Below are 144,179 nucleotides of genomic sequence, written 5' to 3'. Positions count from 1 at the left end.
TCTAAGCTGTTTTAACTGGTACTTTTGATTTTATCACTTTGGTGACTCATAAATTTTTGAAGCTCCCTAGTTAATTACACCTACCCCAACCTTGCCTATGCCACTAGCCATGAATACTGCGTTCTATCTCTCTCCCTCTCATCTCCTCCAAAAGCTCTGACAAAGGGGGAAAGATCTCTGTACCAGAAAGTAAGACTGTGCTACTCAAAGGACTATATGAGACCATAAGTAAAAATAAAAATAATTGCTATAGGCCTCAGAGATACAGACTGATAACCCATGTATGGATTCTAAGAAAACAAGAGAAACAAAGAAATTCTATTTTACTAACTTAGCAGGTGTAGGGGAGAAAAATTTGTCACTCCAAAATGTGTCTTTTGGCATGTGGATTATTTTAAGCTGATTATTTTTAAGAAACAGAAGGCTCAGGAAGAACTTTTGACCTTCTCCCTAACTGCCTAAAAGAACTTGGATGGAAGACATGCTCTGGAAAGGGAGCTATCACCAAAGATGACTGCAGTATAATATGCACTAGGTATGGTAGACAGGGAGGAACTTAGCAAGGTCTGTTTTTTAAAATTCTTCTCTATGTCCTATTGTTTCCTTATGGGCCAGCAAACATTTGTTTACCATTTACTTTTTTTCCATCTTCCTGGGAATTGTCTTCCTTCCCTGTGAAGTCCCAGACCCCTAACTCCTTATTAGTTCTAGATGGCATATAAGCCTCAACTGCCTGTCTGTTAGCCTCATATTAGTGCCTGTACATACATAAATTTTATTTTCTTTTGTTTATCTGTCTCATGTCAATTTAATTCTTAGATCAGCCAAAAGACTCTTGAAGAGTAGAGGAAAATTTCTCTTCCCTAACACAGGTGTCTGAATTGTATTTATCCCCAGGATCTTCAGCTTTCAGAGCAGTCCCTTCAGCTTCTGCAAACATCCAGGGATAGAAACTGGGAATGACTAAGGTCACGGATCTTATTTCCTAAAGCCTAGACTATCCTGAGTACTTAGTGGGGAAGGGATAATAAGACCATTAGTTTTGTTTCTTGCTTCTGCAAAAGGGCTTGTCAAGATTGAGTATGATTGGCAATCTCTTCAATTCTTAGTGAGCAGATCTGGGGATGTTATCAGAAATACAAATTTCTGCACAATAATACACCACTATTAGTAAAGTATTCCCTTGCAGTAAGTACAGCCTATTATAATCTGATACCTAAATCACATGATGCAATGAGCCCCACACGCCACTTCCAAAGATTGCTTTATAAGTCAAACTTTAGATTGCTTTATATGTGTGTGTTACAGTTTAAATGTATGGTAACCTCTTGCTTTGACTTTTGATTGTGTCTTACATATTATGGGATTATAATAAGCAACTTGCTTCCAACTAAGAAAGTATAGAAATTGATGTATGTTTGTATCTTATTAGTGAGCTATGGCAGAGACTTTCCTAGATGCTGTAATCTAGGAATAAATTAATATTAATTTATCTCAAAGAATGTGACATGATTTTTCACTTTTCAAATGTAAGTCAGTCAACTATAATATCTTTCTTAGATACATAATTAAAATAACCATGAGGAAAGGTGAGGTTTCGAAGATAGATTGTTTAAAGGATCTAGGGTTTCTCAGACTCCATGACCTGAAGTTTAGTTCAAGATTCAAAAACTTAATTACAGGATGGAAATATAAACACTTTGGGCTGATGACACATTAAATTACTAAAACTTCTATGTATATGATTGTGGTAATTATCTATTGTTGCCCAGCATCCATGCTTTCTTCTCCTGGTAATTTTGATTTTCCAAAAGAAAGAAAAAATATCTCCCCTGCTTTCTGCCAAAGCTCATGGGTGAAGCATGTAGCTGATTTCTAATTTAAATACATCCTAAATGCAATCAGCATAATACATCAGGTGGACACATTCAGTGCTTGGTTCTTGAAAGGCAAAGAGATTTTTCCCAATTGGAACATTTATACCAGTTATCTGATCCTTCTTCTACAAGGTCTAGAGCTAGAGCCAGCACAGTCAAGGCTGTTACAGGAAGTTTCTTTTATGAAAACCCATGGGAGCTTGAAGTAGAGGAAAACTAGACCAAGATATTAAGCCAATGTGTAGAATCTGAAGAAATTACAAAACATGGAACCTCTACTAGGTTATAGAAGTTGAAATATATATGTGAGAAACAAAGAGTCAAAAAATAAAAATAGATTAAGCAAGTATCAGAAAGAGGGCTGTTTTCTAAAGTTAGCTTTTCCATCTTTTTGCAACTTTATGTTTAGACATGTCATCCACATTTATTTTTTTAAGATTTTATTTATTCATTCATGACAGACAGAAGAGAGAGAGAGAGAGAGAGAGAGAGAGAGAGGCAGAGACACAGGCAGAGGGAGAAGCAGGCTCCATACGGGGAGCCTGACGGGACTCAATCCCGAGTCACCAGATCACACCCTGGGCTGAAGGCAGAGCTAAACCTCTGAGCCACCCGGGCTGCCCCACATTTAAAAGCAAACACTGGGTATCTACAGTTATACAATGATACCTAGATTATAAAATATCTGTTGTTCTGAAATGTGAATCACAGATCATTATATATCCAATCATAATGCTGTCAGGTACTATAATCTTAAACTTTATATACAAAATAACAGGAATCACAGGAAGATGAAAGTCTGGAAATTTGAGGGTTCCTGGAAAGCATCTGTGCAATGATATTCCCAGAAAGCATTCCAGAGGAATACTGCAGTGGTTTATGGCTTAGTAATACAGACATTCTGGGAAAAGTTTGGGAGAAACTAAAACAGTTAATTGTAATGTTGAGCTCCTGTCCCCTGTGCAGAGCATACTCAAAAACTACAGCTTAAACTCAGCCAGGGCCAGAACAGAAGAATGGGCAACTTCCCTCTCTGCAACCAAGGCAATAGTCTCAGAATCACAGCTCTGCTGAATTCCCTTGTTATTAAGTTGTATTTTTAATGACCAGAAGCACAAAGGCTGTCAGCTACTTAAGAGCCACTCCTCTTCAGAACCCAGCTGCCAGGGACAGTAATTGCCAGCAGCACCTGAACAGGTATCCCAGCAACAGCACTTCCCCCTGCCTAATTACAGGCCAGTAGGGTTTCTCATTCTTTTTTTCCTTCCTTCTTCTCATCTGTCACTTTATTTCTTCTTTCTCTTTAGATACTCTTCCAACTGAGCCCTCATTATGTCTCTAAATCTTGAATTTTCTGTGTCTTGATTCTTCTTCAGAGGGCCTTCTCACATCCTTTTATAACAGGGTTCACACTTTCTTGTACTTCTGTTATACTGATTGTTGTACAATGAGTTTCATTCTTTTCTGCCTTTTGGAAGAATCCACTGTTTCTCTTATTCTTTTATCTTTTTTATTGGCTTTTTTTCAAGTTTATTGAGAAATAATTGACATATATCACAGTATAAATTTTTAAAGGATAACATAATGGTTTGATTTATATATATATATTTATATATTATTTATATATATTATATATATACACATAGAAATGATTACCACAATAGGTTCAGCTAACATCCATCTTTTCTTATAGATGCAATAAAAAGAAAGGAGAAAAGAAAAACTAAAAAAAAAAAATTCTCCTTGTGATAAGAACTCTTAGAATTAACTCTTTAACAATGTTCCTATATATTATACAACATATTAGCTATGGTCATCATGTTGTATATTACATGACTAGTTCTTAATTATAACTGGAATTTATACTTTTTGATTACCTTCCTCCAATTTCTCCTCCCCCCGACCCTCTATCTCTGTTACCCACAAGCCTGATCTCTTTCTAGGAGTTTAGTGCAGGATAGGTCAGATTATTTTTAGGTTCCATATATAAATGAGATCATATGATATTTGTCCTTCTGTCTGACTTATTTCACTTAGCAAAATGACTTCAAATTCCATCTATGCTTTCTTATAGCTGAATAACATTCCACAGTATATATACGTACCGCAATGTGTTTATCTATTCATCCATCAACAGACACTTAGATTGTTTCCATGTCTTGGTTATTGTAAGTAATGCTGCTATGAGCATGGGGGTGCAGGTATTTATCAAGTTAGTTTTTTTCATTTACTTTGGATATATTCCCAGAAAAAGAATTGCTGGATCATATGGTAGTTCTATTTTTAATTTTTTGAGGATCCTCCAAACTGTTTTCCATAGTAGCTGTACCAATTCACAATCCAACAGTGCACAAGGGTTCTCTTTTCTCCACAATCACACCAGCATTTGCTATCTCTTGTCTTTTTGGTGATGGCCACCCTAATAAGCATGAGGTGATATCTCATTTTGTTTTTAATTTGTATTTCCCTAATGACTAGTGATGTTAAGTATCTTTTCATGTACCTGTTGGTTTTTCATATATTTTCTTTAGAAAAAAAGGTCTTTTATTTTTTATTCAGGTCCTTTGCCCATTTTTTAATTGGATTGTTTTTAGGCCATTAAGTTTATGAGTTTTTAAAATATATTTTGGATATTAACCTTTGATCGGATATATCATTAAAGAATTGTCTCCCTCTTAAACTCCAAGCTTAAGGAAATGATCCTTAAAGTGAAAAAATTCCATGCTTCTGGATTTTTGGATGAATTTTTCTAATTTAGACAACCATTTCTTTGGGAAGGGATTGTAGTTTTTCACACATTGTATCTTCTTATAATGTTTTATTAGTCAGATTTCTCCCAAGAAATAGAACCAATAAAATATTATGACTTATTATAAGGTGATTGCATGATTATATGGAGGCAGAGGGGCTCCACGATCTGCCATCTGCAAGATTGACATAGGAAAATCAGTAGTATGGTTTGAGCCAATGGAGTAGATTTAGGTCTGAGGTCTGAGAACCAGGAGCACCAAGGGTAAAAAGCGTCAATGTGCCAGTGCAACAGGCAGAGAGAGACAATTTAAACTTCCTCCGCCTTTTTCTTCTATTCAGACCTTCAATGGTTGGGAGAATGCCTATCCACGTTGTGGAGGGCAATCTGTTTTACTCATTCCATCGATTTAAATACTAATTTCTTTCAGAAAACCCCTCATAGGTAGGGGCAGCCCGTTTGACTCAGCAGTTTAGCGCCGCCTTCGACCCAGGGCGTGATCCTGGAGACCCGGGATGGAGTCCCATGTCAGGCTCTCTGCATGGAGCCTGTTTCTCCCTCTGCCTGGGTCTCTGCCTCTGCGTGTGTGTGTGTGTGTGTGTGTGTGTGTGTGTGTGTGTGAGTGTATCTCATGAATAAATAAATAAAATCTTTAAAAAGAAAAAAAAGAAAACCCCTCAAAGGTACACCCAGAAATAATGTTCAGCCAACTAGTTGGACCTCCCAAGGTCCAGTCAAGTTGACACTCAAAATTAACCATCACGAACCATTTGCAGTGGTATGGTAAATGTCCCCTATTTTGCCTTCCATGACCTACCACTGGCTTTCCTGGAAACAAGTTTTAAGCCCTGTGTCAGCTGTGGTGGGATGCAATTAGTTATGCATGCCTTCAAAAAGGGCCTCCCATGGGATGTAGGATGTACCTTGGGGCCTCTCTCAGGTATAATAAGATACATACATCTGTAAGTCATTAAATACCAGAAAACAGTTCTTAAAACTTCTATTTTATAAAATGCAAGTGTGTTGGACAAAATGCTTAGATTTTTAACACACACATTTTTAGTCTCAAAATTTTCTGATGATCTGTTCCAAAAACAATAATTTACATCCCTCATTAGCAATTGACAATCTCATTATTTTTAATGAGAAAAAAATCCATAAAATACAAATATCTTAAAAATATTTTGAGAAATAATGTATCAGCTTTAACTCCTAATTGAAAGTACTAGTACTCAGTTAAGTGTCATAAACTTCATATTTTTACATTAATGCTTCAGATTCCAAACTAAAGTACTGAACATATATGCAAGAAGAAAAACGCATGGCTTTTGAAATTGTTGTGATGACATTCTTGATTGCAAGTCATTATGTATACTGTATCATGCTCTATAAACATTGATTTAAAAACTAAATAGCAATAGAATTTTTAGCTCGATGGTTCAAAGAAAACATGTGCAGTAAGAAAATAAATCTATATATTCTACAAATCCTTTACTAAAATACTTGAGAATACTATTTTAAGAAAGTTTTAACAAAATTCATCTTCAAAAGGAGAATGTAGTCATTTAAAATGGTTTCAGACATAATATAGTACAAGTAATAATTATTACCCAGTACACATCTTGCATACCCAGAAGACTGGATATATGTCCTGGTCCTGCCACTTCATTTCATGTGAGCTTAGAAAGTTATTTAAATTCTCAAATCCTCTTTTTAAAGAAATGATACTATCCAAACTTCTTCATAGCGCTGTTGTAAGGACCCAATGAGATAATTTATAATACTCTTGGTAAACTTAACAAAATGTTAGTTGTTCTAATTATTATATGAATAATTTATTCTTATCTCTTCCATATATCTAAGATACAGATTTTCTTTATTCTTTTTGTTCCTCCACATGAGATTTAATGTTGAGCAAAGCCATCCCATTCTTCTAGATTGGTCTTCAAACTGGAGCATGGTTACTGACAGTTGCAAAGGAATCAATTTCCAGGTCCTCTATTTCTACACGTACCCTATCCTAGCAACATATAGATTCTTATTTCCTACTTCCCTTTTCACAGTAGCCTTTCTCTTACTTCAAAAAACAAAAATTAAGTCAATATCTCTCATCTGTCCAGAGTCTTACCATGATAGACTGCATCAGAGTGTAAAAACTTGAGGGAATTAAAAAAGGGAATATTTGAAAGTATCACTTTAGGGGAAGATTTCTTTAATGCTTAATCAAGGCATCAGAGGTTTATAAGATGAGATGACATATGTAAATTCTCTAGCATTAAATTTGGCTCTTTCAATGTTAATTCTTTATTCCTTAATTCATGTTTCAGAACTCTCCTCACTTAATGGAAATATTGAATAAATGTTTTAGAGGAATGGGAATTCAATGGATGACCATACTTCACCATTTGAAAATAAATACCTATTACTTATAATAAAGTTACCACTTGTTGAGAGCTCACCGATTTTTATAAATGATCTTTCATCCTCCACAGTTCTGCAAGGTATGTATTATAATCACTTGAATTTTAGAAGATACGAGTTATTACAAATAACAAAAACAGAATATTAACCCAGTTCTTTTTTGCCCATGGTACATCCATTAATTTTAATTAGATTTTTTTTTTTAGAGTTGGGGGGAAAGAGTTGGGGGAGGAGCAGAGGAAGAGGGAGAGAGAGAATCCCAAGCAGGTTCCACACTCAGCATGGAGCGGATCTCAGGACCCTGAGATCACGACCCAAGGTCAAATTGAGTCGGTCATCTAGAGCACTGAAACACCCAAATACTCCTCTAATTAGAATTTTTTTCTTTCTTACATTTAAGAACTCTTTTAAACATGAACATAATTTTGAACTAATTTGTATTCTATGAAAAGAAAGGTTTTATAAATATAATTACAAATTTGAGTTATTGATTTGCTACATCTACTAATTATATTTTAATGACATTTTTCTAATTATCTTAGTCATACATAATACAGAAAGCTTGGAAAATAAGAAGCAAAAAAGAAACAATAGCTCTTGTAACCCAAAAGTAAATACTGTCAATATTTTGATACTATTATGCCAATATTTCTTTTACTCAACTTTATAAGATTCATAATTCATTACAAAGTTGATATATTGCATACACTATTCTGTAGCACATTTTAAAAATTTATCACTGTATAGTGAACTATTTCTCATGCCACTAATACTCTTCCACATGATTTTTAATATCTTTGTATCATATACAAATATATTTTTCTTAATTATCCTACATAGTTGGACATATGTTTATTCTAATTTTTGCTATCATAAATAGTACTCTCTGCTACACATTCATATACACATATTTTGTCTATTCCTTTGATTGCTTTTATAGCATGAGTCCTTAGAGAAGTGTACCAGAAAAGAACAAAGCCTTTGTAGCATGTTGTGAAAGTGCTCTCCAGGAAGATGATTATCTTTATACCGTCCCTAGTGGTATATGTGAGTTCTCCTCTCCCTTTACCTTTGCTCCTGGGATTTTGGAGAGATGCAAGATTCAGACAAATGAAGATGAAAACATAGTTTTATTACTGATAAAAAATGAATTTGAAGACAATGCTTTAGATTTGCAGTCAAACTGTTTTGTTAATATCTGACCTCTAAGCCTACAGACTTATGGGCTCCATCTCCCGCCCAGGAGGAGTCCACAGGCTACCCCCTGGGACCCTGCCCAGTAAACAGATCACATGGAAAATTACAGGAAAGCAGATTTTGGCAGGCATACCTTCTCAGAATTAGAATTGAGAAAGAATTTAGACAAATATATTTAGTTTCTTCTCCAAAGATCACCAGGTCACTCCCATAAAAAACAATGGAGGCTGAGAAGAGAGAAGCCAGAGGTATTAATCTAGCTGCACTCCTTCCATGTATAAACATGAATCAAAACAAATGGAGGTTCTGCCCAAATGTTTGCCAATACTCTGCATTGAATGTTCTGCCTTAAAAAATGGTTTTCTACTTTGATAGGGAAAAAGAAGAGTCTCATTTTAATGCATAACTTTTGGTGACTAGAAGGCTGAATTAGTTTATTCTTTTGTGAATTGCCCCTTCATGATTTTTGTCTATGTCTATATAGGAGTCATCATGTGACATTGATTTATAATACGTGATATAGAAGAATAATAGTAATTTGCTCTATCTATTATCAAAAAATCCAATTTGCCCTTTGCCTCTTATTTCTTCTTAAGGAGGCTTTTATTCCTTTATATATGTAAAGGAATAAAATAAAGGAACACTATATATACATAAGTATAGACATACATACCATTTTTTCAATTAGAAAATAACTAAAAGTATAAGAAAAAAGTAGGAAATTTCTGGTAACTTTCCAACTTGGACATAACAACTGGTAAGATTTTGTTCTATATCCTTCCAGACTTGATAGATGGATAGATAGATAACTGCATAGAAATGTATATATAGAAACAACCACAAACATCTCGTTTCATAGAAGATGGACCACATTTGCCATTTTGTAGCCTGCAACATGTGCATTACTATTCTTCCAAATTCATCTTTACACGTGTGTCCAGTTTTTTCCTTAGGGCATATTTACAGAGTGTTTATCTTTTTGACGTAAAGAAGTGAACTTGTATTTATTGCAATTGAAAAATATATACTGTTAATGACATGCATAATTTAAATAAGGTGAAGTTTAGAGATTTTCTAAAGACATTAAATTTACACAAGTATAGACAGCAATTTATTCTGTTTGATGACAAGTTTATTTTGATATCTATCTTGGTATTCACTTTAACTTTAGGACCTTAAAAAATGTGAGAAAATATGTATTTTTGGAAACAAGGAACTTTGGATATTAAAGCTTTTTATTGTGAATTAAAATTGGAAATGCATCTGTTCTCTTATTTTTCATTTCAGTATATTCTTACTTGTTCCTGCCTTTTTGTCCTTTTAGATCAGTGACTGGAGATCATCTTCTGTACATAGTGAATACTTTAGGATTTACAGACCAAAAGGTTTCTGTCACACTATTCAACTCTGCCACTACAGAGTTTTATAAATAAAACTTTATTTATAAAAACAAGAATAGGCTAAATTTGGCCCATGGGCCTCTGCTTGCAGACCCCTGTTCTAGATGAACATTGAAACCATTTTGTTTTGGGGAAATTTTATTGGAATTCCATCAAGTGTTAAACTAAACTAGGGTTAACATTTTTATAGTAATGCCACTTCTCATCTTGAAGCAAAATATGTCACTAAGTTGATTTAAATTTCTTTTATGTTCCTTAGCAAATTTGTTAATATATTTTTAAAACTGCAAATTGTTTCTCAAATACTTGATTATAGTGCACACATCAGGGATCATGCTCTCCATTCTTTAATCTCAGAATACACCTACAGTTTATTTAGCTGTTCACCTATTGAAGGACATCTTGGTTGCTTCCAAGTTTTAGCAATTATGAATAAAGCAGCTATAAATATCCTTGTGCAGATTTTTGTGTGGACATAAGCTTTTAACCCTTTGGGTCAATACCGAGAAGCATGATTGCTGGATTTTATGGTAAGAGTATGTTTAATTTTGTAAAGAAATGCCAAGCTGTCTTCCAAAGTGGCTATACCATTTTGCATTTTCACCAGCACGGCATGAGAGTTCCTCTTGCTCCACATCTTGCCCCAGCATTTGGTGTTATCAGTGTTCCAGATTTTGACCAATCTAATAGGTATGTAGTGGTATCTATTGTTTCAATTTGCATTTTTCCAATGACATCTGATATGGAGCATCTTTGCAGATACTTAGTTGCTATCTGTATACCTTCTTTGGTGAGGTGTCTATTAAAGTCTTTGGCCAATTTCTTAATCTAGTAGTTTTCTCATTGTTGAGTTTAGGAGTTCTTTGTATACTTTGGATAACAGTCTTTGTATACTTTGTATAACAGTCCTTTACCAAATATGTTGCTGGCCAATATTTTCTGCCAGTCTGTGCCCTAGTACGTTCTAATTCTCTTGACATTGTTTTTTCAGAACAGAAATTTTTAATTTTTTTTAATTTTTTTTTAAATTTATGATAGTCACAGAGAGAGAGAGAGGCAGAGACACAGGCAGAGGGAGAAGCAGGCTCCATGCACCCGGAGCCCGATGTGGGATTCGATCCCGGGTCTCCAGGATCGTGCCCTGGGCCAAAGGCAGGCGCTAAACCGCTGGGCCACCCAGGGATCCCGAAATTTTTAATTTTAATGAAGTTTGTCTCATCAGTGATTTGTTTCATGGATCGTGTCTGTGGTATTGTATATAAAAAGGCCTCACTATATCCAAGGTCATCTAGGTTTTCTACTATGTTATCTTTTAGGAGTTTGATAATTTTGTGTTTTACATTTAGGTATGTGATCCATTTTGAGTCAATTTTTGTGAAAAATGTAAAGTCTGTGTCTAGATTCATTTTTTTTTTTGCATGTGGATGTCCAGTTATTCCAGCACCATTTGTTGAAGAGACTGTCTTTGCTCCATTGTATTACCTTTACTCCTTTGTCAAAGATCACTTGACTATTATTTATGGGGATCCTTTTCTGGGCTCTTAACTGTGTTCCATTGATCTATTTGTCTCTTCTTTTGCCAGTACTGCATTGTTTTGATTATTCTAGCTTTATAGTAAGTCTTGAAGGAGGGTACTGCCAGTTTTCCTACTTTGTACTTCTGCTTAAGTGTTATGTTGTTTATTCTGGTTTAGTTCAAACATTTTACATACAGAATTTAGTTACTAATAACTGCCTTCTCTGTAGGTTGAGAGTTCAGATCAACTGGATAAAGAAAGCAAAGAGAGTGAGAGCGTTGAGGGAGGAGGGCGACAGATTTGATAAACATATTCTGAGAAGCCAGTTTGGCTTTAGTGCATTAGCTCTCTCCTTGCCCTCTTGATGGAGACTTGCTAATGATTTTCCATTTATTCCCACAAACACTTTCTCCCTCTCATGGTTTATAGCTAAGATATAATGTGAGCATATTTCTCTCTTTGGCATGCAGAACATAGTTAGGGCATCCCTTTTTATTACTGGTCTCCATCCTGAACAGCTATGACTGATGCATTTCATTGAGCCTGAGACAATCACATTAGTTATTAACATTGTGTCATTTTCTCTTTTAGATATAAGATGATATGTTTGGAGCTTTTCCATTTCCATAAAGTTTCCTTGGAAACATGTGCCTTGCAGAAGACATTTGCATTGCAGATGAAAGAGTTTGGTAGAAGGGTCATTCTGGAGGGTTTGGCTGAACTCAAATAAATGAAACTACCATGCACTCATGTTAATCACAAATAACCAATATTTTCTATTGTAGGGGGGAAATATGCAAAAATAAAAGACCAACTTTCCATAGTTCAATTAAAAGAAAGTAGGATAGAATTCAAAATCTGTTAACATAGTAGATGAATACTGGGGACATTTATTCACAATCCAGGAAATTTAATTGACTGTTTCACTAAAAATATATACTCTACTATGTCCTTTTACCTAACCCTCTTGCCTTAGGTATGTTAGGGAGTCTCTGCTGCACACACAGAACCATACCATTAACAGGTGATCAATATTCATTGAAAAGAAGATTCCAGTTTTCTTTTCTCATTAGCACTAAGCTTATATTTTTCTCTTATACCCATCTATATTTAATATTGGGTAGATATATTTTCTTCTTCTTTTGATATATTTCTTGCTTCTGAATCATATAAATCCTGTTCTAATGACTGTCTTCTTTATAAATATTCATACTTGTTATGGAAAAATTAGAAAATACATGTAAGAATAAGGGAATCATTCAAAATTATACTGTTCAGGAAAACCACTGTTAAAATGGTGGTTCTAAAAAAAAATGGTGGTTCTTCCTGACTTATATATCTTATACATAAATATATGAAATGTAAAACAAACATGGGTTTTGCTTCTACATATTGCTCTCGATCTACTTTTCTCTGAATATTTTCTGTATTGATAAAAAAAACTTGTATCCTAATTTTAAAGGATTCCATAAAATTCCATCATATATATATGATAATTTAGTAAAGCTTTATTGTTAAACATTAAGATTATTCCACTTACAAAAACGTCTTTGAAAAAATATTCTTGCATGTTTTTTCTTTCCTTAGGATAAAGTCTAGAAAAAAAATTAGTGGATTCAGGAGTATGTAATTTTTAGTGCTGTTAATGCATTTTGTCAAATTTTTCTTCTAAAGGTTGTAACAATTACATTTCCACCTGAATTATTTTAGTTAATGCACCTATTTTACCACACCTCATCAATAACAAGCAAGTATTTACACACTTTTGCAAATTTCCTTTTAAAGGGCATCTTTTTATTTTTGAGTGGTTAACATGGGTTAGGAAAAAGACTAAGGAAAGATCAATATCACTTTTGAGAATCCTGAAAGGATTATTGGTTGTTCCCTATTTACTAAACCATCATGGAGCCCAACTCAAATCTATACCTCTTATTAATATAAACACATGTTCCTAATTATTCTTGTTAAATGTATTACAAATGTATAGCTTATTTTCTGCAAAGCCGCTATTAAACTTCAGAATGCTATTTATTTCAAATCTTGCAGCTATCAATTGAAAAAGCTTTTGCACAAGTCCCTAAGGCTGAATATTGGCATCCTTTCCCAGTGGCTTAATAAAATACACAACAGAGAAAATAGGCTTAAATTGAGCTGCTAGTTTAAGATTTGGGACTTCTGCCATCTTCTGACTGAGATTTGACCCAGCTACTTTTTTTTTTTTTCACTTCTAATTGCTTCTATCTATCAAGATGATTCTTCAAAATGAAAAGATTGCTGGACATTTTTCTTCAGCTGAATCTCCAGCTCCTTGATATGGTAAAAGAAAGAAAGGAATAAAATTCTCTGGACTTCTTAAAGTTCCCAATTGTGACTAAAAATAATAATAACAATAGCATGTTAAAATGAGATCCTTTTCATCTATTTTGACTGATGTGGTATATAGCAGATATTAAACTGCAGGTACAGCCTATATAACAGGATTGAGAGAGGGGACAGAGAGATGGAATGATTTGTAAAGAAATTTCTTTGGAAATGGCTTTGTTGTGATACCCTAATCAATTTTCCCAAAAGGACAGGATTTACCTCGGTAACCTTTAGCTTATGAAGGGAGCATGCACTGGCTTCTCTAAGAGCTTTAAATTGTTTTCTAAAGCTGACAACACTAAGGAATGTTGCCTTGACCCTCATGAGAGAAAGATAAAGTGTCTGCAGATTAAAAGTTGCTGCATTGCAATGTGCCAGCATTTCCAGATTGTCAGAGCAAAGGATGAGTTACTGTTCCCTGTGGTCTCAATAGGAGCCAATCAGGAAAGAAGGCCATCCTGGAGCCATGTTAATCCTGTCTAGAGGAGTATCTAGAAAGGTGAAGAACTCCAGTAAGGAGAATCTGCTAGAGAGATAGCTGGAAAACTAGGGGCTAGGGTGGCATGATAGGGTTGGGAGATGAGTCAAAGGCAAAGCATGGCCTTCAACAAGGTTGCTGCCCTGAGAGGCCACAGAAGCCCCCCCAAAAGTGAGTCCACTTGAAATACCAAGCTCTTGAAGCCATCTGGTCAAAGTCAGAAATGAGCAGCTAACTCACAGGGGAGGAAATGAGCAGAGAGCAGCTTCTCTGGGGGCTGGTGGCTCACCAACAAAGGGAAGGCCAATAGTTCAATTAATATATAAGAGGAAATTGATATCTTGGACTAGACTTTTTTTTTAAACATTTTATTTATTTATTCATGAGAGACACAGAGAGAAAGAGAGAGGCAGAGACACAGGCAGAGGGAGAAGAAGGATCCCTGCAAGGAGCCCGATGTGGGACTTGATCCCAGATCCTGGGATCACACCCTGAGCCGAAGGCAGATGCTCAACCGTTGAGCCACTCAGGCGTCCCTGGACTAGACATTTTTAAATTTATGAATCCAAATTGATTTGAAACACAGAGACAGAATTGTCTATTGTGGCCTGACAAAGACAGTTTATCCAGGCAAAGAACAATATTTTCTCTCTGAAAGAAATATTTAAGGGAACAACAGCAGACAATGATAGCTAGCTAACACATATACAGGCCTTCCTACAATGCCAGCCATTCTTCTAAACACTTTACCACTATTCACTCTTGTGATCCTCACCATGATCCCAGGAATCACGCATTATCTTCTTCCTTATTTTACATGTGAGGAGTCTGAAGCATGAAGCACTTAATTTGACAAAAGTCACATGGCTAGTAAGTAGCAGAGCCAGGACCAGATATTTAACAATCTAATTCCAGAGTCCATCAAGCTCCAAAGTTGGAGGTATCCATTAAAAATTATACAGCACAAATATCTGAAACTCTTCATGGATGGATGTGGTAGGAAAAAAACCTCTAGGGAAGCTTGAAGAATAATGGCCAGTCTATCCATCTTTCTAGCACATAGGATGACAGTATTACCAATTGCCTGGCAGCTCTTACTTTCTAGTGATAATTTGGGTAGCAAAGATCATCTTTCCCAAATGAAATTGAAGTTTTTTAAGGATAGAGAAAATGTCGTGATCTTTTTTTTCATAAATATTACATATGTTGGACCATAATAAGCATCTGTGAATAATGACACATGAATTTAAGGGGAAAAAAAGCAATCCTTATTTAAATTATTTTGGATATATACCAAGCATGGATTTGCTGGATCACATGGTAGTTCTGTTTTTAATTTTTTGAGGAACCCCCATACCATTTTTCACAGGAACAGCACCATTTTACATTCCCACCAATAGTGTACAAAGATTTCAATTCTCTACCTCCTTGCCAACACTTACCTTAAAAAAAAAAAAAAAAGCCATCCTAAGGTATAAGAGGATACCTCATTGTGGCTTTGATTTGCATTTCTCTGATGATTAGTGAGTACCTTTACATATGCCTATTGGCCTTTTTTTTTTTTTTTTTTTGATATCTGCACTCCCACATTCACTGCATTATTCACAATAGTCAAGACATGGAAAAAACTAAATGTCCATCAATGGATTAATGGATAAAGAAAATGTTGTGTATATATATAGATATATGGAGATCTTATCCATACATCCAAAGATATGGATGAGGATAATTTTTAATGTATATTATTTATCTATAATTATAAATAATTTATATTATTCAGCCTTAAAAAAAAAAGGAAATCCTGTCATATGGATGAACCTGAAGGACATTATGCTAAGTAAAATAAGCCAGTCAGTCACAGAAAAGCAAATACTGCATGATTCCACTTACATCAGGTATCTCCTATAGTTAACAGGCATCTCCTAATGCCTATAGTTAACAGGCATCTCCTAATGCCTGTAGTTGACAATACTGTATTGTGCATTCAAAAATTTTATTAAAAAGGTAGATCTTACATGTTAAGTGATTTATCACAAAAAAAGAGGGCAGGGGAAGACTGCAGTAGGGATGGTTTGATAGAGATGGGTATGTTTATTACCTTGACTGTGGTGATGGTTACACAGGTATATGCATATGTCCAAACTATCCAGTTGTATACATTAAATGTCTTTTGTATATAAATTAGACCTCAAGAAAGCTTTTAAAAATAATAAAAATTAAAAATTAAGAAAAACAAAAATAAAAGCTGTCCTTTTTCTGTCACCAATTCAAGTTTGTTTCAAGATAGGTTTCTAAGGAAATATAAACATAGGCTAAATCTGATGCTACTGAAATGTGTCTTGCTTTCTCCATGTTTTCTACTGCTACCTGGCAGCTAATATTGGCTGGAGTAAGGAGAGGGAGTCAATAATCACTGAGTATCTATTATATACAAGATGCTTTCATTGTCGGTTATCTTAAAGAATTCTCATGAGAAAGATAATTGAGAGGCAATTGTCATTACCTCCATTTGGCAGCTTTTAATAATAGCTAGCATTTGTTGAGCACATCCCCTATGCTAGGCACTATTTTAATTTCTAAATTAATTCGGTGATTCCTGCAAAAACTTTATTAATTATTATTTATCCCATTTTAAAGATGGGAAAACTGGAACACTAAGAAGTTTAAAAAAAAGCTTCCCCCCCAAATTTTGCCACTAAGTTATGGCAGAGTAAATATTTGAACCCAGGCAGTCTGTAGCAAAACCATTCAAGTGTTTAGCCACTCTACATCCTCAGGGCGAAATGAAATGGGAGTTTGAATACAATGGACTGAATGTTTATATCTCTCCCATTCATATGTTGAAACCCAATGTCCAAAGCGATGTGTTCGGTGGAGGGGCTTCTGGGAGGTGCTTAGGTCATGAGAGTGGAGCCCTCATGAATGAGATTAGTGCTTACAAAAGAAACCCCACAGAGCTTCTCAGCCCCTTCATGTGAGGACACAGCAAAAAGATAGTCGTCATCTTGGAAGCAGGTTTCCACCAGACACTAAACCTGCTGGCACCTTGATCTTGGACTTCTTAGCCTCCAGAACTGTGAGAAATAAATTTCTGTTCTTTATAAGCCACCCAATTTATGAGGTTTTGTTAAAACAGCCCTAATAGACTAAGACACTGAGTAACATATCTAAAAATCAAAGGACAAAGGACAAAGACTAGATTCAAAATCTAGTCCCTTGGACTTGCATGCTTTTCTGAATACTCTCCCTTCCTGATCTAAAGGAGTTACCCTACTCTCCCTCCCCCAAAAGAACATATGGCTTTACCCCTATGTGTACCCTTTGGGACTTCTATTTCAGTATCTTCGGTATTGCAAGAATTCATCTGGTTATCTTTTCCCTGTACATATGTGAGTCACAGATACTACTAGAACTCAATTTTAAAAATCTCTACTGTTCTTAGTTTTAAATACAAGAGAGAGCTTGTTAGTGTTCTGGCAAAGGATATGCAGGAGCAAAATTTCACTTCTAGTTTTCATCGGCATCTGCCTAGCAGACATTTAGAGCTTGAAATTTGACCCCTTCTGCTGATTAGCAGTTATTTCTCTGATTGCCATTTTAGATTGACTTAGTTGTTGGGCACATAGTGTTTCCAGTCTCTCTTTATTGTGTTATTGGCCCAACTTTTTTTTCAAGGCTCAGTTCAAGGTCTGCCTCCCTTGTGAGCAGTCTCAATGATTTTCTCCTTCTCTGAACTTCTATATGGATTTTCTATACCTCTTAGCTGGTGTCTTGTGTATAAGCTACCTTGAATCAAATCTATTGTTTTATACTTGAGGCTTGCCTTAAAGGTATCCTCTTCATCCTCCATGTACCCTTAGCTCTGGGACTAGTCCAGAAGGAATGGATTCTAATACTGGGAAGAGTCGCTAGATAACAGGTTCCCAGAGATAGATAAGACTCTTCCTCACAATGACCAAAGAGAAGAGCTGATATTAAAAATATTTATTAGTGAGAATAGACTCCCAATCAAGCAGAATGGTAACCAGCTGCTAAAACTTATCAGTGTATAAGGACTGAATATTCTCCTTGCCTACAGAGAAATTAGGATAGCTTAGTACTTAGGGATATGAGCTCCCAAATTAGATGAACTGAATTGAATCATGCTGCTGTTTAATTTTAGGAAAACTTTTCTTTGCCTATTTGTACTCCATCTCCCTATCTTTTAAAAAAGAGTGTAACAGTACTTTCTTCATAGGGTTGTTATGAAAATTACATATACTAGAATAGGCAATATATTTAGAATTACGCCAAGCATATAAAAGCTCAGTAAGTATTGATTATTATTGTGAATTTCTCTCAGGCACAGCATCTATGTAGTCTGTGTAGAAGGCAGCAGATACAGATGAAACTCTCAGCAGACTTTCTGTCCATCACTATCTATTGGTTGACCATTGTTGAAGAAAACCCCTACTGGCCAATAAAAGAGGAGCATGCTCCCAGGCAGATGAATGAAGCTGGCAATCTAAGCATAAAAGCATCTCATTCTGAGGTTTCATCCAAATACAACAGATGCTGGGGTTACAGCAACAAGATTTATTCCAGAACCCACCCACTGGTGAGGATGAGACATGTGGCAAAGACTCGCAACACAAGCTCACGAACTGGGTAGGGTGTTGCTCTGCAGCCTGACAGTCACTGGTGTCAATAGTTACACAAGCAGAGGAAACAAGGACCTCACTGAATTCCCTACAAAATTGGGGTGCTCAAGAGGGTAATATTAATAATGATGTTGAAATTATGTATACAATGGAATATTACTCAGCCATTAGAAACGACAAATACCCACCATTTGCTTCAACGTGGATGGAACTGGAGGGTATTATGCTGAGTGAAGTAAGTCAATCGGAGAAGGACAAACAGTGTATGTTCTCACTCATTTGGGGAATATGAATAATAGTGAAGGGGAATATAAGGGAAGGGAGAAGAAATGTGTGGGAGATATCAGAAAGGGACACAGAACATAAAGACTTCTAACTCTGGGAAATGAACTAGGGGTGGTGGAAGGGGAGGAGGGCGGGGGGTGGGGGTGAATGGGTGACGGGCACGGAGGGGGACACTTGACGGGATGAGCACTGGGTGTTATTCTGTATGTTGGTAAATTGAACACCAATAAAAATTAATTATAAAAAAAATAATGATGTTGAAAAAATCATGTAGTCACTTATCCCATTGAAACATTCTTTGAGGACTTAATAAAACTGAGGAACTGTGCATTACAATAGGAATTCAATAGCAAACAAGACAGACATGGGGAATGCCTGGGTAGCTCAGCCGTTGGGCAGCCCAGAGGGAGCCTGCTTCTCCCTCTGCCTATGTCTCTGCCTCTCTCTCTGTGTGTGTCTCTCTTGAATAAATAAATAAAATCGAAAGAGAAAGAGAAGAGAAGAGAAGAAAGAAAGAAAGAAAGAGAAAGAAAGAAAGAAAGAAAGAAAGAAAGACATGGTCTAGCAGATGAATTCCCAGTGAATTCTATTCTATGTTCCAACTTTATCAACCTTAAAAACTTTGTATTGACAACCCAGAAAGGTAAATGTCCTTTACCTTTTTTTTTAAGATTTTATTTATCTATTCATGAGAGGCACAGAGAGAGAGAGAGAGAGAGAGAGAGAGAGAGAGGCAGAGACACAGGCAGAGGGAGAAGCAGGCTCCATGCAGGGAGCCCAATGTGGGACTCAATCCCAGGGCTCCAGGATCATGTCTGGGGCCAAAGGCAGATGCTTAACCACTGAGCCACCAAGCATCCCATGTTTTTTACTTTGATAGGGAGTTTCTAGCTTCCACAGATTTGTTTGGCTGATATCCTAGAAATCAGGGTGAGAAACATTTCAATCATGAACTTCACAGTCTGACCCCAAATCCTTCAATCCAAGGCAGTACCTAATATTCTAACACTTCTAAATTCAAATCATAAGAGAGGCTTTAAAAAAAAAAAAAAATGAAAAAAACTCTCGTTCCTTGAGAATGCTAGTAATGTAGGGCAGATATGATGTGCAAAGTTTCAATAGAAATACCCATCCTAGCACATTTCATTTTTTCTTTAGAAAGATAACTACATACTGAATACTTTCTTTTCTCTGGGGTGAATGCTTAGAAAATCAACATGCTATGCCCCTGGAGAGAAAAGCTTTGTCCTTTTCTTTGGCTTTTCTCTGTTCTTTTTGGTGAAAAATAATGCTTTTTAATAATGTGGTGGAGAAGTAAGCATATAATCTGCTTCTCTAGGTTCTAGTTTTATAAATGGAGCCAGAGGGCTCAGAGACAAAGCAGATGAAGAACCCCAGAGCTTCAGGCCAGCAGTCATTTCAAGAGCCAGCACGGCACCTACCATTTCAATTTCACGAAATTGAATTTGCTCACAGTGATAGATGCTTTGGAAATAGAGAACCCCAGATCCACACTGCTCGACACACATGCGCACACACACATGTGCTTTTGCTCATAGTCCCTTGACTGGTCAGTGGGTGGAAGACTCACACCCAATTGAAAAAAATTTTTCCTCCTCTAGGCTCCTATCAAGTTGATCATCTTTCTCACTCGAAGGAGTAAATGTCATCATTTTCATAGCATTGGGTAGAAAACGGCTTCCCAGCAGGTGCACAATAGCTCAGCTTAAAACACAGCTGGTATTACATTCAAGAAGATGAAACGGAGAAAAAGAGTTCCATCTCCAGCTTTAATCACCGGCTCTCTGCAGCACCCAGGTCAGCAGGCAGCTTACGTTCTAAACTTGCCTTCTCTCCCACTTGAAGGAAAATGGAAGGTGGTAATGAGAAGAGAAGGAGGGCAGCCTGTGGGTGATCAGTGACCCAGCCATTCCCGGACCAACTTTTCCCTTTATTACCTGCCCAACACACATGTGCTTTGTTTTTTCTAATTCTAACTCTGTGAACTTCCCTAGGTTGAGCCCTAGCCACAGATGACCTGAAGGTTTAAAAATCCATTCTAAACAGCCAAGTGGGGACATCTGGGTGGCTCAGTGGTTGAGCGTCTGCTTTTGGCTCAAGTCATGATCCCAGAGTCCTGGGATCGAGTCCCTCATCAGGCTCGCTGCATGGAGCCTGCTTCTCCCTCTGCCTATGTCTCTGCCTCCTTCTCTGTGTGTCTCTCATGAATAAATAAATAAAATCTTTAAAAATAAATAAATAAACAGCCACGTGCCCTGAGCAAAATAGTTGCTCCAGAAACGTTAGATGATGATAAGGAGAGAAAATGAGAAAACCCAAGCTCACAATATCCCAACTGTATTTATATTTGAATATTAAATATCTATTGAGCAATTAGTATAGGACAGGCACTGAATGTCTTCACAAAAGTGAGTGAAAATGGTCAGAGCCTCTGCCCCATGGAGCTTACATTTGAAATGGGAGAGGCAGAAAATAGATAAATGTAATCTTGCAGTAGTGACTAGTGCTAATAAGAAGTTCAAGGTACCATCAAAGGGAACTTGGGAAGAATTTGATCTAGACTGAGAAGCTGGGGGATCATTTCTAAGTAAGGACAGTTGACCTGAAATCTAAGGGGTAAAGAGGAATTACTGGGGGTGAAGGATGGAGGAAAGAAAGATGTGCATTTCCAACAGAAGAAACAGCATGAGCAGATTCTGGAGGAGAGAAGCAGCAGGTGAGAGCTTAGGGAACCAGCACAGCCAGAGTAGAGTGGCTGGACTGCTGGGGGCCACAGAGGACATGTGGGAGGTGATGCTGGAAGGGCTTTTGTATCCTGTGTGAAATATTTGGGCTTCCATCTGAGAAGCAACAGAAAAAGATTGAAAATTGTTTTATGAGGATGAAGGGGGAAACATTTTGCATTTCAGAATACTCTCTCTGGTTGCTGTAGTGAAACAGATCAGAAAGGGCCAAGTTTTTGAAGGAGGCCAAGCAAAATGGATAGTGGCTTGAGCAAGTGCTGGCAGTAGAGATGGAGAAAACTAATAGTGCTTATACATATTTAAGAAGTAATTAGTGTATTATTTTGGTTATTCACAATTCAAATCATCATTTTTACTCATCCAATAAACAAATATGTCTTAAATGCCTGCATGCACTAGACTGTGGAAGTATAATAAATAAAGATACAGTTATAATTGGAAAACATGGCAAGGGTTGATTTAGCAGAGCAGTCAAGAGGCTGGGCTTTGGGGTCCAATGGACTGGTTTGAATTCTCACCATGCTTCTAAGCAAGTGGTGAGAAAGACTCTGAGCCATATTTTTTCTGAGCCACTTTTATAAATGAACATAAATGGCGCCTACCTTATAGGATCATCTTGAAAATAAAATGAGATGATGCATGTCAAACTAGTAAGATAATTGCATTTAGAAATTTTTTATAAGTGTCAGCTATTTTCCTGGTTCATCAAACAACTGAAATATCAAAGATACATCAAAGTTGGCTTATTTGCAAATGCAACTCTGATTTAAAGGATACATGGTTATCAGGTGGGTACTTGGAGAATCCTTTCTACTTAGAGACATGAATTCACCACAAGGTAGTGGCCTGTCATAGAAGTTGTACTCTACTTAACACATTCTGTCCTGGATGTGGAAACTGGTATAGAAGATATTTGCAACACAACCTATGTTACATAAATATCTCCTTTCAATCCTCTATGAACAGTATCCTCAAGACCAAGCCATGTCTGTTATGACTGAAATAATATTATGATTGTTCCACTTAAAAGATAGCGATAGGCTAATACACAAGCTAAGTCAGTACATGAATTTGACCTGAAAAACCTTGCTCTTATAATCTTCCTTATCATAAGTAAAAACCTCATAGTCATAATCAGCATTTTTAGGTATGATTACTAATGAGCAACTCTATTATGGATCCTGATGTAGCAAGAAGTAGAATAACATTAATGACCAGCTGGCTGAAGTCAGATTTGCTCTATGTTTTGAGGAAGAAATCACTGAAGAAAATAAAACTACCTTGGAAATTTACCCCCCACCAACTTTTCTTCCATTCAGACGTTTTCGAGGCACTCATGAATATTAAATTATTAAACTTCAGGATAAATAATACTAATTTTAAAAGCAGTTTGAAATCCTTGGAGCAGTGCAACTGCCTACATTTGTTGTGAGAATAGTTATCAAAGAAGGCCTTTGAAGTTTAAAAAATAACTCTTTAGTCAGAAACAAAAGCAAAAATAAACTATTGGGACTACACCAAAAGAAAAAGCTTTTGCACAGCAAAGAAAAACACCATCAAGCAAGAAAGGCAACCTAACTGATAGGAGAAAATATTTGCAAATGATATATCTGATAAGGGATTAATATCCAAAATATGTAAGGAATTTCTACAACTCAACACCAAAATAATAATAATAATCATCATCATCATCATCATCATCATCATCATCTGATTTAAAAATGGGCAAAAGCCCTGAATAGACATTTTTCCAAAGAAGTCATACAAAGGGCCAACAGATGCATGAAAAAATCTCAACATCATTCATCATAAGGGAAATGCAAATCAAAACCACAACATCACCTCACACTTGTCAGAATGGCTAAAATCAAACACATAAGAAATATAAAGGATTGATAAAAATATGGAGAAAAGGAACCTTTGTGCACTATTGATGGGAATGTAAATTGGTGCAGAAACTGTGGAAAACAGTATGGAGTTTCCTCAAAAAGTAAAAAAGAATTACCCTATGATCCAGTAATTCCTCTAATGGGTATCACCCTAAGAAAACAAAAACACTAATTTAAAAAGGTATGTGCACCCTTATGTCTACTGCAGAATTATTTATAATAGCCAAGATATGGAAACAACCTAAGTGCCCATCCATGGATAAGTGGATAAAGAAGATGTGGTATATATATCTACAATGGAATATTACTCAGCCATAAAAATGAATGAGATCTTGCCATTTGCAACAACATGGATGAATCTAGAGGGTATACTGCTAAGTGAAATAAGGCAGAGAAAGACAAATATCATATGATTTCACTCATATGTGGAATTTAAGAAATAAAAGAACAAAGAAAAAAAGAAACAAACAAAAAGACTCTTAAATGTCAAACTGGAGGTTCCCAGAAGGGCGGACTGGAAATGGGTGAAATTGATAAAGCCAATGAAGAGTACACTTTTACCACGATGGCACTGAGTAGTGTACAGAATCACTATATCGTTATTTGAAACAAAACAAAACAAAAACCTCTTCAGCCAATAAAATCCACATAGGAAAAAGTCTCCCAAAGGGAACATTTATTATGTAAATTCCATATTATGTAACAGTTTCATCTTCTTTTCACTTATTTTAATGACTGATTTTGGAGTAAATATGATATGAAATGGTATCTCAGAAACAGATTGCAAATGTTAACATTGATCCTATAGGAGATAAGGGCTCTACTCACAAAGGCACACTTGTGACCACCATCCAGGAATGAATGAAGTCAGTGGCTTTCAAACTGCTCTCAGATCCTAACATTTCTCCAGAGGTGTCTCAGGGCTGTAGCAGGGCTAGAGGAGGCCAGGAGTTCCCCAGATGATTATACTAAGCTCTGCTTCCATGCCCAGCTGCATCTATTTTACATGTTAGCCTTCGGTACAAAATTTCACTTGTTTAAAAAGAAAAAAAAAAAAGGCTTGCTGCATTTTAAAAAAAAAAAAATTAAAGTCCCTGAACTAGCATTTCTGCCAAACAGAGGAGAGTGGGGTGTTATTTGCATGGCCCCAGGGCCTTGACATAACATTTTTTTCCTCTTGACAACCATTCCTTGTTCTTCCCATTATTCCTTTTTGTTTCTTCACCTTCTTTTTCCTTTCTCCGTCTTTCTCTCCCCTTCCTCCCACTGTTTCTCTATCAGAATAAACATTTGGTTCAGTATTTAATACCACTGGTAAGCCTCTTTGGTGATTTTATATATTCCATAAGTATTTACTTCTGAAGATGTTTGGTGCTGCGGACGGACTTAGCTGCTGGGGTCCTCAAGAGGCTCATGGTGCAGGAGAGCATGGAGTTCCAGAAGCAAACCAAGAGTGCTATAGGTTGTGGTAAGTGACACACGCAAGCAGGTGGCAGGTTAGCAGAGAAGTTTACAGCATGGGTTCTAGAATTGGACTGCTTAGGCTCATAACGTTCTTACTGAACTATTGGCTAGCTGTGTAATCTTGGCAAGTTGTTTGATCTCTGAGCTTCAGTTTAGGAAGGAAGGGGGAACAGGCCTCAAATGGCGTCACTTGTACTAAGCCCATATCACCAAACTGAGGCTTTATACTTAAATTACACTTTCAACCTTTCCCAGGAGTGGAATCTTATACCAGTCAATTTTTAATTCCTTGGTCTGCATGAGATGAGGTCATCTGTCTGACAGACCCCTGCTGTACTCCAAAGGAAGGTGACCTACCTGAAACACTTTGCTGGTAACTCTGTCCCACCTTCTTCTGCCTATAAAGGTTTCTCATTTTGTAGGGCTCTTCAAAGCTCCTTTATATATATGCTACATGGATCACTGAATAAAGCCAATAAGATCTTTAAAATTTACTCAGCTGAATTTTGTTTTTTTCACAATTGCATTATCCAAAAAGTAGAGATAGTGTCTTCTACTTCATTTGGCTGTGGTGAAAATTAAGCGAGTCAATACACACAAAAAGTTTTAAAAAGTGCTTGTTAGCCTGTGGTAAGTGCTAAATGTGTATTCTTGTGTTTTAAGGCCAAGACATTTTAAATGCGGAAGGACTTGGGCAGAGCAAAGAATTTGGGGATCAGTGATATTTAAGCTAAGTTTTAAATAATTACAAAATATTGCAAAATGGAGCAAGCAAGCCTAGTTAAGAGAGTCCCTTTTACAAAAGGGCTGGGAAGCCATTAAGGCAGGAGCAATTTCTGAACTTTTTGCCAACTGCAACCCCTCAGCCTGGACTTAACTGCCTTGTTGCCATGACACCTGGCACTCCCATTCTTCACTTTAAACGGAGCCAAAACACAAATGGAGGCTACACTTGCAATGACATAGCATAATATATAGGCTTCCTAGTCACTATGTTGCACAGCTGAAACTCATGCAACATTGTGTGCCAACTATACTTTTGATTTTTTTTAATGGAGCCAACTCTATTTGACAAGTTTTAAACCCTCATTTGCTTCTTAACCCAGCAAATCCCAGTTAATCTTGCCTCAATCCCTGTTTTGCATGGAGGACACAAGTGTGAACCACTCTCATGACCTTGCACATTCATACCTCAGCTCCCTCTTTTGTCTTCCTAGGAAGACAATTCAGGTTTCTACCCAAATCTGTGTCTCCCAAATTGCAAATTTAATTGCCCAAATAAATGACTGTTTGCTTGAATTTTCAGTAAATTCCTTCTTGGTCAATCTAATGAACAGAAAATTCTCTTCAATAGACAAAGAGAAGGAAAGTGATATTCTGAGAAGTAGGACCAGCATTCTGAGTCTCTAAAGGGAAAGAAAGCATCATTCATTTTGTGCTGGTAGTGACAGTAATAGCTCATCCTGAAACTTATAAAACACAGACAAGTACAAAGAAATAAAACTAAAATTTTTCTTTAATTCCATCATCCAGAAATAATCACTAAATAAGTTGCCTGTTTCCTTCTAGACTCTATAAAGTTCAGTCCATAACAAATCAAAGTGCCTTACTGGTTTTCCTGATTAGAAATTCACTATAAACATTTCTCCATATCATTATTCTTCTATAATACATTAATAATGTATTATTATTACATTAATTCTATAATTAATTAATAATGACTACATAACATTCCATTTCAAATTACAAATAGCATGCTTGTTCATCCATCTTTAGCACATTTTAATTATTTCCTTTGAAAAATTTCCCAGAATTGGAATCACTAATTAAGAAGTATGCCCATTGTAAGGTCTTTGGTATGTATGTTTGGTCAAGATACCCTTGGGAAAGATTAAGTTATAAATAGGAAACTTGCCAAGTGTCCCATTTGGTTATGATAACACAGGCACTTGCTGGAGGATATGCATCTATCCAAGAGTAAGGAAATTTTATGGGTGAGGTCTGAATGCATACCTAACTGGGGACACAGCAATGAATCCCATGTCCAGAAGAAAACAAGATAAAAGCCAGGAGGCAAAGCAAATGACACAAATGTGGCATTTCTGCACATAGATTTTTATAAAAAGATATTCCTTCTATTTAGTAAATTAATTTCCCTTCCTCCAGCCTATTCCTATTAATAAGTGCATAATACTGTCTACCTCATTTCTATCCATTTCTCACTTCTGTGGGGACTGTACATACAAGACTGCATTTCCACCGTTGCTGTCAGGTGGGTCTCGGAAATAGATCAGTTTAGCTTTTTCAATAAAGAACACTGTGGTAGCACAAGGTGAATATTCAGTGAAGACCACACTGAACATTGGAGAAAAAGGAAGATCTAATTTTGTTAAGAACCTACTATGGGCCTGCGATTTGCCTATATAAATCAGTTAATCCCTCAGTTACTATCTAGATCATTATCATGGTTTTATAAAAAAGATTAAGTGATTTATATGTTCTTGCTGCAAATGACAGAGCAGACTTCCTCCCCCACTCTGCTGGACTTCAAGGCCCATCCTGTTTCCCTTGCTTCCAAGACATGGAGATACCCCAAATGTGGATGCCACATAAGCTTCTTCTAGCACATTCTTCAGGGAAATGCAGTCTTTTTCCATTGTTCCTTAGGATAATTAGGCAGCCTGAATTGATGGGCTGAACACTTGGATTAAAAAACAAAGTGCTGAGGATGGGGGTGGGGGTTGGTGCCTTGGGAAATCCAGAGGGCAATAGCAATAAGAAGCCTGGCACAGACTAGAGGTTTGCTCACTATTTATTTGTTAAATGAGACATTAAAAAGTAAGGTTGGGGGCGCCTGGGTGGCTCCATGGGTTAAGCAATCCCACTCTTCATCTTGGTTCAGGTCATGATCTCAAAGCTGTGAGATTAGAGCCTGAGGTCTGGCTCCTTGCTTAGCAGGGAAGTCTGCTTGAGATTCTCTCTGTCTCTCTCCCTGGAACCCTGGAACCCTCTCTCCCCACTCACCTGCACTCTCTCTCTCTCTCTCTTAAATAAATAAATCTTTTCTTTTCTTTCTTTCTTTCTTTCTTTCTTTCTTTCTTTCTTTCTTTCTTTTTTTTTTTTTTTTTTTAAGTACAGACTGTTTCTGATGCTGTTTTACTCCTTTCTTTCTCTATGCTACCACCAAGTAGGCACTCACTGGAGTGACAAATGATATCACTTTGGGATGGAATTCAGGTTCTGGTTTCAAGGCTCCTTTGCTGGAGTCCTGAACGAATTTCAGATCAGCCTTAGCTGATACAGCTCATTTGCATTAGAAACCCAGAGCTGCTTGGGACACCTGGGTGGCTCAGCGGTTGAGCATCCGCCTTCTGCTCAGGGTGTGATCCTGGGATCTAGGATCGAGTCCCACGTTGGGCTCCTTGCAGGGAGCCTGCTTCTCCCTCTGCCTATTTCTCTGCCTCTCTCTGTGTGTGTCTCTCATATATGAATAAATAAAATCTTAAATAAAAAAAAAACCCCAGAGCTGAATGGACTTCTTTGAGGGGGTGGTGGAGAGTGAGGTGGATGACAAAAATAGGAGGTGTGAGGAGATTTTCTTCCTAGCTCTACTCCTAGGAAGGGGAAGAGCCTACCACACCAGGCTGCCTTCAGTGGCTGTGGGGCTGCACTGAACACAGCAGTTTATACATATATATGTATATGTATATATATTTTTTACTCTTGATGGGGGCACATTGTGAAGCCACACACACAAGTTGTGTCTCATCTCACTGGCAGCTTTATTCAATCATAAAGCAAGGTTAAGGTAATTGTAAAACAGTTTTAGGATTCCAAATTCAATGATATCTCACATATATACGTTCAGCTTGGCTTCTTACACGTCACACAAAGCAAAGCACCAGGCAAAGTCACACAACAGACAAGATTCAACAAGAAATTAATGAACCAAACCTGAAGTCAGTTACTATGTTTAAGCAGTGGAGGATCTCTGTGATGCTCAGGGATCCATCGAGCAGAGTTGGCTTTTTGATGCTGTCAGATGTGAAAGGGTGATTGTCTGGGGAATCTGACAGTTTGCTGCAAAAAAATCCTCTCTTTTTAAAGGAGTTTAATCAGTCTTGGGCCTTTGCATCCTCCTCTGGTTCTGCTGATTGTCAGTTTGGGTGTCATCAACCTGTGCTGGTTTCAGAGGTACCCAGTCTTAGCGGCACTGCCCCTGGCTGCTTCTATCACTGCTTGACATGAGTGACTCCAACTTGCTCTCTACGGTCTTCAGGCCTTGGACATTTTCATAAGCTCTGGTCAAGCTGGTTCTAGAGCTTTTGACTTCGGGCTGTCCTAAAACATTTGGTATCTTTTTATAAATTGGACAAAGTTACCCTCTTTTAGACAAATAAATTTATTTTATTATTTTTTTATTTTTAAGTAGACAAATAAATTTCAAAAATGTTCACCCTTCCTATGTTAAATTTAGGACCTTTGTACTTCCAGCCAGGAGTAAGCAGGTGGTAGGAGGCAGATGGAGGCACTTTAGAGCTAAGGAGCTGCCTTCTTAAGGCCAAGAAAAGCTGTACTTGCATCTGAGGCCTTGAGTGGGCTGAAGTTGAAGGTGAAGGTGGGGATTTCTGTGGTTCTCCTCAGCAGAATTGCCTCTCTCATCCAATAGGCAGTCCCTCAGAAGGATGCTCAGGGGGCTAATCTCCAGCCCAAGCCCTACTTCCTGGTTAATAATTTTCATTCATTGCCTTTTCTGGCTTTCAAAAATGGTTGGGGTTAGAATTTCTAAGGCTAAACTTTCCACAGCCTTATATACTTGAAAAACCCATGGGCTTGAGGTCAAAGGCAAGTCATTTATTATCTTCATCATGATGTGGGAGAGCTAGGTTCGTGTCTCACATAGTCAAAGAATGAATCTTGTGGACAAAGGAGAGTGAGTAGAGTAATAGAGTTTTATTTAGTATGGATACAGAAAAAGCTCTCAGGAATAAGAGGGGTCCCGACAGGGTTGCCACTGGGGCCTGTTGGGTTGGTTTTTTTATTAAAAGCCAACCAGGGAACCTAAACCCTTGTAACATCTTTATTGATAGCACTACTGAGTAAGGACTAGTAATAACATCTTTAATGGCTTACTTCCTTTTTCGGGTCCGGTAATTCTTTGCTGGTCACAAGTAGCCGTTATAACAAGACCTGACACCTAGGACAGGATGGCCTGGTTTGCTTCTGTCTCTCTGATTTCCTTTCACCTCCACATTTCTGGAATTTTTGTGAGCCTGATCCCAGAGCCCCTATCTATCTCTCCCTACCTAGCCCCACCTGTCCCTTACTCAATCATATGTATCAGAAGCTTAGGAGGCAGTAAAATTCACTAAAAAGATGGGAGAGGAGAGGGAAAAATGAAGACTTTCCCTCATCTAAAAATGACATATTTGCAAAAGGACAGAACTTGAGAGTGCATGCAAACTAGGGAGTTACAGGTAGTTCCTAGGTGTCAAAGGTAGGGGTAGTGTCCCAGGGGATTCTAAGCTCAAATACTTTAAGGAATCAGGCCAATAAGGTTAATACTGGGAGCAGCCATCAGATGTGTGTCATGTGTGGCACATGGAGTATATATGTTTGATGTTTAAATGGAAAAAAGAAAATGAATCAACATTTCCCCCCTAAATTTTTCACTGAGAGATTCAGGCAAAAGGATGCTGTCTCTTATGTACTCTTGTACTTATTCAGCAGACATGTTATAGCTTTGTGAAAAGATTAGAGAATGCCTGGTGGAAAATACAACTTAGTAGAATAAGAAATTTACCCAAAAGTGCAGGTCAGAAACAGAACTACCACCAAGGAAACTGAGAAAGTTGTGTGCTGATAAAACTGAGCATCCAACATGTTTTTCATCTGGTGGGTACCCAAATAATAAATGAGTTGGCATGGCAATAGTGTCAATGTTTTCATTCAATTAAAATTATTTTTGCTATTGTTTAATGTCTTTCTTATGGAATGTTTCAAACATTCACAAAAGCAAAGAGAACAGTACAATGAAACCGCATGTATATAACAGTTTCAACTAATGTCAACATACTATTGTTAGTGTCTTATCAATACCCACCCCTACAAAACACACAGACACACACACACACACACACACACACACACAATATTTTCTTTTGCTCATGAAAGTAAATCCTAGATGTTGCATCATTTCATTCTAAATACTACACTATATGTGGCTGACAGATGAGACATTTTTCTTTACTCCAACCACAACACCTTTATCATATTCAATACATTTTTTAGGGGATCTCTGGGTGGCTCAGTAGCTTAGCGCCTGCCTTCGGCCTGGGACATGGTCCTGGAGTCCCGGGATTGAGTCCCACATCAGGCTCCCTGCACGGAGCCTGCTTCTCCCTCTGCCTGTGTTTCTGCCTCTCTCTGTGTCTCTCACGAATAAATAAATAAATAATCTTTTTAAAAAAAATACATTTTAAAAAAATCCTTAACATCATATGACTCCCAACCTATGTTTGATTTTCCCAGATGATCTAAAATAAATTTTTTTGAAGACTTATTGATTTATCTTAGAGAGACAGAGCATGAGCAGGGGAGGTGCAGAGAGAGAAGGAGAATAGCAAGCCGCCTATGCACTGAGTGCTGAGCCCAATGCAAGACCAGATCTCACAACCCCAAGATCATGATATGAGCGAAACCAAGAGGTGGATGCTCAACCAAATGAGCCACCCAGGCACCCCATGAATTTATTAATGTTTCTTTTTTAAGATTCATTTGTTTATTTGAGAGGGATGATTTATTTATTAGAGAGAGAGAGAACACGAACAGGGTGAGGAGCAGAGGAAGAAGCAGGCTCCCCACTGAGCAGGGAGCCCAATATGAGGCTCGATCCGAGGACCCCAGAATCATGACCTGAGCCAGAAGGCAGATGCTTAACCAACTGAACCACGCGGGCTCCTATTGTTTAAATTTCTTAATATATAGTCATTCTTCCTCTTTCTTTGTTTTGATATCCATTTATCTGTTGAAGAAAATAAGCCATTTGTTTTGCAGAACTTCTCACATTCTGGATTTGGCTGATTGCATCTTCATGATATCATTTGACATCTTGCTCTATGCTCTATAATTCTTGGTTACTTCTAAAGGTTAAAAGTTAAATCTAGAGAAGTCAGCAAAATGTAGCCTTTGGCCTGGCTGCCTGTTTTTTTAAATAACCTTTTTTTGGAATACAGCCATGGTCATTCATTTATGTATTATCTATGACTGCTACAACAGCAGAGTTGAGTAGTTATGACAAAGACCATATTGCCTGTAAAGCTGAAAATATTGACTATCTGGCCCTTCAAGAAAAAATTTATCAACTCCTGATCTAAAGCTAGAACAAATTCGATGAATTCTCTGAGTTCCAAATGTACTCCTTCACGTTGCCTGTTGTGTAGCCACTTCACAGAAATCAGGGTCCAATATATCAAATTGCTGGATAGGTTATATGTATGAAGAGCCCAAAGTGGCCAGGTGGCAGCTTCTAATTCAGAAAACTATGCAGAGTCATGTCCTGGAAGAGGCATTCCCACTCCATTGGGAATTAGGACCCCTAACATAGCAGAACTTTAGGTTATAAGGACAGAAAGTATAAATACCCCACCTAAGTCACTGGAAGTGATGAGGTCACATCTACTTCTATTGCTTTCTGGATCCACCTATTCTGGCTATTGAAGACACAGCACCATATTGGCCATTGATTTGTTTAGCACATTCTGAGTGACAGAGATTTAATCTACAAGACTTATTTGTCTATGAGACACGAAGGAGAAGCAGGGACAAGGATAGAAATAGACACCCAGGTTTTTGACTAGGATAACTGAGTAAACTCAAGTTAGCCACTCACACTAGGAACATGGTGGGGGGCGGTGGGCAGGGGCTGGTAGGAGAAACAGATAATGATCAATTCAGTTGGGATGCTTGGATTTGGGTGAAGTAGAAGGGCTTTCTAGCCATGCTCTGGATTGAAACCAGGACCACTCCATCAGTATACAGACCATCTACCACTAACTGAAGGAACACCCAAGTACACATTCCAGAAGGCAGTTGAATAAATGGGTCTGGAACCCAATAATAATGTCTGTGCTGAAAACATGAATCTATAAGTTAACAGAAGACAGATCCTAACTGAGGCTATGGGAAATGGATGAGCTATTCCAGGGAAAATGGGTAGATTGAACAAATAAAATGGCTACTGTCAGGGCCCTAAGGAGCACCAGGATAAAGGAAAAAGAGTCTTCATTAAAAACTGAGAAAGAATGGCTAGAAAGATAGGAGGTATCAATGGGAGTGTGACATTACAGAAGACAAGATGGTCTAATGTGTAATGGAAGAAGTGGTCAACAGAGTCAAATGTTACCAAAAAATGAAATAAAGTCACATCTGCAGCAAGTAGTCCATTTCCTACTGAAATGCCTTAGAAGATTCACCTTTCCCAACAGAGGAATATTCATAAGCATATCACTGTAGGTAACTGTTCTGAAAAACAGCGGATGCATTGTGTTTCAGAGAGGGCATTTAATGCTAGAGATTGGTTATTTAAGTGCTGGAAGCCTGCAAGGGCAGAAAGGGAATACCGCCACCTCTAGAGAGTAAGAACCCAGAGAGAAAACCTCACTCCTAGGAAGGAGGAACCTCAAGGAAAAAGATGGTGTTTCCAGAACTAAAGAGCTGGGCATTCAGACTTCTTGGAGGAAGCTCTAGAAAGCTGGCACTCAGATCACTGTGGGAGAAGAATCCAACAAAGCTTTGGATTATCAAGGGATTTTTCAGGCCCATCTGGTGAAGGATCATGGGGCAGCTGGTTCCCTGCTTGCCAATGGAGTTGCCACCCAGCTGCTGCTGACAACCAAGGGGCACACAACCAGAGAGGAGCCAACCAGAAAACAGGGACACACATAGGGTAACAGGGAGGAAATAGCTTTCTCCTGCTCTCAACTCTCCAGTCTCTTTCTAGTGCCTCCCGATGGCAAAACCTCACAGAAAAACAGCTGGCAAAGTAGTCCGGGAAATGCAATTTGCAGTCACCACACAGACCACGGATAAAAGGCTAGATTTGTTGCTGAGAGATATAGATTTAAAAAAAACAACAACAACACACCCAGCCCTTGTGGCACATAAGACCCTGTATAATCCACATCCACAGAATGATGTTGCTTGAGCTGGAAAATGCAGCTTTGCCATTGACGGGCTACGCAAAACAAGAGCAAGTTACATGCATCCAAGGTCCCATTTCCTCTTCTATGCAGTGGGAATTCAACGGTTCATGTCTCCTATTGCACTACATATATGATCCTGAAAAATCTCCTGTTCTACAAAAATCACATACTAAAGATAAAAGGACTGAAGGGAAACATAAAATTGGGCAGGTCTCTCCAACGCTGTGAAGCATTGCAACCAGAGCACAAGGAAAACAACAGTTGGAATCTCAGGAGGTAAAGCAGAGACTCCAGGCAGGTTATTGAGTACATGTAAAGCTGCTTCGGGGGATATTTTTAAAACATAAAATTATAGAGTGGAGATGCTATCCTGTGGCAGCGAAGCCCATGGAGACAGAAGCAGAGCTCTGAGCTGGGGGAGCTGCAGTGAGTGCAGAAAGAGAGGGAGCCAGGAGCAGGAGTCAGGAGCTTGGGTTCTCTGGAGAGGGAGCCCCGGGGCAGGCTCTCATTTTTTATTTTCTTAAAATAGAGCAGTAGAGGTCCTAGCCTAAGCCATAGTTGAGCTGAAGGCTTTCTTATTTCCGGCTGAAAGTTCTAATTATACTCCTGCTCTTCTAATTTCACTTCCTCCTAGGGGGAGGGGGGGATTTTGCCTTTCAACCAACCCAACTTCATTATACTGAAATCATTCTCCCATTTTTCCAATCACATGAGAGTTCATTGGTGCTATCGTAACATATATTTTAGCAAAAAAACAAAAAACAAAAAAACTATACCAATATCCAGGGTCTTGTGAAAAGTAAATAGGAAAGCCTCTGAAAAGTGCTGAGCAGAAGACAGGGCCCCTAGGATGATGTTAACATTAGTGCTGTTGCTCTACTGCCCCCAGCATCCTCTCCAACTGCTTTCTCTCAGGCAACCTAAGCTCCAGCCAACCTGGACTACTTGTAGTAGCACCTGCCCTGTGCTCTTGCAGTTCCACACATCTGCTTGCCTGTTGCCCCTGCCTAAACCATCCACCAACCCCCCAACACCCATCCCCACCCCAAGCAGTAAGGCTAACTGCTATCCCGCGAGGCTCTCGGCCTACACTCCTAGACAGCTTTGGACCTTGATCTCTTTAGCACTGACTACATTGCTGGCTGCCTCTCCAAGAAGATTTGGAGACCGGAGGGCAAGAGGCTGTGAGAGTGTGTCTCACATTCCCTGTAGCTCCAGGGAAATAATAGGCAAATTTGGCTGCTCACTGGGTTACCAGGAGGTTAACTCCCCCCTAACCCAGGGGAGGAACAGACAATAATCCTGGGATGAAATTGTGGAGGGCTTTACATGACCACCTCTGGACTTCAGATTTTATTTGGTAATGCTGGATTCCTTGGGAGTGTTTTTGGCAGGAACAGTCAAAACTGGCCCTCAGATGGATGAAAGCAGCATCTCTCCGTCCCATTCAGATGGATGGAAAGATGAGGAAGCCTGGGAGATCGAGATGGCTTGGGAGGCTAGTGCTGGGGGGTGGGGACAGTGAGCAGAGGCAGCCGGATGGAGCAGGGAAGCTGCAGGGGGAAGGAGAGATGACAGTGAGGCCCAGAAACAGAATCTTCAGGATTGGATGCTTGTTCAGATGGGGTAAAGAGTCAAAAAAGTAACTCCCAAATTTTATGCTTAGGTTTCTAGAAGGATAATGGCCCTGTTTTCAGAAAGGGAGACTGTAAAGAGTTTATTGGGATTGGGGAGAAACTGAATTTGATTTCACTCATGTGGTGTTTATTTTGCTAATGGGGAGAGCCTAGATTTTAGCTCCTCTCAGCTCAAGTTAAACCATACATGTTAATAAGTCTTAAATGTTGACATCCACAAGCGTCTCCAGTGGCAAAAAAAACAAAGTCCTTGTGGCCCCCTCCCTCTCTCCCTTGAATTTATTCTGAATGGACACAGGTTTCCCCCACTATCCAAAACTTGAGGGTTCCTATGAAAACCTTTCTAAATGGAAACATCATAAAGCAAAGAAGCAATTACCGTGAATTTTTATGAAAGCCTTTTTGAACCTTCCCAGACCCCTCAAATAACTTCCTTTAGGCTTTTCTGATCCACAAGGACACATCTTGCCAACAGATGCCCAGAATAAATGGAGATAAAGCACAGATGCTGACAGAAACAGTTCCAAGCTATGGCCCCTTGATGTTGAGATTTCTGAGTGTAGTTCCAAGGGAAGGCACTTGGTGGCGCCACGCTCCCTGCTCAGGGTGCCTACTGCCTCTGTTTAACCGGTCTGCAAAATACACCCTGAATGGGATTTTTTTTTTTTTTAAGTGAAAATCCCCTTCTTATGTCCTTCGGTTTTCAAAAACAGATACTAACCCTGGTCTTTCATAAAAATGAAGCAGCATAACTTAGACTTTTGAAAAATGGGGGGGGGGGGTACCTGTGATGTCTGTTTCTAGCCACTTGTTTGTGATCATTTCTCATGGCAATAGGAAAAGAGGATGGAGTGAGGGTGGGACAATTGCCCTGAGAGAGGAGGGCTAGGGACAGAAGTAGTGGCAGGGGATCATGGGTGAGGCAGGAATGAGAAGAGGTAGGGACACGAGGACAGTGCCAGGTCTCTAGACTCCATAATAGCCAGCATCCTCCCATCCCCGCCAAGCGAGTGAGGCCAAAGAGCTCTGCCACAGTCTTCAAACTGCTGGCGTGAGTGAGGTGCAACCACGAAGCAGAGCTGCTCCTTTTTGCCTTTCCCTCTCCTGCCTGGGAGACCAATGTCCACCCTACCTAGAGCAAAAAAAAAAAAAAAAAAAAAAAAAGTCCCAGGAATATGGTCTCTGCTTAAGAAGCATTTTTTTAAGTTAAAAAGATCATACTAATGATAAATGTTCACAATAGAAAAATATCTTCATCACCCCCAGATAAATGCTGTTTGATATTTGGTCTTTTATCAGAAATTTTTTATTCTTTGTATATGTGTGACTGTATGTATTCCCCAGATTGCAGGTGGAAAAATAATGGGCGGCCTTCTGAAGTCATCAGTGGAGGGTTTCCATTCACCATTTCCACAACTGTTTCATGAACAATCTGGAGTCTGAGTCTGGGAAGCCTGCTGACCTTGACAGCCCACCTAGTCGAGGCCCTGGCATAACCAGGTCAGCAGCTTGCAGACTGTCTAGTGGCGCACACATCCCAAATGAGGGTGCTTCCTCCTGAGTAAGTCTGTGGGCAGAGTTTTAGCCAGTGAGCAGAGTCCTAAATGCCAGCAAGAAGGCCCCAAGTCCATGGGACTCTTTCAGGCTCTAAGTGTGCTCCAAGTAGGTGGACTGCGGGGACCAGCATTTCTCAGGGAGCTGGGGGTGGGCAAAGGGTGGCGGGCTGGGGAGGTCTGGTGAAGGGAGGAGAAGGGAAAAAAGGAGAAAACTCTCATTTGAAAAACTCCCACTGGGTGCCAGTGAGGCACGTCTGGGCCCTCCATCTGAACCATCCATCCCCCTTATATCAGTGGTCCAGAGGACCCAGGGGAGCGGCTTCTGCCTGCATCCGGTTGGTAGGCTGGAACTTGAGACTGAGGCGCGGGTCCTTCGCTCAGAACTTTCCGCGCACACCTGCACCGATAGAGCCGAGCCAAAGCTGTGAAAACAAACTCCTCCAGAAGAACTGCAGGTGGCGCTGTAGTCACGGCAGGCCTGACCCCGCAGAGGGCGAGCACGGACTGCGGGTGAAGCTTCTATCTGCCTTCCCACAGACGACCAGCAGGTGGCAGCAGAGCACAACGCAAGTCGGGACCATCTTGGGCCTGTTTCCTACCCCCTTGGGGCTTTGGGGTCCAGGGATCCTCTGCCCTCAGCCACTGCCACTGCAGATCTCGCACCCCAGTTAGGAGCGCTTTCCAGTGAGAAGCACACTATTTGATGAGCTGCTTCCCATATTTCCTGTGCTTTGAGGCCCCACTCCTTTCCTTAACTCAGCCACTGACTAGTTCCAACTTGCTGGGAAATTCACTAAGCTCCCAGTCTCCTGCTGGGGTTATTAACCATTATCAGGATTAAAACAAGAAAATGAAGTTAAATCACCAGCATGTTGGCCACATGGAAAGTCCTCAGTAAACGCCAGTGATCTTGCCCCAACCAAGACAACGTAAAGTGGGGAGAATAAAGAAATCATGTATTATAGGGAGGGCTGTCATTTCAAAAGTTTAAAAGAGATAGAGGAAATGATTCTCTGGCCAAAATCTTCCTTGTTAATTACTTTTTAACTTTCCTCTGCAATGTGAGCAATGTCAACACTTCTTTGTCCTAAACGTCTCCCTCAAAATTTGATTTTGAATGTTCAGTGACACAAGTGAAAATTTACCAAAGATCTAGTAGGCCCCAGGCACTCGCATAGATAGATACAAAGGGGTACCCATGTAAGTACAACATTTGATTTCCCAATGTTTTCTTGAAGATTCTGCGTCTATATTTGTGTCTGTTGTTCTCTTTTTTATATCTTTGTCTGGTTTGAGTATTGGGGCATGTTTAACTTCTTAAGATGAATTAGGAAGTATTTTCTCCTTTTTAAAAAAAAAAAAATTCCAGGGATCCCTGGGTGGTGCAGCGGTTTGGCGCCTGCCTTTGGCCCAGGGCGCGATCTTGGAGACCCAGGATCGAATCCCACATCGGGCTCCCGGTGCATGGAGCCTGCTTCTCCCTCTGCTTGTGTCTCTGCCTCTCTCTCTCTCTCTCTCTCTCTCTCTGTGACTATCATAAATTAAAAAAAAATTCTGGAAGTGATTGTGCAGAACTGATTATCTCTTCCTTTAAAGCTTTCTAGAACTCACCAATTAAAATGTCTGAACCTAGAGTTTGTGTTGTGGGGGATGATTTTTAAGGACAAATTCAATGTCTTTAATAGGTACAGACCTAGTCAGGCTATTTCCTTCTGATTAAGCTTTAGTGGTTTGTGTCTTTCAAGGAATTGGTCAAACTGATGTAAGTCTCTGAATTTTCATTGTGTTGTGCCGCTCTGAGCTACTGAACACAGGGCACAGTGGGCAGAAAATAACATCCAGATAGTAAAAAAGGCTATCTTTGAAAAGCACTTGGCTAAAGATGTTGCAAGGAGAACTATGATTCTGAGAGGAGGCTTCTGGGAATTCAATAATGTATTTATTTGGGGAAAAAATGGTAGATTTACTTTGTTTCAAGCAGTGCCCTAGGCATTAAGGATATAGAGTTGAAAAAACAATACCATGCCCTCCGGAAGCATATAAGCTTATACGGTAGCAAAATGTTCAAACAAAAAAGTAAGCAAAATAAATATTAATACAATTCTACTTAGAGAATTATTTAAAAAAAGGAAAAGTCACAGCTTTCAATAGTCTGGTCTTGGATGGTCTCTCTGGGTTTCCTCTGGGTGAGAAAATCAGAGCAGAGGCCCACCTGAGATAAGTCAGTGAGCCATGCACACACAGGGGAGCAGAGCATTTGCAGCAAACAGGTACCAAGTGAGAACCAGAGTCTCCTGTTCTCAAGTCTGGCTTTACTATGTTCTTGTCCAGGTGAATGTATTTGACCTCTTGACAAAGATTCTGGTTTGTCCTTCTTTGTACAGGAGGTGGGAGGAGGTCTTTAGCTCCCTTCTCTTCTTGGGGGAAGCAAGAAAATCCAAGTGCCACTCATTTTTACATCTATACATATCTGCCATGTTGGAAGAAATGTAGCTTTTTTTTTTTTTAAGGTTTTCTCTATTTATTCTTGAGAGACAGAGAGAAAGAGGCAGAGATACAGGCAGAGGGAGAAGCAGGCTCCCCTCGGGGAGCCCAATGTGGGACTCAAACCCAGGATGCCAGGATCATGATCTGGGCCAAAGGCAGATCTCAACCACTGAGCCACCCAGGCATCCCAGCTTTTTTTTTTTTTTTTTCTACAAAGACACCAAACTTACTTCACTCAGCATAATACCCTCCAGTTCCATCCACATAGAAGCAAATGGTGAGTATTCATCTCTTCTGATGCCTGAGTAATATCCTAACTCTGGGAAATAAACAAAAGGTTGCAGAAGGGAGGTGGGCGGGGGGTTGGGGTGACTGGGTGAGGGGCACTGAGGAGGGCACTTGATGGGATGAGCACTGGGTGTTATACTATATGTTAGCAAATTGAATTTAAATTTTAAAAATATTTTTTAAAAAAGATACCAAACTTACTTATGAATCTCCACTTCTTTTCTGCTGCGAGGAAACTAAAAACTCTCTGCCTTTTGCTATCTGCTCTTTCCCTCTTTCCATACTTCTCTTAGCCTCAGAAAGCTAATCATGTATGGCCTGTATCAACAGGGCTCCATTTGGCTCCTTCTTCTGGCTGGGTTTGACGAGTTGAGCCTCTGGAAACAAACAAGGAAGGTGAGGAGAGTGATGCTGAGGTAGTGATTCCTTTGGCTCTCTCCCTATCTAGAGCCAGAAGGCCTTCAGATTTGTGTCCCTCATCTGAAGCCCACTCCTCCTCTCACAGTGGCTCTTTCGTTTACTATGTTCTCTGGTGGAAACTCAGTCCACTCATCTTTCTGTGCCTAGGGGTGTTAACAGTTTGGCTGTGACTTTCTTGACATCCTAATGAAAAAAAGAATCCAAAGTCTTAGAGAAATAGGTAAGTTGGAATGGATCTATTATGTGCAACCTACTCAACCATCTTTGTCATACCCTCCTCAGGGGACCAGAGGATACTCCCTTCACCAGTTAAAAAATGTCTTCATGAAGGGGCACCTGCATCCTTGAATGCTGATGTGGTGACTGTCTTCTGAGGCTGTGACTATGCAGGGTGATGCAATGGAATTGGGTTCCTGAGCTCACTTAATGGGGAAAATAGGATACTGGCATGGGAGGGCCCAGGGGTGGCACTTAAGAATCAGTGATAAAGTGGCACAAATACCTAAGGAAGGACGGAAGGAAAGAGAGGAAGTAGCCTTAACCATAAGAGACTCTTAACCATGGAAACAAACTGAGGGTTGCTGGAAGGGTGGGGGAGGGGGTAACTGGGTAATGAGCATTAAGGAAAGCATGTGATGTAATGAGCACTGGGTGTGATATACAACTGATGAATCACTGACCTCTACCTCTGAAACTAATAATACACTATCTGTTAATTAATTGAATTTAAACAAAATTAAATTTTAAAAAAGAATAAGAGTCTAATTTTATTTTTTATTTTTTTAATTTTTTTAAATTTATTTATTTATGATAGTCACAGAGAGAGAGAGAGAGAGAGAGGCAGAGACACAGGCAGAGGGAGAAGCAGGCTCCATGCACCGGGAGCCCGATATGGGATTCGATCCCGGGTCTCCAGGATCGCGCCCTGGGCCAAAGGCAGGCGCCAAACCGCTGCGCCACCCAGGGATCCCAAGAGTCTAATTTTAGTGTACAGATCAAGATTCCCCAGTAAAGCATCTTCTAACACACACACCCACAGAAAGTAGTCTTAAAGCAGTAAAAGAAAGAAGCTAACTAGGAAAATCATGAAAAAAGAATGAAGATGAAAGCATGACCATCTTTATCTTTTTTTCATTGAATTTGAGGAGAAAGCTGTCTACATTTCACGCAGTCATCTACTTGGGTGGAAGGTCTTGGGTGGGAGCTGTCACCTACTGGGAGATAATCAGTTTCTAGACAATAAGAACCCTCAGTTTGAGATCTGGTAGGAGCACCCATGGCAGCTCCTAGGTCTTTAATGGTGGCATTTATTTCTGCATTTGTCCCTAGGGGTGAAACAGTTCTAAGGGCTTCCACTTGGTCTTTCCCACAACAATGGCTCCCACACCTGGTTCAGAAAACAAACATGGTGATTCTTACAGTTACAAAGAAAGTCTATTCCCACTACATAATCTGGGACTGGGAAAAGAAACACAAGGCAAATCTGAGACTCAGGCCAAGATTCCATCTCTCACTCATCTCCATAAAACCTAACCTGTGGAACATAGGGGGTGTTTCTCACCTCTGGGAATGGGTTTAAATCCAGAGCCAGCATATAATAATCCCTGAAAGACCTGAGTATTTCCCTATCCCCAGTGCACCATTAATTTGGTAAATGGCTCCAGTTGCTCTCAGCTGAGGGCCTTTTGTTCTGCAAACTTTGTCTAGGAACTTGGTAAGAAGTTATGAATCTCTACAATGGGTCCTCATGTCTCTCAGCAAAATCCCAATTTTTCTTCCTATATATGTCAAGCAACACCTCACAAGGATCTCCATCTATTTCTAGAGACCCTGTAACCAATTAGCCACCACTAGAGAACCCTGTGGTTAGAATAACCTGGCAATTCTGTATTCCCTATCAAGTTTGCAGGTATGATGGCACAGAGGAGGAAAGAATATTTTTGGTTAAAGATCTTAGGATGAGCCCAGTCTTAGGCTGGAACATGAGAAATCCCTGAAGATTATTAGAGGCCCCCACCATTTGGGTTTGTTAATTTCGAGGGAGAGGTTGCGAATTTGTGGTAAGGATTACGGTTTACATGATAGTGTCGATATCAATGAAAAATTTGCAAAGTTATCGTTTAGAAGAGAAGTTTCTCCTTGTGAGTTAAGTCAACATTTTGATTATGGCTTGAGACAGTCCATATCTTACTAATTTATTTGCAGAAGAATATGAATTGTATCTCATTCTGTCCTGGGTTCCATTTCTTACTTATCAGTATCATATCCTCCTATGCATGGGAAACTCTAAGTACACTGTTATTTCCTGCCATGGCATTAATTCACAATTTGGGCCTGTGATTCCTGGATCTTAAAATTCATGATTTTCTTTCCCCAGCATGATGCATGAGCACCTGTCTTTGCTAACTCCTAGGGAAGCCATGCTGTGGAATGGGTGAATTTGTCTAGAGAGCTGATGCATACCTTAGCTATCATAAAGCAGATGACACAAACTTATATAAACACTATCTTAGCCTGATTCAAATCAAATAATCCAAAGCTAAATTTTAGCTTCTGCTAATATCTTGCCATTACTGGAAAGCCAATGGCTACATTTTTCAGTTTTACATTCTTTGGCATAAGCCTCCCAAAGATGCTACTCCTTGAGTGTATAACATTTCAGAAGTAATGATCATAATTTGTTAGCTATTTTAAGTAGGATTAACATTACATATCTGCAAGGGATTTTTATTTTAGAAAACTAATCATCCCATGTGTAATATTTTAGAATCATATGTTTTCCTGGCTTTAGGTATATATATTTCTGATGAAGTTGAGTGATATAGTTGACCTGCATCTCTTACACCCCCAGGTACTCTGTGGCATGAATCTCTTCCTTCTAGGCCTGGTTTTTCTCTCTAAAAACTTTTTCTCTTCTATTATGCTAACACTCCCCACAGCCATTGCACCTTAATTAATCTTATATTCTGTTGGCCTACACATCTGGCTGAGCTATGGAATCCAGCTGTAAATCTCAACTGAGAGCAGTTTCTATGCCTAGTCCTTATAACCAGAGTCTGTAGCACAGACTGTCTTGCACCAAGCTATGCTGGGCACATATTGCTGAAGCTGCTGCAAGGAAAATCTAGGGAATTGGAAGTAGTTGATTTGCCTCAAGAACTTTAATGGATCAGTTACTCTGAAGAAAATAATTAACATTTCTCACTTCAAGTGCCCTCTACTGCATATCAAACACATCGCAGCTTAGAAGGGATAGCCACCTCCTGTGCACCACGCATCCACTTTACCAAGATTTCATGTCCTTTACAGCATTTTTTTTATTTAAAGGGCCTCACTTCTTAGATACAAATCATCCTTTCCTCTGATGTCTGGACAACACTGTGTAGCTTAAAAGACGTACTAATGCAGTACATCAGGGGCTTCAGAGCACACAGCACCCAACATGACCTTCTACCTTAAGTTCCCCCCACCTCCAGTACAGGGAAGAGGCAATGGCTAATTCTTTCCATAGTGATAGACAGTGACAAGAGTGACAGGCATTCAGACTTAAAGGACTGTACATTAGTAGTGCTGGGAATTACCAAAACTATCTTCTTTTTTCTAGACTGGGGAATTCAGAGAAGACCTTGGAAGTACACATATCCAAGACTAAAGATTCCACAAGAAGCAGGCTGAGTGGGGGGAGAGGGGGCCAAAAATAATGAACTTAGCATCCCCCAGAACCGCCTCAGGCTCTGAGAGACACCAAATTCCGGTTCCAGCTCCAGTCTAGATCAGAAGTAGATAGCCAGACAGGTAGGTGCTTATGGATCATCGCTAGAAAATGAAGAGGGGCAGACATGGAGCCCAGGACATTAGTCCTAAAGCAATTAAGTATATAATTTTTGAAAGTAAATAAATCTAGAAGTATTCTCATTCATTCTGTGAAATAACATCAGTTTTGCAGATACCATACTCAGATGGAATCAACAAAACATAGTAAGTAGGAAAGATTTTAGAAAATAAAAGTTTCTTAAGTTTGGGAGGTTTGTATTAGTTTTCAAATAGTAAGGTTGCTAAAGTGACTCTTACAACTTCATTATTCCCAGATTATTGGGAAACATACCACAGAAGATCTAGCTGGCTAAGGTTATTTTCTGGAAATATTTATTTCCTTAAATTGACATAAATATTCTTTGAAATCAAAAGAGTTATCTCACTTAGAAATACGCAACATCTTTAAGTATACGATGGAGTCTAAGCTTGAATAAAGTACAACCCAAAGATATCTATATGCCTAAGCAGAGAGTGGATAGATTTGATGTTCTCAGACAGACGACATCCCACTGGAAAACATCTACCACTCGATAAAAAGTTAATGAAATCTTCAAGGTCAAAAATCTTGAACAGGGTGTTAAAGCCAGAAAAATTTGAAAACCAAATTCAGATAATAAATTCAGAAGATAAAACCACAGAACACCCAGTTAAATTTGAGTTACAAGTGAAAAAATACACATTGCATGGGACATACTTGTACTTAAACAATTATTCATTGTTTATCTGAAAGTCAAATATAACTAGGTGGTCTGTATTTTATCTGACAATCCTATCCCAGAGCCAAATGATTAATGCTTATATGGTACTGGGAAATGAGGCTTTATCATTGCAAAGAGTGGGAGATAAACCTGAGAGCTTCAGGCAAAACTAGGACCCTTGGGATGCCTGGGTGGCTCAGTGGTTGAGTGTCTGCCTTTGGCTCAGGTCATCATCCCAAGGTCCTTGGATGGAGCCCCATGCGCAGATCCCTGCTTAGCAGAGAATTTGCTTCTCCCTCTGCCCCTCCCTCTTCCCCTGCTTGTGCTCACTCTCGCTCTCTCTCTCTCTCAAATAAATATTTAAAAAAAGAAATAGATGTTGACATTTCAAAAAATAAACATTGAACAAGATATAATGAAAATGACCAGCAGATTTGAAAAATAATTCCTCGAATTAAAAAATAATGCCATTGGAATTTAAAATTCAAGAACTCTTTTGGTAAGGCTAGGCTGCTGTAACAAAAATAGCCAAAGAAAATTCAGTGTCTTAAAGGATACAAGTTTATTTTCTTCTAATAGTCTGGGGTAAAATTCAAGGACACATTGAACTCTACTTCATTTGACCATTCAGGTATAAAATGTGCTGCTCTGTTATCCTCTAGGTCCTTATTTTTGTCTACATTTTGAGGAGTGGGTTATCATTGGTTCCAGCTAGTCAGAAGGGAGAAGAAAGAACAGAGGAAGAATGGGTAGGCCTTACATTTCCATCCTGGAAGTGGTATACATCTTTTCTGCTTTATATAGGAAGAATTTAGACTGAAGTGTGCCCCTTGGCAATCCCTCCTCTAACCCCTCTGGACCCCAGGCAAACAGTGACCTACTGGGGCGCCTGAGTGGCTCAGTTGTTGAGCATCTGCCATCAGCTCAGGTCCTGATCCCAGGGTTCTGGGATGGAGCCCCGCATCAGGCTCCCTGCTTGGCAGGGAATATGGGTTTTCAATTTTTTGAGGAACCTTCATGTTTTCAACAGTGGCTGCACTAATTTGCATTTCTTCCCACGGAGCATAGGGGTTCCCTTTTCTCCACATCCTTGCCAGCACTTATTTTTTGTCTTTTTGATTTTAGCCTTCTGACAGGTGTAAAGTGGTATCTCACTGTGGTTTTAATTTGCATTTCTCTGAAAATTAGTAATGTTGAGCATCTTCTGGTATGTCTGTTGGAAATCTGTATGTCTTCCTTAGAAAAATGTTTATTTGGGTCCTCTGCCGATTTTTAGTTGGATTATTTGTTTCTTTGGCATTGAGCTGTATAAGTTTTTTTTATATATACTTTGGATATTAACCCCTTATTGGATGTATCATTTGCAAGTATCTTCTCCCATTTAGTAGGTTGCTTTTTTGTTAGGTCAGTATTTAGAAAATACTGTCTATGTTTTCCTCTAGGAATTTTATTGTTTCAAGGTCTCACATTTAGGTGTTTAATTCATTTTTAGTTTATTTTTGTGTATGGCATTTCACAGGGAGCCTGCATCTCCCTCAGCCTTTCTCTCTATATATTGCATGAGTAAATAAATAAAATCTTTTAAAAAAAAACATAGATTACTTTGAATTTCCTAGAATTTTATTTTATTTCAAATTTTATTTATTCACTCATGAGAGACACACACAGAGAGAGGCAGAGACATAGGCAGAGGGAGAAGCAGACTCCCTGCAGAGGGCCAAGCCTGATGCAGGACTCCATCCCAGGACCCCGAGATCATGACCTGAGCCAAAGGCAGATGCTCAACCACTGAGCCACCCAGGTGGCCCATCTAGAATTTTAAACAAATAAAATCATTTGGTATGTACTCTTTTTCTTTTTTTGTTCTAGCTTTTTTAACTCAGTACAATTTGCTGAGATTCATCCACATTATTGTGTATATTACAGACTAAGTACCTTGACTGCATTTCATAAATTTTGATATGCAGCTCAAAACTGTCTTTAAGGACCAAACTTTTCCATTTTCCTCTTCTTCCTCAGCATATTGGCTTGATTTTCCAGTCTCTGTCGTTCTGATACCATCATTTGTTGTTCCCGCTGATTCTCACTAGTGGGATCTGTGTCCTTGTGGAAGTGACTTTGCCAATAACCATATGTTCCTTGGAACTTTGAGGTCTTCTGGGTCTAGGCTGAAGGTGGTTTACCCAAATTTCATTTGTATTTGCTTCTGTGATGGACCTTAAAGGTTCAACCAATCTTGAGCTCCTGAAGATAAATATTCTATTTGTGTTTTTCTGGACCACACAAGTATAAATTTGGGCCCCAAATCCATGTGAATGAAAATCTGAGGTTAGAAATCTGAGTGGATGCAGACCTGAGGGTTGGTAGCTCTTTTTTTTTTTCCTTTTATTTTTTCAACTTGGTCCAGCACAGTGGCTGAGATAAGAACATAAGCCCCAGCAAGATTTTATCTTGTTCACTTCTGAGGTCCTCTATGAAAGGTCTCTCCACTCTTTTTCTTTTGACATGTTTCCCTCTCAAAACTAGGCTATAGGTCATGGAGATCAGTTGACTCCAAAGTTAGACTCCTCTGGTATTTTCTTCTTTATCCTTCAACAAAGCCTACATTAAAATGATTTTTTAACCTACCATTTTTTTTAGATATTCTATATTGGGAGACATTTCTCAGAACATCTAGTGTACCATATTGCTGGATAAAGAAAGCTTTTATGCTACTTTTGAGAAACAGACACGTGTGTACAAAAAACTATTTGCTACTAGATAGTTGTTTTCAGGTGTTACAGTGGGAGATTTAAAGCAGTATCTTCATGTTCTTTAAAGTGCACTGTGATTTCTAGATGTTCCATACCTGAACAAATTTAGTAACTACTGGTACATTAAAGAGATAAAAGCAACAGTAACAATTACTGTTAGAGAGCTAATCCTTTATATGATAACCATGTATTTTGTTTGTCAAAACTGGACATTTATAGGAGTGACAGGGATCATTATATATACCTAAAGGAAGACTTGGACAAGCACAGTGGGATTGATAATCACCCTACTTATAACTGCATATCTAAAGCATGAAGTTTACAGCACCTGCCACATTTCTATTCCTTAGTATCAAAGGTAGATTCTGGAAGTAATTTAATATTGCAGATATGATATGAATGATTTGTCTCATTATTTAGCAAGATACAAGGCACAGTTCCCTCCAAATTTTTATTTTTATTTATTTTTTTAAAGATTTTATTTATTTATTCATGAGAGACACAGAGAGAGAGGCAGAGACAGAAACAGAGGGAGAAGCAGGCTGCCTGTGGGGAGCCCGATGCAGGACTGGATCCCAGGACCCTGAAATCATGACCTGAGCCAAAGGCAGATGCCAACCACTGAGCCACTCAGGTGTCCAAAGTTTTAAATTTATAGGCAACGTAGGGCAACTAAATACTGATAACATTTTTTATACTTTATCTTAACTACAATACTTTTATCTTACCTACAACTGAAATAACAACAGAATTATTTTTTATAAAACTTAATGATGGGGGATCACTGATCCCCTAGTAGCTTAGCAGCTTAGCGTCTGCCTTTGGCCCAGGGCATGATTCTGGAGTCCCCGGATTGAGTCTCACATCGGGCTCCCTGCATGGGGCCTGCTTCTCCCTCTGCCTGTGTCTCTGCCTCTCTCTCTGTGTGTGTCTCTCATGAATAAATAAATAAAATATTTTTTAAAAAAACTTAGTGATACTAAAATTGCTCTGAAAGAATATCAATGAAGCATAAAGAGCAGGTTGGATGAGGAATCCAGCCCTCCAGATATTAAAACATATTGAGTAGCTGGTGGTAATCAATAGACTTAATAATCAGATGAAAACAGATTGCACAATCAATGAAAAAGAATAGAGAGCCCAGAAATAATCACAAATATACTTGAGAATTAATAAATGATAAATGTGACATTTTATGTGAGTGGGCAAAAAGATTGTTCCAGAATCAAATTGGGACAGTGTTGGGACAGCTGATTAGAACTTTGGAAAAAATAAAAGCTAGATCATTATTCTACTCCTTATAACAAAATTAATTCCAAATAGATTAAAGATATTCATTCCAAAATAATAGCACAAAATACTGGAAAAAATAGTTATTAAGGAAGTCACAGTTGATCCACAGGACAAACAAGTTCTTTAGGATGAAGGGAAACTATCCTGGATGGAAGCAGAGACACGCAAGAAGGAAAAGACTACACTACAAAGGGCAAATTTTAAAAAGACTATTTACTGCTTAAAGCAACAATATAACAACGCTTTAGATGTTTATGAAATACATAGAAATAAGATATACAACAAAACAGCAAAAATGTCGAAAGGGATTGTTACTCAAAATCATCACATATTACAGAAGTGTAAACCCAAACCACGAGAAACCATTGCACAACCATCAGAATGGCTAAAAGGGCTGACAATATCAGTGTTGAAGCAGAACTCTTCTGCATTACCGATGGCAGTGTAAATTAGTTAAATCATTATTTGGCAGTATCTATTAAAGCTAAATTAGAACCTATTCTGCATTCAGCAATTTTACTCCTGGGTAAATACTCAGGGGGAAATGTGTAAAAGTTCATTAAGCTATACACTGAAGGCTTGTGTACAACATATAAGCTATATCTCAGTTAAGAAAAAGATCACATATGTAAAAAAGAATTATAAGAAATCAATAAAATTATAATAACCCAATAGAAAACTAGGCAAAGAATATGAAAGTAGAGGAAAGCAAATAGCTTATAAACATGAAAATATGGTCAACTTCACTCAACAAGATGAAACTGAAATATCAAAAAGATACTTTAGACAATTTGAGTTGATTTCTTACACTTTAGCCAAGACTCCTGACAAGTAGATTTGCCAAAAGTATGCCAAGACAATTAGGTACAAGAATGCTCACTTGTATTGCCCATAATAGTAAATGAGTGGAACCTAAATGTTCACCAATTGTAAACTGTAAACATAAATCATTGTACTTTGATACAATGGAACACCATGAAACCTTTACAAATAATGAAGCAGCTATATATGGGTTTATAAGGAAATATCACCAAGACCTATTAAAAGGGTAACTTTACTGCAGACAGAATATAATCCCAGCTATATAAATTTTTCGAAAGATATGTGATATAATAATAATAAGCTATTCTGGGGAATCGGAACTGAAGGGTACGAGGGAAGAGACACTTAGACTTTTTAGCTTATATTTCTCTGTACTGTTTTTTCCTGTGTGTATTTGTTCTATTTACATTTTAAAATTAGAAAACAAGAAAGAGAATGCGTCTGAATACTAGACCAAATAATAGTTAAAAACTCAAATTGCTAGAAACCTAAATGACAAAACAAATGTTCACAGATCACTAAATCAAGACTTCTTAATGAAATAAAGAATCAAACTAAAGAGCTTTTGATATTTAAAATGAGTACTTTTTCATCCTAAACAGCTATCATGCCAGAAAAATTTGGTGTGGGTGATGTATGGAGTAGATACCTGAGACAATAACAATGAAGGGAGATATTTGCATCTAAAATGTTTTCAAACCCCTTTCAAAGGCCAGGCATTATGTAAGTATTTTGAAGATATAAAGGCTAACAACATATAAAAAATTTGTTAAAAAGATTAACGTAAAAGATGACTTCTTTGTATTTTCAAATCTTTGCTGAAAGTAATAATACATAAAATAATTCTAAATAACCTAAATTCATAATAACTCTATTTGGACATTCAATTTCTCAAAATTCTGACATTGCTCATGATTTATGATGATAAAAATATTCACAGTCATAATTTATTTTCCTTCTTTATGATTTTAGGAACATAAAGAAGAACTGAAATAAATTTTACATTTTATAAAACAATTGGTGATCATATCTTAGCACTTGTTTATAACATTTATTAATGTACCAATTGTGACTAAAGAGAAAGTGTTCACTGCATGCCAAATACTTAATGACAAGTTTTAAAAGCGCAACGTCTGTGATCTAGGTATTTCAGTACAAAATTAGATAGTTTCCAAATCCTTTCTTGGTTCTAGAGTTTTTGAACGAACATTATTTAAAATATCCTGTCAAAGATCCTCACAAAATTGAATTTAATGCCAAACATCCAAAGTGTAATCAATTTTGAAAAATAGACATCTCCAACAGCTTGCCAAAATAAATACTGAGTGATAAACTTTGTATAAAAATAATTTGTTCAGTATAAGAACCCATGAAAACCATTTCTCAATGCTCAAATGCATGTAATAACATCTCAGTTCCCATACAGACCTTTGTATTCTAAATTACTCCCTCTACACTGTGATTATGTGCAGGAGTGCCTGTTTTCAATTAGTTGTTCAAGAAAAAGTAAAAGTAGTAACTTATCTAGTTTCCTGTTGTAAATGTTTCTTCACATGGGGGTGGGTGGGTAACTGTTTACATTTTCTTTTTCTCAAATGCAGCTTTTTCACATAGTAGAGTGGACAATTTTGTGTTTTAAATCTGAGGATGTGTTTTCTCAATAATAAATAGTTTAGAAAAATCCATAACTATCAAGATGACCCTTAAAAGATGAAAAGGGGAACAAATTTCTTTTAAAAACTACAGGAAAGAATGGGGGAAGAGGTCTTTTTTCCATCCATATCTATGGGACATATGGTTGCTGCATGTCCTGATCTGTTTAGCATGTTGTCCAACTCCACAGGAGCCTGCAGGCACAGCTCTTATGGCCTAGCCTGGATCCTGTGCCAACCAAAGTAGCATTGGAATCTGGTATCAATTTGTGGAGGAAGTTTATCTTCTCTCAGCTTTTGGGTAGTCGGGATGAATATTCCTAAGGGAATGTGACCATATGTTTGGTATTTGGAAAAAGGGAGTTGGCTTTATTGGAAAGGGATGAGAGAAGGTAGCAGCTCATGCTTAGCAGCATCAAACCTGATTCTAGGTCCAGGATTACCCGCTGGTTTGCAAATTTCATCCAAGTCTTCTTACTACTTGAGACTAGGTTTAAAAATAAAAGATCTGTTCCTACTCCTCTTGTTCATATGTAGCTCATCTCCAAATGGGAACAAACAGCTCCCACAGGAGGCCCCTGCTGTTACTGATAAGCGTACCTTGATTTGTTTTCTTTGTCTTTGTTCTTGGGAGTCTAACCTAAGAAACATATAATCTCATTAACACTGACAAATGATTTGTCTTCAGGCAGTCTGGTGAAACTTGAGGTCATAGCTCAAACTGGTAACTTCAGAGTTTCTTTTCATTAAGTTCAGATTTAGAGAGGCTGACTAGTAACTTGCTTTGCACTTCAAGGCCTTATATGAAATACTCAAAATTCCATATTTATCCTAAGTGTAAAAGTCCAAACCCATGTTTCAGCTCTTCTCTCCCTTAACATTTTTTTTTTAAAGAATCTTTGGGAAGAAATGGAGGATACCTGACCATCCTGAAGTATATAAATTCTATAGTAATATAAACAGTGAATCAAACTTTCAAAAGTGAAAATCAGAGCCCTAGATAGATAAGAACTAAATCTACATATGCCAGTGGGCCAAACTGTACCACTTGAGCCCTCTCTATGAAAGAAATTTTCTTGGCATATCAATAATTGTGATGTTTTCACTTGTTTTTAGGAACCGAAGTTGCACCAGGATGATATTAATGATCTCAAGTTAATATGCTGTTACTAAATTCCTGTAACACAGATCTACAGCACTACAGTGGTCCTGAGACTTCTGAATTCACTACAGCATTCATGTACCATGGTGACTGGAACATCTAGCAGTTTATCTTCCCTACAGTTATGAATCCCAAACTGCAGGAGAATGCTATGTCTCAGTGGACATGCTTAGTGTTTAATCTCTAAATATGTGCAGTGTGGAGCAAGATGTAATTTTCCTGTCTCTCCTATACCCTACTCTACTCTCAATTAAATGTATTCTCTGAGCAGCATTAAAAATAATGGTCCATTTTACCAGAACTTCAATACATGCAATAATTTCTTTGTTTCCGAATCTGTAAACCACTTAATACATCAGTGGGGAAAAAAATATTCTCTTGATTTATCTTTGTATAGAAGTAAGGCTTTCATACCACACCAATTATTCAGTGAATTGATGTAAGCCCTCTACCTTTCTCTGGTGAGAGTCATCAGCTGAGTATGTGAGATCCTGAGATAGCTCAACAATGCTTACGATATCAAACAGTTTTATTGATTTCTAATCGGCAAATGATCATGAGGTGTGCAAAAATACCTGGTGGTTGGGGCCTGAGATCTTTGTCATTGTCTAGAACTGAGCATTTCATGTGGCTACAACTAGAATAGAAATGGAGTGCAGGATTTTATTTAGGGTAACAGTAAAATCAGTAGGATCCTCTCTCAGTCTAAGTATGAAACTGGTGATGTTTAGCAACCCAACAGGCATATTTTTGAGGACTGAAGTATTTGTTTTGATCATACTGGTCTTGAAATTCTTAATTATTGCCATTCAACATCTCTGTCAGTTTCTTAATTTAGTTTGTTACTCAATATGCTGCCTTTGAGTTTTCTTGCCATACCAGAAACTGAAACTGACAATAAATATTCTAGTCTTTAAGGACAAAAACAACATCTGTGTAATTCTCACTTAATTTTCATCCAGCATTATATTTCCACTTAATAAATCTTATTTGATTACAAATCATTTATTTTTAATGAATGGCAATGTAAAGGAATAGGCTTCAAACATAATCACTAGCATTAAAAGATCTGGGTTTAAATATGAATTCTGGTTCCATCACCCACTAACTCTGTGACCTTGGGAAAATGACTTAATCTTCTAATCTTTAAAAGGGATGTTACAGGAATACATGTCTCATACAATTATTTTAATAATTGAGTTAAAGTATGGAAAGATTTAATACAGTGGTTGGTTATATGAGAGAGAATGCTCAGTAAGTGAGGGAAAAAATAATGTATAAGCAAGTAGGAATCAGGGAAGACGATGATTCGAGACTGATATACGGTAACATTTGGCAATCTAACTGTATCAGAAAGTGACCGTTGCAACATGTTTTACAGAGAAAAGTTAAGACAGATATTATGTCTTCAAAAGTACTTTTGTTGTCATCAAAATATTGGTTGTGGGTATTGCCATTCTAATAGGTAGTTTCACTCAGTGGTACATATCTTAGCTTTGATACATAAAGATTGGCTTACTTGTCAGCTTCAGAAGTCTATCCCCGTAGGCCAGACAGAGCTAAATCTTCTACTTATCTGCAACTGTTGTGGAGTGCCTACCACAGAGTAAGCGCTCAAGACAAGTTTGTTAAATTGCAAAATCTTAAAACCATACAGTCAAGTAGCACAAAATACAAATACATCACATACTTTAAAAATGTATGAGGATGCCTCTTAGGTATAAACCTGTGTGTGTGTGTGTGTGTGTGTGTGTGCACGTGCAAATCACTGGAGAACAAAGACAACTCAAGGTAAAACAACCACACCCTTGAAGCAAGTTCCATCTCACAAGTATCAGTTTGAAGTCTTTCAAACTTAGGTACATCTGAAAAGATCAGCTCTTTCTATATAGGTCTCATGTTCACAAAAGAGGATATCTGTTGGGCTTATTTCTAGCTAGAAACAAGCCATCGGAGACCTTCCCACTGTAGCTTGTTAATGGAATCATTAGATGAGTCAGTCTATATTGCCAGGATCTTGAAGGCTTTCTCACATTCTTTTGTCTATCTTACCAAGCGAGGACAGAGATCATTGATTTGGGGACAGTCATTTTCAGTTTTGACTGATAGTTTTCTTTCTCTCTCCCATATCCACAACCATAGTGAAATATATTACACTTCATCTGATTCATTGTAACAGAAATCTGAGATGCTTCTTGAATGGAATTAGACAGTTAGGTCACACATTTTGGTTTCCATTATCTTCTGAGTCTGAGTGGAACAAACCTGAAATTGAGGCATATAAGGTACAAAAGTCTTCTGACCAGAAGTTCCTAAATTGAAGTTATTTTCTACAAGGTGTGAGCAACTATCCTGGAGGATTCTGATGTCAGTGAATAAACAGTGGGCTGGGAACGGACACAACACTTGGGACTCGTCAGTCAAAAACACACCACTCTCTCTTTTTTTGATTGAGGTGACCCCTAAATAATAGACAGACCTTTCACCATTATTTTCTTCAGGAAAATTTCCCTCAAGTTTCAAAAGGTCATCCAATCCTTCTGAGAATGGAAGGTGTGGCAAAATTATATTGGGATGCTGATCTGATAATATAAAAAATGCCTGAGTTTCTATCTCCCATGAGCTGTTAGAAAAAGAACCCTTTGGTAGAGAATTTTTGCTAGAGAAGCATTTGCTGACTGAGCTGTTTATAAGCCCTTGCTCTTCCTCAATTTCACTTGATTTAGAGCTGGTGAGGAGGGTGGCATATCTAACAGAGGGCTGCCTCCTGCTCTCATCCTCACGGGTTACCACGGTGCTCTCCAGCTCAGAGAAGTTAGCACTGTTGTGCTGATCACGGATACAAATAGAACCCTTTTCAAGATCCGGAGTTGTCAAAAGCAGAGAGACCATAGTTGTTGGCACCATCTCATCTTTATTCTTCCATGACGTGTCAACACTGATATCTTCTGAAATGGTTTCAGGTTCCAAAAGAAGAGGACCGAATATCACTGATTCTGTATGCTTGATAAAAAGATGCTCAAATGTTTCTGGCTAAAAGAAAAGACACATTTTAATGCTCAATTGTATTATTATTATTATTATTTTTTTTTTTTTTTTGCTTCACTATGACATCAATGCAGAAGCGAAAGTGTGAAAGGTTACTACTAAAGGACATAAGTCAACCACAAATTAACCGGGTTTTTTGGACTGAAAACGGATATGTCAAAAATCATAGGTGAGAGGCAGTGGAAGATAGTGTTAAAAGTGGGATGAGGGACCCCTGGGTGGCTCAGCGCTTTAGTTAAAGCCTGCCTTCAGCCCAGGGCATGATCCCGGAGTCCCAGGATCGAGTCCCACCGTCAGGGTCCCTGCATGGAGCCTGCTTCTCCCTCTGCCTGTGTCTTTGCCTCTCTCTCTCTCTCTCTCTCACTGTCTCTCTCATGAATAAATAGAATCTTAAAAAAAAAAAGACAGATAAAAAAAAATAAAAGTGGGATGAGACAGACTTTGGTTTGAGTCCTTCTATGACCCCGGGCAAGTACATTAACCGCTTTGCCTTTTTGTCTCTTCATCTGTTAAAATGTGTTCAATATTTACTTCCTGACATTGTGGTGAGGAATAAATTAGAGAAGGTCTGAAAGTGCTTAACTCTCAACAGAGATTGGTGATTGTAATTAAAAAGGGCTGTTTTCTGAAGAATTCCTAATATTTTACAGCAAATTAGATTTCCAAAAACTGAAAATTTAAACCTCAAATTTTAAAAAAAGGAACCAAAATAAAATGAAATAAGCAAACCAACTAGTCTGATGACAGTGAAAATAATTGCCCCATGACATATGATATAAGGGTAGACTATTGGTGACTGTTAAGACTTACCTGCCTTACACCATACTGAAAAATCTGTTTAAGACTATCAGAAAATAAGAACTAATACCAATTTGTTGAAAACAAGGATGGTAAGAGACACGATCACAGACTGTTAAATTACTATTCCTTTTAAATAACTTCATATAAAAACACATACTATGGAACATGTGGAATGAAGACAAAGACGCAAGACAAATGCACATCATATCTTTTATAAGAATGCTGGTTACATCACAACAAAAAGCCCTGCCATGCAGCTACAAATCAAGAACCTATGTGCAAAAAGCTCAACTCATACAATGTAAACATATTGAAAAGATAAATGCAAAATAAAAAATACCAGGCACATCACACTGAAAAATTTAACAGAACTAAATGAAGTACTACTGAAAATGTGTTCAATTCATAAAACATACATATGATTGAACTTCTGAATAGTACAATTTTTAAACTACTAGAATGAATTCAAATTTATTGCCTGAAATAACAATGTACCCAACTATTCTTCATAATGGCAAATATATTCCATATAAAAACATACTTCGTTAGCAGTTTTAAACTCTCAAATGAAACACATTGGTGATTATAACTATAAAAGAATAAATATACCAAACACTACATATAATAAAAATTGAACAGACTTATATGGATATTAAAATACTGCATAATGACAAATATCATGTTAACAGAACCTTTTCTGTTATTCTGTGAACATAATATATGAAAATTTTCTACGCCTTTTTCTTTTTCTAACAGAAATCTATCACTAGATTTATGATTTCCTTCAAATATTTACTTGCTTATTTTGCCTTTTCTTAAACTTGCTACTATATGTCTTGAATTTCTTAAAATTTAAATGAACTTAGAAATTAAGATCACCAAATAAAGGAATTACATGCTATCAATATGAAAACAAAAAATACTCACAAATAGCCAACAGCACACAAACTCACATATGCTCTTCAGATGATATCTTTGGCATCTTTCGTGCTCTAAAGCTTTACAACTAATTATTGATATTGAGTAATTTACATGTCTTCAAATGCATTCAGAAGGAAGATTTCACTAGTAATTAACAAGAAATTACATACCCATATATTATTGAAGTATATTTTATCAGTGGGTCAGAAACCTTTATTAAAAATATGTTTATTTTTTAAAAATCACTTTAATCATTATATGCATCTATTTTTTCAAGATTTTAGAACAGCCTGGGAACATATTAAACACATATTCAGCTGGTAGGAATTAAAGAATAACCTTTCATAATCTCACACTTAGATTTTATATTCCAATGATATCTATTAAAAGTCAATGAAGGGGAAAAAAGGACACATTCTTCCTCATTTTTAGTGTTGTTTTTATAGACAAAACTATGAGTGAAATCTGAAAGCAAGTGATCTATATATAGCCTAAATTTGAATATTCTTTAGGTTCACTAAACAGATGCTTTAGTTTATTATGAATGTGAGCAACATAACACACTTAGTATGCTAATATTATAGAGATAGCAAGGGTCCTTTTTCAGGAAGAAATATCCTGTGCTTGCCACAAACTATTTATAAAAAGCTCCCATCCTGCATCGCTGTGTACTTCTCTGCCTGCCAGAAACTTTGGGTGGTTCAGTGTAAAGAAATTAAATTTAGGCAAGAATTTCACAAAGAGGCTGAATTGGAGACTGATGCGTTTTCTGATCTGGTCAACATGACCTGGATATGTCAGGTCATCGTGATATGAACTGTAACTTCCACTGGCCTGTGACCAGCACAAACCCTAACTTCTGGCTTTCCTTGAACTGAAATAGAAGCTGGTGCCTAAGCCATTTGCAAGACTACTGAAGATAGGAATTCCTGGATTGACCAAGGGTAGACAGACATAAAAACTATAAGACAGTAAAAAAACAAGACAAAACAAAAGAAAAAAAAATACCCAAATGGGTCCGTTTATAAGCACAGGTGTCTATAAAAGAATATAAAATGAGAAATTTTGTACATAAAAATATAAACTAAATAGTTTCACTGTATCTTGTGATCAGATTCATTGTGTTGGCAAAGTTATGTGTCAGAACTACAGTTTTAGGTACAGCATTGTCCACTACATACCTGATGATATGGAATAGATAGATATATGGTAAGAACAATAGGCATAGTTTTTACTGTGCCATGACCACACAAATGATAAATCAAAAGCCAGACACCATGAATATTACTTTTTAAACTTTAGGAGACCTGAAAAGTAATCATACATTCAAACTGACTTGGACTCAGACCTATCTCTTGACCCCACATTTTTTACCCTTTTAAGTTCTAAATCAACATCATCCACCATATTTTAGTTCTCAGTAGTTCAAATGTTTTTTAGATTTGTCTCCCCTTCTTCAAAGTGTAAAAATCTTCTAATACTCTACAGAATGTTGGGAAGTTGGTACATTGGATTCATCTGTAGTAATCATGATTAGACTTCAAAGAATGTCCATTCTCTGTTTAGATAAAATAAAACAAAATAAGAAAGCAAAATAAAAAATCACTCTAAAAGCAAAAGATAAAAGATTTCAAAAACATTTTCTGTCAGGCATGGTTTCTGGACTATAAATTCTTCTGTTACACGACAGTAATACATCTTTTTAGGAAAGAGTAAAATTTTGAACTGAGGTTGCCTCTTCTATTTTCATAACACACGCCTTAACATTACACTCTAGGAACAGTCTTGGTGACCCTAGACAAGGAAAGACTACAGAATAAGGAGGGGGAAAAAAAAGCAGGAAAAATAAAAAGAGGAAGTGGGGGAGCAACAGTAGTAATAGAGAGCTTGGAACAAGAAAGAGTAAAAGGGTAGAGCAGTAAAAACAAATTTTTTTTTTAAAACAAAAATTTTTAAATGAAGAAAAAGAAGAGGTGAAATAGTGAAGAGAATGTCAGATCACTATCATGATTTTTCTAATCTAGAAAAATCTAAGAAGCCATCTGTTCCATGTGCCTCCCTTTTTTACAACAAAGCAGCTAGGGCTTAAGGTTACAGAGCTAATTAGACCAGAGTGAGGACCCTGACTTAGTTCTTTAATTTTTCCTAGTCCAACAATCTTTCTATAAAACAATGGAAGGATTAAAAGATATCCTAAATGCAAACTGGCAGGAAAACATGTTCTTTGTTTTGCTTTTTCTACTTGCTGTGATAGTTTTCAGTTAACTAATACATACTCTCTTCTAGTTATTTCTAACCCGTGGGAATATCATAAATATTAAGGACATGAAAATAAACAAAACTGAAGTTATATTTTAGGGGAATGAGATATACTCTTTTAAGCCCAATAATGCACACTTCTAAATAGAGCTTCCAACTCAAAACTGCACCAGCTTTACCCACTTCTATGAGACCATTCAAGCAATTTCAGGGATATTCTGCCTCAGATCTGTGAGACTAGGGTTCTGAGAACCTGCAGGTTGTTAAGCTTCTTTGGAGGCATAGAGCAGACTAAGGAATCTTAGACAGTCTTTGAATCACAAGTCAAAAATCCATTTGGTTTTAGCTTTCAAACTCCTAAAGTACATTATTAACTGGAGTACATTTTTGTGAAAACGGACATTGATGTAGACAACAAAAGGGAGGGGTAGACATCCAAAAAAAAAAAAATACAGATGACTTAGATTTAGAGGCAGAAAATAACAGATGAGGCAAAAATGCTAAATAAAAAAGTAAAAAAAAAAAAAAGCAAATTGGGTACACTGTTATAAACACTGTGAAATTTGACTTAAAAGAAAAGCAAGTCTATTGCATCACTACAATACGTTTTCCTAAAACAGGAATTCAGCCTTTATTTAAGATTCTGATTTCTATCTTTATTTTTATTTTTTTTACAATTCTGATTTTTAAATTATCAAGATAAATGGTGTACAGGGGTATTCTGGTTTAAGATTGCAGGTTGAACACATTGCTCTCTCATCTTTGTAGATACTCTATTAGAATTAAAGTACACAAATAACAAATACACACCCACAACACAGAAGATAATCTGAAAAAGCAAGAGGGAATAATATTTTGGATTCATTTCTAAGAGACAGAAAACAACTGGAAGAGTGTAGACCAAAGTCGATTAGCAAAGGAAGCTATAGACCAAAGTATCTCCAGAGTGGGCTGTGGCTGAAGAGAAAGTCTGTTTGCCCAGTTTAATACAGTAGAGATGATGAGTGAAGAAACAGTAGGTAAAAACAGAGGGAGATATGAGACCTGAGGCTGAAAACCATGAACTATGTGGGATGGGGCTCTTCTAGTTCTCTCCTGTACATGGAAAAGCCTTCACATTAGAACTACCTTTCACACCCAAACTAAGATTTTGTTTTCAAAATCAACTAAGGAACTATCCATGGGGTTACCAAGCAGCTATGGGGTGTTAGTGCCTGTGAATGCATCTTCCCTCATCTAGCCAGAGCCCTATCTACCCACCCAAGCAATAATCCCTGCCTAGATGCATTGGGCTCCCAAGCTCACCTATTTACCTATTCAGCTCGCCTATTATTTCATTCTAAATGTTTTATTTATTTATTTATTTATGATAGTCACACATAGAGAGAGAGAGAGGGAGAGAGGCAGAGACACAGGCAGAGGGAGAAGCAGGCTCCAAGCACCGGGAGCCCGACGTGGGATTCGATCCCGGGTCTCCAGGATCGCGCCCTGGGCCAAAGGCAGGCGCCAAACCACTGCGCCACCCAGGGATCCCTATTATTTCATTCTAAAACAATAAAGGAAAACAAAGAATTACTAGATATTTGGGGGAAAGTCTGAGATTAAAAAAAGAAAAGCAAGGATAAACAAGAAGAAAACATGATCCTAGAAGAAAGGGAATTCAGAGAATAGGGGAAAAAAGAGGATTTTTTTTAAACAATGATCCTTTAATTAGTATTTCTATAAGATTTAAGAAAATATTGTATGCATAAAATCAGAATAAAATACCCTGAAAAAAACTTGCAAATTTACAAACATAATAGTAAATAAAAGCTCAACAGAAGCACTAAAGAATAGGATACAGCAAGGTCTCAAATGTAAAACAAAAGCCAAAACAGAACATATTAAAGAGATAAGAAAGATAGATCTATGCCGAGGGTTCAACATCTAACAGATTCTGAAAAGAGAGAACAAAAGAAACAGGAAGAGAAGAAATTAGCAAAGAAATAAAATTTCTTATATATGATCAGAATCATGGAATCGAAAGTGTCTTCAAATGGTGACCAAGTTAAATGAAAAAGAACATCCCAGACCCATCCTTGAAATTTTATAATATCAAAAATGGAGAGACTACTTTAAATGCAAGAAAACTGCAATTAACCAGTGAGGAGTAAAAATCAGAATGGCATCTGACTTCTTGGAAGCAATACTGGGTGCTAGATGATAAGGAATCATTTCAAAGTTCAATTGGAAAAGACTTGTCCAACCTAGAAATTGACACTCCACCAAACTATCAATCAATGAAGGCACAATAAAGAGAATCTCGGGCATGAAGAGACTCTGACCTGACACATAACATTTCTTAGGAAGTTACTTAAGGATGTAGTTCATCAAGAAAGAGAAAGAGAAGGAATTTAGGAAGCAGCAGTCACTTGAAATCCGTTCAGGAAAAATAGTGACTGATGGCTTGTAGCAATTTTAGAAAAGTATCCAGTGAAGAAACTTACATAATAGTAGCACACAGAAATTCAAAAAATCTTAAAAAAAAAAAAAGAAATCCTAGAAAAACTAGCAACAACAACCCACAGAAACTAAAAATGAAGCCAACCTAAAATTTGGCACAATTTTGACCAACAGGTGAAATATTTCTAATATCTTTAAAAATATATTCTCCTGTGACAGTAGTATTCCCAATATTGTCATCAAATATATTACTTGCTCTACAAACAACAGTATTTATATATTTATAGCAGTGTAAATGCAGCTTATTGACTTTCTATTTTTTAAATGATTATAGCACAAAGCATACTATCGATCCTGTCTTAAAGCGTAGAATTATACTTAAAGAGATTGGGAAGTGGAAGGAGAAATGGATTATATTTTAAGAAAGGGGGAGAAAGGAGAGCTCCAAGAAGTATTCTCTATTTGATGGAAATAACTGGAATATAAGAAGATTTTTCTGAGGTTGGAGAGTAATTACTGAAAAAATAGATAAAAGTGACAAAACAATATGTGGTAGAGGCATGGGGGAAGGAGAAGGGCAGGAAAAGTATATATAAATATCATATATATATATGATTAAACCTTCATTATAGCCAGAAATTAATACATAATAACTATATTTCATAGTAGTAGAAGCATATTATTTTTTAAGATTTTATTTATTTATTCATGACAGAGAGAATGAAAGGCAGAGGGAGAAGCAGGCTCCATGCAGGGAGCCCAATGTGGGACTCGATCCCTGGTCTCCAGGATGACACCCCGGGCTGAAGGTGGTGCTAAACCGCTGGGCCACCGGGGCTGCCCATAGCATATTATTGTTAGAAATACAAAGGTGATCTGCCAGAAAAATTAAAAGAAAACCAGTTTAAGGTAATAGCATTTGGAGAGCAAGACTAAGGGTAGGTAGGAGGAGAGGAGGACAGTGTATTTTGCATAAATATTCTTCTATACTATTTCACCAGTAAACCATGCACATTGTTCATATGGTAATACGAAAACTTTTTTTTTAATAATATCCCCAGACAACAGACATATACAATCATGTTTCTTATAGCATTATTTATAATAAACAGAAAAAAGCTTTTAAACAGCTTAAATACCCATCAGTAGGGGAATAGACATATTAATTGTGATATATTTATAGGATGGAATATCATGGGCTAGTACACATAGGAAAACTATGTTAACTGTATCAACATGGAAAGATCTCAAAAAACAATGCTGAGAACAAAAATAACTTTTGAACGATATGGATGTCATGAACAGTAAATAATAACCCAAAGTGTTATTGTCCATTGGTCATAGTTGCATCTATGCAGGTGTGGGAAAATATAAAAGCACAACCTAGACAAATACATACTATATTCTTGGAAGTGGGTACCCCTATGAAGGGAAGGAGGCACTGAAACTACTGAGGGTAACAAGCAGGACAAACTTTATAATTTTTATTTAAAAAATATGAGGCAAATATGGATTTAAATTAATTATAAGCTAAAGGGAATGAAAATTGCAAGCTAAGTGGAAAAGATTAATTTTAGGGACCATTTTAGATATCAGGTTGGATGTCTAAGGAATTTTAAGTATAGGTTAGTTTCATGAAAACCAATGCTCAGGGGTGTCTGGGTGGTTCGGTTGGTTAAGCATCTGCCTTCAGCTCAAGTCATGATCCCAGGGTCCTGGGATTGAGCCCTGCATCGGGCTCTCTGTTCAGCAGGGAGTCTGCTTCTCCCTCTCCTTCTGTGCTCTCTTTCTCTCAAATAAATAAAATATTTAAAAAAAAACCCAATGTTTAAAAATAATCTGAATTTGGAGAACAAATTAAAGAAATCATGTAAAAAATTATCTCCTCTGAAAATACTATAAATGTTTTTAAGAGCAATGGGCTGTCACAGTCCACTTGCTTTGCAATATGCAGTAGGTTTTTTTGTGTTTGTTGTTTCCTTTTGTTTTAAAATTGGATTTATCACCTTTTGCTTATCTACTCATAATTTGGTAGTTATTTGGCTTGTTTCCACATTTTGGGTATCATGAACAATGCTGCTATGAACATTCATGTATAAATGTCTGCATGATTTCATTTCTGTTGGATATATACCTAGCAATGGAATTGTTGGGTCATACAGTAATTCTGTTTAACTACTAAAGAATAATTAAAGACCATTTTCCCAAAAGGCTGCATCATTTTACATTCCCACCGGAAGAGTACGAGTTCTGATTTCTCCATTTCACCAACACTTACTGTCTTTTTGATTATAGCCATCCTAGCTAGTGTAAAGTGGTATCTTGTGGTTTTGGCTTGTATTCCCCTAAGAGCTAATGATGTTGAGCATATATTCATTAGTGCTTTTTGGCCATTTATATATCTTTCTTGCAGAAATGTCTATTCCGATTTCTATTCATTTGTTAAATTTTTCAAAAATATACATAAAATTTAGCACTTCAACTGCTTTTAAGTGTACAGTTTAGTGGCATTAGTTACATTACACAATACACTGTTAATATGGAACTGATGGCAAGGGTAGCAGTTTGAGTCTGATGCACTTGGGTTTAACCCAGGTTTTTATAACTAGAGACTAGATGATCAAGAGAAGCTACTGAACCACTCTGAGACTCAGTTTGGTCATCAGAACATATAAGACTATTAGGCCACGAGAGAGTTAAATAAAATAAATGAATATGAAAGCAAAGAGCCAATAGTAAATTTGCCTTAACCTCACTAGAAATACAGCATGAGTTACACTATATTATTTTTCCTTAAAAAAGTGTATTTTTAGTTATTTAGAAGATTAAAGTAGAAGAGATTTTTTTTGTTATTGAATTTTAAAAGATTAGATTTTTATCATTAATAAAAATCTTGGAAATCATATTCTGCTTCACTTTTCAAATATTCATATTATATTCCAAAACTGAATTATTCCTATGTTATCTGTGTACCTGTTAAGCCCTAGAAATACACTAAGCATCTTGAAGACTAGTTATGCTCAAATAATATCTTGTCAGATTATAAAGTCAAACAATTTCAGAGGGAAATAAATCAATCTTACAAATAAGGATATATTCACACCGACAGTATCTCAAAAATTCTTCGCGTTTCTTCAGTTTACTAGAACATGGAAAAATTGAGTGATATTTCATTCTCCTTGTGAATAATATCTGTCAGATGATCTGCTGCAACATTGTGCTCATCTTCGGAGCGCGTGTGTGAGACAGGAGGGTAGCAGATAGTCTACAAACGTTCACTGACTCAACCTCTATCCACCAAGGGGTTCCTTTGCGCCGGTCATCTTCCAGAAAGGGGTAAGATCACTTGGTGCAGGTTCAAACTTCATATGCTGAGGTGAGCCTGATTGTTTCCCTGCCCTGGTAAACATTTAGAAACTATTTTCATGGTGGTACATAGGGGAGATTTCAGAGCTTCACTGAAGAGAGAGAATTTGAGCTTCTCTTAAAGGGACAGTAAGATGGTTATTCCCTGCATTCAGATATACTCATATAGTGACATTTAAAAATTTTTGACAGGGGTACCTGGGTGGCTCAGTCAGTTAAGTGTCTCCTTTGGCTCACGTCATGACCCCAGGGTCCTGGGATCAAGCTTCAAGTTGTGCTCCCTGCTCAGTGGGAAGTCTGCTTCTCCCTCTCCTTCAGCCTGCCACTCCCCCTGCTTGTTTTCTCTCTCTCTCTCTCTCTCTCTCTCTCTTTCTCTCAGATAAATAAATAAAATCTTTAAAAATATAAAAATAAAATTTTTATTTACATATATAGTTTTTTTACCAAAAAAATTGCTCATATTAAAAGAAAGAACTATTCATATTTAAGACAAATAGTCTCCTCCTTTAACCTCCCTATTTTCAGTTTGTGAATGTGCTACAATCCTTCCTACCTCAGGGCTTTGTATTTGAAGGTGGCTTTGTCTGGGCTCTACCTCTCCACCACAAAAACTAGTCAATGACTACTCATGTTTCAGAGCCTAGCTTTCCTATCTTTACCTCTCATCCCCATCCATCCCACACAATAAGCTCAGCACACTGGATCCTTTTCTTTCACAATATGTAATTTATAAGTATTAGTATGTTATATATATCATATATACATTATTATTTCCATTATCATTGATTAATGCTTATTTCCACACTAGACTGTCCACTCCAGGAGTTTCAGTTTTCCTAATCAGTAAAACCTGAAGGTATAATATAGTGATTAGGAAAGGATAGGTATTCAATAAATAGCCTGTGAATGAATGAGTGAAATGAACTAATGAATTAATTTTAAAATGAATAAACTATTCTGGAGATGGTAAAGAAGACAAGTTCTTTCTATTGTGCTTTCCACTCAACCACTCCTCTATAACCTTACCATCTTACTTCCCAGATAGTAAGGAGAATCTCTGAAAAATTTGTTTCCCAAGATCCTAGCAACATCCTAGACTTACATATAAATACTCACTATGTGCTTATTGAATGAATGAATACATATGGCTTAAATATCACTACAGCTACATTAAATGTTACTGTGTGAATCCATAATGGAAGAGACAGGGGAGGAACAAATATTTTACTAATTGAAAAAAATCATGAGTTCTGTTTAATGAAAGGAAGATTCCACGGCTTAAAGTGCATAAGGGCATAGCTGAGAGGTTTACAGTATGGGACTGAGTGGGCTCAAAACAAAGTCAAGTTTCTATAAAGAGAATGATCATTTTGTGCTGCCTGGTCTAAGGATAAGACCTTATCATTTCTGCTGAAAGATTACAATTGTTTCTACTATTATATCTACAATATCACAAATTTGCTTATTTGTTTATTGATAAGCTATAGAGCAGTGTTTTTCTCACTGCAAGTCATAGGCCAGTAGTATATGACATCAGTAGTTGCAACCAGGATTTTTTTAAAAGAAAACAGAATTTTAAAAACAGACCACTGCATATAACAAAATCATTTCAGTTTGGCATATTGATATCTATGCATGTACTAGACTGCAAGGTAAAATGTATTTCTTACTGTAGGTCATGGTCAAATTTAAAAAAAAAATTGAAAGTCACTGCTCTGGAGAAGAATGACTAGTGAAACAGGCCCCGTAGTCACACAAATGGGCAAGCCAAGCCTGGTTCTAAAACAAGATACCTAACCACTATAAGCTTCAATTTTTTCTTCTATAAAATGGAAATAATGATCTTTATCCCACCATGTAACTGAAAGAATAATAATTTTAAAAATCTAAATATGTAAAATAATGATAACTAATAGTTACTGAGACTTTACCATGCTACAAGTATCATCTTCTTTAATCTTCAAAACAACCTTATGAAGTAAGTTCCATTAAACCTCATTTTACAGGAAAGGAAGCTAAGATACTGGGGATTGAAGCAAAAATCTTAATGCATATAAGAGTATAATGTATCTCAGTGAATTGCACATATATGAACGGGCACTCTTAATTACTAGCAATGCTTTAAAGAATCTCTACTTTAATACTTCCCATGTAGCAAGAGTTCAACATGTATTTGTAAGGGGTAAAACATACCCTAGGAACTCAGAGCACTTTCACAATAAATTAAACAGTAAAATGCTCTGGAAATTAGAAGGGGAGAAATTCTTCTGAACTACTTTTGTTAAAGGAAGGTTTGGGGAAAAAGAGGTTTTCACCAATGTGGAGGAGGGGCGGTCTGTGAAGGTAAAGGGGACACAAAGGCATGATCAAGGCCCAGGCACAGAAGATATAGAATATGTAGGTTGGTAACAGATTGTAGAGAGAAGTCACTGAGTACTACCGTAAAGGGACTGTACTTTAACTTGTAGCTAAAAGGAAGCCACTGAAGACTTTTAACAGTAACTAAGGATAAAGATGTAATCATTGAGACTGTTCAATAACCTCAAAATGATTACTATTTAAGACATTGTAGATATATTTTTACATGAAAACTGAATTCTATTTTCTCAATTTTATGGGTGGAAACCCAACCTTGCTTCAGGGGAAATTATGAGAATTAATAAAACATCGGTTAAACTCTAGAGTTTTCTGAGAAATTCTAAGATGTTTGGACAAGTAATTTTATTACAGCTGCCTAATTCATAAAGTACTTAAGCTTGAAAAAAACTATGTGCTTAAATGTAAGCTTTTATAGGATAATTGCATTTTTTCAGGTTGTAGTGTTTGAGGACAGTATTATTTATATAGTTTTTCGTTGACTTAAATAATTATGACACTAATTAGAGGGATTAAAAATATTGATTCCAGCCTTTACCTAAAGACAATTGATTTACACCAAAAAAGTATATCTAAATATCTGTTTGCCATCAGATTGAACCCTTAATATTCTAATATTTATTATACACTATGACACAGAAGATATCTATATGTGTGTATATATATATTTATATTTAATTTTCATATGGAAAACTACCTACTGAATTTTGTTTCATTCTAATTTTAAATCCCTGTATTCTGCTATTTTTGAAAATACGTAATGAACAGAACTCATATTTAAATGAATTGAATAATATAAGATTCAAACCTTATTCTTAAAATATTTCAAACCTTAAAAATGTTTGATGCTATATAAGGCATAGAGCATCTAAATTGCAATCTTATATATTTGGGGTTAAAACAATTGAAAATGGGACCTTCTGAAAATTAAGTCCTTGTGCCCAGGAGCAGTTCTTGGGGTTTGGAACATCTTCCCAAAACAGCTTTTTCATTCTACGAAGGATAAACAAAAAATATTCATATTGAAAATGTTCACAGTTAATGCATAAACTAGAAATTAATCTCTAGATCAGCTATTTCTCAGTAGAATATGATTCATTTTCACATGCTATCCCATGAAGATTTCTACCAACATTATATCTAGATCAAAGTTAATAATCTCTATAATAATAAAATAACCAACATTTATTGAAAGCTCTGTGCCAGGCACTATGCTAAAGGCTTTATGTGGATTTCTTCTGGAGAAATAATATATTAAAAGTGGCCATCAGGGCACTTGGATGGCTCAGCTGGTTAAGCATCTGACTCCTGATTTCAGCTCAGGTCATGACCTCAGAGTAGTGAAATTGAGCCCTGCCTCAGGCTCCATGTGAAGCAGGCCCAGTGAGGAGCCTGCTTAAGATTCTCCTCCTCTCCTTCCACTGCTTTCCCCTCTCCATTCTGTCTCTTTCTCTCTCTCTCAAAAAAAAAGGGGGGGGGGGGAGGCATCAAGAGTTTCAGAAACAATTCTACTTGATATAGCCCCATCAGTGCACTTGACTAAAAGGTATACTCAGATTCTAAAATCTCCCATCAATTTTTTTTGCTATTAGACAAAAGTTTCTGCAGAGATTTAACACGTTGAAATAATTTCATAGGTCTAAGTCTTTCGGCACATGGTGATATGGCACCCTGCAACCTGAAGAAACTCAAGGCCATTTGCCAAACCAGACAGGCTGGGGAACCACACACTGCTGATTTTTAAAAACTGGAGTGCTTCCTAATCATAAATGAACTGACCACTTCAGCTAATCTTCACCGCTCAAAGTCCTTAACCCAAATAGTACAGCTCTAAAAGCCATTTTTGCCATCTCTGAGAACATACTGCCTAGGATTTCCTGTTATAAGCTTACTATTTCCTGAATGTATTTACATTTAAAAAATGAATTTCTTCCATGACGTTTGTGTTGTGCCAGCAAAACAGAATGTGGTTTCCTGAAAACAGGTCTTTTCTTTTTAGGCCATCTTAATTGTATACTGAATAACACATAAATGTATTTAGGATACTTTAATGTTTCTGATTTGGGTTTAAAATCAAGGTTTAAATATGCTCAAGGGCTTGTGTCATAAAGATTCATTACAACAAGTACAATACCTTTGGTGTGATATTAACAATGTTCCAAGCAGTAAGATTGAAGAGGAAATAATTATCAGCAAAATTACATATAGACCTGCATCATTCTGGTGTTTTTCAATATCATCTGAAAAAGAGATACAATTCACATGATTCAGAAGCTTGAGGGAATAATAACATCTTTTTGTATCAAAAATTACAGCAGACTTTTTCTGATTTCACCATAAGTCTGTATTACCTTTAAAGATATAAAAATAAGAAAAGATAAAAGTATAGTTATGATCACATTATTGAAATCATTATTTTATGCAGAATTATGCTTACTGTAAGTTAGCAAAACATTTTTTAAAATTATTTTTTGCTAAAAAATAAATAAATAAATAATTTTTTTTTTTTTTTTTGCTAATTCCATGTGATCAGTTTAGGTTATATGAGTCAAAGTGCCAATTAAAGTTGTTTTGATGACTCTCTGTCTCAGGATCTGCTTCTAGAGAAGCCAACCTTCAACACCTGCCAATCTCTACCTTGTTTGCTCCACACACATTGATCTTGCTTTTCTTGAGCCACCATGCATGCTCACTCTTCAGAACCTTTGTACTTGCTATATCCCTTTGCCTAAAATGCTATTCTCTTTTGGTACCTGCATGGCTTGACTTAAATGTCACTTACACAGAGAAAAAGACCAATTCTGGCCATCCTAAGTAAAGCATCACATTTTATCATTATTTAAAAAATATTTTATTCATTTATTCATGAGAGACACACAGACAGAGGCAGAGACATAGGCTAAGGGAAAAACCTTCAGGGAGCCTGATGTGGGACTTGATCCCAGGACACCTGGATCATGACCTGAGCCAAAGGCAGATGCTCAACCACTGAGCTACCCAAGTGCCCCTAAAGAATCACATTTTAACTCTATCCTTTCATCTTACCTTTATTTTACTTCATGGCACTTATTTTTTATTATTATTAAATTAGTCCTTTTATTAATTATTACCAATTGCCACTCTTATGTTATTTATTTTTCATTGATTTTGGGGTTTTTTTGCGCCCAAGTAATTTTTTAAAGTTTTTATTTAAATTCTAGTTAGTTACCATGTAGTGTAATATTGGTTTGAGGAATAGAATTTAGTGATTCATCACATAACATACAACACCCAGTGCTCATCACAACAAGCATGGCACTTCTTCCACTCTGCCATTATATTATACATGATTTATTTACTCTCACTCACATTCAGGCACTAGGTGTTAAGTTCTGTAAGGACAAAGACTGATATTTACTATTCAAGTCCCAGTTGTGCCCAGCCTGTATGTGTCAAATAATAAATGAATGAATGTTTATAATTATTTGAATTCTAAAACCAGGCAAAATATTTCTCTCTTGAAACTTCATTATTAGTTTGCTTGGATTTGAAGATAATTTATGCAATAATCACAAAATCAAAATGTTGATATTCTATTAAGATGAATCAGGAATTTAAGGGGCACAGTGAATTTACTTCTATAACTATTTTTCCAGTTTTATTTTTAGAGGAAAAATGTTTCCTTTAAAAGACTGATTAAAATTTAAAGGCTCCTAAGTATGTACCCCAAAACATATTGTTTGGAGTAGATGCATTTATATCAACAGAAAATTACTATTTTTCTAATTAGTCTTTCTGATGATATGTTCTATTATACTACTGTACATTTTCCTTTATTTTGTTTCCATTAATTTTTTACCCAATTTGAGACTGAAAATTTTAATTTTCAGTACTACCACCAAGGAACCCCATACCCTTACTGTCACTCCTTAGCACATCTATGTAAGACTCTGGACTCATCCATGACTCCATTGAAAAGAAAATAAGATGGTAATATAACTGCTAATTGAGTGAGAAACTACACATCTGTGTAAAAAGAAACCAAAAGGAAAATTCTTACCTTGGGTAAAACTATTAATTGTCTTCGGTTTCCCTACTCCTTCCATAAATACTGGGTAAAGACTGAATTGATACTTCTCAATGGGGATAAAATGATCTGAGGAGAAAAATATATTAAAGGGTCATTCCTACTGAATTAATATTAACATGTGAAACCTATATAAAAACATTTTAGGTGACTCTCCTATCTTTCCAAACATAGAAATAAGTTATTTATGGATTGAAACTGATGATGAAGAGAGTTTCAAAAACAACCTAAGCAATCACATTCTCCAACTAATAACAATAATTTTCAAATAATTTTTGAAAATATTACCCAGAGACAGGATATTCCAATTATCAAAGGCATGATCCAATGATACCCAGTTTGATCAAGCTCACAGTGTATGTTACATCCATTTTCCCTTTCCAGGACAATATGCCCTACCTTCTTTCCCATATCCCCAAAGCTAGCAATATTCCCCTTTCATAAGCATTTAGCTTACTTATTTTCCCCCATTCAAGGCAGCTAAGAGACTGAGTCTTATGAAATACAAAGAAGTGGAGGTGGGGGCCAGGAGTCCCCTTGCTTATCCAGGGGTCCCCCTGTCAGGGGGACAACCATCTGTATAGCAAAGTTCAAAATGAATCAATCAGTGATGTATCATTTTTACAAATGTTAATGATATATAAATATTCCACAAGGGATAAATCTCTTTGAAGCCTAAATTATGTATTTCCATGGTTTAAAGAAAAGCACAGAGACTAACCGTCTGGACAACAGTAGTAATGAACTGAATCTAGTTCTCTAACAATCATTTCTATTTGCCCTGATGCTAAATTCTAGGGTCTTTGGAATGAATAGAAGTAAAAGTCTCTGGAGTGATATTGTATAATAGGGTCATAGCAATCGTTAGGTGCCCTACTAAAATGTTACTCAGACTTGGAGATACTGTATTGTGCACATTTACTTCATATTTTAATCACTTCCTGGGGCAACCAGTTTACTTTGGGGAGTTTATGCTGCCTACATCACTAAGTCCTACATTTGTATACCTTTAGCCTGGCATTCCCACTCACTGTTATTGGCATTATAAGTTGGTACACAGATTTGGGAAAACAATTTAGTGGTAGATAAAAAAAGCCATTAAAAAATAGCCTAGAAAAAAAAAAGTAAAGCTGGAAGCAACAAAAAAGTTCTCAAATAAAAGGATTAAATAGACTTAGGAATAAAATGCTGTATGATCATTAAAAATAATGGTTAAAAGGATTGGGGAGAAAATAGAAATATGTTTGTGGTATATCAAATGAACAAATTAGAAGAAAAGTGATAGATGATATGATTACAACTGTGTAAAATATTTTAAAACGATCAAATGAGGGCAGCCCGGGTGGCTTAGTGGTTTAGCACAGCCTTCAGCTCAGGGCATGATCCTGGAGACCTGGGATCGAGTTCCACGTCGGGCTCCCTGCATGGAGCCTGCTTCTCCCTCTGCCTGTGTCTCTGCTTCTCTCTCTCTCTCTCTCATGAATAAATAAATATAATTTTTTTAAAAAAAGGATCGACGAAACAGAACTGAATGTTTATTATAAAGTGATAGAGGCAGCCCCGGTGGTGCAGCAGTTTAGCGCCACCTGCAGCCCAGGGTGTGATCCTGGAGACCTGGGATCGAGTCCCACATCAGGCTCCCTGCATGGAGCCTGCTTCTCTCTCTGCCCGTGTCTCTGCCTCTGTGTGTGTGTGTGTGTGTGTGTGTGTGTGTGTTTCTCATAAATAAATAAATAAATAAATAAATAAATAAATAAATAAATAAATAAATAAATAAATCTTTAAAAAAAAAGTGATAGAATTATATGTGGTAAGATGGTACCACATCTATATTTTATACCAGATCTATATTTTTGAAGTTTTCGTTAACTGGCTATCCTATTTAAATTAATAATCACTCTCATGCCAATCCATAAGAGAAACTTATTAAAGCACAGCAAACTTACCGTGGATATAATACTTTTTCACAGATGGAGGGATCCTAAGCCATTTGATTTCACTGTCTTCATTAAGAATTTTCCACTCAGTAATAAAATACGTCAGATAGTAGTCACTGGGTGTTAGCGTCCAGGAAAGAAGCACACAAGTGCTGTTTAAAGGATATGCACTGAGTGACTGCACAGTATTTACTGAGGGGGAAAGAAGGAAATTTGTTTTTAAATTCAAAATTAATTTTAAAAAATCTAATACATTTGAGGCACATATAACCTATTGGAGAAAGGGTAAAGGAAGAGAAGGCTAAGATCTACATCAGTAAATATAATGCAATTATTTTTATACCACAGAGTCACATATGCAGAAAGATGTGGGAACATATGCCATGGAGGAAAAACCAAAATGGGATTTTTTTTTGGATAGAGGCAAGAAAGTTGCTCTCCACTGGAATACTGCACAAGCCTATTCACCCTCTCTACTTCCTTCCAAACTCTTCTCTCCTGCTAAGAGAGTTGAGCTTTCAAACAAATCTGATTATTTAACACCCTCCACAGAGTCCCATGTAAAAGCCTCCACTGGATCTCCACATGTGAGGATAAACTGCCTATCATGTCTGGGCCAAGCCTCAGGCTACCTCCCAGCCTTTCGGGATTTTCTGCTGGTTTCTGAATGGTTTCTGAATGCTGAGACTGTTACAGTTTTTCTCACATTGGAATTCCCACCACCTAACACAGTGGAACAGCCAATAAATATTTCCAAAACATACTAGTTGAAAATATTTTAAATGTAAAACATTGCACAAGTGCTATGGAACTTACAAGAAGCTTATGACATATGTACAAAAGTAATCATAATGTAAGGCAAGATATAAAATACCTTAAGAAAGGTAGGAAGCACCTTGATTTAGGACATATCTCATTAAAGCAATAAGCAAAGACTTCATGGAAGAGATTAGTAGAGGTACAGAAGATTTGAATTTTTCATTACAAAATTATACTCTGAATATGTAATCCAGATTAGAAACTCCTACTAAAGGTAGTTCTCAATTCTCTAATTAATCAAATATAACAAAATTAATGAAAGAAGGTTCACCACTCGTATTAAATGAAGTACAGGTTAATTTTCAAGTCTGAGCAATTACTTATATCCATATAATATATAATACTATTACATATATGTAATAAATATAACCCACACATGTACATGTACTTATTTATACATATATATACACAGAGAGAGACAAGGAAAGAGATTGATTTACATACATTTTCCATTGATCTAAAAGGTTTAAGTAAAAAAAAAAAAATAAAATAAAATAAAAGGTTTAAGTATCAGATTTGCTAGAATATTCTCATTTATCATAATACTATTTCAACATGGTTCTATCACATGAAGACTCAAGGACCATATTACATCATCAGGGTACAATCTGCATTGCTATTTTTCAGAAAAGAAGAGTCTCTCAGATTCAGAGAATTGCAGGTTTCTTGGAGATCATTTAGAATGGGAGGATTATGTAAAGATTAAATACTGAAAGGGGCATAGGTTTACTACCCTGCATCCTTTCTTACCTTTGCTCATAGGCCATGAGAACGTTAAATTAAAATTCACAGAAGAAGCACCAATTGAATTGACAGCCAGAACTGTAACAGAATGTGCTTGCTCTGTCCACAGGAAAGTGAATTTAGTGTGATTTCCCACATCTTCTGACCATGTTCCATTGCGGGAAGTATGATGTTTTACCACATATTTTCTCACACTGCACAATGAGTCATTTTTCATCAGAGGCTGTAGTAAACATAAAAATTGATTAGTTTAAGGGCTCCAGTGCTTTTTATACCAACCAAGCTCATGAACTCTTCTTATACATTCCCCACTGGGAGGCAGGGTCAGACCAGGACAAGCCCTGTCTAGTTCAAGGCTGAGGGATGGGATGGTGAGGTAGGATAGGATCCCTCTCTGACCACTGATGCAATAAAGGCATCTGGGTGGGTATGGAACACAGGAGATTTATTTTCTTCCTTTTAATTTTTTCCCTTAAGTCTCAGAGAATAAATCATTTAAAGATAATTAAGTATGGATACAATTAGGAAGAAGTTTCACACTAATGGCAAGAAGTTTCACACTAATTTTAGAGAAAAGAGAGAACAGCAAGGAGTCAAGAGTTTCCTCACTGAAAAAACAAACAAGGAATAACACTCTAGTTCTATAAACAAGAAAGAGCTGAAAAGATGTTCATCATCATTTATGTTAATCCCAGTAAGATTTATCATTTGGTTTCTTCTAATCTGTTGCTAATTCAAGTAGCAGAAGCTATCAGAATCGTGTATATTGATCACACCCCAGAATTTCTGTACCATAGTTTAAAAAAATCATACCAGATCACTGATGATTCCAGTTTAAAATATATGCCTAGTCCAATTCTGCTCTTCCAATCTACAGAGTATTAACAATATGCCCCACTTGCCACATTACCATCACCTGTTTCAAATAAGATTAAGGGCTTTCAGTCCCTTATAAACCTACAGAAAATGACTCTCTACAATAAACTGGAACAGTTCCTCTCAATATATTTTTTTGTCACCAAGATTCTTCTAAGTCAAAAATAATAATAACAAAAAAAAAATACAAACACATATATGTGTATCCCTGCAGGGTGTGTAACATCTATCCCTGGGTAGGTGAGGAGTAAGATTTGAGTAAGCATAATCCAGTCCAGCCCTACATTTATACAGATCAGGAAACTGAGGCTGAAGAGTCTAAGTGATTTTTACAAAATAATGCTGACCGAGCTCTAATATGTTCAGCTGAGAACAGAATGAAGTTTCCTCCCTCTGTGCCTGGGCCCCCTCCTCGTAGCTCTCTGCAATCATATCTCACAACGAAAACGAAATATGGGGCGGCAGAGCCTAAAAATGACAGGATTACGAACAACAAAGTAAATCTTTCATGAGTATAAAAATTAAATTTAAGAATAATATAAAAAGTAGGAATACCTTCCAAAGTAAAGTAACATTTCTCTCTTTTCGGGAGGTATCTTCATCAATTATTCTCCAAAATTCAGGTCCTCTGGTAGGAACTGCAAAACGACAAGCAGCCTAGGTTGTATACATGTTTTCGGAAGGAACGTTTTTTAGTCATATTGGAAACACACCCTTGTGCATTTTTAAGACACATTTACAGAATCTCTACAGACCTTTTATATCCATGATGACTGTGTAGGCTGGACTACTCCAATTACTCCAATATCCCAGCCCATCCAGCCTCTTACAGCGCACCTGAACAGCATAGACTGCACACAGCTCTGGCACCGGGACACTGGCAGATTTCGATTTTGCATCATACACTTCATACATCTGTAAAGTAAGGCCAAACATTAGACTAATCATTACTATCACCTACGTAGCTAACAGGTCCTGAACTGCATTCTACGTACAACCTTAATACTATGCCAAAACTCAGAGAGAACTGATGTTGTGTTTTCTGGCTTGAGAAATATTTGTAGTAGGCTTGGATTATGAGTTTCTTCAAGTTAAGGATTGTCTTAGTCATCTTGTTCCCTTCTCAGGACAAGATCTGGACTGGCCTACAGGCAGCCTCACTCTCCAGTCACTCTTAACTCTGCTACTAATCTCTGTCCACTAATCCTCTAGCCACAGAAACTCACAGTAATTTTAACCTAGTGGTTACATAGTAGTATCTCTGATATTTAGTCTCCTCAATAAGCTGGTAAACTGTCACATTCCTTTCAGCTAAAATCTTTATTACCTAATGACATAGTTAGGGTTCCTTCTATTTCTGGATCTTCTCAGACTGCCATCTAAAAACTGATGTGGCCAGTCATCACAGCACGCTTACCACTATGGACGTGATTTGGGTTGTTTGATTAAAGCAGCTTCTTCCAAAAAAAGTACCTCATTGAACATGCATGTACTAAAGAATATTATTAGATGTTAAAGGAAAAAGGGTTCCTTAGTAAAATGAAGTTGTGAAACACAGGATGAAACAAAAGTCACAAATAAATTCACAAATGCTTCTTTAATGCAGGACCTCTCTGAATCTTTAATATGTAACATAATGTGATTCTGTACTAGGAACACTTAGGGATGCCGGGTTTCTTAAGTTGATTCAGCCATGCAATCTTTTGTGGGATCAATGTTCTGTCACACTCACTTTGGGAAATGATGGATTGCGGGAAATGTCATTCCTTAGAAGAGTTAGACCCTAAAGCAATCTATTTAACAAAAATGATTACAGAATACAGGAAGATGTACTTTTATGTCAATAAAATAAATCTTATGCAATACAGTTATTAAAATAGTTGTAAGAAATAACATTTAGTGAGGCAAGCTAAAGACATTTCTAGGTAAAAGGTACCTTCCACTGTACTTCTTTTCCATTTAAGCCGTAGCGAATCTGGAACTTAAGATTATTCTCTGGAAAGACTGGCTTTTCCCAAGATATTTTCAATAATCCAATTTTTACAGTAATTTCTGCTTTCACACTGGATGGAGGCAGCGGTTTCACTAGAAATTTTAAAAATAGTATAATGTAACAGAAATTTAAACAGTGACAATATCTTTAAAATGTCACTATGATGTTAGAACTTTGATACTCAATAGTTATTTATTTACTTACTTATTTTTTAAAAGATTTTATTTTATTTATTTGACAAAGAGAGTGTGTGCACACAAGCAGGGGGAGTGGCAGGTAGAGAGAGAGGGAGAAGCAGGACCCTGGGATCACAACCTGAGCTGAAGGCAGATGCTTAACCAACTGAGCCACTCAGGTACCCTTATACTCAGTATTTGTAAAGCAATATCTCCTTCTCAAAGCTTTCTCATTCATTATCTCACTTGATCTCCTATAATTTTATGTGACACATAAAAAAAAGGATTATCTCTATTTTGCAAATAGATTGATAAAAAAAATCAATACATTGACCATGTCACTCTGCAAGTAACAGAAACTGAGCCGTTAGTTCTGCATGCAAAAGATTCCATACTGAACATATAAGTATCGATAGCATACTCTGTTCTACATAGAGCTTTAATAAAAGGAAAAATATAACACACATTGCATTCATTTCCACATGTGTGAATTTCAAACAGTTCTACTATTATTAAGTATTTCTAGGCCACGGTCAAGATACTCTTATAGAGTAAAGCCCTGGTTCTCTATCATCTAAGGAAAAAGGCTTTTGAAGGACAGAAATAGAGGCAAAGATGATCAGAAGGGTAAGAGCTTTCAAAAAAAATTAAAAAGAAAGACAATAAGCAAACTCAACGTATTTGGGAACTAAATGTCCCAAAGTCCCAGAGTACACCAGTGTGAACTCTGAAGCTTTGGACTTCATCAATAATACCTTAGACTGTTGATAACCAAAATCCCTAAACTTTCTCATTACTATACGAGTTCTCATACTTATTCAATTCTTCACATATGAAGAAGACATTCTTCACCAACCAGTAAGATGACACGCATTTTGTCTCCTGGAAAGATAATCCCTCCTCAGAAAAAGTATGTATGTTTGAGAGACACTAAGATTGTACTCAACTGAATCATACAGATGTCATATGGATATAATCCATGAATATCTAGTTTACGGAAAGGATGCTTAAAGTACAAGAGTTTGCATGATCCCCACAACACACACACTGGGAAGGTAGGAGGAGCTTTTCACATTTTATGGGTGATAAAATAGTCACAGAGCACTTACATACATGTCTAGCCCCTGTTCACAAAGTAGTAACAGATTGAGCTGGCATTTGAATCTCCACATTGTTTTCTAGTACTAAGTAGTTAATAGAATCAAACTCCTTATTGTAGTACTGAAATTGAAGAATAACATTGAAGGTTTGGATAGCAGATAGAACTGAATCCATGTTGCATTTGTCACATCTTACATGTGAGATTATATCTGTGCATATTTGTGGAGTAGAGAGTGGTAGGAGGGTTTTCTGCTGTCCCAAGATGTTCAGTTACAGAGAAGTATTGCTTACAGTAAAATCACTTTAAATGTAATCAAACTAAATAGCATGGGTGGGGGGGCAATGTGGAGAATCAATTAATTGGGACTCTATAGTGATTTTTAAAACCGTAACAATTATGATTTTAGGCTATATTTAACAAAATATAAGTTTTAATTCAGATGTATACTAACTATTTGAAAATATAATGAATCAAATATTGATTTCTGGCTTAATTTCTCAACAAAACAGTATATAGCACCAAAAGATATCCTTTTACCTCTGTTGTATAGTCATAAATGGGTCATTTCTCAAAGATTTCTCAGCAATATTGGAGGAATATATTATTTATTTCAAGAGCTCTTAACTTTGAAATTAACATATCTTTTTAAAAGAGTAAAGTATCATGATGGATATCATCATCCTTGATCTATTTTCTCTTCTTCAGACTTTAGTTATTTTGAATCCTTCTGCATCCTACATAGCCTCACAAATTAAACCCTTGGGTTTACTACTCAGATTACAAAATCCATCACAATACCCAAATTAAATTTTTAAATTGAAAACACCAAATGTTTTCACAAGTATATTAGGAGAAAAACAAAGCACTGCATCACTTAGAATAATATTACTGCTAAATTTTATTCCTAATGACCAATATAACTCACCAGATTATATGCTGAAAGTATTCCTATGGCAATAATATTGTGCTATATGTAACTTTAAATAAAATAAAAATGACATAACTTTGTAAGATTGCTTGTCTTCTCAATTCCACTGTAAACATGAAAAAAATGTTTAAATATCGTGTGATCAAAAAATGGTAAAACACAACAGTTTCCATGAGTTAACTTGAATCCAAATCTGCTAGTAAAAATGAAGACACACAACACAGTTTGACATACCCACGGAATCAGGAACCACACACGTTGGTGAAGAGTCAAGTGAACCCAAAGAGTGATTGATTTTAATCCACATTGTATAGCCGGATAATAGAAAGATTGGCTGAAATACGCATTCATAAAAACCATCCCTCTGCAAATGGCAATCTTTGGGTTCAGATATGGGATGAATAGATGGAACATCAGAACAATAAAGGCTGCTCCTTAAAAGATATGAGAACAGTCAGTTAATATACAACATTGATGAAAGCAGTAAGATATTTGAGAATACCATAGTGTCTGTTCCATCTAAAATAAATGTTCTTAATGGAAAGGCATTTCTGGATTCCCAGCTATACCACAATTTTATATCTGTCCCTAAAAATAGACAATAAACCTTTAAATATTTTATTGTACTAAGTGGAAATGCAAATAAAATAAATGGCATTGCTCTAACAAGGAGATAAGGATCCAATTAGAGGTAGAACCTACAACACTTTGAAAGTTAAGCTAACATTATGCATAAGTGATGCCATTTTAAATGTATAGATCACAAGTATTACTGGGAACATTACCAATTGGTGTCCCCTTTGTTGGGAAAAAAAAAGATAAATCCCTTACTCTTTAAATAGGAATTAAATTCCACCACAAATTGAAGACATAAATGATAGTAAAATATAGATTAATTGATAATGTCCTAATATTTTCTAGTTCAAAGCAATATGATGAAAATAATACCAATTCTTGATTCATATCTGAATCATATGGTTAGATATATAACACATTTTCTCAGAGAAGAAAATTAAGAAAGTAATTTTTTTAAAGATTTATTTATTTATTCATGAGAAACACACACAGAGAGAGAGAGGCAGAGACACAGGCAGAAGCAGGCTCCATGCAAGGAGCCCGATGCGGGACTTGATCCCAGGTCTCCGGGATCACACCCCGGGCTGCAGGTGGCGCCAAACCGCTGCGCCAAGAAAGTAATTTTTATAACTGTCCTGATCCACACTCTACCCAAGAACATACAAAGCATTTCTCTTTTTCTTTGAAGTAGCCCTGCTGTCACTATTTGCTCTGAATATGGCATTTAAATGGTTAAAGTTGCAGTTACTGTTTCCATAAATGCTGTAAGGAGGTTACAAGAAAATGAAAAATGTATATTCTTCTGTTTCTCGTTTTCCATTTTTTGTGACATTTTTCCTGCTCACCTCTTCAAAATTACAGTCATTGGGGTGTGTGCCTGAATGAGTGCTGGGGGGTGGGGGGAAGAGAAGAGAATAAGGCTTGAAGAGTCCTCTGAGGGTAAGAAGAATCGTGACCATGTACCGAAGCACAGTTAATACTCCACTTGGAACGCAAAGGTTAGTGTCTTTGTCATCATGACAGCAACAGCCATTTATTGAACATTTACCCGCAGAAATTCTATCAATTATAATTAAATGAAATATATCATTAATTCTTGCAGAAATCCTGTAAGTTCTATTATTCTCTCCAGGTTACAGACAAGGAAATCTAAGCTTAAAGAGGTTAAAACACCCGCCTGAGTACATGCAGGGGCCTCTGTAGTTCTTCTGTAAATGTTAGCAAGATAAATGATGCACAGAGCTTATGTGATGGTCATCCACAAACACCTTTTTTAACGTGAAAAATGTCATGGAAAGAAAGTAAAGACAGATTATAAAAGTAAAATGGCATCCCATAAATATTCTATTGATTTTAAAATACTCATATCAGGTAGGATGAAGTTAGCTATTACTCCCATGTAAGAAATGTAGAAATGGCCCCAGTTTTTCTAAGGCTACAAAAGAAAAGACTGGTCACTTTAGGAATAGAATTCAGATTACAGTATTTGAGGAAGGGGATTTGTTTTTCAAGTAGAAAACTTAGATTTTAAAAATAAATGAGGACAAGTGATACAAACTGGAAGACCCCCAAAACAAACACAAATTAAGACAGGGTGTTTGAGAACAGTACACATAACTGAAAACCACCATGAGAGATTATAAAAATAAAAATGTATCTACTGTCTCCTAATCAAGAGTGCTATTATTTCAGATGATACTATAGGAAGATGATGCCTTGAATTCTTTTCAAAACAGAGAAGGGTAAAAATAAACAAGCACAAATTACTTTTTATTACAACACTTTACTCCTTAATGTTTCTTTCTTAATCTTTTTTACTTCTAAAAGTATTGATATTATCTCTCACAATCTTTGCACTACTACCTCTGGCTTTTTTCCAAAATATTAATCTTAAGCAAATGACATTGGACTTCTATAATCATTGCTATTCTCCTCTGGTCAACTCTCTAAGTCAAATTAAAATGTACAGAAGCCAGTTTTTCCTGGATTTCATTCTGTAGTTAAAATGCAATTATGGGACATTAATCAATTATCAGAAAAAATAATTTGAGGTAAAAAACTACATTTTTTACCTCAATGTGGATTTTTTCAAAAACCACCAATTTATTTAATCCCTCAAATGTTTTCCAATCAAGTAGATTCCATCTTTCTCTTTCAGGAAGAACATCTACTAGAGGACTGTTATGATGATATTTCTACTGAAAGTCTTATCTCACCATAGCCACAGAAAAAGAAAACAGCAAAAACAATACATACCTATGATACCTCAACTGCAAAGTACTTCCCTCGAGTGATTGGATTGCATTGGTTGACCATCTGCAAGTCATTTTAGTTAAGTACCCATCAGTTTCACATGATATATTGATATTGACATCTATTTAAAACACATTAAAATATTAATACAAAGCAAAAACATCAAACAATTTTTAATGAAAATCACATTTCCTTACATTATCAATGGGACTCTAATATAGGGCCCATCATAACAATTTGCTTGTGGAAGAAAATGAAGAGAAGTTCAGTATTCTTACCAATCACGTATAATTCAGCATAGCGATGGTGGCATTCCTGCTCCTTGCAGCAGTACACTGCATCATAGGTGAACTTCCCTCGAGGCTTGGTCGCATTCAGATTTGGAAAAGTAACTTTGCTAACACGGTCACCCACCATGTTATACTGGCTTTGAGGAATTTTCTCAGCTAAATTCAGCCACCAAACAATCTTTTTTGAGGAAACAATCTTGTTTTCACTTTTATAAATGCAGTGAAAAGAAACATTAGACCCGACACTTGTCAGAATTTTAGGTGGAAAGTATATGACATCTGCAGTAAGAGAAGAAAGGGAAAATATCAGAGGAAGACCAAAAACATCCCATCATCCCATAAGGAATTTACGCTATGTGAAAAGATTCATAATGCATTCAAAATCACACTGCCCAAAATAAAATGAGTGTACCAAGAAACTGTGTAACTGTAATTGTCTGGTTATGGAATTGCAGGCACTCCTATTCCCAAAGGACTTGAACATCAAAAATATCTTCAGTATTTTCTAAACATACAGACTTATTATAAAATATCTTTTAATGCATAACTGTCACTTGCTAATTGATAGGCAGAAAATTCATTCAAATAAATATAATTTAATTCCACTATGACACGTTTTCCATCATACTCTACATTAAGAATCAGTGAAATTTAGGGCAAGTTCTTGAATCAAATCACTATAAGGCAAAATCCTGAAGAATAAATGGTGGTTGATATTGTTTCATTTGGATATATAAAAATTTTAAATAAACAGGTAGAGTAGAGAACTAGCCTTAAATAAGAAAACCAGTTAGGGATATGTAAAATCAATGCTGCACCAATGCACCAAAACAGGAAACACTGTGAATACTGATCTGTAATATTTTAAGTTAGTTAACACCAATTTGCTGTGGTTAAGGACAAAGGGAACCAATATTTTTCTGAAATATTATTTTTAAGGCCTCTATACTATTCCATACTACTTTTTCCAGACCCCTATTGTTGGAAACATAGCTTGCCTATAGTTTTAGTTAGAAACAGAATAAAAGGTAATGATTGTTTACACAGAAGAAATTATTTCTGCTACAATGCATTATAAAAACAGTATATTTCAGTTGTACAATTTAAGGTAGGCCATTTTCTGATGAAAGAATATGAGTATCTGTTTTCATTTATATCGTCTGGATTGCCCCCAAAACAAAAACAAAAAATTTCATTGGTTTTTATTATTTAAGTTTTTTTTTATAGTAAGTCTTTATATTTACAACCTATACAAAACATTTGTACTTTGAATGTCTATAGTCAAGCATAAACAGGAAAAATTTTAGTAGCATGAAGTCACTGGCAGAAGCCAGTCCATTAGATTTTTAATCCTAGCCTAGGGTGGCACTCAGGCTTCACTGGGACAATGCTTACTACACACATACCTAGCACAGATCTGAAGATCATTAACCTACCTTCAATATGCTACACATCTCACTACTGAACTGCTTCAAAAGTCTAATAAGAGTAATTTTTATCTATTTTTTTATTTTTTAAAGAGTTTATTTATCTCAGAGAGAGAGAGAGAGAGAGAGAGAGAGAGAGCAGGTACATGAGTCGGGGGTCGGGGGGTGGTAGCAGAGGGAAAGGGAGGAGCAGGCTCCTTGCCAAGCAGGGAGTCTAACACGGGGCTTGATCCCAGGACTCAGCGATCATGACCTGAGCTGAAGGCAGACGCTCAACTGACTGAGCCATTCAACCATCTCTAATTTATTTTTTTTAAGAGTATAAATAAGATTTCAAAAGTTAAGCTGAATCTTTTAAAGATACTAAAAAAGGCATTTCATTTCAAAATTGAATGCCTAAGTAAGGCTTAATTGAGAAATACAGTTAAAGTCATAGTATTTGGCATGATTAAATACTAAAATATTAGCTTAAAAAGAAGAAAAACAAGTTATTAAAAACTTGATTTTGTAAAATCTACATTGAATATATAGAAATTGGTAGGAAGTAAATGTTAAATATTTGATTTTCAAAATAGTATAAATGTATATATATTTTATTCTCATGTGAGATACTATACAATATTTAATTTATAAAATAAGAATTTTCTTCTTATGACTAAGAAATACTTTTGCAGAATCTACACTAAGAATTTCATTAAAAGAAATTCTATTGATATTAGTGAGTTACTTACATGAACATAAATCATGTGTCAAAACATTTTAAAGTTATTTTAAAATGTGTTTATTGGGACGCTTGGGTAGCTCAGTGGCTGAGCATCTGCATGATCCTTGGGTCCTGGGATGGAGTCCTGCATCAGGCTCCCCGTAGGGAGCCTGCTTCTCCCTCTGCCTGTGTCTGTGCCTCTCTCTGTGTGTCTCTCATGAATAAATACATAAAATCTTTAAAATGTGTTTATTATAGTGCCAGAAAATAGATTTTTAAATTTTCAAAGCAGTTTTCCTATTTTTCTTCAAGGGGAAAATATTTTCCCTAATGCATTACAAGCAATGTCTAAAACGAAATGTAGAAATTGTTTCTCCTCTCCTTTGGCAGCACAAGAATACAATTAAGAAACGTATTACAGGAAGTCAGCACTTCTAAACTTATTTTCAGCATGCAGCATAACTAAAGTACAATATTCTTGGACTTCTTAAGTTCTGGTAAGGTCCTGGATTTTCTTCAGAGTCCAAGATCTCCCAACAGCTAAACAAAGAATCTAGCCAATTCATTTTCAAAAAATCCATAGGATTGCCTTGATTAAAAACTGTCAATGCTTCATTAATTGTGCACTTGGTAGAGAAAGCTTTGATAAATCAATGAATAAAAAGTAGTAGCTATAAAGGTACTGATAATTAGCATCTGTTTGCTCTGGCAGCGATACACCAGACAACCTCTATTCAAAACAAAAAGCAAAAAAAAAAAAAAAAAGTCAGTAACATCCAAATGTTCGGAAATGAATAAAGTAGGTATGCTAATTCATTCTAAATAAGTTAGTGCCTCAACCTTAGAATGTTTCTGTTAGGTGGATGCCATTGTAGGACCCATCCGTCGATAACAGAGGATAATCCAACAATATTAAATACCTAGATTTAAGAGAGAGGGATCCAAAAAGAAGTCCAAAAGAATAGGAAGCTCCCAAGTTTGGAGAAAGATACTTCACTGGTGCACACCATCCAAGAACAAGCCTCCAGTGCAGTGAGCACTGGGAGTATAGGAACTGCTCTAAAGGCAACTCAGCAAACCTAAGACCTGAAAAACCCAAGCAACACTGAAACCTCATTTATCAGGAATCATGAAGGAAATGAGGTGTTCCACTGAAATGCTCTATGTAATTAAGCTTACTGCTTATTAGTTCCCAGGATCAATTTTTAGTGACACCGGAAAATGCGCCTACATATACATTGTGTACCTCATCACTGTATTAGTGCGTACAAACATGAACGCTAGAATGAGACTGCCAGCTCTAGACTTTTACAATTAACCTCTCTAAATCTTGATTTCTTTGTTTACAAAAAGGAATATTAGTACCTATCTCACAGGGGATAGAAAGGATAAAATGTTAATATATGTAAAGTACTTAGAGCAGTGCTTGAAGCACAGGAAGCACCTCATAACTATCTTTATTGTTATTATTAGTATTATTATTCAGTAGGGAAGTATGAATCTAGTTATACCTTTTACCTGTGATTCAGTACCCACGTATTACATCATTAGATTCTTTTAGAATTTCCCTCTTCTTCAGTCAGGGTAGGTTTCCTAATCTAATTAAGAAGTAAAATTTAAAAAAAAAGAAGTAAAATAAAGAAGAAAGCCATCTTCTTGTGAAAGAGAAATATTTCACCAGATGGTACGTAAAGACAGAAAGCCACAGGCCACTCAGAGTGGGAGTCAGGGTTACTTCCCTCCTCTGCCATCCACTTTACCCCATCCCACTATAAAAAGCCTCCATTGGACATTCTTTAAAAGTTGATGTTGCAATTCATTCCTCTTTACATAATTCACAGCTGCTCATTAAGACCTATTAATCAACAATAAATCACTGAAGGTAGAAAAAGTGACCTTCCTTAGAAAAATTCCAGAAGCTGAGGTGTCGGCGCACACATTGTGATGTTCAATAATTATCTGAGGAATCGTGATGAGAAATCCATGTCTTCTAAATCCATTGACACAAGGTTCTTGACTTCCCTGGTGAGAACCAATCCTTCTTATTGCCTAGTACTTTGTTAACTCTTCTGACAACCTTGCTCATACAATTAGTTATGTATCATGTCAACCTCTCACCTTCATTAGACAGAGATTTTGAGTATTGAGATTATGGATTTATAAACTATGATTGCAGATACTATTTATTGAGTGATTACGAAGGATTAGGCACTGCAGTGAGCACAGTAGGTACAAGGATTCATTCTATCCCTATAAGAATGTTCCTATTTTGCAATTGGGAAAATTGAGGCAAGGCATAGAAAGGTTAAGAAACTTTTCAAATAAGTGGTGGGGCCTGAAGATCTATAATATTTTGTCAGACTCCAAGTCAGTGCTCTTAAACCACTAATGCTACTGATTCTTTGACTAATCAATTTTTGTAAAGATTTTATATATTCATTTGACAGAGAGAGAGAGGTAGAGAGCACAACTGAGAGGAATGGCAAAGGGAGAGATAGAAGCAGGCTCCCCACTGACCAAGAAGCCAGATGTGGGTCTCGATCCCAAAATCCTGGGATCATGACCTGAACTGAAGGCAGATGCTTAACTGACTGAGCCACCCAGGCAGCCCTGATCAGTGCTTTTTAAATAGTAAGTAAACAATAAACAAATTTATTTCATTAAATATGTTGACTATCTGCTTAGTGATTTACAGTGATTTACTTGCTGTCTCTACATACCCATAATCAACCTGCATGAATTTCAGTAGGAATAATTTTGCTCTTTTGACAGATCAGACAAGTAGGCAAAGGACCATGAAGTGTCCTCCTAGGGTAACAAGTTAGCATATGACAGGGCTGGACTATTCTTAGGCACCTGGGCCTCTTTGTAAAACACCACCTCAACTTCATGAGGAAGTTTTGAATAAACCACAGTTTCTCTGATGTTAAAGACAACTTGAAAAATATGAAAATTGGAAGTGAAAAGTCTCAAAAGCAAGCATCTGTAGTGAAAAGAATTATTTCATTATATTACTTATTATATTACATAAATGTAATAATTAAATGAAATTTGAATATTTGAAATTTATGTCAAATAAATAGATCTGATTTTAAATGTAAATAAAGGAAACATTGAGACCAGTAATGTTCTGAATTTGTAAATTTGGAACCTTTCTATTAACCCTATATTTTGAATAGGTAAGAATAATTCAGCAAGATACACAAACATGGGAACTCTTATACAAATTTTTCATTCACAAATTAACCTGCCAACATTTAAATAAAATATTAATATTGTGTCCTTCCTTTTGGTTTACTGCCACAAAATTTAAGATGCTTATAATAGGCCAAAGGAAATCAGGAAGCATATTCTCCTCTCAATAGGAGCTACTCTTACAAAGCCTACCTTGTGTGATAAAGATAAGAGGGGTGCTCCAGTCACCCCAGATTCCTGGGCCATCCAGTTTCTTGCCTCTCACTTGAACTTCGTATGAAGACCCAGGAAGCACACTGTCTATTAGCAGAGATGTAGCTGAGACAATTTCATTAGCCTGTTAAACATGAAAAATGAAAACATCAGAGCATCAAGTTGACATAGAACCTTTATCAAAATGGAGAACAAGCAGTCCTAAGAAATTTCAAAGAATTAAAGGCTTTAGAATAGTTAGCTGGCCACAGTGGGATTTAACCAAAATCAGTAACCAATAACAAATGTTGGGACACCTGGGGGCCTTAGTGGTTGAGCGTCTGCCTTCATCTCAGGTCATGATCCCGGGGTCCTGGGACTGAGTCCCGCATCAGGCTCCCCACAGGGAGCCTGCTTCTTCCTCTGCCTATGTCTCTACTGTCTCTCTCTCTGTTTCATGAATAAAAAAATAAAATCTTAAAAAAAAAAAACAAATGTTTGCACCTTTGTCAATAAAATTTTAAGTAGCCCATGAGTCCAAGAAGAAAATCATAATGACAATCAGCAGATATTTTTCACTGAATGATAATGAATATTGACCTTGCAAAATTTGACAGGTATGGCTAAAGTCAATGGGGAGTTTTAAGCCACGGCTAACATCTATATTACACATGTGGTAGAAAATGATGAGCAGGAATGGACTGAGAATTATAAACATTCCTAGAGGAAACTGTCACAGAGGAGGGCATGAATAATTTTAAGAATCTGAACCCAAAGATAAGCTATAATAAATCAAAATACAGATTGAAAACTAGAGGGAAAATATTTAAGAGACCTAATTCTGCATAAAACAACCACTACTAAGAATTGCTTAGCAAATAAATTCTGTTTTCCAAACTTGTCCTCTGTTTTTTTTTTCCCCACATGACACTAAGGATTCCTTTTCTGCTCTCTATGAAAATAAAGTCTTAAAAAAAAAAAGGCCCAGAGCTTAAAAGACAGGTGTTTACTTCCAAATTATATAACAAATGCTATAGTCCATGACCTTCTCCTTTTCCTCTCCTATTCCTTTTTGACTCATCCACTGCTACTCTTGCCCTCACTCACTCTCCCGGCCTCTCGCTTCTCATCCAGCTTAAGGGTCTCTGACTTGCTGTTGTCTCTATTTGGAAACTAATTCCCCCAGATATCTACATCACCAACCTCCTTCAAGTCCTCACTCAAATGTCACCTTCTCAATGAGGTCTTCCTCATCTCCACTTAATATTACAACCTATAGCACCAGTACTCTCAAACTCCTTTGTCCAGTTAGCTCTACCATCCAGTATATCCTGGTGCAAATAGAACAGTTCCTAGCACCTAGTGGGTACTCAATAAATACTGAAAGAATGAGAAAAGAATTTCACACACTTTTCATTACAAATGAAAGCACTGCCTGTATATAAATACACTGAACAATAAAAAAAAAAAAGTTTGAGGGACACCTGGGTGGCTCAGTTGGTTAAGTGTCTGACTCGTGATTTCAGCTCAGGTCATGATCTCAGGGTCGTGACATCCAGCCCTGCATCATAGGACAACTCCACACTCAGTGGGGAGTCTGCTTGGATTCTCTTTCTTCCCTTCCCCCCCCCACCCACTTGCTCTCTCTCTCAAATAAATAAATCTTTTTTTAAAAAGTTTGAATTGTAAAATAAAAAACCAGAGCTCTGTAAGTAAAAAAAAATAACTATTAACTCAAGTTTCTATAACTGGACTTCTGTAGTTATTTAGCTGTGTGTGTAAGGAAGAGGGAACTAGAGGGAGAGGGAGAGACAGAGAAAGATACTAATCTACGTAAACTTCTTTTTGGAAGAGGAACCTTCTCTGGCAATAAATTCTGGGAGGAATTTGTCACAGTCCTCAACATATAACATGCATCCATAGGTAAGAGAGATTGTGCAACATCAAACAATTTTTCTAAAAGGATTTTACCAAAGATGCAGACATGCTGTTCAGGTGTTCATTTCCTATGCTGATCTTAAATGAAAGCCAATGATATAATATTAATTTACAGTTGATTCTGCTCTAGAAGGACCATGTATATTTGGCATGCAAAGGGCATTTTCTTTTTTTTTAAGATTTTATTTATTTATTCATAAGAGACACACAGAGGGAGGCAGAGACATATACAGAGGGAGAAGCAGGCTACATGGAGAGCCTGCACAACCCCAGGATCACGACCTGAGCTGAAGGCAGATGCTCAACCACTGAGCCACCCAGGTACTCTACAAAGGGCATTTTCTATGGGACTTAGAAAGCATCTCATCTTTACTTGCTTCTCAACTTTTCATTTTATTTTCTAAAATATACTTACTTTTCTCACATTTATTGAAGAATTCTCTGAATATCTCACTTGATATTGAAGTTGAAATGGTACTAATGTTGGGCTGGACCAAGAAATCTTTAAATTGCCAGTATCTGTGATCTCCATATGCAAACCTAATGGTGGATCAGGCTTCACTTAAGGAAAAAAAGAACATTTTTAAGTCAAGCAATTTTCATGATAATCATAAAATAGAGTCAAAATGAATTTTTAGCATTTCCCATTCTTTCAACTACTTAAAAGGTGACCTTATTCAAAGGCTAATTATACAAGCAAAATATTAGGTCTCCTTGTATCTTTCCATAGCAACCCATGTATACCCATTTCCTCTCCCAAGTGGTAATAAGTATAAATCAGTAATGAGGTTGTTTTGATAAACATAAATTCCTGCTGTAAAAAATGTCTGCTAACCTTATTTAACCTAGCATTCCCCAAACTTCCAGAATTCCCCCACCATACTCACACACTGATTTAGTGGGTGACAAGAAAGAACAGCATTTTGCAGGACAGTACTTGGAAAATGCATACTTAGTTTGCATGCAAAAATGCATGCAAATATGCATGCAAAATTCAGCAAGTCTATTAACTTTGAAATATAATCTAGGCACATCTACTCAAAAAATCCACAGTATGCGTATTTTACATGCAATAAACATAGCATTTGCAGGCCCTGGCTTGTCACCAGAAATGTGGATAGAGTTTCTTAGCCTAACAATGTGTTTAACTTGGTAAATGATTTGAGTTCATGTGTATATGCATGTGTTCATATATGAATATGCATTTGTATATAGGTTGTACATGTGTGTATATAGTTTTAAACACACATAACCTTTACATTATTTGTAGAAACAATGTAAACCTCTTACAATAAAGGATTAAATAAATACTGGTTTATCCCTATAAGGGAAATCTATGCAACCTTTAAAAATCATATTGGAGAAGAATACTGAAAATGTTTAAGATTTTTAGTTTTAAAAGTTTATTAAACATCATTTATACTTTTAGTTCCTGATTTGTTAAAATTAACAAATAAAAGTATATTTACAAATATATATAAAATAGAAACAAAATGCCAAAATGATAGAAAATAGATGATGCATTTCTCTTTTCTGTGCATCTCTGTTTTTTCAAGATTCTATTTATTTTATTTTTAAGATTTTATTTATTTATTCATAGAGATGCAGAGACACAGGCAGAGGGAGAAGCAGGCACCATGCAGAGAGCCTGACTGTGGGACTCAATCCAGGGTCTCCAGGATCATGCCCTGGGCTGCAGGCAGCGCTAAACAGCTGCGCCACCAGGGCTGCCCTGTTTTTTTCAAGATTTTAAATAGCAGGACTTAACATATGTAGAAATAATCATTACACTGAAGTGCTGGCTGATTTAAATTTTATTTATCAAGAACTAAAGTGGCATATTATTATTAACATACTATATCTTCGAAAATTTAGACATAGTTTTTCTCTTGAGTCAAAATTTATAAAGCTTTTACTTTATGTGACATATTACAAATTTTAGTTACTTTAAAGCACAAACACTAAAGTCTAGAAATAATAGGTGAAATTAGTTGAGTTCTCATGATCAAAAAGAAATCAAAACAAAAACATCAAACAAAAATCATGAAATTAGGGGTGCCTGGGTGGCTCAGTTGGTTAAGTGGCTGCCTTTGGCTCAGGTCATGATCCCAGGGTCCTGGGACTGAGCCCTATATCAAGCACCCTCCTCAGTGGGGAGTCTGTTTCTCCCTCTCCCTCTGCCTCTTCCCCTCAGCTTGTGCTCTCTCTCTCTCTCTCTCTCTCAAATAAAAACTAAAATAAAATAAAGAAATATTAGAAATCATGAAATTATAAACTATCGTATATTTCCTGCCTGCATACATATGTGCCTTAATATTAGAAATCTAAAAACAAATCATTCACTGGACCACCCATGTCCCCAGTCTAAGATATACTGCCATTACCTGCTTCTTTCAGAGTATTATTCCTTGAAAAAGTTGGCACTACTCACTCTCCACACTTTGTGTTCCATTTTCCTAACCAACCTACTGTGATTAGGTCTTCCTTCTCAGCAATCCACCAAAACTTCTCTGTCAAAGTCATCATCCTTTGCCAAATACAATGCCAGTTGTCTGATGCATTTTACTCCACTTGTCAGTGGCATTCCACAGCTGCTCACTCTGTTTCCACATGGCTTCCAGGCCACCAACCTCTTTTACTCCTCTTTTCTCTCTGATTGCCTCAGTCTTTCTCTTACTGAACTCTAAGTGGATGATCTCAGGCAGTCCCATAAACATCTATATGCCAGATACTCCCATATATATCTTTCCTGAACTCTAGGATCATATGTCCAACTGTCTACTCAGCATCTCTTGGATATCTATAAGCATCTCAAAAATAATGTGTCACATACCTGATCTTCCCTAAATTTCCCCATCTTAGTATCTGGTACCACTATTCACTGGCATGCTCAAGGCCAAGTCTGAATGTTATCCTTGGTTCCTCTCTGCCCATACTCTACACCCAATCCACTAGAAATTTCGGTCAGCCCCATCTCCCAAATGAATCCCAACTATGATCATTTCTTTACTTCTCTACTGCTACATTCCTAAACCAGCTAGATCATTCCAGTTAGCCTCCTGTCTGAGCCTTCTGATTTCAGTCTTGTAACTATTATTCTTCTTTTCCCCATTGATTTCCTTCTTCACATGTCAAGTAAATTTTAAATACACACACAGATAGAACACACACACACACCTGACAATACCACTCTATTGGTTCAAAACTTCCGCTGTAATTAGAATAAAATCTAAACTCTATAGCCTGGCCTACCATATGACCTGAATCCAATACCTCTGACCACATCTTCCAAACATTCCCCTGCCTTATTCACTCTAAGCACAAACGTTTTCTCTTTGGTTCCTCCAACTTCCAAGCTCAGTCCATTTCAGAGGTTTTATGGGTGCTATTTTTCCTGCTTGAGGCACCTTTTGCTCTGGATTTTTGCATGGCTATCTCTTTTTTACATTCATCCCAAATGCTATCTCTTTAACAGGTCTTCTTTGACCTCCATAGCTGAAATAACAGTCCTTACACCTACCTGGCCCTCTCCATGTCTTATTTCTTTTGTGGCACTTAACATTTTAGGACATTATCATATGTGCCCAAGTATAAGGAAAATTTTTTTTCTCAAAAGATTATCCCTGGGCAGCCCCTGTGGCACAGCAGTTTAGTGCCGCCTTCAGCCCAGGCGTGATCCTGGGATTGCGTCCCATGTCAGGCTCCCTACATGGAGCCTGCTTCTCCCTCTGCCTGTGTCTCTGCCTCTCTCTGTGTGTCTGTCATGAATAAATAAATAAAAAATCTTTAAAAAATATTATTTCTGAGGAAAAGACAAAATTTAAATTTCTTACAAACTCTATCATAGCACCTTCTCTTAACTATTTTTTTAAATACTTAATTAAATTTTGGCTCTAAATGTTTCTAAAAATCACCTGACAGAATTAGTTTTTAAAAGAGAACATAACAATATTTTATAAATTTCATATATATTTTTCCTGTGGTATAACTTCATGACAGAATTGCTTAGATGGCATTTTAATTATGTTGTAGAGACCACAAATATAACCCTAGAGAACAAATTATTTGAAAATCCTAATGTTAAAATATGATGTCATGCAGATTCAAAAAGTGGCATATCCCCAGTAACTTAGAAGGAAATGACAGTGAAGTTGTGTAGCAAACTTTGTGTGAGATACTTGGAAAAGTGGCTCTAATGTCACTAGACATCTACTGATGCTAAGATGCATGCAAAGAGTTTATATATAATGGTCTCAGGAAATAGGGAAAATAGTAATGCTGTTAAGTTATATGTTATATATAAAATACATACCTATATAAAAGTAAGTTAATAAATTAAATATTTTAAGTGAACATGGCCTATATTATTCACATTTGTAATCATATGTTCAAGCTGATCAAAAAAAACTGAGAATCTTTGCACTAAAAATATGTGATGGCACTACCTATTTGGATTTTTCTTACAATCAGATTTGTATAGCAAATTATTTAGTTGTTTACTTTTTTATTGTTTCTCTCTGCTCACTATTGTTTGTCTCTGGTTTTTGAGGCAGGAACTTTGTCTCATTCACCACTGTTTCCCCAACTCCTAGATCAGTGGCTGACATACATGAGCTTCTAAGAAATATTTATTGAAGGAATAAAAAAAGTATAAAATAAAGATAAAAAAATAAACTTCTAATTACTTTTAGAAATTGTTATCTGACAAGTGAAAAAGTAACAACCAAATAATACATATCATTTAGACAGATCCAAGACTGAAAGAAAAACTGTTCTTAAGAAAGAATTTAAGGGGGGGGCCTCAATGACTCAGTAAGTTAAGTAAGTGTCCAATTCTTGGTTTCTGCTTAGGTCATGATCTCAGAGTCATGAGATCAAGACCTTCATCAGACTGCATGCTCAGTGAAGAATCTGCTTAAAAAGTCTTTCTCTGCCTCTCCCCTCACTCGCACTTGCACACACTCTCTCTCCCTCTCTAAAATAAATAGGTAAATCTTTAAAAAAGAAAGAAAGAACTGAAGTTATAATTGCAGAGATATCTATACTACTGTGAAAACATTCTAGAAGCTGCTTTTAAGATTCCCAGTTCTACATTTGCTGTCCTTACCACATTGGTCAAAGTAAGATAGGCTATTGAAAAATTTTGTACACAAATTTAACCTGTTTGTATGACTGATGTTTAGATCTATTACCTTTCTAATGCACAACTTACCAACATTTATGGGCTGAACTGACATTAGAGGTGACTGAAAATTTATTCCACCCAACGTGATTTTCAAATACATAAGAAGAGTGTGGTTGAGTTTGGCTGTTGGCACAGGCACATGGCATTCACAGCTGTCATGAACACTGCAGTTGCATGGAACAATCTGAAAACTTCCCTTCTGGGGGACTGGAGGTGACTCTTCTAACACTTCAGGCCTATGTGAAAAAGGAAGAGCTAAATATCAGCACAGATGTGACAGGACTGGATTTATTTAAACTATATGACAAAAATCCAAACTGAGGTGAACTATTTTGGACATCCAGCTTAAATGGCATCTAGAAAAAACAGGGTACATTATATCAGAAACACAAAGAAAACGGTTAAAGCAGGTTAGCCATTAGAAATAATAGCAGGAAGAAAATAGTGAAGCACTGAAAGGAAAGAAAAATTGCGATCCTAAAACTCTATACCCAAAATATCTTTCAAAATAAACATGAAATAAAGGCTTTTTTCAGGCATACCAAAATTGAAAATATTTGTCACTAACAGGTCTGCATTATTAAAAAAATGCAAAAAGGAATCATACAAAAAGGAAATGGTAGCAGATGGAAGTCTGATTCTATACAAAGAACTGAAAATAGCTTTAAAAGGGTAAATAGTTACTGACTGCTTAAAGCAAAAATAATACCATGTAGTGTAGAGTTTATAACACAGGTAGAAGTAAAATGTATGACACTGGCTCCCAGTTTGGGGGGAAGAGACATAATATAAGCATGCAGTTTTAATGTTCTCAAACTATACATTAATTGATATAATATTACTTAAAGGTACATCAGTTTATAATAAGTTAAAAACCTATATCATAAATCTTAAAGCAATTGTTAAAATAATAAAACAAGGGGTTATAGCTAAAGAACCACAATGATCAAGCTAACAGAATATTGGTATAAAGACAGAAAAACAGATTAATGGAACAGAATAGAGACCAACACCTATATGGGCAACCAGCTTTCTACAGGGATACAGAGCTTTCTCTCTGTGAAGAAATGGTAATCTTCTCATTAAGTTGTGCTGAACAATGGGATATCTATATGCAAAACAAAACAAATTTCAATCCATACTCACACCAGATTCAAAAATTAATTCAAAATGGATCATCAGTTCAAACGGGAAACCTAAAGCCATAAAACTTCAAGAACATGGAGACGAAAATGTGTGACCTTGAGTAAGGTAACATTTCCTTAGATGCAACACCAAAACCATGATCCATAAAAGAACAAATTGATAAACTGGACTCTTACCAAGATTGAAAACTCTATTTTTTGAAAGAAAGACACTATGGAGCAACAAAAAGACAAGCCATATACTGAAAGAATATATTTCCCAATTATTTATCTGATAAAGGACTTGTCTCCAGAAGATATAAAGAATTCTCAAAACTCAATAAAACAATACAATTAAAAAACAGGCGAAGATTTCACCATGCACTCAGCCATAGAAGATAAACACATGAAAATAAGCATGTGAAAAGAAGCCCAAGATCATTAGTCATTTAGGAAATGCAAATTAAGACCACAATGATACCACTATCCACCTTTTAGAATGGCTAAAATTTCAGAAGTTAATTAATGGAAGTGAAGAAATTAGAACTCTAATGCACTGCCCAGTGGGAATGTAAAATGGTACCACTTTGTAAAAACAGTTTAGTAATTTCTTAAGTTGTTAAAATTACACCTATCATAGGATTTACACATTCTATAGGATTTACACATTCTATCTCAGGTATTCATCCAAGAGAAATGAAAGCCTATGTCCTTTCAGAGACTCATACACAAACGAACACAGAGACAGCAGCTTTATTTGTAACAGTCAAAAATGGTAAGTGACTCAAATGTCTATCAACAGGTGAATGGATAAACAAATTGTGGCATATCCATATAATGGAATGCTACTTCACAATGGAAAGGAATGAACTGAAACAGTCAACAAAACTAAAAGACAACCTACAGAATGGGAGAAGATATTTGCAAATGACCTATCAGATAAACCGCTAGTATCCAAGATCGATAAAGAACTTATTCAATTCAACAGCAAAGAAACAATACAATAATGACATGGGAAAAAGACATGAACAGAAATTTCACCAAAGAAGACATAGACATGGCCAACAAGCACGTGAGAAAATGCTCCACATCACTTGCCATCAGGAAAATACAAATCAAAACCACAATGAGATACCACCTCACACCAGTGAGAATGGGGAAAATTAACAAGACAGGAAACAACAAATGTAGGAGAGGATGTGGAGAAAGGGGAACCCTCTTGCACTGTTGGTGGGAATGTGAACTGGTGCAGCCACTCTGGAAAACTGTGTGGAGGTTCCTCAAAGAGTTAAAAATAGAACTACCCTACAACCCAGCAATTGCACTGTTGGGGATTTACCCCAAAGATACAGATGCAGTGAAACGCCGGGACACCTGCACCCCGATGTTTATAGCAGCAATGTCCACAATAGCCAAACTGTGGAGCCTCAGTGTCCATCAAAAGATGAATGGATAAAGGAGATGTGGTCTATATATACACTGGAATATTCCTCAGCCATTAGAAATGACAAATATCCACCATTTGCTTCGATGTGGAGGGACCTGGAGGGTATTATGCTGAGTGAAGTAAGTCAATCAGAGAAGGACAAACATTATATGGTCTCACTCATTTGGGAAAGATAAAAAATAGTGAAAGGGAATAAAGGGGAAAGGAGAGAAAATGAGCAGGAAATATCAGAGAGGGTGACAAAACATGAGAGACACCTACCTATGGGAAACGAACAAGGGGTAGTGGAAAGGGAGGTGGGCGGTGGGATGGGGTGACTGGGTGACAGGCACTGAGGGGGGCACTTGACGGGATGGGCACTGGGTGTTATGCTATATGTTGGCAAATCGAACTCCAATAAAAAAATATATCCAAAAAAGAAAGGAATGAACTACTAGTGGATGCACACAATATTAATGAATCTGAAAATAATCGTGCTGTATGAAAGCATGACAAAAGTGCTGTATGATCACATTTATATAAAATTCTATAAAATACCAAGTAACCTGGGTAACAGTGCAGATCATTCATTGCTTGGGGACAATGGAGGGTGATGAGGGTGGTAGGATGCCACAGATACAGGCGGTGGATGGTGTTACAAAGGGGCAGTAAGCAATTCTGTGATTGGTAGTATATTCATTTTCTTTATTAGGGTTAATGATTTTATGAGTGATTTCACATACCAAAACTTACCAAGTTTAAACCTTAAATATATAATAAAACTGGTAAATATATACAGTTTGTCTATTAATTTTATGTCAACACAGTTGTTTACTCAAAAAAAGAAAATTTAAGAAAAACTTTTTAAGCAATACTTTGCCTATCACTGTAAACCTACAAATGAGTGAACTAACCTTAAAAAGTAATTGCAGAAAAAAAAAAAAGTAATTGCAGGGGTGGCTGGATGGCTCAGTTGGTTAAAGTCTACCTTCACCTCAGGTCATTATCAGGGTCCTTGGGATCCAGCCCTGCTTCATGCTCCTTGCTTAGTCAGGAGCCTACTTCTCCCCTCTCTGCAACAACCACCCCCTGCCCCGCTTGTGCGCTCTCTCTCATTTATCTCTAACCCTCTCTCTCAAATAAATAAATAAAATATTTTTTTTAAGGTAACTGTACAGTTTTTCCTTGATGGGTTACCTCCTGATAAACTCATTGTAAACTGGAAATATCCCAAGTTGAAATGCATTTAATACACCTAACCTACCAAATGTCATAGCTTAGCCCAGCCTACCTTAAACATGCCCAGAACATTTACACTAGCCTACAGTTGGGCAAAATCATCTAACACAAAACCTATCTTGTAATAAAATGTTGAACATCTCACATAATTTACTGAATAGCATACGAGAGTTAAGGAAGGAGAGATAGAGAGAGAGAGAGAGAGAGAGAGAGAGAGAGAGAGAGAATGGTTTTAAGTGTATCAGTTGTTTACCCTCATGGTCATGTGGCGGACTAGGAACTGCCACTGCCCAACATCAAGAGGGGCTACATATCACCAGCCTGGGAAAAGATCAAAATTCAAAACTCTACTGAATGAGTATTGCTTCCATATCATTGTCATAAATCAAACCATTGTAAGTGGGTGACTGTAACTAGCTGGGTTGAGTTACCTATCTCAAGGCAAAAAGAATAATGGCATGCAACAAAGAGTTGTTATTTCTGATTTATTAGTGTTAGTTTTTTTAATCAGCCTGGTTGCCTGGAGAGTCTAAATCTAGGTGTAAATAAAAAAGACTTTAAGGTGGGAGCCCTAGGGTGGCTCAACTGGTTAAGCTGCCAACTCTTGGTCTCAGCTCAGGTCATGATCTTGTGATCTTGGGATCAAGTCCCGTATCGGGCTCTGTGCAGAGTCTGCTTCAGATTCTCTTTTGCTCTCCCTCCAGCTTGTTCTCTCTCTAATAAATAAATAAAATCTTAAAAAAACAAACAAAAAAAACCCTCTAAGGTGGAAGTTGGGGGTGGGGAGTGGTGGACAGGGGTAATTAATATTTCCCTGTCTTGCTTAAGCTATCCCATTCTGTCCAAAAACACCTGCTGCCTTCTATCTAAACCACTCCATCTTTTTTAAAGAATGTGGGGATGCGAAGAGAGTATTAATACTTAGATATGATCACTGCCTTCAGAAATCTTACAGTCCTTTTGTAGGGAAAAAACTGTAAGTGCTAAATATACTAATTAAAAATTACTGTGGAGAAAGCATTGCTTTAGAAACTCTGCTAAATAGCATATATCTGAGAATTGAGATATCAATACAACATGAAAGAAATGGATCCAAATCTTTCATACATACACCACTAGTATTAAATGTGAGTTAAGATAGATTTTCAAGTTTCCTGAGATAGACTTCAGAATTACCTTAGTCCTAAAAGAAAACAATCAAGAAATAACATTTATAGGCCTTTTAACGTGTAAAGCAGTCTACTGGGCACTGTATAGGGAATAATATTATTGTAGGAAGCACAGTAAATTAACACCAACACTTAAAATCAAGTCCTTCTGTTTATTTATGAGCCATAAGACCATTAGGCAGGTAAGTTCTTTTTTGTGAGCCATGATTTCCACAATCAACAAAGCAGAGAAAAATTCCTGCATCATCTTTATAAGGCTGTTATAAATATCAAAGACAATTACATAAAAGTATTTTTGAAAACCTTAAAGTGCTATAGATCCATAAAATACCATTTGGAATTAGAGTTGGAATGACTTAGCACTTTCAATTTTATTTAAATCTTTAAACAAAGCCAATGAAATGTTATTTTTTAAAAAATCACACTATGCCTTTTAGGTGTTTTTCAAATATTAAAGGCTTTTATCAAAAGATTATGGAACAAATTGAAAAAATTGTGATATTTTATGTCAGAAATATGCTTGTATGGTGTTATACTTTGAAGAACTCCCAAATTTTACAGTAAAAATAGAACTAAATAGAAAATAAGCACATCATTCTTGACTAACACTTTTTAAAGGACAGAAAATTTAGTGATATTTTTCTTTTTTAAAAAGAAAGGTTAGGGACATCTGGGTGGCTCAGCGGTTGAGCGTCTACCTTCGGCCCAAGGCATGATTCTGGAGTACCAGCATTGAAACCCACATCAGGCTCCCTGCATGGAGCCTGCTTCTCCCTCTTGCCTGTGTCTTTGCCTCCCTCTCTCTCTCATGAATAAATAAATTAATTTTTTTTTAAAAAAAGAAAGGTTAGAATTGCACTGTCTTACTATAGATGGTCTTGCCAATTCCATTTTTTTAAAGATTTTATTTATTTATTCATGAGAGACACAGAGAGAGAGAGAGAGAGAGAGAGAGGCAGAAACACAGGCAGAGAGAGAAGCAGGCTCCATGCAGGGAGCCCAATGTGGGACTAGATCCCTGGCCCCCAGGATCACACCCCGGGCTGAAGGCAGACACTAAACCGCTGAGCCACCCAAGGATCCCCTCATTTTTTCTAAATAGCCTGGATAATTGTAGAATTGGGCTGATTACCAATTAGATTAACTACCTCGTTTCTCTATTACTTCACTGTTGTGTGCTCTGTTTAATCAATCTCCTTGTTAACTTCTTTATAATTTCAACATATACAAAGAAAATATATAGTATATATTCATAATCATGATTATATGTAATTTATATGTTTATTTTAGTAATTCATTATTTGGGTTTTTTTTAAAGCATATCCATTTAGAAATTTCCCAAGGCACCCCAACAGATAATCCCATTATGAAACACTAAGAATCAATCTAAAACTAATATTCAAATATCCTTCACAGGGGTAAGGAAACTACAGCCACAGGCCAAATATACCTGTTTTTGTACAGCCTGTGAGCTAAGAATGGTTTCTTACATTACCAATGGTTTTTTAAAAAAGGAAGAATGTCCCATGATATATGATAATTATAGAATATTCAAATTTCAGTGTCCATAAAATTAGTTATGCTTATTCATTTACATATTAACTATAACTACAAGGTTGTACGAAAGAGAGTTTGGCCTGAAAAGTCTAAAATATTTGCTATCTGACCCTTTAAGAAAAAATTTTCAATCCCAGCTATTGGCCAGAAACATTTTGTACTCCCTACTGGTGGGAACTTGATGGGCAAAAAATACAGAATCCATATTAAATATATCATATTTCATTTTATAGCATATTTACAATTTACACAAACACCCTGAGAATCACTAATTTAATTTTTCAAACTACCTTATGAGGGAACTAGTATCACCTACTTTCTTTTTTTTTTTTTTTTTTTTAAATTTTTATTTATTTATGATAGTCACAGAGAGAGAGAGAGAGGCAGAGACACAGGCAGAGGGAGAAGCAGGCTCCATGCACCGGGAGCCCGACGTGGGACTCGATCCCGGGTCTCCAGGATCGCGCCCTGGGCCAAAGGCAGGCGCCAAACCGCTGCGCCACCCAGGGATCCCCTATCACCTACTTTCTAAGTGAGAAAGTGAGGCTCAGAGACAATGTAGTCCTTAAACTTGTCTGATGTCTTGTGCTTCCATGTTCATTGCTCATTTCATTATACCCAAGGTGTCTTATTATCACAAGACACTGTTACTGTTGCCGTTTTATTATTTTATGTAGGGGATTAATTCCTTAGTGGCCACAACTAAAAAAACAACTATAATCTGAAGCACCTTAACATTTCTATAAATCAGAACTTTAAAGAATTAGAGGATTATTTGAAATTACTTTTTCCTTGAAGAAAATATTAGATATTTCTCATATTTATGAGAGCATAAACTTTTCAAAGTTTGTGTAGAAACTGGAATACACAAGCCTCGTTACTTGTCAAAGTCAGCCTAAGAACTACTTTCATCTTCTAAAAGAAGTTTGAAGTATTTGTAAACATCAAACAACTACTCTAAATTTTGATAATTTAAAGCATAAGGATTAAATTGGTAATCAAATTTTTAAAATAAGGAGAGACATTGACTTAAACCAAACTTAAGAATTTCTGAAATCGGGACACCTGGGTGGCTCACTGGTTGAGCTTCTGCCTTTGGTTCAGGTTGTGATTCTGGAGCCCCGGGATCGGGTCTCAAGTCAAGCTCCCCATGGGGAGCTTGCTTCTCCCTCTGCCTATGTCTCTGCCTCTGTGTGTGTGTCTCTCATGAATAAATAAATAAAATCTTTAAAAAAAAAAGAATTTCCAAAATCCTTGAAAAATTTTTATGCAGCAAAGTATCTTATGCCTTGCCAACATACACTAATTCAGTGCCACAATTATTTAATTTCTCTGTATGTGAACAAACTTTACTTAAAAGTGAAAATAGTAAAAACTAAACCAAAAAAAAAAAGACTTCTCAAATTTTAAATTTGGCTTCTTTGCAAATTTCATCATATGGGCTATTTTCTGGTCAGAAGTTAGATATATATTTAGTACCAAAATTTCATTTTTGATAGCCACAGTGGTTTACAGAGAGAGCACATTCTATCCTCTGACCTTCAAATTATTTGTTCCCAGAATTATTTTTCTATGAATATATTAAAACTTCTCTAAGCAAAGATCTATGCTAAATTATTACAAGAATAACATCAAATGGGTGCCACCCAGTCCTGACTGTGACATAAACTGAGAGCAAACTAGGGTGGACAAATGTGTACATAGGAATTGTTTAGAACAGTTACTTTTGTATATCATTTGATCAAGTCATTTATTTTAAATAAATAAATTTTGTTACCCAAAAAGTCTACTTTACCAATCCCCCAAAGCTCAAAGACCAAATTAGTGTTACAGACTAGTCTCATCATCAGAATCACCTGGAGCCTTGTTAAAAATAGAGTCCTAGACTCTCCATGGAGAATTCAGTTGGTCTGGAGCTAAGAAACCTGTTTTCAGTAGGAGCCATAGATTGATTCTCCAAGCGTTAGCCCCAAACCAGTAGCATCAACATCCTCTGGAACTTGATAAAAATGCAAACTACTGGCTCCACTTCAGATCTTATGAATCAGGCCCAAGTGAAAAGTAATGGCTAGATAAATTTCATCAAGGAGACAAGCTTAAGAAGCATTTTATAAAACTCAAAGTACTCTTCAGATGTAAGATATTACCAAACAAATGGAAAATCAACAAAGATGAAAGGGAGAAAAGGAAAAAGAAAAGGAAAAGAAGAATGCTAACTAAAGCAAATGAATCTTAGCATATATCAAGTTAACAATATAACCACAGGGGTAGAGGAGGAGGGAATATCTTAATTAACTTTGGGACATAGTATTTTGATCACGTAACCTTCAGCTTTAGCAAAGGCAAAATGAGTGTACAGAAATATTGTACTCAGGGGTACCTGAGTGGCTCAGCAGTTGAACATCTGCCTTTGACTCAGGGCATGATGCCAGGATCCTAGGATGGAGTCCCGCATGGGGATCCCCACAGGGAGCCTGCTTCTCCCTCTGCCTGTGTCTCTGCCTCTTTCTCTGTATCTCTCATGAATGAATGAATGAATGAATAATAAATAAATAAACAAAATCTTTAAAAAAAAAAGATTTAAAAAAAGGAAATATTGTACTCTAGCTAGTACCCTTGTTTTTCACAGTGGTGTAGGTTAGCAATTCCAAAACTACTTTACATGTATTCTAGGACTAAGCAAATGGGTTATAAATTGTGGGAAGTGGAAGCCAGATTTCTTACTGCTGGGAAAATAGAGAAAAAAGAAAGAGGGGAAGGGGAAGGATAAAGAGGAAGGAGAGGAGGAGAGGGGAGAAAAGAGGAAAGAAGGAAAAAAGGAAGAAAAAAAAAGGAAACCTGGAATGGATCCTATGGTTTTTGGACTATAATGGGAGACATTATGGGTGCCTGGGTAGCTCAGCTGGTTGAGCGTCAGATTCTTGGTTTTGCTCAGGTCATGATCTCAGCGTCCTGAGATGGGGGCCAGCATCAGGTTCCTTGTTCAAGCAGAGAATCTGCTTGAGATTCTCTCTCCCCCTCTGCTCCTCTTCCCCACTCTCAATCTCTCTCAAATAAATAAATAAATATTTTTTAAAATGGAGGATATTAGTAAGAATATATGCTTTTAATATATGTCTATACAGAGATATAGAAATATAGATTTGTGGATATGATACATACACATCATGTGTGTATTGTGTTCGAAATGTCTTGTAGTACTAGAGAGTAAGGAAATCCTCAAAAAAGAAAAAAAGGATGGGACACATCAAAAGGACATAGAGGCCAGTGAATAAGTTCCTAATGGCTAAATATGGGGCAATTTGAACAATAAAATAAAAAATGATAGCAACTGATTATAGCCCATAAAATAAAGAATCCACAAGTCCATCTGGTCAGGAAAGGAGGAAGGATGAGAAGGAGGGAAGGAGGATGAGAAGAGGAAGGAAGAAAATAAAGGAAGGAAAGAGAATGGAAAATGTACTTCTCACAGAGACAGCACTGTGGCCTCTACACACTAATGATACTAGCCCTAAAATGTTCTAGTTTATATTGGGTACTTTTGTTTACTTTACAAATAATGTATTTTTCTTCTCTAAAATTACAGTCAGTTCTTTTCTATATTACCAATTTCTCTTCTCATTTTATTCCTGTTTTCCTTTATATCCCTAAGCATGTGGAACATTGTAATAGCCACCCTTGCCTGCTAATTTTATTATCCCTCTCATTTCTGGACCTATTTCTATGGATTGATGTTTCTTTTCCTCCTGGCTAGGGGCTGTATTTTCCTGTTCTTTCATGTGTGTTGCCATTTTTTACTAGATGTCAGACATCATGAATATGAGATTTTTGAGTGTTGGACTGTATTGTTTTACTTTAAAGAATGTTGGATTTTGTTCTGGCAGTTGGGTAAGTTACCTGGGCACCAGTTTGAACCTTTCAAGCTTCTTAGAAGTTCTTTTGGAGATACAGTAGCCTTAAGGCTACTAAGGCTAATTTGGCCTCACTTTTAAAATGTGGCTATAATGAGGTTTCTACTGACTGTCATTTGATATTCAACAAATATCTCCAATCTGCTTGGTGGAAACTTTAATTATTCCTGGTCCTATGTAACTTTTGAGAATTGTTTAGCTTACAGTTCCTGGTGATCATTCTCTTCCTAGTGGTTCTTACTCAACTCAGTGTTTCTTACTCAACATCATGGGACAGATTAGTAATCAGTAAAAGAGTGAAGGGGACCCCAGTACTAATTCTGCATACTCCCTGCTTCAAGTCCTCTGCCTCACAAACTCAAGCCTCCTTAGGCTCTCTGAATTCCTATTTCTGTCTCCTTGATCCAGCATTATCACTGGGTTCTACTACAGTTTCCCAGCCCTGTGCCAGGTTCTGGAAATTGCCTTTAGTCCAGCAAATCTGAGTAATTCAGGATTCACTTTGTTTCCTTAGGTATCACAGTTCTGTTCTGCTTTTGTCCTGTAGCTTGAAACAGATGTTTCCCACATTTTATCATGTTCTCTGGTTATTTATGACAGGAGAGTCAGAAGAGTAATCCCAGACTGTATTATTCCCTCATAACCAGAAACCACTTTTGACTTTATATATTAGCTTCTGAAAATCTAATATATTCAAACAGTTCAAAACTTGGTTTTCTTTAAAGGAAGCAGTGGAATGGGGTGGTTACTTGATGGAATGTGTGATCTATGTCTTAAATAGGAATTACTACAGCATGTTTATCAGCTGAGAGGAAAACTTGATGATACAAGAAAGAGAGATCATTGCAAAAGCAAAGTCCTTGAGTAAGCTACAGGGGATGGGACTCAAAACACATGAGAAAGGATTCACTTTAGATTGGAACCCAGAGAACTCATCCATAATTAAAGAAGAGAAAGAAACTGCATGGGCACTGATGTGAGCAGGCGTAGATGTTGGTGAGAAAAGCAATTATAAGAGAAGCTAACCTCCCCCTAATTTCCTGCTGCAAATCAAAAGCAAGGTCATTGGGGAGCGTCTCCGGCTCCCTCTCAGGGAAGCCAGCTGCCATGTTGTAAGGTATTCTATGGAGAAATCCACAGACAAGGAATTGAAGGAGACCTGCAGTCCCAGCCTGGGAAGAACCTTGTGAAAGACCTTAAGGCAAGTGGCCCCAGCTAATCTGCTCCTAGATTCCTGACCCACAGGGCCTGTGAGATGATAAATGATTGTTGTTAGAAGCCACTAAACTCGGGGTAGCTTATTATATAGCATAGAGAACCAAGGCAGGTATTGGTACCTGGAAATGGGATGCTGTCATAGAAATAAACCTGCAGAGACACCTGGGTGGCTCAGCGGTTGAGCTTGAGCGTCTGCCTTTGGCTCAGGGCATGATCCCGGGGTTCCAGGATCGAGTTCCACATCGAGCTCCCTGCGTGGAGCCTGTTCCTCCCTCTGCCTGTGTCTCTGTCTCTCTCTGTTTGTGTCTCTCATGAATAAGTAAATAAAATCTTAAAAAAAAATACACCTGCAAAAGTGGAAGTGGCCTTAGAGTCTGGTGACGACAGAAGCTGGAACAATTGGAGAAGCATGATAAAGAAAGCCTCAACTGCCTTGAATAGACTGTGAGTGGAAATGTGGAGTTTGAGGACACTGCCAGTGAGGGCACACAAGCAAGTGAGGAACACAGACTGGATCTTAGAGGAAAGAGAGTCTTACATAATGGCAGAAAGCTAAGCCACACATCTACAGTTCCCTGGGCAGCAGGAAGTATATCTCCCGAACTGGTGGATCTGCTGCAGCAGACTGCCAAGCAGGTGGTGAAGGTGCCCCTTGTTTTCTTCTTGCCACAAGAAGAGATAGACCACTGAGCAAAGGACTGTCAAACAAAAGAAAACACGTCTTGAGAGATGCCCAGCCTCTCCAGATGGCGAAGATGGCACCTCTAGGAAATGGCTCCCAAGCAAAGATCAAAGAGAAGGCAAAGAAGGGCTTATCTCTAAAAGATCTGTGGGCTTTTATCTAAAGGGGTAAACTCCCATGAGATTCACAGGAGGCTGTGTTGTCTTGTGAGAGAACGTGGCTAGTTCAGACTGAATGGGTACAGAATGAATCGAAGCCACTGGACTCCCAAAATTGTGCTGATGGAAGCATGCTGAGAACTCCTGCTCCTCCCCCTCCCCCTGCTGCAGCAGAGATACCTCTGTCTTTCATGAAAAAGAAACTCAGGAGACAGAGCCGAGAAACATGAAGAATTATTTCTGAGGGTGAGGTAATAGAGGGAATAAGCCTAAGGTGAGGAAGAGGGGGAGATGGTCAAAGAGTAGGATCCCTGAAACTGAAATTACAGACAGCATTCTTACCAGTAGTGACAAGGTCTAGAAGAGGGCCATGAAAATGGGTGAACTAGGCAGAGTGAAGAAACAAGAACAAGGAAAGTAAAGCCTTCAAGAAATTGAAGATCATCCATATGGATGATATGCGGAGGGGGTAATAGTAAAGAGACAAAGTAAACTAGATGTTAGCAGTTACAAGAGTGCAAACTCCTTGGATGACTCTTATTCATCCACCTTGATTTCTCACCATTCCCCAGCTTTATAACCCAAGCATACTTAATTTTTTATATCCTCAAATGTCCAGATATGACTGTGGGACTTTGCAAATACTCCTCACTCAACCTGGCTCATTCCCTGTCCCCTTGTAATCCAGGCAGATACTTCTAATACTCTGTATATGTTTTCACAAGTCTCTATGTTTATTATATCACAGCATTTTCAAACTTTGTTATATTCTTTGTCTTTACTGTTAATTCCAGGAGGACAAGGGCTGTGTCTGAGTGGTTCAGCATGGTTCCCCATACTCAGCTCAGAGGCTGGTACACACAGGAGACATCTCACAAAGGAAGAAAAGGATTTCTCTTCCAGGTCAAAGATAAAATGCCCTAAAGCAGTTCCAAAGTAGCACATTTCTATGGTATCTCTCCTTTGGATTCTCTGACAAACATTAATATCTGAGCTCAAACAATGCTTTCCCTTAAGGGACATATGCATAGGGCATCAAATCCCTTATAAACATTAGGTGTTAGTTCCTTTAAAAATACTTATTTACACATGGAAGCATTTAAAAGATTGCCTCAAGAATTCTCTAATGTCTACAGAAGGGGATTTTGATTAAAAACTCTTCTTACAGTAACTACCTTTATGCATTTTCCCTCTCATGGAAAGGAGGGAATTGTTCATTATACTGACTATCTCTTCCTCCTGATCTGAAGAGTCTTATTTAAATTATTTGGAGATACAGTGCCCAAAGATGTACACAACAGAATTCAAGACAGAAACAGTATGTAACAATTGGTAAAAATGGACAATTTAACCAAATCATACAAAGAAGAGAACAATTAATGTGTTAAAAAATTCTTAAAAAAGAAAAGGAAAAAAACCCCACAAACTTTCTCAAATTGTATGCAATTATGATAAGTTTTCCTGTACTGATATATTTTTAGAAACCTGAGTTCAAAATAAAAGCAGGTTGGGGTACCTGGGTGGCTCAGTCAGCTAAGTTCCTAACTTGATTTTGGTGCAAGTCATGATCTCAGAGTAGTGGGATGGAGCCCTGAGTCAGGCTCCCCACTGGGCATGGAGCCTGCTTAAGATTCTCTCTCTCCCTCTGTCCCTACCCCACGCCCCTCCTTTTCAAAAAAAAAAAAAAAGAAAGAAAGAAAGAAAACAATAAAAATAAAAAGCAGGTCAAAAGAATCTGCTAAATTCATCATATGAGAAAGTTGAAAAATCTAGTTAATTTATCATAATTTTCTCACTTTTCTGGGTCTGACCATTTAGATGAATAGACCAATGGCTACTTGTGTAGTCAAGTGAAGTGAAGTGAAAATTCTCAGCTCTAGCTAAGTTACTATGTAATTTTGTACTGTTCTGATATGTTCACGCGTATCTTTTCTGAAAATGCAGACCTCAAGACATAACTATAATCTATACATAATAAAATTTAAATCCTTATACATAGTCACAGAGCTTTAACACCAAGCACATTGCCCTAGCTTGCCGATAACGTTTGAAATTTTCTTGAATAGGCACCCAGCAAGTTTCTGATCACCATCCAAAATATTTAGGTCATCATAGGAATGTGCTACATTGCAAATGAATTCTTTTCTCTGAGCTAAAATCTATTTTTTTCAATAAAGCAGGAAACGTACTGCTCCAAACTTCAAATATATATCTCCACCCAAAAGAGTACTTCCTTTCTTTCCTCATCAGTCAAAGTCAAAGTGAGCCTCCTTCATTTTAAGATCAACCTTCCAACTGTGCTCTTTTCCTGGAACTTGCTTTTTTAAATATTCACTCTGTCATAGACCTTCAAAGGATCCTCTTCTACCTATCTTCAGACTTTCTCTCTCTGCTGGGTCATTATCTATAGACTAGAAACAAGCTTATTCTTTTCCTATCCTTTAAATGTCCACCCTTGGCTATACATTACTAATTACTACTCTAATCTTTCCCACTTTACAACCTCAGCTACTTTGTGAGCCTCTAGAGATACACAGCTCAGTCATTTCTGTTGTGAACATGTATCTAGGTTTCCTGCTGCCCAGAATTTGTCTGGAAAATCTAATATTTCATACAGCACAAATACTGGCAGCTAGGGGCACATTCCCACCAATCAAATAGTTCCATTTAGGACTCTGACCATAAAGAGAATTGTACAAAGGAGGAGCTAGCAGGGGCTTCCAGAGTCATCTAGAATTCAGCTGCACCAGACATCCCCACCTAAGGCTTCCCAATAACCTTGTGCTCCCATGGCTTCATGTACCTACCTAACATACAATAGTAACCACTAAAACTGACGCTATGTGCATATCTGCCCCCATCACTAACTAGCCTGTGATGCATTCAAGGCAGAGATCATAACTATTATTTTTAATATATTTGCTTCCTTTAAATATTATTTTAATTTAAAATATATTTAAATATATAATTAATTTAATTATTTTATTTAAAATACACGTAACATAAAATTTACCATTTTGAGTGTACAGCTCAGTGACAGTAGTACTTTCACGTTGTTGGGTAATCATCACCACCATCTAACTTCAGAACACTTCTCACCTTCCCAAACTAAAACTCTATACATATTTAAACAAGAACTCCCCATTACTCCTACCCCTAGTCCCTGGTAACCACCATTCTACCTTCTATCTTGACTCATGTTTATATGGGCAGTTTCTAGCACATCACTCCTTAATGGTATGATCTCAATAACTACAGAACTGAAGGAAATGAGTCTCTTTCTCCTTAAGCATCACATAAAAGAGGAAATTAGAAAAAATTTTAAAGAGCTAAAATTCACATGGAAATATATGTATTATCACTGGAGTTATTAGAAAACTTGAATGATGTATTAGCTGGAATTGTGAGTGTATGGCTATAAAAACTACCATCTTGGCTCTCTAGCTAGCACAAATATCAAGCACTTATATTTTTAAGCTAATAAAATCATCAAACATGAAAAAAAATTCCATGAAAAAGAAATGCATAACAAGCTTTCTCCTCCAATCAAATACCTAAGACCCCTGAGTTGAGTTCATATTTCTTTCAGAATATATGCCCATCCATAACTGCGGTGTCTTGCTACCTTAATCAACAAAACAATAAAAATAATCAACAGGAGGAGCAAAGAGGAAACCTAATAGAGATGAATATTGCATGAAAAACTATATAAAACTGCCTTCTAGAAATGAACATATATACAAAATGAAATGTAGGGATAGGAGAGTTTTCATAATCCACTTCTATATATGGAACGTCTTGCATTTAAAAAAAAATGGGGTTGTAGAAATTTCCAAATTAATTTATTTGGTACTTACAAAACATATAAAAGATGGACCTTAAGGTCATAGGTCTTGAAAGGATTCTTAAATAATGACTCCATATAACAGATGAATAATTTCAAGTCCTCTTTCATCCAGCACTGTATGTTCCAGTTTGCACCTGAATTAAAAATAAACTATATTAAATCTGAAAAACATTCTGAACAACTCAGTGAAAGAGGAGAACTAAATTAAATTTACCAGTGTTCAGACACAACTTTCACTGCCTATTCCGAGAGAAAAAGAGCCAGCTCTAACCAGTGGTATGTATCTGCCCAAGTCACCTAGGCCCTTAGGCCCCTAGTTTCTTTTTGGTAAAGTAAAGGAAGTAAAGTCTCACACTTTTTTTTTAAATCTTGAACTACTTAAGGAGGACAAAGGCCTCAAAAGTCACATGCTTGCTTTCCAACAGAAAAGAACATAGTCAATATCAAGGTACAAGTAAATGTGGAGTGATTTTTATGTATCTGCTTTAGCAATAAAGGCACAGTGATTCAGATGTGAACTAGATGATTCATATCTCAAATTCTTGCTATTGTATTATTATTGGCCCCAAATATAACTGATGCAAGTTTACTTCACTGTGCATGGAAAAACACACCTGATAAAAAATTACTGGTGATTTGTAATTTAAAAGGCAAGAATAGCAACAACTACAAATAATGACTAACTTAATACAACACTAACATATTTCCCCAAACCTGAGGATTTCTAGCTGGTAGGGATTTTACAAAACTGTTGAGCTCTTTTTTTTTTTTTTTTTGTATTATTTTTATTGGAGTTCAATTTGCCAACATATAGCATAACACCCAATGCTCATTCCATCAAGTGCCCCCCTCTTATGAAGTAAACAGCATGCTTGGTAGAATAATCAGTTGAAATCTTCAGTAACTATCACATAATCTGTCAATTTTAGTTACAAAAACTTAAAATCATTAAGAAGTGGCTAGTTATGTAAGTTTTATGTGTAAAATTTAAATCTATAGCATCATAATCATTCCTCTTGAAAACTGAACAAAGTACTAACATTTTTGATCATTTCAAAGCTCGTCACGAAGACCCTGCCTTAAGTTCACTCTTGGTATATTTAATAATTGCTGAAGGCTAAGTTAAGTTCCCCTACAAATTAAAAAAAAGACTCACTTAAAATTAAATGAATTTTATTGATTAATGGCCATAGACTCAGTTGGAGACACTAGGAGTTACTACTAACTTGTTTTAAAACTCTAATTATGTATTTATGCTTTATTCTTATCCCCAAGCTGATTTCAATAAATTGGAGTATTTCTTCCATCTAATTAGTAATGCTCAACCAAGGGCAGTTTGACCCTCAGGAGCATCTGGTAATGTTTGGAGATAACGTTTTGGGGAAGGAGCTACTGGCATCTAGTAGGTAGAAGCCAGGGATATTGCTAAACATCCTACAATGCACAGAACAACCCCCCATAATCAAGAATTGTCTGGGCCAAAATGTTAATAATGTTGAGATTGAGAAATTCTGATTAACCCTTTATAGGAGTGCTATATTTATGTGTGCCTTTATTTTCATACTGTAGGTCTCTTTGTATTATTGAATCAATTGACTGCTCCATTAGCTTTTCCAGAAGGCTTGGGAATGATTTCGTGGTTTTGATTTCCAGATACAGAATTATTAATGGCACTAGCTACATTCAGTATGCATTATACTTAAACAGCAAAATCCCCTTGATTTAAAGTACATAATTGGCTACAGAGAGATTTCTTGCTTGAACAAATATTATTTATAAGTACTTTAAAATTTAATTAATTCAACAGTTGAATTTTTTAAGATTTTATTTATTGAGAGAGGGAAAGGGGGAGAGAGAGAGAGAGAGAGAGAGAACACGAGGAGCCAGGGATGAGGGAGGGGTAAGGGGAGAGAGAGAAGCAGACACCCTACTGATCCCGGCTCAATCTCAGGACCCTGGGATCATGGCCCAAGGTGAAGGCAGATGCTTAACCGAGAGCTACCCATGCACCCCCAATATTCATGTGTTGAATATTTTATCTATCCAACAAAATAAGGTGTGCTTTTTCTATTTTAAAGCAAATTCAGAAGATTACAAGAAATGGATTTATGGGTAAAAGAGTTCCCTCATTGCATTTTTATAAGATGTAAAAAAATTCAGGGCTCATTGGTTTTGTCACATGATAAATAATAACTTTATTACTAACATAAAATGATGATATGTGTTAAGAATCCCATCCATATGACATCTATTTCATACAGGATTCAGAGAATGAAAACATTTTGTTTAAAATAGTTAAATAATAGCTAATGCTTGGAACATTAAAATACTTACCTGTTTGTTGAAAAACTAAAGAATTCACTGTTGAAACAAATGCCTTCCCTTCCTTGTTGTCTGCATGGACAGAACAGTTTTTATCTTCCTTGCTCCAGAAGCAACAGTGGAAAGTTGTTTTGGAAGATAAATTAGAAATGTAGGTACTACTTGAATTTAATTTAGCTTCAACAACTGCCTCATAATGTTCATTCAAATTGGAAGTGTTCCTTGAGATTCCAGTAGGCAAAAGGAAGTCATAGGTTGTATTTGGTGGCATGCAAGACAACTTAAATCTCCAGGGAGTAATTGGATATGCCAAGTTAAATGCAGTTGTCAAATAAATGAATTCTGTTGGGATATTAAAAAAGATACATAGAAAAACAATCATTTTGACTAAGACGTAAATAGGAAGTAGCTAAGATTAAGCCATGTGTACTCAACAGTAATTATTTACCTTTCTAAGTGCTCAATCTGTGCATAATGCAGAGCTTCTATTACACAATGTGTTATACTTGAAAGGATCCATTAATTTATGGAGAAAAACCTTACTCTTTAACACTTCTTTTTGAAAATTCATGCTTCATTTTCCTCATTAATCTAGCATTCTGTTTATATTTTAATTAAGAATATAGCAATTACTTTTTCTAAAAAAGATTATTCTAATAAACTTTCAGTAAAAGTGGAAATATCTAGATGTGCAATTTTTTATTTTTTTTAATTTTTTTAGATGTGCAATTTTATAAACAAATATTAAAGTATTGTTTTAATATTTCTTAAAGAAATTATACCAATATTTTAGCACGATGAGAGCTTTTAGAAAGGGTTTTTCTTCAACATCAATACAGTTGGATGTAAATAAAAAAAAAAAAAAAACAATACAGTTGGATGATCTCTTGAATCTGCCCATGATCCTTAGATATATGACACTGTATAAGACATGTGCTTAATGCACTCTCCAAGAATCAATATACAATGACAGGAAAATTCTATTGCTTATTACAGACAATTCTCACTTTTTAGACATGCAAAAATTAAGAATAATTATATAATCTTGTACTCCAAAAAATTCTCAAAAGTGGTAGTTGGTTTTTAATAAGTAATTGTTTGAAAATAAAATAATAATTAATTCTCAATAATTCTTTCTTTTACAAGCTACTCATACTATTCAACAGTTGTGTTGCCTCATATACAAACCAATGTAGAATGAGAATTCTGAGAATTTAGCATGTATTTGCATGGAATGAGAATTTTGAAGAATTAGAGTAAATTTAAGAAAATAGCAATTAAAAAATAATTCACAAAAAAAGTTTTAAATTATAAAAGTAATATATGTAAAAATATCTAAATATGTAATGACTGTTAAAGTTTGATTTCTAAACTTTTCCATAATAAAAAACTAACGTAAAAATGTACCAGATGCAAAAATTAAATCAAACGTGACTAACACAACTAATATTATTTTGCCCACACTGATAACAATTAGGTATCATAATATCACTAAAAGTGACTCTTCATTACAATTGTGTTCCTTTGGACTTCATCTTTCTAACATATGCTTCTGAAATTATAACATCTCAATAAAAATAGGTTATTTCTTGGGTTTTGCAAAACTATGAATATTTGTTGGTATTAATTAAAAGCACATTTTCTAGGTGCACATGGAAGATTCAGTCCTCTGAACTGAAATAAGCCTAAAACCCTCAAAGTATTTGAAATTTTAAATGTAACAACAAATGTCACAGACATAGATATAGATGCCTACAAGAAGGAAGAACAGTATGCAGAACAAGGAAGACTTGTAGAGAAGCTCCTAAGAGTACTTTCAAATTGGATTAGCCAAGGAGATGCTTAGAACTAGGTGACCCAGAGGCAGACAGCTGCATTATCTCCCAATATGATTGCCAGATAAAATGGGTTTTGTTAAAAATAAATCGGTTTTGTTAAAAATTTTTGTTAAAAATAGCCTGTTTTAATTTTAAAAACTTGAAACATAACCTAAATTAGATGATTTGAGGGTTTTTTAAATCAGAGTATCTTTAGAATGCAGTAAGAAACAAGTGAGAATAGTATGCTCAAAAGTCACTGGCACTAATTTCAAACAGAAGCATGCTATGGTTCACAGTAGTTAAAATAATGACATTTTAAAAAACCTCTGTAAGCTTTCTCTTGAGGATATACTCCTGCAATGGGTAGGAAGAAGTCTAGTACACACTTAATTCTTCTTCTAGTGGTATTCAAGATGGAAATTTTCAATGTAAACACCATTCCTTGATAATATCCCCTTATAGCATTATACTTGTCATTGTGTACCAGAGTTATAATGTGGAATAGCACTTAAAACGGCATCTCCCTTCCATGTGAGAATAAACTCATTATTTTGTGTCATAGCCATATGTTTTAAATATTATCACCAAGTAAACTGCTTCTTGATATAGAAATTTAAAGCTTTACTACCAATCCGATATCTATATATACATTTGTAATTTAATGCTGCTACATTTACTAAATTAAAATTAAAACATTTAAGTGTCACTGTATCTTATTTCTACACATGTGTTGGTGTGCGTACATAAATGTTCTGTATTGTAAAAGAAAACAAAGTTAAATAACAGACAATGGGCAGGAAGAAAAAATTTGCAAAACATAATAAATCGTTAAGGGCTTATGATGATCAAGGTTATGTGTCAACTTGTCTAAGTCCATGGAACGTTCGCTCATTTGGTCAAACATTAGTTTGTTGTGTATCTGTGAGGACGTTGTGGATGACCTTAACATTAACATCAGTCTTTTCTTTCCTTTGGACTTTCCTTTCCTTTCCTTTTCTTCAGATTCAAACTAAAACATCAGGTCTCCTGGGTATCCAGCCTACCAACCGCACATCATGGGACTTTTTCACCTCCACAATCTTGTGAGCGACGTCCTTATAATAAATCTCTCTCTCTCTCCCTCTCTGTCTCTCTCTGTCTCTCTGTCTCTCTCTCTCCCTGTCTCTAAATCCTACTGATTCTGTTTCCTGGAGAATCCGGACTAATACAGAACTAAATATCAGGTACATTTTAGAAATTTCTAAAACTCACTATGATAAAATACAACAACAAAATGATCAAAGTATATGATTTAGAAAATCTCATAAGAAATATAAATGGTCAATAAACAGTGCTCAACCTCACAAATAATCAAATAAATAAAACTGAAAAGAGATGTGTCATGTTTGCCTTATCTGATAGGGCAAAGAGGTAAAAGAATGATAATATACATCTTTGACAGAAATGCAATCGGATAGCATTCATATATTTGTGTTAGTACTGCAAATAGTACCAAGCTTTGTGGAGAAGATTTCACAGTACCTATCGAATTTTTAAATGTTCATACTATTTAACATAGAACTTCCTCCTTAATAATTAATCAACAGGACTATTCTCCCAAATATATAAAGATATATGTATATGGATTTCAATTATTTGTTACAGAAAAAGAAATGTCTATCAATGGGGAGTTGGTCAAATAGATTAATAAATTAAGGCATATTCATACAGTTCATTGTTATGCGACCATTAAATGAATAAGTGTATCAGTAAGTACTCAGTAAAAAAAAAAAAGCCATCATGATAAATTGAAAAACTATTAAGCAGAAAAACACAGAACAATGTGTATAGACCAATTCTATTTTTGCAACCATAGATACGAATTGCGTGTGTTTCTGTGTGTTATAGTTCTGGAAAGCTACACATCAGGTTGTTCCCAGGAGACTGGGAAGGGTTTTCATTTTCATACTTAACACTTTTGTTTGATTTGTGTTTTTGATAATGAGCATGAGAATTCCTAACTGTAAACAAGGAAAATTCTGCTAACCAATAAAAGAAACAGCACATCTCTAAGGGCAAAATCTCTTATACATGGACATTTAGAAAGCAAATTACTTACCCCAATGTAACAAAGCCACACAGAATTTTTGACAAGTCATCTTACTTCAGAGAAGTAGACCTGAAAAATAGTACATCCAAAACAAATACACACACACGCACACAAAAAAAACAACAACTGACATCTATACAAGCTGTCTGGGAAAATATAAAATGAAAAGGATTATGAATAAGTCTTTAAATTTTAAACCTCTATAATACTCTGCATCAATATGAGAGAAGTACCTCATGTTAAAGTACAACTATACATTATAGGTTTAGTCCTGTGTACATGCTATCTTACACAGTTAAGATATAAACCACATATTCACATATGGCATATTCAAAAAAGTTTTTTTAAGATTTTATTTATTTATTCATGAGAGACAGAGAGAGAGAGAGAGAGAGGGAGGCAGAGACACAGGCAGAGGGAGAAGCAGGCTCCATGCAGGGAGCCTGATGTGGGACTCAATCCCGGGTCTCCAGGATCATGCCCTGAGCTGAAGGCGGCGCTAAACCACTGAGCCACCCTGGCTGCCCTCAAAAAAGTTGTAATGTTCCTTCATGCCATTACAAACCGGGACAGGCATCATAAGATAAGACTGAATTTTTAACTCAACAAAGTATTCATAATGTTGATTAAATATGTACAATCTAATATTAAATTTTTTCATATTCAGGGTTTTTTAATTTTTTTAAGATTTTTATTTATTTATTCATGAAACACAGAGAGAGAGGCAGAGACACAGGCAGAGGGAGAAACAGGCCCCATGCAGGGAGCCCGATGTGGCACTCGATTCCGGGTCTCCAGGATCACGCCCTGGGCCAAAGGCAGGCACTAAACTGCTGAGCCACCCAGGGATCCTCATTTTCAGTTCTTAAATTTCTCTTTATTTTCTAAAGCCTTTATCTTTACTGTGATATTACAAAGCCAAACAGTTATAGTATAGGTAATGATTGTAAATTTATTTCTAAGGAAGAGGAGGAAACTTTCCCGTATGCTTTTGGAAACCCCCACTGTTTATTTGCAGATGCAGTAATATTCACATTGGAGAGTTATCAGAGTAATCTAAGGAAAGGCTGATGGCTTAATATATCCAAATGATAGGGAGCTCTAAGAGACCAGCTTTCCCATGAAGTCGACTCAATTTAAAATTCATCATGAGTAAGATTATTTGTACTAGTACACCATGAATTAGAATGGTAGCATAATTTTAATATATTGGGCTCCAATCTGTAATGAAACCCTAAAGGCTTTTGTTGTTCCAGTGTTTTTAGTTATCTCAGATTGGGGATTCAGGTCACTACGCAAAAGTTAATCTGAGGTTAAAAAAAAAAAACTCTGAATTAGGTGTCAGAAGTCTTGAGTGTCAATCTAGACTCTTCAATTAATCAGCTATAGGACTCGGGATTTGAATGCTCTAGACCTCAGGTTTCTCACATGCAAATCCCCCTAGTAGATGAGCTCTACAATCCCTTTCAGAGCTTCCTATGATTCTGAGCGATTTTATTTTAAAACAGAAGTCACAGCTTTACCACAAAGAATATTATATAATATTAAGTGAGAAATATGTACTATAAGTCATATCTGAGAACTGGTACCATGTGATAAACAGAAAAACATGTTTGTTTAGTTCACAACTTAACACTCAGGAAGAAAATGTATGAGTATAAACATTTTGTAGTCTGGCAAATTTGTTCTTCAGCCTCTCAGTTTCTCATCAGAAGTTTTTAGTTCTTTATATCCTGGTATCACAATGTTTCTTTAGGATTTCTAAAAAATCAGTTTGGTCTTTGAAATCTTCATTATTTAATGAGATGAATTTTTTGATATCTGTTTCTGACACAAAATTCTTTATGCTACCTAGTTCTGATACAAAATTTTCTCATAAGGGGAGGTCAGTGGGGGGGATGGGTAAAATAAGTGATGGGGATTAAGAGGTGCACTGGTTGTATGAGCACTGGTTGTTGTATGGAAGTGTTGAATCACTCCATTCTACATTTGAAACTAATATTACACTGTATGTTAAGTAACTAGAATTTAAATAAAAACTCTTTTAAAAGTCTTATAAAATAAACCTAAGTGTAAGTTTCATAATCAGGATGTGTCATAGATAAAATATTTCATTAGACTAAGTGTTTTTGAATGAATCAACTGGTGACAAGTAATTCAGTCCAACAATTGGTTTGACTCAGTTTTAACTCAACTAATCTGCTGAGTCAAATGACCAAATAGATCAGTTGTTTTTGCTTATATAAGACAAGTATTCTTTTATTTAATGTTCCATGCAAACACCAACTATTCTTATGGTTTGAATTCTTGCAGGCAGGTTTCACTCTTACATAGCAGAGAAACAATCACAAAAATGAAAAGGGCATAGACACAACCTTGAAGAGAGTGTAAAATGTGGTCCTACATAGATTCAATGAGACAAATATTTATATGACCCTCCATTGTAGCAGAAAGGAATACAAAAGGGGGTTTATGAAAATACAAATACTATCAAAAAGAAAGGGAGAGAAATTTTTAAGCTGTGAGGGAAAAAATTAAGCAAAGTGAAAACTAATGGTAAGACGACCAAAACATGTGTAATATACAAAATGCCATTAATTTGAATTCACTTTGTAAAGACGGACTATTAATTTCCTTTTTACTTCCTTATGTCAAATTGTTCAATTATAAATTCAGAGTACTTTTAAAATAAAATGAAACCAAAAGGTTGGGGAAATATTCAAATAATCCTGACACTAAAAACAGAAAAGAAATTTTGTCTCAGTAACTTCAAAACAGGTAATATCCTCATGAATATCCTAACAGTACCAGAGTTTCATGGGAACGTCAAAGCTCAAAAGTTTCTCAACCCCTCCACTACCAATATCCTATTCTAAGTCACCATTATCTCCTCTCTAGACAGTCAGAAGAGCCTCCTAACTGATCTCCCTGCTCCAGCCCTTACTCTCCAGTTCATTCTATTCAGTGCAGCAGCCAGAGTGGGCTAGATCATGTCTGTCTTGCCCAAAACACTGCAGTACTCTCCTTTTCATTCTAAGTAACAGCCTGAGTCCTGCACAGAACTACAAGGTCCTGGATCTCTATTGTCCCTCTGAACTCATCAACCATTGTTCTTGCATTTGTTCAAGCCCCTTTCTCAGAGCCTTTCCTGACTAGCCCATCTAAAATTTCAACACCTTCCCTACCCTGACATGTCATATCTGATGTTTTGCTGAATTTTCTCCTTATTACTTCGTACTATCTAATGTGAATATGACTTCTTGTTTTGTTTTTTTGCTTTTTTTGTTTTGTTTTGCTTATTGTCTAACTCTCCCCATTAGAATGTAAATGCCACTAGACCAAGGGATTTTTTTTTTTTTTGCTATTTCCTTTTCATCATTATATCCTTCATACATAGAAGCCTGCCTCTCACATACTAGGTGCTCTCTATACATTAACTGAATGAGTGACTAAATGAATGGCATAATATGACTCTTTCCTGAAATATTCTTCAAAATAGGCCAGTGGCATCATACCAAGAAAGTAACAATAATCTTCAAAAGATGCATTCTATGGATAACAGAGATGTCACACTCACACACACACACACACACACACACACACACACTGAGGAATATTATGCAGCCATAAAAATGATATCTTGCCATTTGTGACAACATGGATGGACAACTGTGAAAGACAAATATCATGTGATTTCACTCATATGTGGAATCTTAAAAAACCAAAATGAATAAACAGAAAGCAGAATCACACCTATAAATACAGAGAACAAAGGGATGGTTGCTAGGGTGGAGGTGAGAGAGAGAGGCAAAATGGGTGAAGGAAAGGAGGAGATACAGGCATGGGAATAAAAGTCATAGCATAAGGAATATAGACAATGATATTGTAATGTGTTGTATGGTGACAGATGGTAGGTACACTAGTGGCAAACATACCATAATGTATAAACTTGTCAAATCACTATGTTGTACACCCAAAACTAATGTAATATTGTATGTCAACTATACTCAAATTTAAAAATTGTTTTAAAGGAGTCATTCTAATATAACCCATCATAGAGAGTCATATTTAATTCCAGAGAGAATTTCAGAATGGTGATTCATAACCACTTTTTTAAATGATTCATTTATTTAAAAAGAGAACTCAAATGCATACAAGGGGGAGGAGCAGTGGGAGAGGGCAAGAAAATCTCCAATTCTTAATCTTTTTTTTTTTAAGATTTATTTATTCATTTGAGAGAGAGAGAGCAGAGGAGGGGCAGAGGGAAAGAGAGAATCCTGAAGCAGACTCCCCACTAAGCAGGCAGCCTGACACAGGGCTCAATCTCACAGCCCTGAGATCACAACCTGAGCTAAATCAAGTCAGCCACCCAGTTGCCCCTTTAACCATTTTTAAAGATGGATCTTGTTGGGGTGCCTGAGTGGTTCAGTTGGTTAAGCATCAGTCTCTTGATTTCTGCCCAGGTCATGACCTCAGGGTCATGAGATCCAGCTCCACACTCAGCACAGAGTCTGCTTAGGATTCTCTCCTTCTGCCCCGCCCCCATTCACATCTGTTCCCTCTCCCTCTCTCGCTCTCAAATAAATAAGTAAAATCTTTTTTAAAAATAAAAAATAAATAAATATGGTTATTGTTGAGAATTTGTTAAAAGCAAGGGACCAACTGCCAAAAGGAGATGCATATACCCAAAATTAGGGCTATAATTTCAGGGGGTTAACAAACTCTCTGAAATTTATCCAAAGTTCCCAGATTAAAGGATCCTGATATACATAAATAAATGGAGTTCACATTGCTCAGGCAATTCCTCCTGAGGAACCCAGTAAGTAGAGCTCCTATGATTGATCCATTGATAGACACCAAGCCATGAGGAGTTTGAGATAATATTGCCTAACATTCCTCCTGGAATGTAGTCATTCTATGTTGACAGTTACAATGAATAATGTATTTTATTTGAAATATTCATAAAATATACAAAGATTTATCCATAGACTAATCTAAATGATCCATCCATAACACTTTGATGTGCAGCCAATTCGATTTTCATAACATGCCAGAGTAGGCATATTAAACATATTACTGACTCTTCAGTTATTACTATAAACTTTAAACAAAAAGAAAAATCGAAATCTATATTCTATTAAATTGTTATATTATGGGTTTTCAGAAGAAAATCAGATTTTAACTTCTATCATAGAAAATTCTTTGTGTAACTTTATGTATCAAATTCTACTTAAATAAAGCAGAATAGTCTCAATTACTGTTTGAATGAGTGATTGGGAAGAAGGAAATTATTTACAACTTGTTCCAATGATCTCACAAAGTCTCTAGGTTTGTAGAAAGGTTTATGAGTAAGAAAAACAATTCTGACAATTCTGTTGCTTTGATGAGTAAACTTAATGAGCTCCATCTGCCACTAATTCTTGCTTTTACTTTCTGCTGGAGAAGCACCCATCCTTCACTTAGACAACACCATTTAAGTATTTTGTTTAAATATAAATAAAAAACCCTATTTCTTCAAGTGTCAAAATAAACATATCCTGGTCTATCTCTACTAACCTTGTCATTTTAAATATGTTTACTTTTATTTCTTCACATTGAACAGAAACTGGTCATGTTATTCTTTCCATCAAGTAGCTGTTACAGACTTAAATTGTTTTAAAATTTTAAAAACTTCCATCATCTTGGCAGAAGCATCTCACACTTTTGATCTAAGATCTGGCATGAATGCCTTTCAGTGATAGAGCCTAGTTCACAGTCTATGTGTAGGCAGTTAAGAAACTTGGGAAATAAAGATTTATAAAGTGGGAAAATCCCTAAACATAGACAAAATATTCAAAAACGTCAAATAGCCAAAGACAATTAAAAACTGTCCCATAAACGAACTAGGGGTGGTGGAAGGGGAGGTGGGTGGAGGGTGGGGGTGACTGGGTGACGGGCACTGAGGTGGGCACTTGTCGGGATGAGCACTGGGTGTTATTCTATATGTTGGCAAATTGAACACCAATAAAAAATAAATTTATAAAAAAATACTGTCCCATATACTCCTATACGTTAAAGGAGTTTAAAAATACAAGCTATTTGAGAACTTGGCCGTTTAATATAGACTTGACACCAACATGGTAAAGAACTTACATGTTCTTTTTCTTTTTTTAACAGGATTTTTTAAAGATTTTTTTTTATTTATTTATGATAGAGAAAGAGAGAGGCAGAGACACAGGCAGAGGGATAAGCAGGCACCATGCCGGGAGCCCGACGTGGGACTTGATCCTGTGACTCCAGGATTGCGCCCTGGGCCAAAGGCAGGCGCTAAACCGCTAAGCCACCCAGGGATTCCCCAAGAACTTACATGTTCTGATATTTAGCGGAACAAGCCTTCTGCCTAAAAGGCAGATCCCTGCTCAAGTGCCTAGAATAAAGCCTACTAGTTGACAAACACTGCCTATATGCATAGAATTCATTTTCTTTCTATTTCTTCCCTAACAGCCATGTTGAATGAAGATATGAACTAAGATATGAAGACTTCAGCTTGATGAAAAAATTTTGTAAAAAGAAAGAAAGAATGAATGAATGAACCTACCACAGGGAACATAGATAAATCATAAATATAAATAAATCAGAGTAGAAAAAATAGCTTTAACAAATGTTCATGAATATCTTCAAAGATATTTCAGAAGACTACATTCATAAATTCAAAGATTGCTCTGACAAAGGAATCACCATCAGAAGAAAGAGCTTTGGAAAATTACATGCATAGTTCCAAGAACATTTTTCAATAGAAATGTTAGAAAACACCTTTGTACACTTAATTCCTCCTCAAAAAAAGAGAAAAAAAAATGCTTTAAAAAGGGGTCAAATGATCCATATCTAACCAGTAGTATTTCCAGAAAAAGAGAATAAAGAGAAAATGATCAATTAAATAATATGAAAAACTTTTCCAGAGCTGATGATGAGAGACACAAGTTTTCAAACTGAAGGAAAAAAAAAAAGTGTACCAAATCCAAGGAGGAAGAATGAAAAAATATCCATTGCTAAACATATCACTAAGAAGTTAGAAAAGAGCAAAGAAGAGAAGATAGGACACAGTTCCAGAGAAGAAAAAAATCTCTAAAGGAATGAGGCACAGAATGGAAGCAAATGTTTTATGCCAAAACAATGAATACTAGAGATAATCCAGTGATGCTTGACGGAAAATTATTAGAGTGGAAAATTCTATTAGCCAGTCAAAGCAAGCATCAGAGAAAAGTAACTATATTTTCAATAACACAATGTCTTAGAAAACTTATATCCTATGAATCTCTTCTCAAAAGTAATTTTATGAAGTATTCCAGCAAAATGAGGAGTAAACCAAGAAAGAGGGATTCAGGAATTCAGGATTCAGCAAAGCAAACTAGTTGATGTCTCCACAGACTTGAGAATGACCAGTCCAGGTAGCTGATGACCCCTAAAGGAAATGGCCAGAAGGAAGGCAGGGATGGAGGTAACTCAATATGGACTATGATTCTGAAGTTGCAAAAATGTGACCAAAAAAAACAATCAAACAAAACACAGAGGGACGCCTGGGTGGCTCAGCAGTTGAATGTCTCCCTTTGGCTCAGGTCCTGATTCCGGGTCTGAGGACTGAGTCCCACATCAGGCCCTGCAAGGAGCCCGCTTCTCCCTCTGCCTGTGTCTCTGCTTCTCTCTCTGTGTCTCTCATGAATAAATAAATACAACCTTTAAAAAAAAAAAAACAGAATTGCACAAGTGAAAAAAGGAAGCCATATTTCAAAATTGAAGTCATTAGGCCAAATAAGAGTATGAGCTCATGGTCTTCAAAAAGAAGAATGAAATGGATTCCAAAAAAATAAAGAGAATGATGGAACTTTCTCCAGAATAGACCATATACTGGGTCACAAATCAGGTCTTAACCGATACCAAAAGATTGGGATCATCCCCTGCATATTTTCAGACCATAATGCTTTGAAATTAGAACTAAATCACAAGAAGAAGTTTGGAAGGATTTCAAACACGTGGAGATTAAGGACCATCCTGCTAAAAGATGAAAGGGTCAACCAAGAAATTATGGAAGAATTTAAAAGATTCATGGAAACTAATGAGAATGAAGATACAACCGTTCAAAATCTTTGGGATACAGCAAAAGCAGTCCTGAGGGGGAAATATATCACAATACAAGCATACATCCAAAAACTTGAAAGAACTCAAATACAAATCTAACCTTGCACTTAAAGGAGCTGGAGAAAACACAGCAAATAGATCCTATGCTCAGCAGAAGAAGAGAGTTAATAAAGATTCCAGCAGAACTCAATGAAATAGAGACCTGAAGAACTGTAGAACATATTAACAAAACCAGGAGTTGGTTCTTTGAAAGAATTAATAAGATAGATAAACCATTAACCAGCCTTATTAAAAAGAACAGAGAAAAGACTCAAATTAATAAAATCATGAATGAGAAAGGAGAGATCACCACCAACACCAAGGAAATACAAATGATCTTAAAAACTTATTCTGAGCAGCTATATGCCAATAAATTAGGCAATCTTGGAGAAATGGACACATTTCTGGAAAGCCACAAACTACCAAAACTGGAACAGGAAGAAATAGAAAACCTGAACAGGCCAATAACCAGGGAGGAAATTGAAGCAGTCATCAAAAACTTCCCAAGACACAAAAGTCCAGGGCCAAATGGCTTCCCAGGGGAATTCGATCAAATGTTTAAAGAAGAAACCATACCTATTCCACTAAAGCTGTTCAGAAAGATAGAAAGAGATAGAATACTTCCAAACTCATTCTATAAGGCCAGAATCACCTTAATTCTAAAACCAGACAAAGACCCTACCGAAAAGGAGAATTATAGACCAATATCCCTGATGAACATGGATGCAAAAATTCTCAACAAGATACTAGCCAATAGTATCCAACAATACATTAAGAAGATTATTCACCATGACCAAGTGGGATTTATCCCTGGGATGCAAGGGTGGTTCAGCACTCATAAAGCAATCAATGTGATTGATCATATCAGCAAGAGAAAGAACAAGAACCATATGATCCTCTCAATAGATGCAGAGAAAGCACTTGACAAAATACAGCATCCATTCCTGATCAAAACTCTTCAGAGTGTAGGGATAGAGGGAACATTCTTCAGCATCTTAAAAGCCATCCACGAAAAGCCCACAGCAAATATCATTCTCAATGGGGAAACACTGGGAGCCTTTCCCCTAAGATCAGGAACAAGACAGGGATGTCTGCTTTCACCACTGCTATTCAACATAGTACTAGAAGTCTTAGCCTCAGCAATCAGGCAACAAAAAGAAATACAAGGCATTCAAATTGGCAAAGAAGAAGAATAATAAAACTCACCCTCTTCACAGATGACATGATACTCTACATAGAAAACCCAAAAGACTCCACCCCAAGATTGCTAGAACTCATACAGCAATTCGGCAGCGTGGCAGGATACAAAATCAATGCCCAGAATTCAGTGGCATTTCTATACACTAACAATGAGACTGAAGAAAGAGAAATTAAGGAGTCAATCCCATTTACAATTGCACCCAAAAGCATAAGATACCTAGGAATAAACCTAACCAAAGAGGTAAAGGATCTATACCCTAAAAACTACAGAACACTTCTGAAAGAAATTGAGGAAGACACAAAGAGATGGAAAAATATTCCATGCTCATGGATTGGAAGCATTAATATTGTGAAAATATCAATGCTACCCAGGGCAATTTACACATTCAGTAGAATACCTATAAAAATACCATGGACTTTCTTCAGAGAGTTGGAACAAATCATCTTAAGATTTGTGTGGAATCAGAAAAGACCTTGAATAGCCAGGGGAATATTAAAAAAGAAAACCAGAGCCAGGGGCATCACAATGCCAGATTTCAGGTTGTACTACAAAGCTCAGGTCATCAGGTACTGGCACAAAAACAGACACAGAGATCAATGGAACAGAACAGAGAATCCAGAAGTGGACCCTCAACTCTCTGGTCAACTAATATTCGACAAGGCAGAAAAGACTATCCACTGAAAAAAGACAGTCTCTTCAATAAATGGTGCTGGGAAAACTGGACAGCCACGTGCAGAAGAATGAAACTAGACCATTCTGTTACACCATACACAAAAATAAACTCAAAATGGATGAAAGATCTAAATGTGAGACAAGAATCCATCAAAATCCTACAGAAGAACACAGGCAACACCCTTTTTGAACTTGGCCACAGCAACTTTTTGCAAGATACATCCATGAAAGCAAGAGAAACAAAAGCAAAAATGAACTATTGGGACTTCATCAAGATAAGAAGCTTTTGCACAGCAAAGGATACAGTCAACAAAACTAAAAGACAACCTACAGAATGGGAGAAGATATTTGCAAATGATGTATCAGATAAAGGACTAGTATCCAAGATCTATAAAGAACTTATTAAACTCAACAGCAAAGAAACAATCCAATCATGAAATGGGCAAAAGACATGAACGGAAATTTCCCAGAGGAAGACACAGACATGGCCAACAAGCATATGAGATAATGCCCCGCATCACTTGCCATCAGGGAACTACAAATCAAAACCACAATGAGATACCACCTCACACCAGTGAGAATGGGGAAAATTAATAAGGCAGGAAACCACAAATGTTGGAGAGGATGTGGAGAAAGGGGAACCCTCTTGCACTGTTGGTGGGAATGTGAACTGGTGCAGCCACTCTGGAAAACTGTGTGGACGTTCCTCAAAGAGTTAAAAATAGATCTGCCCTATGACCCAGCAATTGCACTGCTGGAGATTTACCCAAAAGATACAGAAGCAGTGAAACGCCGGGACACCTGCACCCCGATGTTTATAGCAGCCATGTCCACAATAGCCAAACCGTGCAAGGAGCCTTGGTGTCCATCGAAAGATGAATGAATAAAGAAGATGTGGTCTATGTATACAATGGAATATTCCTCAGCCATTAGAAATGACAAATATCCACCATTTGCTTCGATGTGGAGGGACCTGGAGGGTATTATGCTGAGTGAAATAAGTCAATCAGAGAAGGACAAACATTATATGTTCTCATTCATTTGGGGAAGATAAAAAATAGTGAAAGGGAATAAATGGGAAAGGAGAGAAAACGAGTGGGAAATATCAGAGAGGGAGGTAGAACATGAGAGACTCCTAACTCTGGGAAAGGAACTAGGGGTGGTGGAAAGGGAGGTGGGTGGGGGGTGGGGGTGACTGGGTGTTGGGCACTGAGGGGGGCACTAGATGGAATGAGCACTGGATGTTATGCTATATGTTGGCAAATTGAACTCCAATTTAAAAAATAATAATAAAAATAAAAAATAAAGAGAATGAATTAAAAAACTAAAAAATTAAGGATATAATGAAGAAGGCCCACCTACCCTCTCCTAACAAGAAAAAATAAAGTTAATTAAGAAAATCTTTATAGAAAGTCCTATTCTAAATATGAACCAAAGTAAAATATGGCATACTTTTTTTTAAAGTAAGCTCTATACCCAACGTGAAGCTTGAAGTCATGACCCCAAGATCAAGAGTTGCATGCACTATGGACTGATCCAGGCAGGTACCCCATATTAGGCATAATTTTGACCAAATACTAGAGTTAAAGAATCCATCTGAAAGAAGTAAGCATCCCCTTAACCTTGATTCTAGGAATACTCTTTGGTTGGCTAAGGAGTCACATTAAATGAAATGTAATCCTGGAACACTTCTTGATTCTGCAGTGAATGATATTTACCAAGTCATAATAACATTAATGCTATTTATTGATTTTTCAACTTTTTGGTTCAACCAATAGACCAAAATGAAAGATTCAATTAATTACAATACTAATATGAAATATTAACAATATTCTCACAAATACAAAATATTAACAATATTTTCACTATACAAAGTTCTCAAAACTCAGTATGATCATATAAGGAAAAACGGAAGGCAAAAGGGTAAAATATACCAACCTGATCATGTAGGAAGTCAAGAGGAACTGTCTGTACTGAATGGAACAGAAATAGTGGAAGGAATTACAAATGTCACCAATTAAAAAGCTCAGAAAATTAATATAATTATATGTAGGAACAGAGAAAGAAGGAAGGCAAACTAGTCAGCTAAACTCTCTTCTACTATGGTATCTGTTTAAGGTTGATAAATGAAAAGAAGTCAGTACATTACTCAGCCCTTACAGAGATAACCACAGGTCTAAGAACCAAAACCAGAAATGGTTCAAGTTAATTGTTCCTGAAGTCAGCATTGGCATAGAGAATGCAGCGAAGCTGGGAACTAGAGGTTTTGTTTTGTTTTGTTTTTATTGCAGTTGGTTTTTGTAACCATGTGTGTGGATTCCTTTCATGTAAAATTATTATTTAGTCCTTTTAACTAAATAGAGGGCTATGAGATTTCAGAGAAAATACCAGTAACAAAGTCCTAGGGGCCGACAAAAGGTTCACAGAAGTGAAATTTTAGCTGAACTCTAAGGAATACAAAAGAAGAGAGTAGTTTTGTATTTCTTCTACTTTAAGGTTCACAATATGTTAACACCTCTGCCATCAAGATATTTGTTAAAATTGATGTCCTCTCACAATTACCAATAGCCTAGTAGCGGCTATGATTGAGTTGTCATTGATTGCATACAGACAAACTGGGGTGCTTACCTCATGACAGCCTGGACAATTTTAACCCATCAATATTTTGGTCAACAAACTATTTAAAGACCATTTGAAGAAATAGGAGCCCTGAGCGTTGTCTGAAAACCTTGTGTTGACATCTTATGGGAAGATCATATACAGAACCAGCATAAAGTCTGCAAAACGGACCACACTGGTAAAAAATCTAAGAAACAACAGTGAAACATTCTTTTATGTAGTGCTATATCACAAATATTCTTGATAATCCAGAAAATGCTAGTGTTTGGAAAAATACTGATATCAACAGCACTGAGTTGAAAACTAATTTAAAAAAAAAAAAACCCCAGATTCTGAATATGAAAAAGAATTCCTTAACCAATTTCTTTGATTTATACTTTCCTTATGAGAATGACACAATTTAAACAAAAACTCTTTTATTTAAATAATTTTAAAAGAACTATTCCAGTAGGTACAAAAGAAAAATTCTAAAGGATGAGAAAGCACTGTAAAATGGTTAAATAGGCAGAGGTTTTTCTTTCCTGGAGGTAGAAAAATGGTAGTATATCTTTAAAATTCATGATGTCTACATTTACAGAATTACATCTACCAAGAAAGAGGGTAATTAGGAGAAATCAGAGAAATTACTTCGTTTGGGGAAATTGTAACAGATACCAGAGAGGAGTAATGAGTTAACTGCCCCCTTGAAGAATGGGAAGGCATATGAAGCATAATTTCAGGGTTATAAGAGAGATTCTCATAGAACCTATGGTCAGAAAACAACAAAGATCAGCCAAAGAATATCATAAAAGACAATACGAAATCCTGTGTGAGAACTGATTTGCACATTTAGAATCAAAAGACCCTTCAAGAAGCCACCTGTCCTGATGACTGCTTTTTATAGAAAGAACATTTTTTTATATCCTGTATGTTCTGTACAAAAATCTTCTCTCCCTCAAAACATACCTGTGACTAGCAGTGTTGTTTCAAGACACCCAGTTCACTAGAGAAATAGTCAGCTACCTCCTGGGTAGGTCTAATATAGTAAGTATGTCATAATTCTAAGGGATAACATCTTAATAACATAGCAGCAACTATAGTTACTGGGTGCTTATTATGTATGTGTCATTATCTTTTCTCTCTGTTTATATAGCGTCTATGTCTGCTTATAATTTATTTTCTTCTTTATCTCCTAAATGCTATCTATGTCTGCTTATAATTTGTTTTCTTCTTTATCTCCTAAATGCTAACCAGTTTGGTTCAAAAATTTTGTTAGTACATACAGAAATCTAATTGTTCAATTATCTCATGTTCATAGTTTCTCAATTTTCATAGGTTTAGACAACCAAATAACAGCTGCTGGATAAAGTAAAATGAGAAAATATGATTCTCAGAAAAACTAAGTTGTCCTATGCCTTCACAAAACAATTATTTAGTAGCAGCTATCCTTAACCATGAGTTTACACGTTTAAAGCCTATTATAATACCATTATAGAAGCTCCTGAGAATCTGTTTCTAATCTTTAGCTACTTTCTAGTACCAACAGATAAAACATATATATGTTCCCATAAACCTTATAGAAACTATTAACTCAGTGGTAAAGCCTCTCTCTGCCCCCAACTCCTTCTTTTTCTCTCTCATTCACTATTATACCCATATGTATACACATTTGTAAGTCTATATTGTTTCCAGGGTTTTTTTCCCCACTAATTGCCAAAGGCTTTAAAATTAGTATCACAATGCTCCTTAAGAGAGTCTCCTCTCCTTAAGAGGTCATTTTCTTTTGCCAGTCCATAGTGCTCTACTGTGATTCAAACACATGACTCTCTTCTTCAAGATCATCCACCCATCCACCAAGCAGTGGCTCCTCCACAGCTCTGTGCTCTCCTCGGCAAGTCTCTATGTTGTTCTAGGCAGGGCCACACCTCTCACCCAGCTGGGCAGATCACTGAGAGATTGCACTGGTCAGGCAAACACTCTCCCATACTACCTGAAAGTAGACTGTATTCACTTGCATTGGGGAGACTTTATTTGGTACCATAAAATTGTATAAGTGGGAAGAACCTAGCCTACTAACTTTATAGAAGAATACGTGACTTGCTTACATTCAGTGAGAATCAATATCCACAAAAATTTCTCATAGTCTACCTTAAACTTATTAAGTGTTCACAATTCTGAAAAAGATGTTTTTTTTAATTTTATCTATACTTCGCCTTTTTTTTTTTAAGATTTTATTTATTTATTCATGAGAGACACACAGAGAGAGAGGCAGAGACATAGGCAGAGGGAGAAGCAGGTCCCATGCAGGAAGCCTGATGTGAGACTCGATCCCGGGACTCCAGGATCACGCCCCATCACTCCCCAGGCCGAAGGCAGGAGCCAAACCACTGAGCCATCCAGGGATCCCCCTGAAAAAGATTTTAAACTCCCAAGTATGTGGCACTTAAATTTGACAGTAATTTTCACTGCATATCCGGCATTGCTGTGCCTAATATTTCTTATAACTACTTATAAAAGCATTTATAAGTATTTAAATAAAATTTATTTGAAAATGTTATAATGGCATTAATCACATCTTTTTAAGCTTGGCATGTAGGCAATGCAGATTTAAGGGTCACATTGCTAGTGGAATTGTAAAATGAAAGCTGCTTTGGAATGTGGCTTGGCAGATCTTTAAGTGTTAAACATAGTGTGGCCATGTGACTCAGAAATTCCATTCATAGTTATATACCCAAAAAAGATAAAAATATACATCCACATAAAAACTTGTACATAAACGTTAGTAGCAGCGTTATTCATAATAGCCGAGAAGTGGAAACTTACCCAAATGTCCATCAACTGATGAATGAATAAATAAAAAGTAGTATTCCATATAATGGAATATTATTTGGCTATTAGAAAAAAGAATGAAGTACTGATCCATGTTTTAGCATAGATGAACCTTGAAAACATGCTAAGTGGAAGAATTTGGTCGCTAAAGGCCCCATGATTTTATTTATAGGAAATATCCAGAATAGGCAAATCCATAAACACAGAGGGCAAATCAGTGGTTTTAAGGGACAGGAGAAGTATTGGGGGATGAATGCTAATGGATACAGAGTTTAAGGAGTAATAAAAATGTTCTCAAATTACACAGTGGTGATGGCTGCATAAATTTGCATAAGTCTGTTAAGGTACTAAAAATTAGTGAGTTGTATACCATAAAAAGATGAACGTTATGATATGTGACTTACAGTCCAATGAAGCTATTAATTTGAAATTATGTTTATTTTTTTTGAAAATATGTTTAAATGTCAAGTGTATTTCTATATGGCATCAACAATTAATTTTTCTAAAGATATTATTTTAAATAAATTTTAAAATACGCAGTTCTTTTGATAAATCTAACATGAACTTGTTCAAAAATTCCTAAGGAAAATATGAAACAACATTTACATTTCTTATATCAGAGAAGACCTAATATACTGGGAGTCACGGATTCTAGGACCAAATATTTAAAAGATATCAATTTCCTTTTAATTATTTATAGACTTAACACAATCTCAACATAATCTCCATTAAATTCCTAACAAATTTTATATAACTTGAAATGCTGATCCAAAAGCATGTATATGGAAAGGCAAAAGGCCAAGGAATGCTATTGTACTCTTGAAAAAATTGCACAGGGTGGGAAGATTTGCTACTACACTTACCAGATAGCAAAATTTAATTTAAATCTGCAGTAATTACAACAATGGGATATGGGCAAAAATACAGAAAGAGATCAAAAGCACAAATACAGTGACCAGAAACACACCTATGAATATATTAACACTTGATATTTGAAATAATAAATATGTGTTGTCTTAAGCCATTAAATTTTGGGGTAATCTGTTATACAGCAACAGGCAACTAATAAATTGTTACTCACCAGTATTCCCAGATTTATTTTCCTTTTAGCACCAAAGATTAACCTTCCCCACCTCCTTGAATTTCAGCATACCACATGACTTCTTTTGCTTCTAAAATGTGAGTGGCAACAATTCATATCACTTCCAGATAAAGGTAGTTAAAACTGGCTCATGATTATCCATGCTTTTATTCTCATACCATACCAACTGGTATGAGAAAGACTTGTGTTGCAGATTGTACAGCTACAGAATGATGGACATTCCCTGAATTTAGACCTCTGAGTTACAAAGGACAATTGCCCTGGAGGGTTGCCTTAATCCATAACTTTGAATGGATGAGAAATAAAGCTTTGTTCATTAAGTCAATAAGATTTGGAGATCATTTGTGACTACAGCATAACTTACAGATACCAGGCTCAATCCTACTAGTAATGAAAAAAAAAAACAATAATGAGACAATAATACATACCCATCAGATGGGCAAAAATTAAATGTTTTGATAATACTAAGTTTCAGCAAAGATGTAGAGCAATGAAAGCAAGAATGTAAACTGGTAGACCCATTGGGGTAAAATGTGGCATTATTTAACAAAGCTACTATCTGTAATCCCTGTGATCTAGTAATTTGACTAGTAGTTTTAAACTCTTAAAAAACTCCTGCATCTGTGCACCATGACACTTGTAGAAGAAGAATCATAGTTGTTTTGTTTATGGTGGAGAAAGAAAAAAAGAAGGAAGGAAGGAAAGGAATGAAGAAAGGAGAGAGGGAAAGAGAAAGGGAAAGGAAGAGAAGGAGAAAGAAGGGAACAGAGGAGGGAAGGAAAGGAGGGAGGGAGAAAGAAAAGGAAGGAAGGAAGGAAGGAAGGAAGGAAGGAAGGAAGGAAGGAAGGAAGAAACAGAAAGAAAGGGAGAAAGGAGGATGGAAGTAGGTAGGAAGGAAAGAAGAGAAGGAGGAAGGTAGGGAGAAATGAAAATGATCCAATCATTCAGAATCAGTAAACAAAAAGATATTATATTCATAATATAATATATCCAGCAATGTAAAACAACTGCCACTATCAGTTCTATATGGCAGCAATCAACAAAAAAAATTACTGAGCAGCTGTTGTGTGCCAGGCCCTATTTCAGGTACTGGGGATACAATAGTGAGCAAAATAGGAAAAAAAAAATCCATTCTCATAGAGTTCATATTTGAATAGAAATAAAACAGGAAAAAAATAGTAAATGAGAAGTCATATAGTATTTTATTTTAAAAATTTTATTTATTTATTCATGAGAGACACGCAGAGAGAGAGAGGCAGAGACACAGAGGGAGAAGCAGGCTCCTTGCAGGGAGCCTGATGTGGGACTCGATCCCCAGACCCAGGATCAAACCCTGAGCCAAAGGCAGATGGTCAACTGCTAAGCCACCCAGGAGTCCCAGTCACAGTATTTTAAAAGGTGATAAGTACTATGGGGAAAAGCAAAGGAAAGGGGAGAAAGTATATTGCAAGTAAGAGGATGTATAGTTTTAAATGTGATATTCAGTCATAGCCGGGTTTGGAACTGTTTACATGAAAGACAAGAGTGCTTTTTAGACTTTCATTCCCTCCAAATGCAAGGAAATGTGATAGTGTTAGAAGCTCACAAATAGCTTACCATTTTCCAAACCCATCAGAAGGAAACTGTTGGAAATGATGAGTGGAGGCCACTAATGGAAATGCACCCAAAGCCAACCCCACACTTGCTCCAACGCATTCAAGATTATCAAAATGCTCATTCTGAAAAGCAGAAGGTTAATATGAGCAATTCCCCAGGACAGTGAAAGAGGCATATTTTCTTGTCCTACTTTTTTTTTCTTATCTAGAGCCCTTTCCTTCTCTTGGAGTTTGGATCTGACCTGTGTCTGTGCCTTGTAGGCCATTTTGGTAGCTAACATATTCTGTGAGGAACAAGAAGGGGGAAATTATGGCAGATTAACAGTCAGGAGTGGTCAATTGCCTCCTTTAAATTTTTCCATAGAAAATCGGAAAACACCAAAAAAGGGAACTATTAGAACAAGTGGGGGAAAAATGTGATATTCAGAGTAGGCTTCATTGAAAAGTATTTGAACATTTAAAGTGTATTCTAGGCAGAGGAAACTGAAGAACAAAGGTGGCCTCTGATATAGTCAAGGAATATCAAGACCAGTGAAAAAACAGTAGGAAAATGAGATCAGATAGGTAAAGGGGAGAGAAGTATCAGGTAGGGGTCTTGCAGGCGATCCTAAGAAATTTGGTTTTTACTCTGTATGAATTAGAAAGCCATTGGAGCTTTTGAAGCAGAAAGGTGACATCTTTTGATATACACAGTAAAAGGAAAACTCTGATTGCAATTTTGAGAATAGATCATAGACGGCAAAGGATAAAGGCAGGGAGACTGGTTAGGAGGTCCTTGCAGTAATTCTTATGGGATATAATGACAGCTGCGACCACGGTGGCAGCCAGGGAGGTGATAAGAAGTAATTATATTCTGGATTGATTCTGAAGATAGAGCAAAGCAGATTTCCTAACACATTACATCTCAGGTATGAGGGAATGGGAGAAAACTAAGATGACTATGGGGCCAGAACAACTGAAAGGGTGGTTGGAAGTGAAAAAGACTACAGATGGAGTAGACTTGGGCAAGACGAAGATTCTGTTTGAAGAATGTAGCACTGGAGATGTCTACTACACATCCAAATGGAAATGTTGACTAGGCAGCTGATAGAGAGGTGAGAGGTCAAGGCTTGAGCTATCATTTTGGAGTCACCAGTACACAACTGTAGAAATTAAAGAAAAAAAAATAAAGAGATTGCATGAAGTCATCAGCGTGTCGAGGGGAAAGAGCTCCTGAGGACTAAACATTAAGGCATTCCAGGAGTAAAATCTTAGAGAAGCTCTTGACCAGCCAATGAAGAAGGAGGGAAACCAAGTGTGTTTGGTGACCTGAAAGTTAATAGTGAAGGATTACAATGAGCAGACAGTGATAACACTGATAACTATCAGATTTAGGAAAGGTGATGTCATTGGTAACCATGACAGGGGTAGTTTTGGTAGAGTACTGAAAACAAAAGATTAACAGGAATGGGTTTAAAGGTAATACGAAGAGATGCAGGGAGCCTGGGTGGCTCAGGTCATGATCTGAGGGTCCTGGGATCAAGTCTGCATCGGGATCCCCACAGGGAGCCTACTTCTCCCTCTGCCTATGTCTCTGCCTCTCTCTCTATCTCTCATGAATAAATAAATAAGATCCTTTTTAAAAAATATGTAGAGATGCATTGCAGAAGGGAACAAAGACAACTCTCTTAAAAAGGTTTTGTTTGGGGGGTATCTGGGTGGCTCAGTTGGTTAAGCATCTGCCTCCGGCTTAGGTCATGATCCCGAGTTCCATGTCAGGGTCTCTGCTTGTGAAGAGCCTACTTCTCCCTCCCCTACTCACTTGTGCTCTCTCTTCTCTCAGATAAATAAATAAAATCTTTTTAAAAAAATGTTTTTGCTTTAAAAGGGAGTAAAGAAATGGCTTAATCTCACAAACATGTAATGCAAGACCATCTATGAAAGAATGCCTCTTAAGTTCATATAATGTTTTTTTAAAGGTGAAACTAAACTTGTGATCAAGAAGGAACAAGCAAGAAGTTTCTAGATAGTGGCATGTCCTCTTACTGATGTGGCAAATAACAGGGTATTTGTCTTATAATTGTCTGTTATAATGATTTGCTATTATTATTTGTCAACCAACCATTACATTTGTTTTGTGTAACTCTTCTGTATATATATGTCATATATATGTTCAAAGTGTTAAAAAATTAAAGATTAATAAGATCATGTGCATGAAAAGACATCAGAAAATATCACTATTGCATCACAAAAGTTTTAATTAAAAGTATGTGAGAAAGAATATTCGAAATTAAAAGCAGACCAAATTTGAATTGAAACTTCAAAAGGTTACATGTACTAGATCTGGCCAGTAGGTGAATATTTGTGCCTTTCTGTTTTAATTAAAAGTGGAATTCGCAAATCACATAAAATCTTAAGAATTAGAGGAGTCTGTAAGCTCTTTTCTTCATTTTTAACTCCACAGGATACTTTTTTTTTTTTTTTAGTATATGCGCTTGGTTCTCGGTATGAAAGAAATAGTACAGTAACTGCCAAGACAATTTTTTTCTCTGGATATTTTAAGTTTTATTTCCAAGGCCCCCAGAGACATTGCACTTCACAAACAAAAACCATTGGATTATATAATAATGATCTAAGTGTGAAGACATGACCCTTTTTTCCTTGGTAAATTCATTACAAAAGAGGAACAGAGCTCCTGCCAACCATGGTGACACTCCCAAGCCATGAATGAATTGGGGGTAGACTTCAAGTGGTCAGATCCATCTATTGTTTTCCAATAAGCACTTACAAAGCAGGGTATTTGGGTTTTCCTGCTTTCTGCGCATTCAACAAACAATTTACTTAACTCCTTGAGCATCTGTTTCAAAGGAGATGATCACCTACTTCACCAGAGAACACGAAGCAAGACAAGTGCCTGAGTGATTAAGGATACTTCCAAGCCAAAGAGGAAGAGGCCATGGAAATAAGGAAATGTGTTCATAAAAGAGTATTATACTTCAAATCCCTTCCACTCTCCCAAACTACACAAAATGCATATACTGGGTGGGAATATATTATTTTATTTTATATCAAAGCCACCAAAAGAGCCAGAAACACTTCTAAAACCTATCCTATCTGCTGATGAACATATCTCAAATAATTTTAAATTACAAGTAACAACAAAAGCCATTCTAACATCCTCTGTCTGCTGAAACAAGCCAACAGTTGTTTGTTGTTTATTTTTTATCAAAAATAAATAAAAGGTTCACTGACACTTTGGGGCACACGCTTCTTGTACAACTTTGTGTGTGTGTGTGTGTATGTGTCAATTCCTAATTTCTGGTTTACCTGGTTAGTTAACCTCTGCTATTTTCTGGGCTTCATTCCAAGACAACAAAAATGCATTACCAAAATTGGCATCTCTGCTTTTGAGCTTAATTTCAGAGAGGCTCTGAAATGGTCTGAAGCCACTTTTTTAATATTCTGCACACAATCTTATGCTAAAAAGTAACAGATGTTTCAAGATCAGTAATTGACAGGAAAGGCACAATTTTTGTTTTCCTCAAACACAATTTTTATTTCCTCCAAAAATACGATACCAGAAAAGAAGTGCTGTGCTAAAGCCACATGTTTTTGTTGCAGTACTGCAAATATTGGCTTAAAGTTGAACAGAATTCCCTAAGGTAGAGTCAGAGATAATCTAAATATTTACTATACATTTCCGAAGTCTTTTAATAAGTGTTTTTCTCTTTAATTTTTGGTTGGAAAACCCTAAAGACACAAGTCGTAAATGCATACAAACAAAATGCCAAGATCAAAATAAGAGTTTTGAAGTTTCATGAAATTATGAGCCTCGCAATGTTTGCAGCATGTTAGAGAATTACAGAATCATACATGTTTAAGTCGGGAAACATCTTAAATATTATTAAAAGGCCTCCAGAATAGGAAACCTCTAATTTGACAGATGAGGAAAGTGAGGCTCAGAGAGGTTAAGCTAACCACAGCTGTCACAGATAGTAAATGGCCAATCATGCAAAATCCAGATATTCTGACTCCAAATCCAGAGCTCTGAAAGAGTATGTGTCTCAATACACTAATGGAACCAGAGGCACTCCGGGCAGGCCCTCAACGGAAGGAACTCTGCCACACGTAAAGGAGCCAGCTCACCTGTTCGCAAACACAAGTCCCAGAAATAGCACTGGCAACAACCCGCTTCTGAGCTTGCCTCGCCAGACCTGGGGTTTCCAATGATTGCTCAGTTAGGTCTATTTTTCTCACCTCTGTGAGTCCTGTTAGGTAAGTGCTTTTAGCTGGATCGGGTTGGTCATTTTATTTTGTTTTTCACATTTCTTGGGGAGGGGGTGCGGGGGGGTTAGAATCGGAGAGGGTTGAAAAGAGAAGCTCGGATGTTAAACCGCCCCTTGCAGCACAAAGTTTGTTCTTTTGTCAGCCAAACCAACAAATCCTTCCCCGAGCCCCAGGGCTTACTGGTTTGTGTCGCGGTCCCTTCAGTTTCCAAAGTAGGAGGGAGACCTGGAAAAGAAGTTGGCTGGGCGGCTCGTCCTCCGGAGGGGCCCGGCAGGTGCGCGCCCGGGGGGGGGGGGGGGGGGGGCGGCAGGTGCGCGCCCGGGGGGGGGGCGTCGGACGCGCGCCCCTTTCCACCTCGCCCCTCGAGCCTCCCGCTCCCCCGCCCGGGGGCCCACGGTCCCCGCCGCCCCCCGCCCCCCAGCGCTGGCGCCGCCCGGTCCTCCCGGACTCCCGGGTCCCAGGGGGCCCGCGGGCTCCGCGCCCCAGCGCCCCGCTCCTCCGGCCCCCGGGGGCGCAGGGGAGAGAAGCGGGTCCCACCTGGTTGCCGGGGTCCAACCACGCGGAAGGCGGAGATGGCGGTGGCGCCGGGGCTCGGGCACCTGCGTCGCACGCGCGCGGCGGGCCGCGGACTCCTCGGCCGAGGTGCACGGGCGGGAGGGCCGCGCAGCGCCGGGGGGCGGGGGGAGGAGCGGCGGGGGCGGGGGCCGCGGGGGCAGAGCGCTCCGGGCGGGCAGCGGCGGCCCCGGCGAGCCCAGCAGGCAGGCGGCGCGCGGCTGGAGCAGCGGTGGGCTAGCGCGCGCCCCGCCGGGGGCCTCCAGACCCGGCCTGGGCGCCCGCTTCCCCTGCTCCTCCCGCTCCTCCCAGCCCAGACCTCCGGGCCTCCGCTGCAGCGCGCGTGCAAAGCGCTGTGATGAAGAGTGCAATATCGGGGAGGCGTGGGGAAGGAAAGCAGACTGGCAGAGGCCAGAGGGAGTGAGTTCCCCGTCACCAAGGATGTCTCAGCCAAGCATGCTGCTGCTCGCGTTTGTCGGGAGGGCTGACGAGGGTCCTCGTGCGTCTCTGCGGGGCTGGACTAAATGGCCACTTACTTCTCCTTCAGGCCTGAAAGTCTACGGCGTTTGATGTAGCAAACAAACAAACAAAAACCAACCAAAGAAATCTGTTCTTGAACAGATGACACCTCCTAAGAGACATTTTCTTACCCCCCCCCCAAATGTTCATTCACTATTTATCATTATTAATAATAACACTATTATTGAGGACCTACTATGTGCCAAACAATATGTTAGGTATGATTCTTACGTTCCTTGAACTTGGAGTTATGACGGACAAGCAGGTGTTCACAAAATCACAATTATGATGGGTGACACCCAGGAAACCAACCGGGAAAAGAAAGAATAAAGGGGAGTGGACATACTCTGGATTGGATATGGGAAGGAAATGGTTAATTTTTCAAAGGTCTCTCTCCAGAAAGGGAACTTGCCTAACACCCTCATAGGATGCACCGGAGGTAAAGAAAGCAGCCCAGAGTTGGGTAGGGCCAGAAGCAATATGTCTTGGCTCTCTGACCCAGCCACTTTGTCAACTTGTGGAGCTTTGTAAATAGAACTTTGCATCCATAGGAATATCCGCTCAGAACCAGTGGCACTTTTATGAAGTGAAGCACTGAGATCTCCAGACCACTTGTTGAGGCCACTTCACTCAGAAATTTCATATGTGTGCATTAAATGGGCTTTCTGGGGCATCTGTGGTTAGAAGCACTAAACTTTGGGTTTCATCAAACCTCAAAAAGACAGACAAATGTCTCCATTGGACAGAGACAAGAATTGGAGTAGAGATACTGACTTTCCCAAATTATTATAAACAACACAACAGAATCCTTAGTTAGATAATCTGTGTGAACCAGCTAATTAGTTTCCTAAGGCTACGTTTACAAATGACCAGACTTAATGCTTAAAACAAAAGAAATCTATTCTGTCCCTGTTCTGAAGGTCAAAAGTCCAAAATCAAGCGTCATCAGGCCTGCACTCCTTCCCAAAGATCTGGAAGGGAACCCTCCTTTGCCTAGTCCATCTTCTGGTGGCTCCAGGAATTCCTTGGCTTGTGACAGCTTTGCTCCAGTCTCTGCCTCCATCTTCTATAGCCCTCTCCTCTATGTCTTCTGCCTCCTACAAGGATTCTTGTCATCAGATTCAGAGACCATCCAAATAATCCAGGGTGATCTCAGCTCAAGATCCTTACTTAATTATATCTCAAAGACCCTTTTTCCAAATAAGGTCACATTCATCGGCTCTGGGGTTTAGAGTGTGGACATGTTTTTTTGGGGGAAGCCACAATTCAACCCACTAAAGCTAGTAAACCAATTGGGACCAAAATCATTGTCTACTGTGGTATCAAGGTGTCATTTCCGCACCATATGCAAAATCATATTGATGCTAAGTAGAATTTATCATTTCATTGTGAGATACTAAACAAAGGTATATCATTAAACCTGAGCATTATGAGGAATAACTGCAACGAGGAAAAAAGGGCAGAGGCCAGAGCCTGAAATTCATGTTTGAGTCACAGGTGATACTTGAAGGCCGAGCAAGGCTCCTCAGCAGCTACCATTGCTAAATTAATACAGAAATACACCCCATATCCGTTGGTATGGATTTCTGATAATGTGATCCAACATTGAATGTCTGCTAAGCACCAGGCTCTGAGTCAGGGGCTCCTATGGAGCTTTCATTGTAGGTTAGGAAACAACTTTGA

General features: G+C 36.9%; 1 protein-coding gene across 5 annotated transcripts; it reads right to left on the bottom strand.

Annotated features, from left to right (window-relative positions):
- Positions 1-49,429: 49,429 nt before the first annotated feature.
- On the bottom strand, positions 49,430-142,062 carry LEPR (leptin receptor). Of its 5 annotated transcripts, none has more exons than XM_055305886.1 (20): positions 141,963-142,062; positions 141,606-141,650; positions 119,018-119,077; positions 115,112-115,441; positions 112,788-112,911; positions 96,474-96,682; positions 91,677-91,822; positions 89,324-89,468; positions 83,795-84,085; positions 83,520-83,637; positions 80,922-81,121; positions 78,425-78,573; positions 77,244-77,403; positions 77,044-77,126; positions 75,619-75,835; positions 74,059-74,241; positions 72,086-72,181; positions 70,181-70,286; positions 68,964-69,039; positions 49,430-55,866 (listed from the first exon to the last, which is right to left on the bottom strand). In XM_055305886.1, the coding sequence occupies exons 3-20, from the start codon at positions 119,055-119,057 to the stop codon at positions 55,039-55,041; spliced, it is 3,501 nt and encodes a 1,166-aa protein (XP_055161861.1). In that variant the 5' UTR covers positions 119,058-119,077; positions 141,606-141,650; positions 141,963-142,062; the 3' UTR covers positions 49,430-55,038. The 5 variants fall into 5 exon arrangements, with proteins under 5 accessions (XP_055161861.1, XP_055161862.1, XP_055161863.1 ...); XM_055305890.1 differs by lacking the exon at positions 49,430-55,866 and adding an exon at positions 56,879-59,161; XM_055305889.1 differs by lacking the exon at positions 49,430-55,866 and adding an exon at positions 62,992-63,180.
- Between the last annotated feature and the right edge of the window lie 2,117 nt (positions 142,063-144,179).

Source organism: Nyctereutes procyonoides, unplaced genomic scaffold (genome assembly GCF_905146905.1).
Source record: "Nyctereutes procyonoides isolate TBG_1078 unplaced genomic scaffold, NYPRO_anot_genome, whole genome shotgun sequence".
Lineage (NCBI taxonomy): Eukaryota > Metazoa > Chordata > Mammalia > Carnivora > Canidae > Nyctereutes > Nyctereutes procyonoides.
Note: the sequence above shows the minus strand (reverse complement) of the source record. Positions and strands in the feature narration are given on the sequence as shown.

What these genes read in the sequence shown, in the direction of transcription:
- LEPR (XM_055305886.1), bottom strand. Translation starts at nt 119,057, where the DNA reads ATGACTTGTCAAAAATTCTGTGTGGCTTTGTTACATTGGG. An exon ending in TGTGGCTTTGTTACATTGGG is followed by an intron (nt 115,442 to 119,017) that starts GTAAGTAATTTG and finishes ATATCCCAACAG; the next exon opens with AATTCATTTATTTGACAACT. An exon ending in AAGGACTTAATTTTCAGAAG is followed by an intron (nt 55,867 to 68,963) that starts GTCCCATTTTCA and finishes CTTTTCTTTTAG; the next exon opens with CCAGAAACATTTGAGCATCT.